Raw genomic sequence first — 144,179 nt, forward strand, 5'->3', positions numbered from 1 at the left:
TCTGGACAACAGAAAAGGTTCGTCATTCCCTGGGCACTAGTTGCAAGGTTCTGTGAACGTGCTACATGACCTTGAACTTGACACTTGGAGTGGATTTTGTAGTCAGCAAGGCATATCTAGGTACAGGTGTGTAAGTAACAGTGGCAGTGGGGCTCAGGCAGCTTAAAACAAGATCTTGATTTCACAACAGCAAATATATCTGGACTTGCTTCACATGGTGCCAAACGTTAATCCCATTTCCAAAAGTTTCAGGACTCCGTGGCCTGTTCTGTTAGCCTGGTGAGAAATAAGCATCCTGCTGATGTATTTCCCGTAACAAAGTGTACCTTTTACCTTGGGCTAAGAACACATTTTTTCCCTCACTAATGGCTTGTGGCAGAAATACCATTAAAAAAAAAAAAAAAAAAAAAAAAAAAAAAAAAAAAAAAAAAAAAAAAAAAAGCTCCATTCTTTTCTGTGTCTCAGAAAGTAACACACTGTTTTAATACGGCATGTAGTCTGCCTACAAGAGTGTTTTTCCTCAGCTTTTAGTCACGTACAGGAGCAAATGTTCTCTGTTGGCCTCTGCTTTCTCTCTCTGTATATATCCTCCAAGTGCAAGAGCTGAGTTTCTAGTTCCAGTGGCTTGTTAGGTTTGGCGGTTGTCTCAAAGGAGGCGCAAGGATTCACCGCCTAGGTGCAAGGGTTCTAAACGAAGCAAACTTTCTCCAGAAAACTCCATGCTAAGGGGAGATGGGCTGAAGCCAAAGGAGTTCCCAGAGTTAGACACTACCCCCATAACCCCACACCATCCCACAACCCTGATAACTTATCTAACAGCCAAAACTTAGTATGTCTATTTTCTGGTTTCTGGTTTTCTTCCTCTATAAATTGCAATGTACTTTTCTAATTTATAGGTGGAGAGAAACTGAGACATTTTCTCTCCCTAATTCTAGTCAGGACTATACATAAACCCATATGCTTTACAAAGTCCCTTCTTGTTGTTGGGTTTCTTCCTTCCTTTCTTTCTTCCTTTCTTCTTTCTTTCTTTCTTTCTTTCTTTCTTTCTTTCTTTCTTTCTTTCTTTCTTTCTTTCTTTCTTTCTTTTGGCTCTTTTTGGGGGCCCACCACCCAGCTCCCAAATAAATCACACACAGAGGCTTATTCTTAATTACAAATGCCTGGCCTTAGTTTGGCTTGTTTCTTGCCAGCTTTCCTCAACTTAACTCATCCTGTCTACCTTTTGCCTTTGGGCTTTTCCATTCTCTTACTTCTGTAAATCTTACTCTTACTCCGTGGTTCACTGTGTAGCTGGGTGGCTGGCCCCGGAGTCCTCCTCCTTCTGTGGCTCCTCGATCTCTTCTCCCAGATTTGTCCATCTATATGTTCTCTCTGCCTGTGAGCCCTGTCCATCCTTCCTCCTGCCTCATTATTGGCCGTTCAGTTCTTTATTAGATCATCAGGTGTTTTAGACAGCCAAAGTAAGACAGCTTCACAGAGTTAAAGAAATGTAACATAAACAAAAGTAACACACCTTAAAATAATATTCCCCAGCTGGGCGGTGGTGGCACATGCCTGTAATCCCAGCACTTGGGAGGCAGAGGCAGGCAGATCTTTGTGAGTTCGAGGCTAGCCTGGTCTACAGAGTGAGTTCCAGGAAAGGTACAAAGCTACACAGAGAAACCCTGTCTCAAAAAAACCCAAAATAATAATAATAATAATAATAATAATAATATTCCCCTATACCTTCTCATGATTTTTTTTTTTTTTTTTTTTTTTTTTTTTGTAAAGTGGCAAGCAGTGCCCTGAGATTCCAGTTGCAGGAATATTATTGGATAGCTGGTGTCATCTCAGGAATGGCTTGGGTCAGCATTTAGTCACCAAGTCCTGTGGGACCTTAGCTTCTTGGGTCTCCCATTTCTCAACTATAAACAGCAGGACTGGCCCTCTAGGACTGATAAGGCATGTGTAACCTTACAGATCTGACAACATTATCCTCATGCTTGACAATATCAGCATCCTCCTGAGAGGCATGGCTCTACCCATATGTCCATGTACTGCATAAGGGATGGCCTCTGGCCTCTGTTCAGATGACATCTTTATACATCTCTGGCATCATAGCAATAAGTCAGCTCAGCAAGTGCTGGATAAACCAGTGATACTGAGAGAGGGACAGAGGACCAGGCTCCCATCAGATCCAGCTCTGTCCTATCCAAGGGGTTGAAGGCAGGGCCCGGGCACACAGGGATCCTACAGCCTTAGAGGAAGCAGATAGTTCCTGTCCCCTCTTCTTTTCATTGATGTGACTCCTCTGTTGCCTTTTCTGTGGAGCTCAGAAAGAAAGCTGCATGCTCTAAGGAAGCAAAACTAAGCTTTGAGATCTTTCTTAAAGCCTAATCGTGATGTCATTGAAAGGCTCCTTGGGCAGAACATTACTGTGTATGCTATTTGGAGTCCTGTAGGTGAGGCCACACCATGCTGTTAGGCGGAGGTGAGTGGGAAGCATCTTGGCCAGTCTTGTGGTACTGGTAACTAGGGCTGCATCCTAACCCATCCTCTGCAAGAACTCCTGCTTTCCTGGCCTGCTTCTTGAAGGCTCTTGATACCTTGCATCTCCTAAGAGTCTCCTAGATGGCAACATGATGAGGAAGAACTCGGCTTTACGTGTTCCATGTCCTCTGGGCATGTGGCTGCTTGTTCTCATGCCATGGTCCCATGGCCAGGCTCTGACCCAGGTCACACGCACCAGAGTGACCAAAAGCATGGTAAGATGTGGGATCACTAAGGCTGAGAGTTCCGGTATCCATGTGGGTGAAGCTGGAGGGTTCTGAGCCATGGGAAGTAGAGCCAAACTAAGAGGGGAGAGGGGAGATGTCACTCAACTCCCCTTTCCCCTTTCTTTGGCCTAGAGATGGTTTGGGTCTTTCTCTTGGGCAGCCACAGAGACTTCTCTATCCTAGCCCAGTGTCTTCAATGATCTTTGGTTGAGAACCTTTCTGCTTCCCTCTGAAAAGTCCGGGAGAACTGTGTGCTGAGTTCAGGGTACAGGCAGAAGGTCCAGCCGCCAATTTCTCAAGACCACAAGGGGCCTGAGATCAGTGACAGGTCCGCTCTAACCTAAACCAGAGTGGAAACTTGGATGTTAAGAGATGCACAGCTGGGAGTTGAGACACCTCTGGACATCACTTTCTCCTGACAGTCTGCAGCAATTGCTGCCGCCTCCTTCCCCATGGTCTGTTGGTGATAGGGCCATGAAGGCAGAAAGGGCAGAGACGGCAAGCAGGGCCTTGTTTGGCCTGTGGTACGGTGTGGAAATAGCCTTCCAGGAGACTGCTTCAGCATTATAGTTCAACTTTATTCCAGAGAGAGGGGAGTTATAAAGGCTGGGGACAGTCGCGGGGGCATCACCTAATTTGCATCAAACAGCATGCTCCTATCATAAGGCTCCATATGTGGCTTTAGAGTCCTACCGCAAAGCTAACATGTCTGATTACCATATGAACAGCAGGAGGAAAACTCTTGCAGGGAACTGTGTCAAGGGTCACAAGTCAGCTACCTGGGCCTAGAGACAGTCTCTAAATAAAGTCAGGTGGAGAGCAGGAAGTCTCTGCTGAGTGGGGGTGGGGGTGGGCGCCGAGCTCAGGGAGAGCTGCCAGGCCATAGCAGAGTGTAACCTCTGACCAGCAGGGCCTCCCAACACAACAGTGTCCAGACAAATTGACACACTAACCTCTGGGTTTTCTTCCTACCTTGTGCTAAACCACCTTCCACATTTTCTATGTGACTAGGGATGTCTCCTTCCCTCCCCCACTGTTTTATGGGAGGGTTTGTTTACATGACTTTTCAAATGAAAATATCTCATTTCTTTTCAGTAGATTTTTTTGAAGTCACTGAGACTGCTACACAAGAAAGGGAAATTTACCCACTCAATTTCAACTTAAAGAGTCTAAAAATTGAATATCAAAACTAAGACGCGGGCTGGAGAGATGGCTCAGAGGTTAAGAGCACCGGCTGCTCTTCCAGAGGTCCTGAGTTCAATTCCCAGCAACCACATGGTGGTTCACAACCATCTGCAATGAGATCTGGCACCCTCTTCTGTATACATAATAAATAAATAATTAATTAAAAAAAAAAAAAAAAACCAAACTAAGATGCTAGCTGGGTGGTGGTGGCACACGCCTTTAATCCCAGCAACTGGGAAGGCAGAGACAGGCAGATCTCTGTGAGTTTGAGGCCAGCCTGGGCTACAGAGTGAGTTCCAGGAAAGGTGCAAAGCTACACAGAGAAACCCTGTCTCGAAAAACAAACAAACAAAAAAAAACTAAAACAAAAACAACAACAAAACCCCCCACAAAAACAAAACAAAACAACAAAAACTTACAATGTCATTTCAATAAATATCACAGAATAGGTCCAAAATTTGAACATAGCTGTATCTGAAAACCTGTTGTGTATAAACTTACAACCCCACTTACATTGAGGAAAGGTAAATCTTCAAACTAACAGAACTTCGGCTCCAATAAATAAGATGCTTCTGTGAGATGATTTCTGGATTATTAGCTATTCTGACAGGCTCAAAACATTGATTGAAGCCTAAGCTTGAGACTTTCCTCAACAGTTATTGACAGGTTGATAATATTTGCAAAGTAACAACAAGAATGACACTATCCCCCATCCCCCCACCAGTCTCCTAGACTTTACAGCTAGAAAGAAACCAAAGGTACCATCTTTCACACACCCTTCAGTTCACTTAGAAGGAGCTGCCTGCCTATGGCCATAATCGTGGGTCCATGGTTGACTCCTGCACCTGAGCTTGAATCTTAGGTCCACAGATCCCGAGAACTGAGATTGTAAATGTGTGTGAGGTGGAGAACATACTCAGTGTTAGGCAGGGTGCTGAGCAGTGCCCATGAAGGGACAGATGGAGGGCTGGAGCAAGCCAGTGCTCCACAGAGCTTTGCTCTGCCTCCTTCACCACGTTTTCCCTGGCCCAAGTTCAAGAACTTAATATCCTACTGTTGTGGGTTGAGTTGTGTGCTTTCTACAAGAGATGTGGGGATTCTAGCCCCTAGTCTCCCAGAACATGACCATGCATCTCTAAAGAGCTCGTTGATATAAAATGAGATGTTACAGTGGGCCCTGATCCAAATGGATTCATATCCTTGTGTCTTTCTAGAAGGAGCAGGGGGAGGAGGGAGATGTGGGAGGGAGAGGAGATGCTGCAGTGGAGAAGGATTAATGGCAGGATGTGCCAGGGAAATGCCATAGGAGGCTGTAAGGGAAAGCCAAAAAGGGTGACCTTGGGGAGGAAAATGGTCCTGCCTATATCTTGATCTTCCTGCTCCAGAATGTGGGAAGACTGATTTTTCTCGTATCTACCTTGTGGTATTTTTCTACAGCGTCCCTGGTAAACTATTGAACACAAGGAATGCCCAGTTCTCCTGAGCATGGAGAACGGCATTAACAGCTGAGTGATGTGTTTGCTCTGGGCCCTGTGTAGCAAAGCTGTTCTGACATCTCAGTACAAAGGCTCTGAAGAGGCAGCTCTGTTACAACTCTACCTCATATGACTTCTTCAACGGACAAAGCGGTCTAGAGCAATTGTGTTCTCCGATGATGAGCAGACAAGGTGAGAGTTCCAGTCAGAGGCAGGTCCCTGCCAAAGTCAGGCATCATCTGTGAACAACATATAGAAAGGTGTTCGCAGGAGCAAGGAAGGGGCATTCCCTGTGGATGGCCTCCACACAGTACACAAGGCTCCCATGCAACACCTGCTGATCATAACCCTAGTCATGATCATAACTCTGCTCCCCACACCCACTCGAGACCTTTCCCTACCCGACTTAGCTCTGCTTGCAGCTTATTGGTGGAACTGTGTCAGAAGACCATCTGAGGTGCCAAGAAAGCTTGGAGATAGAGTCAGCTGTGTGCCCAGGAAGCTGAGAAATTGGAGCATAGTCCACCTTCAATTATGACTTGGTCACTGAATGCCTATCTCTTGGCCCCAGGACAAGGGAGACAACCCAGAGGTTTTTGTTTTTGTTTTTGTTTTCTTCCCAGTTTTTGCATTTAGCTAAAAAATTTAGGCCATTTGCACAATATTCAGCAAATTCAGGTCCTGATCAGGTCCATGGTAGTTCTGGATAAGGGCATATTAAACTGAGCACAAGCTGCTGTTTACTCTCAGCTCCCAGCCCAATCATATAAGTGGTTAAGCAGGAAAAGATTTTTTTGTAACATAAATTCCTGGTCCAAATACAGGGGCATGAGCCACAGTGGAAACACAATCTCGAGTGGAGTGTGGACTCTTTCGTGGACCCTAGGTCGATAGCAGGACACTTCAGCTGGTGACCTTTTGGCTTTGCTTTCTTTTTCAGGGTCCAACTTGACTTCTGGGTAGCACTCCAGGGAAACACTCTGAGAGCTTTACAGTCTTTGTAACCCATATTCTGCTGGGGCGGAATAGCAGAGTTAACTTAGGGTGGATGCCAGAATCCAAAACCGTGCTGAGCCTTAAGTAGGCTCCTGGGGTGATGACAAGCTGGGTTGATGTCTCTTAGCCTTCTTGGGTACTTCCTCCTTTGTCCCTGTTTCCTACCTCAGGTTCCTTTTCTCATTAAATTCATCTCCAGCTGAGACAGTTAGGCTTGGGCGGGGTACATCCACATTCTTTTTTTAAATTTATAAATTTTATTTTAAAAAAATTGCAAATAAGTGAAAACATCATGCACCCAAATTAACCAGACCCCAAATCTATACCAACAATTCTTAACTTGGTTTTTTACCCTGGAGTACTGTTTCCTTACTATGAATCCCAGAAGTCCACATCAGTAAAGGTGTTATTCAAGTCTTGCTCCTCTGGCTTCCCTCTCTAAGGGTTTCAGTTTTTAGACAGGGCAGTGCCAGCAGTCTGTAGAGATGGTGGTTCCCCATCTTTGTTGAGTAACACATTACCCTGACAACAGTCTGCACACTATGTCTCACCAAACCTTTGCAGAGCCTGGGCCCTGGAGGCCTCTACCTGCCTTCCCAGTGAGCCAGCTCTAGGGTTACCAGGTATTTTTCCACTGTCAGAGCTGGCCTGTCTTTTCATACTCAGTTGCCCAGAGCTGTCAGTGTCCTGCATTTCAGATTTTCTTGTGTGGCTTGCCACTTCCAAATACTAATTTTCTTGGGTCCTTACTGTTGGTTTTTTTGTGGCGCTGTTACCCTGTGAGGAAGTGTCATGAAACATGACAGAATCCACTAACAAGAGTTTTATAAAGATAAAAGAGAGAGACAGACATGCACAGGCCTTTGGAAAGACATGTGAGTAAAGATGGTGTTGGAATCGTGGTGCTGGCTTATAAAGGCTGGGCCGAGCCTGCGCACACAGGCCCATGTGGAATCCACACATGCTCGTAGATCACCTGGTTGCACTGCACGCTTTACGCAACCACGCAAAGCCATGGGGTGGGGTGGGGGTGGGTGGTGGAATGGGGTGGGGTGGGTGGTGGAATGGGGTGGGGTGGGTGGTGGAATGGGGTGGGGTGGGTGGGTCCTGTGAGACGTTTTGACCCGGAAATGACTAGGTGGAAGTGACTAGGTCCTGCCGGGCATGGGCAACCATGCCCAACTGTGGGGGCGTGTTGTGAATCCCTATCACTTATGGCTGGCACATGGTCTTGCCTACAGACCCCAACTTGATCTTAGCTGTAATTGCAGAGGATGATTTGTCACTCACAGAGCAGCTGGAGGAAGGGGACCTGCTTTTAGAATCAGTCACCTTGGAGTGTCTGTCACTGCTCTCTCCTTGGTCAGCATTTTCTAAACCCAAGAGCAGAGGGCAGGGACGCTTGGGTGTGAGTCTGGATGGGCAGCAGGCAACCAACCCCTGCTGGTTACAGCTTTATCACATGGCCCTAACAAACTGCAAGGAAGCTGTGTGGTATTGTGTTCCCCCAAAATATTGTGTGTTCCCCAAAATAAACTTATCTGGGGTCAGAGAACAGACAGCTACTAGAACAGAGCCAGAAATGGTGGCTAGAAAATGGGTCAGAGCAAGCCATAGCAGAAGTTGGGCAGTGATGGTGCACGCCTTTAATCCCAGCACTTGGGAGGCAGAGCTAGGCGGATCTCTGTGTGTTCAAGGATACAGCCAGCATGGAGACACACGCCTTTAATCCCAGAAATCCAGCCTTTAGTCCCAGGGAGTGACTGCAGAAAGTAGAAAGGTATATAAGGCGTGAGGACCAGGAACTAGAAGCATTTGGTTAGTTAAGCATTTGGCTGATTAAGCTTTTAGGCTTTGGAGCATCACAGTTCAGCTGAGAGCCATTGGGATGAGGATTCAGAAGCTTGCAGTCTGAGGAAAGAAGACCAGCTGAGGAACTGGCGAGGTGAGGTAGCTGTGGCTTGCTCTGCTTCTCTGATCTTCCAGCGTTCACCACAGTAACTGGCCTCGGGTTTGATTTTACTAATAAGTACCATTAAGTATTCCTATTACAAAGCTGGGAGCATTCTGGTTGTGCTGTATGCCAAGAAGACAAGGAGAATTTGGTTTCTGCCACTGTTGGGTATGTATTGAGTACGTGGGGCAACCAGGATTCAAATTTAGCCAAGTGTGAGGATGCACAGCCTGAGTATTCTTTGTCACAGAGACAAGGTGGCTGTAGACATCTGGGCATTCTGTAACACTCAGGGGTACATCTTACCACTGAAGGCAGTGATCCAGCAAGTGTGTGGAGATTTTGCATTCCGAACATGCTTTGAAATTCTAAGCAGTAGGTCTCCTGGAGGGCTTGGATCTGGAGAGAAGCTGGTGGGTCAAAGCAACGAGTTGACGAGATGAGCTGTCTCCTTATGTTGTTCCCTTGCAATGAACTGTTTACACACAGGTGACTGGTGATTGTTGGACTGTGCGGGCATGACTTGGGGGCAACAGTCACTTCTTGCTTAAGGAGGCCAGAGGTCATTGCAGCTGAATATTTGAGCAAGACACTGCTTCAAGAACCAAGAATTTCTGGGTGTGGTTGCCCACGCCTTTCATTGCAGCACTCCAGAAGCAGAGGCAGGCTGATCTCTGAGATTGAGGCCAGCCCAGTCTACAAGGAAAGTTCTAGGCCAGCAAGAGCTACATAGTGAGACCCTGTCTCAACAAACAAACAAACAAACAAACAAACAAACAAACAAGAAACAAAATGAAGCAAACACCTCAAAATATGCTCCTGCATTTTGAAAAGCTTTTTCTTTGATTATTCTCCAGGGTCACTGTAAGGACTATGTCCTTAATTACATTATCAGCCTGCGACCGTGTCCCAGCCTAAAAAGAACGCGGGCCCTCTGTGCGTTCCTTTTCTCTTTCCGCTCTCTTCCCTCCGCATGGTCTCTTGGTTTTTCTGGTCCTTTCTCTCTCCTCCCGTCTGTTCTCTCTCTCTGTCTCTCTCTCTGTCTCTCTGTCTCTCTCTCTCTCCTTCTCTTCCTCTCTCTCCCAATAAAGCTCTAGAAAGGTAACTATGGCTCATGATTCTTCTGTGACTCTCCTCCAGCACTCTCCTCCATCAGCATGGCTGCCGTGAGTGGTGGCCAGCCACGAGCGCCTTCGCCATAACCAACAGTCACTGGACTGCAAGCTCCTTCAGCCTCAGCACCGATCCCTCCCTTGGTCAGGGCTCTGCTCTAGCCTGTCTCTCACACAGGCATCAGGAAAGCTAAAGTGCTTCCAGAGGCTCTTCTCCAATCAAGATGTCTTGCTCTGGATCTAGCTCATTTCCTCCGGAGTCAGGCACACCCTGGATTGTCCAAGTGGGGGCCTCTTCATGAAAACACCAAAGCCAAGGAATAGGTATCAACAGCATGCTGCTCCAAAAGAGATTTGTTCTTCATACACAGAGACCCTGTGGTAAAAGGTACTTACACCTGTATGAATTGCTTCTGTAGTGAATCCAAACTCACCCCATGAGCAAGTCACTCACTCCCTTCTCAGCTCTTTGAAGAATCTCTCTGGCTAGGAGTTCCATGTCTTCTCATTTACTTTGTGTTTAAGTAAGATACGGTAGGATAAGGGGCTAGTCACACACTGTGGGATGGTGCTATAGTGCTTGGTACAGGACTCCTCCTACCCTCAGGCCCTGGACAGGCATGTGCTCAGCTGCTCAAACTCTAAGACATGCTGATATAACCTAGACAGACAACACTGGTCACACCTCAGAGGCTCACATCACCTGGAAACAGGATTTTTTTTTCACACTTCATATTCAATGAGGGTGGGGAGGTGTATCGGTAATGCCTGCGCTACCACCACCTGTTCACCATGTCCGAGCGAGGGCCTGTGGATAAAAAAACAGAGACAAGAGACAGCGGGTCATTCACCACAGCAGAATGCAGAATGCTGTTTATTGAAGGAGGGAGGAGGCCTTGAATACAGGCTTATAGCACAATGGAAGAACACTGGAGGGCAGAAGTTTGCTACAGAGGTTCTACCTTCTTGCATCTAAGCTGTTATTGCCCAATATTCAGGATACACAAACAAGGAACTTCCCTTAAGCATTCAGGAGGGTGGAAACCCACAGGGGATTAGCATAAGGAGGACATCAAGGTCAAGGTCAGCAAACAAGGCAACAGCTACCCAAAACAGGGGCCAGGGCCCTACAGGGAGGAGTTATAGAGTTGTTCCAATTAGATTCTGACAAAATCCAATAAAATCTTGAGATAGTTGACATTTTTTTTTTTTTTTTTAAATTCAGTTTTGTTTCAACAAAACTTCGAACCAAGTTCCTCTGGGGAGAATGAGTGTTTGGAGGAAGGTTTGACACTCAGAAAAGCACTCCAGTTCCCTGACTCAGCCTAGTGGGGGTTTGTCTGGGTTCTGTCCTTGAAGAACAGATGCAAACTGATTGACCAAATCAGAACCAGGCTCCATTCCAAACACATATGACTTCTCACTCACCTGGCACGGGAGGCAGAGGACCGAGTGGTTACTCCACCCTCTAACCCACATTTCCCCTACTGTAAAATAGAGGGTAATCTTTCGGAGCCAACTAGGTTTATTTTTCAAAATTTCTTCAATTAATTATTTCAAAGGGACAGTTGTCAGCCTGGTTTGGGCCTACCTTGGTTGGTTGCCTCAATGGACAAGACCTACTGTTGTGCCCAGATCACGACCCCCCAGAAAGACCACCAAAGACGAGCATGCCAGAATGCAAAAGCCAGGTTTAATTTGGGATATCCAAAAGCAATACAAGCTTTGCCCACTACCATTTCTCATTGGCTGCCCTCAGGTGGGGACATTTCTATGGTCAGTTACCTAGGGAGCCAGGGAGAGGACATTCCATAGTCTGGCAGTCATTACCTCGTGACTACCTTGTGACACTATACTTTTACACTTCCTGGTTTCTGCAATCTGGACTGACTGGTTTCAGTAACTCATGGCCTGTACCTAAAAGGAGAAATCTTAGGCCTTAGTTTTAGGGTGAAAGCATTTTGGTCTTATTTCTAAGATGGCTCATTTTGGTCTCATACCACAACCTGAAATGGAGCTCACTGCCTGGATGGATGCCCCTTTGTGGCTAAATATAAGCTGCATTGTATCACGTTCAAACAAAAATAAAAGCCAAGGGACTCTCCAAGTGTCCTGAAGCAGTATTACTTAGGAAACCGAAAGGAAGCAAAATCACACTTAGACCTCTGGAAGGTGTTAATAGTGTGTGTTAATAGCACACACTCTAAAGTGCTTCTTAGGATGCCCCACTCACTCCTTATCCACACAGCCTTCTTCCAAGGGTTATCCCAACTGCAGCCAATAATAGCGCTTTACCAAACAAGGAAAAATGTGTCACGTCTGAGCTTATTTAATTCCTATGCATAGAGGCATCACTCTCAGACCTGTTGGCGTTGGCTCCATCACCTTCTGGAATCTCCCTCTTCTCCATCTGCTGGCACCCTGTTATCTCCATGCCCCCCCTTCATCTCTGTGAAGCCTTCGGAAGCCCAGCAGATGGAGTGTCTGTGTTCAATAGCATCTCTTGTAATCCCTCTTCCTCCTTCCCTCACAGAGGGTTACTCTCTCCTCCACCATCCACTGGGATCAGCCCTGTGGTTTTGGACAAGACACATTGTCTTGAGTGTTTGAGGGAGAGGAAGGGTTCCCATGCTACAGAGAACAAGAATAATGGTACATGAGAGAAGCTTCCAGACACAACTTCATCCTTTCAGACCCCTAACTAAGGGACTGTTTTGGAAGAGCCCATAGAGAGTACTTCATTTTTGCTGAGTGTTTACAAGATGTGTGTGGGTTTCTTGGACACTTTTTGTACCTTATCTGAGTGGTGGGAGACAGAAAGTGAGAGAAGAGCTCCACTCAAGAGCCCAGGCACTCAGTGCTGCAGCCTACAGAGCCACACAGCGGGCTGTGCTTGCTTCAACATTTCAGCAATGAGAACATTCCCGAAAAGGATGTTACTGTCTGGAAGCAATGTTCATAACGTTACCGACCAGTAAACATTGATTAGTGCGTGTGGGGGCTAGAATAAGGTCTCAGTCCATTTATTCTCACAGCCATGTTATCCTCCGTTAGTCCTTGTGAAGTACTGGTTCCTGTCATTGTAGATCTCACCTATTCAGAGGTGACACTGTTAGGATTCTGCCACTCCTCCAGCTGTATGACTGCACATGCACAGTTCAGTAGCCAAGCAAGTGGCTTTGCATCTTACGCCATCCATGAACCACGTGGTCACACAATATGCGCATGCATGGTGCAGCTCCATAAGTCCACATGCACATGTGCAGAGAAATCCTTAAAAAGCTGGCCACAGACTCCTTCTCTCTCTTCTGATCTTTCCTTCTCCCCCCTCTCTCCCTTCTCCTCACGTGTCTTTCCCACAGGCCTGGCCACACTCTCTTTCTGGAAAGGTAACAAGCACCACATTTGAAACCAACAGACATCTTTTTGAATCAGTGATATCTTTTGCACCCCCAGAACATGTTAGTGTTTGTGATGGTAGATAACTGAATCAAAGCCTCAGGCCACCCGGCAGGACTGATGAGCTCAGTAGCTCTGGTGAGACCCAAGTGCATTGCCCAGTGAATGTCTGTCAGTGCATCATGATCTGTAGCTGGGATCCTCATAGTTATCACCACCTAGGACCCTGGGTCACCCAAAGATCCAGCAAGAAAGGGGCCCTTCCTGGTTCTAGGAGATGGAGTCAGCCCATATTTTGTACCTAAGCTAATGACTGCTTCAACTAACTGCTCAGCGCTTCTCTCTGTTGGACATTTTGAGCATCACCCCCTGTGAAGACCTATGGAGGCGTAATGCAGCTGCCAAAGGGGGCAGGCGGGGAAGGAGAGGCCATAGGAGGAAGGGCTGCTGCCCTGAGGTGTGGAGCTGCTCAGGCCCCCACATGCTAATACTCTTTTGTCAGCTTCAAGAATGAGGTAGAGCCAGGCGGTGGCTGCGCATGCCTTTAATCCCAGCACTCGGGACACAGAGCCAGGCAGATCTCTGTGAGTTTGAGGCCAGCCTGGGCTACAGAGTGAGTTCCAGGAAAGGCACAAAGCTACACAGAGAAACCCTATCCAAAAAAAAAAAAAAAAAAAAAAAAAAGAGGTACAGTGCAGCTCTGGGAGGTCTCAGCCAGGTCTCAGAATGGATACCAGGACGTCAGCAGAGCAGAGCAGGATGAGTTCAAGTGGCTGTAGGTCTAGGCCCTTATCTATGTTGGTTGGCTGGTCAATCAGGAGCCCTGATCTCTGCTTGGATTTGCCCTTAAAAGTAAGAACACCTATCAGGACCATAGGACAGGCTCTTGTTTCCAGTATTACCCCAAACACATGTATACCTCTCCTTGGAGGATGTGGGAACAAGCAGGGTATATGGCTATGGAACCTCTGGTAGGCAATTAAAAGAAGTGGATCTAGTGGGTGGCTGGGCTAGAGCCCGTCAGTACTGCGAATGTCAATGTCCCTTTGCTTAAAAGTGTTATAGTAATTTGAATGCAGGAGAGGACATTATGTGCCATGAATGCTCATGGTCTTCTGGTCCTCAAGTAGGGAGTTCAGTCCTGGGGTAAGGCAGGTGGGAAGGAAAGATTCAGTGATGTCAGGTCAGCAGTGTCTTCCTGCATGCACATGGAGCAAATATTGAACTTTACTGGAAGCTGTGTAGTGTATAAGGAGGCATAGTTGACTTTGAGATAGTTGCTGATAAAGACCCTGGAGGCCAAGAAGCATGGGTTCTTTTCTCCTCATAGCCATTCTCTACATAATCCTTCCCTTTGCTGTTTGAAAGTGAATTTTCTCCAAAATGCCCAAGTCAAATACCCACCAGCACAGAACTGTCCAAGTTCTGCCTTCAGTGAAGAGAGAGAGGGCTGGCTGTGCAACCAGGTATCTACACAAGGTGAGTCAAGAGTCAAAGACTTGTGGTTGTCTTAAGCCACTCCTGAGGGGTGTGGGGGTGGGCAGGTGTCACTCCTGGGAACCAGGAACCCTTCTTTGACACCATGGAAGGTTTACTGTGACCCAGAGGGTGTTTTGTGGTCTGACTCTTGTTTTGTGGTATGACTCTTGTGTTCTTGAGTTCCGACTCCAGAGTAGGCTGACCTCAGGTGAGGACAGGAAATGGTAAGGGCAGAGGAGACCTCAGAACTGGTAAGATTTGGGTATCTTCAACTTCCAGCTTAGAGTATCATTGCAGTTTTGGCACCGTATTATCAATTTCAAGCTAGGTTTGTGTTGGAGTCTTCTGTTTGTGAAATGCAACTTTGCAGTAATTTGAATTATCATGTTGCCCAGGTGGATGCCACTTCAAGAGTTGAATGCCAGATCCGCATATGGGTGAGATATGTTGACCCAATTTTCTGGGCTCTAGGCCCTGTTTCTGAATTTCCTCCATCTCCTGTATTCAGTGACCTTACTGGGAGTCCAATGGAGACATGTATAATTAAGTGGGAGATACTTCAATTCTTCTTCCAAGTGTTTGGCATTATCTGTTTAAAATGATAGCTATTATCAAAAATTATCATAACTCATTTACTTTTTAGCAGGTGCTTAATGAAAACCTCCCTAAACTGTTAGGAGATTTAACTAGGTGAAGTCCATGCTGACTCAAATTAGTTCTAGCATTTTACAAGCCAGAATGATGTGAGCAGAACAGCATTTCAAATGCTCTAATTAAAAAGGAGAAAAACTCTTTTCCCTACCTGCAATAACCTTATGTATTCAGGATAATTCTCCACAAACTAGAAAAAAGATTCTTATTAAGAGTAACAAGAAGAGACCTGGAAAAGCTTCCTGGCTTTCACAAAGATTAAGATTTTTCTAAATTGACATTTAACAAAATACAGACTAGAAACCAGTTTTAGGTAGAGCTTTTTCATACCAAGATATGAACAGCATGTGATGGCTTGTGGGTGTGCTGCTAACAGTACTATAGGAAATACATTAAGTTGCTGAATTACCTCTTAAGAACATTTTGTCAGCACCAAATGAATGAGATTCTCTAGAGGTTACAAGAGCAGGACCTGGCTCGAAACACTCTGCCTTGCTGGGAAAACAGTGTTCCTCTGCCAAAGCTTAACCAGGAAGGAAGGCAGCAGAGTGTCTCAGGCCCTCCCAACAGCCTCAGTGATTCCAAGAGTTGCCTATTTGATCCTCTCCAGTTGTGGTGGTTTGAATGAGAAAGGCCCCCATAGACGCCTATATCTGAGTACCTGGTACCCAGTTGATGGAACTGTTTGGGAAGGACCAGGAGGGTGTGGCCTTATGGGAAGAGGTGTGTCACTAGGGGTGGAACTAGAGTTTTCAAAAGGCTTGTGCCATCCAGAGATTCTCTCTGCCTCTTACTTGTGGATCAAGATGTGAGCTCTCAGTCACTGCTCTAGCTTCATGCCTGTCTGCTGCCTGCTGCCATGCTCCCTGTCATGATGGTCACAGATTTGAATCCTCAGAAACTAAACCAATAAATGTTTTCTTCCATGAGGTGCCTTGGTCACGGAGTCTTACCCCAGCAATAGAAAAGTGATGAAGACCTGCATGTGAGGCTATGACTATCCCCACATCTTGAGTGGGAACCGAAGCTCAGGTAGCTGTCTGGACAGATGGGCTGTTTACAGCAGGCCTAGTCTGCACACAGGGTGGAGGCTCACATGCTACACGCCTTCTGAGGGAGCAGTGCACTTATTGGTTTTGATGGGTAGAAGGTTTTCCAATTCCTAAGGCACCCTAACTCTAAAAAAGTTTTCACATTCAACCTGTGGTAATTTCACAACCACTAGTTATGACCACACCTTTGATAACAAAGATGTGTGGCTACAAGCAAGCACACTAAACCACACCCTTTACAGACTCAGAGTAATACACTTGGGGGGCTGTCAAGTCAGGAGTCTGAACCACATGGAGACTTGGGATTGAGATGTCATCCACACCTGCTGCCCACAAGAAGCCTAAGTGAGCATGCCCCCTTCTCAAAGGATTTCTACTAACAAGCTGCTCTACCTTAGGGCTAGCTTATTTTTCCAGTCACAAGAAGGAATGAAGAAAGGTACTTCCTGATCAGTTTGCCCCCAAATTTCTTTAGTCCTGGAGAAATGGTTCAGCTGCTAAAGGCTACAGTTAACCACCAAAATGTCAAAAATTACTTTTTCTCCATCGAAAAACCTAGAGTCCTCCTTCCCTCCTGGAACGACATAAACAGTACTACCTCCAAGAGTTGCTTTATCTTATGGTATGTTGAGTAATGTGTCAATTGTACCTACCGATGAGATTCAGCATGATATTTTAACACAGGCATAGCTATGGATCCAATCCGACACTTCTACCCACTCCTGTCCCCTTCCTGTCTTGGCCACATTCCTCATTGCTGGGACAAATTGCCTGCCAGAAACAACCTGGGGGGAATTTTGGCTCATGTATCCTGCTTCTGTCCCAGTCTGTCTCATGCAACATCACCGCAGCCCCCAAGGAACTCTATTTCTGGAGGGGGCTGTATAGGAACGGACATGATCTGACTTGACAAGAATGAAGCCATGTTTTGTGGGGAAAGGATAAGAAGCTAAGTGGCTGGTCCTGTCTCAGAGGAGACATGGGCGCTAAATGGAATTGCTGTGAACAAGTGGAAAGATGTTAGCACTGGGACCTGAATTCTGTCAGAAACCAGCAGACGACATCTCACAGAGGCCATTCTTCCCTAGCTGCTACGCTGGCATGTGGCCTCTGGACTAGGAGGCCTTCTTTGCTCACTGGGGATGTTCGTTCGGCATCACTGATAACATGGCTGCACCGTGGGGCACACGATCAAGTGACTGTCATGTGCTAGGGGCCTCAAGTTAACTACTCTCCAACTAGACATCACATCAGGAGTTGTTGGGTAGGTGGGCCTAGGAAATTACAATACAGTTCAGGTCAACCTCAGCTTACCAGAGACCAGATCAATAGATTAGCCTGAGGCCTACATGGGGACTCTGGGGCTTGGAGGGACCAAGGAAGAACACAGTGACTGCCATACAGGGAAGAGGTAAGAGAGGGAAGAGCCAGAGAAGAGGCAAAGAGGAGCGAAGTGCAGTGCATCCAGTCAAAACGGGAGCAGTTTTAGGTTGTTGTGTGGCCGAGGGGTAAAATATCTGGAGCTGGCGACATGAGCCTAGAAAGGGGAGGCCTGCAGACGAAAGCTGCTAACCACAGCCCGATTCTTTCCCATCTGCACTCTTTTCTCAGCCTTTCCCAGAGCTTAGGTCTGAACTCTGTCTCCCAGAGCATCGTGGCTGAACTCTGAGCCTCAAGAAGCTGAGAGAGGAGGTCTGAGAGTCAGACAGGGAACAGGACCCCAGTCCGACAATCACAGGACTGGAATCTAATGCAGCCATGCACAATCCTGTGAGTCTTTTCAGGACCCCCAAGCAGACCATCTAGTCTAACTGTGACCAGACCTGACCTGTAGACACTGTGGGGTACAAAACAGTGTTGTCTAAAATGGGATATTTCTGTTTTTTTATTAGGTAGCGGAAGAGAAATTGTAACACTACATTATTTAAATGCTCCATGGACGTGTTTGGAGAAGGAGAAATGCATTTGTCAGGGTTTCAGAATACATGGCCCTGGAAGGAGAAGACATACTCAGGGTTAGGTAGAGGACAGCCCAGAATGGATCAAGTGGTACTTGTGTGTGTGGGCTCAGCACAGTTCATCTATGGAAGCAGCAACGCTGGGTACCAGCACAATTGGGGAGGCGTTTCCACTGCTGTTACGGCTCCAAATAACACCCACATCAATCAGCTGAGTATGGACAAGCTTAGTATGCTTTTGAAGCATAATCATCATTAGAAATCTCCTACAATTTCCCTGTACTCTTAAAGGCTTTCTTCTCTTTGTCATTTGAAAGGTTTGTAGAGATTAAGAGGGCTGCAGGCAGTTTGCAACACTGTAGGACAGAAACTGATCTCATTACTATTGACTTTAATCATAGCAGGATAAACAGATTAGCCATGGTTATGCTAACATTATACCGACAAGCTTTGCCTCTACATATTTTTCTGTTTGGAAGAGAATTATATGCAGAAGATATGAGCTATAATTACTGCACCCATCTCACTACACCCTTCCCCGCTTCAAACTAATGTGTAACCCTGCATAGGTGCCTGAAGGAACAGCTGGCAGCCACCAGGAAAGAAGTCATCCAAGTTATCTCATTTTAAACTGGAGATATTCCCTAGACGTTACCAAGGACAAATGCTGCAGAGGCTAAAACTGAGAAATCAAGTGTGTTAAGTCTGAAGCAAAATGGGACATTATGTGTAGAAGAGATTGAGGTTTGAAGGAACTCATGGCTAAAGACTAGGTCCAGGCGTACAGACTTTAGCTCATCATTCTTTCCTGTCATTCACAACTTATCCCCACCTTTCTAAGGCTGTTTTAAAAGGTAGCATAAAGTGTGGGGAATAATAGGATTCATATGACATCACATGAAGGTATATTCTGTACCTTGGTCACGGGTACCCTCCTGTAACCCTTCCCTGTAGATGGATTTTTCTTTGGGCCACCAGATCACAAATAATGACACGGAGACTTATTATTAAGGCTGGATCACCTGGGCTACTTGTCTTTATTAGTCTCTGGTCCTTTTGCTTTTCTCTTGAAAACACATAAACTTTTAAAGGTAACATACATATTTGCATTAACATAAGTGTAATGTGTGGTATACACAAGTTAGAGATGATTTTTTTTGTTCTATGTTTTTGTGGGTAAAAGGCATCTATCAACTTTATAAGTTTGTTTGGACTGTATAACCAAACCTCTATCCATGACATATGAAAGGATGTCATGTAATAAGTCATGAGGACTCTATAGCCAACAAGATTTATCATGTCTCATCCAGTCTCAGAGCTGTTCCTATAGAAGAGGGATTAGCATATACATCACCTATCTTGTAGTCTTTCTTGTTTTTTTTCATGTCTGTAGCCAAGATTTTCAGGTCTCCCCCCAATCAAATCTGATCTTTATTAATTTTGTAGAGAACCATAACCTTTTGTTTTCTGTGGAAACAAAGGCATAACCTCCTCCCAAGGCAATGTATTTTTGACTTTTATTTTGAAGTTAAGATATTCTTAAAATATATAGATTGGTTTAATTTAGCAGTTTTTATAATCCAATGTCTCTCAGTAGCTATTGTTTTTTGTACATTAGCATTTACAAAATTCAAAGTCAATAGAACACCATACAGGATCCAGACACCTTGTGTATTTCCCATCTTTATGTGGCTTACTCTTTTTATATTACTTTATTGTTTTTTTAAAAGACTTCATTATCTTTAAACCATTTATATGACTGTGTATACCCATTTTCTTTTCTTTCTTTAGCATCCAAGCATATTTTAAAACATACTGTACCTTTGAAAAGGTTGTGTCTGGATCTGGCTTTACTAAGCACCTGTAGTGTTCCCTAACCACATGAGACAAATCTTAAACTGCCATGTCAGCTGCTCCATTGCTCAGCCTAGTGCTTGGTGTGCTGGCTCCAGCCCACAGGCAAAGGCTGGTAGCTGTGCATCTGTACACTGAGCATCACCTGCCTGAGACACTACAGAACTAGGAAGCCACATCCAGCTCCTTGTCCAGAACTTTTCTTAGCTTTCTCCGGCCCTTTGTCTGGATATTTGAGCCCCATGTTGGGCGCCCTATGTAGATGGATTTTTCTTTGGGCCACCAGATCACAAATAATGAGACGGAGACTTATTGTTAATTACAAAAGCTCCGCCTTAGCTTAGGCTTGTTTCTAACTAGTTCTTATAACTTAAGATAACCCATATCTTTTAATCTACGTTATTTTATGTGGCTCAGTTACCTTTACTCTGTATTACTCATCCTGCTTCCTCTATGCCTGGCTGGTGACTCTACCTTTCTTCTTTCACAGAGATCTCTCTCTCTCTCTGTCTGGAAATCCTGCCTATCTTTTCTGCCTAGCTATTGGCTATTCAGCTTTTTATTACATCAATCACAGCAATACATCTTCACACAGTGTACAAATATCCCACAACCCTTCCCTGCCCTCCTTCCCCTTTCTGCTATCCCATTCCTCTTTCCAAGTGGTGTCTTCACACTTTTAGAGTTGGGAGAATAGAAGAAGCACCACAAAGGAAAACAGATCTCATTTGGTTTGATACAGGAAGATGAGAACCCAAAGCTTCTGCAAAATCAAGTGAAGGGACCATGGCTTAGAATGCCCTGTCCATCAACAGTGCATTGATTTGTTGAATAAGATAATATAGATCAGGGTGTCCAACCTTTTGACTTCTCTGGGCCACAATGGATGACTTGTCTTGGAGCATATATTAAATACACAAAATACAAACAAAGGCCAATGCAAAGGTCTGTGTATAATTTTCAGGGTCTCTATCACCACCACAGATAAAAGACCCCAAATAATAATTAATTATGAAGCACCCTGTACAGAAAGCAGGTCCCAAGTTTGTTATCACTAATAAAGAATACATACATATATATATATATATATATATATATATATATATATATATATATATATAAAATTGATAAAACTTCATTTATTTATTAATTTACTATAAAAGAGGGCAACATAAAACCTTGACATTTGAGAAATGAAGGCGTCAATATCTGGTTTAATAGACAAAGTTGCAGTTCTCAGTGAGTTCCCCAGGTTTAATTCTCATCAGATATTTTGTTCTAATTTTACTCTAAGAATGTTCCATTCTTGAAAACAGTTGCTCACATACACGTGCTGCCAAAATGGGACATGAATAAGGCTTGATTGTGAAGTAAGGGGTATTTGTTTCCAATTGTTTTAGTGGAATCTACACTAAAGAGACATAATTTCTCCTTGTTGAGCATGGTGGTGCACAACTTTAATCCCAACACTGGTGAGGCTGAGCAGATGGATTTCCATGAGTTCAAGCCAGCATGGTCTACAGAGTAAATTATAGGCCACTTTGTCTCAAAATTTTTTTCTTTAATTTGAATGTTAGACTGTAGTGCTATGCGGTTTGAAAATCACTTGAAATCTGTTCGAAAATTGACAGGTAATATATTTAAGTCAACTGAAAACGGAGTCCTAAATATACTAAAATATTGATTATTTCTTGGAGTATATGAAATGTTTTAAAAATCTAATATCAAAAGGCTGAGGTTACATTTTCCACCCACAATACTACATTTAGTCAATGTATCAAAATCTGTAAAACTGCTGGCCTTAATTAGAACTTGCCATAATTTCAGTTTCATTTGAAAGCTGTCATGATTTGAAATGTATCGATAAGTTGGTTTTCATCTTAATTCATTTAGACAAACAGTTAACTCCAATAAAAACCCTAAATCTGTAAACCTATTTTCTTTGTCAAGTTCTGGCACAAACTTTGTTTTGATATCATAGAAGACTTGATATGTTACAAGTAATAAATCTTTTTAACATTTGGCTTCAACTTACTTCCAAAAAGCAAGTGATATTGGCAGTCAACACCAACAACTTTTAGGCATTTCTGGAATCAGCCACGACTTAGTCTTTGGTTCTTAGAATTTTTTTTTTTTTTTTTTTAAGCTGAGGATCGAACCCAGGGCCTTGTGCTTGCTAGGCAAGCGCTCTACCACTGAGCTAAATCCCCAGCCCAGTCTTTGGTTCTTATGAAAGTCAGTCTTGATGATGATTTGTATGCTGTTGTCCATTTTTAATGATTTTGTGTATACATTTTCTTGATGTATTATGTCATGAAACCTCATTAAATGTGAATTTTGGGTGGAAATTGTGCCATCTTTGATTAGTTTTCTAAGTTCCTCTCTAGCTGTCAATACCAGGACACCAACAATAACTATACAGGATATGCTGACCATGGACAAAAGTTGTTGCTTTAACTTTTTGCGTGCATGAATGTTTTCCCTGTATATAAATAAAACATGTGCATGCTTGGTGATCCCCCGGAACTGGAGTTATGGATGGTTGTGAGCTACCATGTGGGTAATAGGAACCGGACCTGGGTCTTCTGGAAGACTGCTTTGAACTGCTGAGCCCTCTCTCTTCAGCACCTGTTTCAACATGTTTTACTGCTTCATGTAAACCTTTTGATTTAGCTGTGTCCTTTAACACAACCAAAGAAGCCATTTCTTTAATGGCATTATACTAAGTATCAATACCTCTAGTAAAAATGGCAAGTTGAGAGGTACTGGCAGCATTAATATGGTCATCCATCGCCAAGCTGATGTAAAATCAGCACCCCTGCTCTCCAGACTTCTCTCAAGAGACTTCCCCATTTCTTCAGTCTCTCTGGCTATAGTCTAGTGAGACAGACTCACTTTGGCACACACCCCCCTCACTGCACATCATATCTACCAAGATTTCCCTACATCAACAAATTCAATATCAGAAAATGGTTTTGCCCCCCCTTTTTTTTCTGTTAAAGATGTAACCCTATAACTAGCTTTTACAATTGAATCTGTTTGAGTTGTAACTTAATTTTTTGGGGAGGGGGTTAAGGAGCTGGAAACATGGCTCAGTGCTTAAGAGCAATTGCTGCTCTTCCCCCCAAAGGGCCTGAGTTCATTCTCTGAATCCACAGTGGCTCACAGCCATCTGTAACTCCAGTTCCAGGGGATCTGATGCTCTCTTCTGGCCTCCATGGGCACCATGCACAGACATGGCCTGAGAAGAAGCCAGCAAGAGGATGTTGGGAACCTTGTCCTGTCCTGCCCATCTGCCCGTTAAACAGCTTCTTTTTAACCACCAAGGAATCTTTCTCATCTTCTTAACTTTTCTTCTTTTCCTTAAAGTACTGCAATGGGATCTTAGAGTGAAAAGGCAAGATTGGACTCAATTCTTGCTTTTTTTTTTCTTCTTCTTGAGACAGGGTTTGTCTGTGTAGTGTTGGCTATCCTGGAGCTCGCTCTGTAGGCCAGGCTGGCCTTGAACAGAGACCTGAAGGCCTCTGATTGCTGGGATTAAAGGCGTGCGCCACAACTGCCTGACATGACATTCTTGCTCTCACTATGCAGACAAATGCTCTACATTGAGCTATACACCCCTTGATCTTACTATATAGCCCAGGCTGGCCTTGAACTGAGTGTGTATGGTAATGGAGTTTGACCCCAGGATCTTGTTCCAACTAGGCAAGTGTTGTACCACTGAATAAGCCTCTAGTCCCCTGAATTCCATCCTCCTGTGTCAGCCTCTTGAGTGCTGGGATTACAGGCATGCACCATCATGCCTGGCTCATCTCGATTATTTTTAAAATAAATATTTCTAGTAAAGCATGAAAAAAAAAATAGCACTCCAATGCTATTTGCTGTGAATCTGAACATATCCCCTCAAAGGGTGCCCTCTAGATTATTTGCCTTAACAAGAAAAGCAGTCATCTGGCCACTTTGTTTAGCAAACTCCATTCATCTGTAATCTTCCCTCTATGGTTTAGATGCCGTGGAAGGCGTGCTGGGGTTAACAAAACGGTACCAGGTAAGGAGCTGCCTGTAATTTTATTATGAAAATTAATTGACAAGGAAAGAGAAGGCGGGGTTTGGGCAAGTGGAGGGCTGTTTATGAAGTGTGGTGGATGATGCACGGCATGGCTGAGGGCCAGACATACCTTTATTACCTAGATAAGAGTATTTATCTATCTTCTAACATTGAACACCTGTCGTTTGCACCAGTCGATGAAAACGTCACTGATAATGGCTGCATCCCACTCATGAAGGCATCAGGAGACATGTGACACTGTCTATGTTTGGGAGACAGCACACGGGAAGCTGCACACCCCCATAGAACTGAAACCGCCAATGTGTCCAGGTATCAAGAACACGTACATTTAGTTTGTCTGACACCGTGACACATGCTGTCATTTATGGTGTCCATACTTAAGCTTCCAAGTTTAAAAAAAAAAAGTCTGTTGGTGGTGGTGCACACCTTTAATCACAGCACCCGGTGGGGCAGTGGTAGATCTCTGTGAGTTCGAGGCCAACCTGGTCTACAGAGCTAGTTCCAGGACAGCCAAGGCTACACAGAAAAACCCTGTCATGAAAAACAAACAAACAACAACAACAACAACAAACAAAAACAAAAGGAAGAAGGAAGGAAACATTCTTACTGTTTTAAGTAAGTTTGTTTACAATTTTGTGTTGGGCTGCCTTCATAGATGTCCTGGGCAACCAATCTCTTAGCTATATGCTGGACACCTCTGATAAATGTTTCACCTTTAAAAGACTCAAATTGAGGTGGGACGGTGGTGGCACACGCCTTTAATCCCAGGACTCGGGAGGCAGAGGCAGGTGGATCTCTGTGAGTTCGAGGCCAGCCTGGTCTACAGAGCGAGATCCAGGACAGGCACCAAAGCTACACAGAGAAACCCTGTCTTGGGGTTGGGGGGAAGAGGGGAGGAAGATTCAAATTGAGCAGGATGGTGGCACAGACTTACAATGCCAGGGAGGGGTCAACAGTGGGGCCAGGGAGGACTCATTACTACTCCAAAATGAGTAGACATGAAGTTCATTTTATTCATATTATATTTTTACGGATAGAGCTAATGACTGGTGAATCTGTGTGTTCCTCAGCACCTGTGTGGTCAAGTGACTAATGCTTTTAGAACTCAATGTTTAGAAACTGGTGACTGTTCCCTTAATACAAAGAAAGGTAAAATGAAAAACAGATTCTTTATACTATTTCTAATGTAGACAAGAGGGAAGAGAATAAGTTCAGTAATAACCAAACTTTTAAACCTTTTGGTAGCCATGTAGAGCTTGTGATAAATATGGTATTTAAAAAGTATTTAAGGGCTGGAGAGATGGCTTAGAGGTTAAGAGCGCTGACTGCTCTTCTAAAAGTCCTGAGTTCAATTCCCAGCACCCACATGGTGGCTCACAACCACCTGTAATGAGATCTGGCGCTCGCTCTCTTCTGTGTACATAATACATAAAAAAAAGTATTTAAAATGTCATACAGCATTTTAAGAAGTATTGTTTCGTGTGTGCATGCATGTGCATGTGTGTTTGTGAGTGTGGGTGCACAATGCCACAGTGGATGTCAGAGAATAATGTTCAGGAGTAGGCTCTTGAGAGCAGGTTCTTTTCTTGCTCCTTGTTGAGGCAGGGTCTCTGTTTCTGCTGCTGAGCTGCAGACTTCGGGCGAGCTGGCTGGGGAACCTCCAGGAAATTCTCCCCTCTCCGCCTCCCATCCTGCTATAGGCATGCTGGGATTACAGATGTGTGCCATGGCAAGAGCTTTGGGTTCCAGGGACCAAACTCCCGGCGTCACTATAGCTAGTGTTCTTAAATGCTGAGCCACCTCCCTAGGCATTACGGTTTTCAGACACAAGGTGACTTTTTTTTAATAACAAATATGATAACTTTAAACTATATTGTTTATTTAATAAAATGTCTGTTTTTAATTATTACAGGTATTAGAAAAAATCTATTTATATAGTAATTCAATATATATGTAACAATAAGCAAATGAAACACTTCAATTTTACCCCAATTTCTCACTTAATATCTTACCAACTATACACAGACACAAAAATAAATAATAAGGTAGAAATGTCTTCAATGTCTCCGGGTTTGATTCACAAAGAAAATAAATCTTTATGTACAAGAATGAAGTCTCAGTTCACATCACATTTGTGTTTAACATCTTCTTGTTAAATAGTAGATTGCTCTTCTTAAAGAGGCACTGCTTTATTCACTGGTTGTTTTTTCAGGAAGAATATGTGTGATCCAGTAATTAAAGAAAGCTGAGATTACTCTGGCATGGTCTGTAAGGCAGAAACAAAAAATAAAATCATAAATAATGATTGTTTTATAGGCTTTAGCTCTTTGGGCCCAGAGAAAACCCTGAAACATCTAATAAAAAGCCATCTTGATATAAAAATCAGTTGACAATGGCACATTGCAAATGGAAATAGAAAATAGCAGTTTGTGTCCGAAAAGCAACAGAATCCCAAGTGGTGTGTACTGGAGTCGCACAGCCTCTGGCTTTCATGGTGGCAAAGCTGTGCCAGGACAGCCAAAACTCAGCGAAGGAGACAGAGTGCACTGCCAACATCACCCGCCAGCCACCCCGTTCCTGCCTAAGGACTCAAGGCTTTCCTCACACATCTGCCTGATAGACACCTGGGCTGCACATAAGTCACAGGTCCCAGAATAGACACATCTGGAGTTAGTTTAGGATGGTTCTACTTCTACAGTCCACAGTTACAGAGAATACGAGCTAACCTGAGCCTGGAGGTGGAGGGTGGGGGCAGAGGGGACTCCTCCCCTGGTCAGGACTAACCTTCATGTGGTCCATCTGATGCTTTACTTCCAAATCATGTAGTTTCTAGTATCTGGGAGATCTGGTGCTGAGGGAGGGAGGGGATCCAACTTCCTCTTTATTTCCCATAAGCCCTCTGAGCTCCTCCTAATACGTATTTATTTATTCATTCATTCATTCATTCATTCATTTTGCCTAGGGATAAGGTTTTTTGACCTCTCTAAGTTTCTTTTTCTCTGTTGGGATAATTTAAGGAAACTCCACACAGTGAATACAGAGAGCTGAGTGCAAACATCCCTACCTTGTCCCTAAGTGTCTGAGTGTGTCAGAGGCCAGCTCAGCAAACGGCAGCCTGGCTCCTAAAGGCGTCTATGATAACAACAGAACAAGGAGGTATGAGGCCAAGTTTTCATTAGCATCTGTGTGGTCCTAACATCCTGAAGGCAGTGAGCCTGTGAAAGGTATATGAGTTCTTTTCCAGTAAAGCCTCTGCCATTTCAAAAGAGAATCCCCAAGCTGCGGGGCGAGAGAAAGGAGACATGATGGGCAGGATACATGTGCCTGCTTTCAAGTTCAGACCCCAGAGAGAGCAGACACAGCTATCAGACTTCATAGGCTCGTTTATAAAAAATAAAATCTAATTCCAAAGAGTGACACAGGCCAAATCTCCTTAGGCAAACCTAGTATTTAAGAATAATGTCTAGTTGTTTGTGAAACTTTATTTCACAAAATAGCTTGACATTGAAACAATTTTAAGTGCATAGCCTACCCCGTGCTTTGAGGGAACCTGCAGTACAGAAACAGGTTCATGTATAAGGCTCAGTTCTATCAAGTGCTTGTGGCAATGTGCCTGAAATCCAATCCGTCCAATGATCTTAAGAACCAGGGACTCTCACATGCAGTCTCCCCTGAGCACACTCTAGATGTGGTCAGGATATACACGTGAAAGCCTTAAGTCCAGAGCAGGACAAGTAAAATTAATTTCATCTCATAAAAAGTTCCCATTGGTTTAACCTAATAAACCTAGCTTTATATAGTTCGTTTTTAAAAACACTTTTGGAGTAGGTGTGTGGTGTGTGTGATTATGTGGTAAGTGACGTGGTGTGTATATGGTTTTATGTGGTGTGTGGTGTGGGATGGTGTGGTGTATGTGTGGTTATGTGATGTGGTATGTGTAGTTATGTGGTATGGTGTGTGTGGTTATGTGGTGGTGATATGTGTGGTCATGTGGTGTGTGGTGTGGTATGTGTGGTTATGTGATGTGTGGCATGTTGTGTGTGGTTATGTGGTGTGTAGTGTGGTGTGTGGTTATGTGATGTGGTATTTGTGGTATGTGGCATGATGTATGTGGCTATGTGTGTGTGGTGTGGTGTGTGGTTATGTGATGTGGTATTTGTGGTGTGTGGCATGATGTATGTGGCTATGTGTGTGTGGTGTGGTGTGTAGTGCGGTGTGTGTGGTCTTGTGTCTACCTGTACGTGTGCATGCAGAAGCTGCAGGGAGACTTCAGGAGTCTTCCCCGATGGTTCCCACCTTACTCTTTAGGATAACACCTCTTGTTGAAATGGAAGCTCATCATTTGGACAGGCCCGCTGGCTGATGATTTGGGATCTGCATATCTCTGTGCTGACTCCTGGAGATATAGGCACATGTGTTCATTCCTATCCTTCTAGGTGGGGGCTGGGGATTCACATCTGGGCCCCCATGAATATTTAGCAAGTGCTCATACCCGATGAGCCATCTCCTTAACTTTGATTTTTTTTTTAAATAGAACCTTTTGTAGTTTCACATAAAACCTTCTTATGGATATTTAAACATGGGTATTTAAATTTGCCAAATAATACAATAGGCATGATAAGGGCAACTGGCCGCTGGCCTGTTAGGTGGTGGTCCTTGCTTTCAGGGGAGCATCTGAAGGCTCTCTTCTTCCCCAGCACACACCTGGACTTCCCATGAGCCTCTTCGGGCCCACCACCTTCTTCAGTTTCTTTTCCGTCTCCTCTCTGGCCTGTCACAGGTCATCTTTGCTCAAGTCCCTCAGGACTCCTCAATCATCGTCTCCAAGAAGCCTCTGTCCTCTCCTCTCCCCTCAGCTGCATCCAGGTGATCACAGACCCTCATACTCCTCTATCCACCCCTTCTGGACAACAGGGCCACACATCAGGCCTGTACCCACATACTACAGTCACCACAGCAATCCAACACTCGTCCTAACCGTCCCAATGATAAGATTTTAATAGAGCATCAAGATCTTCAGAAGACAGAAACTTCACCCTCTGCCAAACTGACAGAGAAGAAAAATTCCACTCCCAATTAAATTCAGAGCCCCTAAACCTGATACCTCAAATGCCAAAAATGAGATGGCATCTATGGTTTTTGTTGTTGTTGTTGTTGTTTTTTATTTTTTTGAGACAGGGTTTCTCTGTAGCTTTGGAGGCTGTACTGGAACTCACTTTGTACACCAGGCTGGCCTCGAACTCACATAGATCCACCTGCCCCTGCCTCTCAAGTGCTGGGATTACAGGTGTGTGCCACCACCACCCGGCACAGCATCTATGTTTTTGCAGACACAATGAGGCATCTTTTTATGCCAACCAGAAGCACATGAAGCCCCTTTCTCTGAATGTTCTATTCTATGAGTATCTTTTTATGCTCAGATCTGGAGGAAATCCTTGAGTAGACACTGCAGTACTTACCAGGAGGCATCATACAATGCTCTGGGAACATCTTCAGAGCGCTCTGCAGCCTCTCAGTGTCCTGCAGAAGCAGCAGAGTTTTCATGTGGTCCAGAATGAGCACATCTGAGGGAGGCATGCTCCGAGACTCAAGGAGCTTCAGCAGCTCTTCTGTCGTTTCTACACACACAGCTGGATCGATGTCTTTGGAAGTATCTGAAAGGAGTCATGCAGGATCTTAGATTCAAGATAAACTTTCACTTCCTTAAGAGTCCTCAAACACACGTTCCGCTTGCAATGAGATGCATGAAATAGAACAAGCTCCCAGGGGAGAACTGGAATAGGAAAGAGATGATAATGTGCCACTATTGGAATGACGCTGTAAAGCGAGCTTGTGTGCGTCTGGTCTTTTAAACACCTTCCAAGCATAACACAGGGCTCTGAGTCAGAGACAACAGCAGGAAAAAACAGACAAGGAAACCAAGCTCAAAGTCATGCTATGGGTCTTTACAACGGCTGGCAACAGAGCAAGAGTTCCGGCTGTTCAGCATGAACAGAAAACCCACCCAAGAGGCCAGCTTTGTTCTCCAAAGGGCCAGCCCATTGATCTAGGTGTCTGTCTTAGAAAGATAATGGGTCTTTTTTCTTTGGCTCTTCTAAAGGTCTTTAAACTTTCCATTTATTTACTTATTATTTTTAGTTAGCACACAAAGTTATGGATTCACTCATTTTCCCCATGCATACCTGGTTCTCACTTACCTCACCACTGCCTTTGCCCGCAGCCATCACCACTCTTCCTGGTCCCTAACTAGCCCTCCTCCTGCTTCCATGTCCCATGTTCTCCGCACCTGCTGCTGTCCTCCCTCCCCACTTCCTTCATCTCATGGTCCCCCTTCTACTCCCATGTCCTAGACACACACACACACACACACACACACACACACACACACACACGTGCAAATTCATATTTTCATTTGGGAAAAACAATGGCCACGTCTGTACATCTGAGTCTGGCTTGTTTCGCTGAGCATCATGAAGGTCTTAGTTCCAGTTTCCTGTGACGGTCACAGTTTCAGCCTTTTTTGCAGCTGGACACAATTCCACTGTAGTAGGCACCATCTTTTCTTGGCCACTATCAGGGTTTTCTTTGCCACCAGCTTTCTGTGGTTGACGGTGTGCTTATATGTGATGGTGTGTGTATTAGTCCTTGTGGTAGTCTGAATGGTAATGGCCAACACAGGCTCAGAGAGCTGAATGCCTGTCACCAGGGAGTGGCTCTATTAGGAGGTGTGGCATCGCTGGAGGAAGTGTGTCACTGGGGGTGGGCTCTGAGGTTTCAGAAGCTCAAGCCAGACCCACTGTCATATTTTTCCTGCTGCCTGAGAATCCAGACGTAGAACTCTCAGCTTCTTCTCCAGCACCATGCCTGCCTGCATACTGCCATGTCTCACCATGAAGATAATGGACTAAACCCCTGAACCTATATGCCAGCCCAATGAAATGTTTTCCTTTATAAGAGTTACTGTGGTCATGGTGTCTCTCCACAGTAACAGAACACTGACTAAGATGGTCCCGCTGGAGTATGTATGTCCTTTATCACTTTGAAAAGCCCAGTTATCATCTCTAGAAACAGCCCTGTTTACCCTCTTCCTGAGTTATAGTCATCTGAGCGTTAGACCTTCTGCTGTGTTGGGCCATTTCACCAAGAATTGCAGGAATATTTTTACATTAGTGTTTAAACAGTCACTTCTCACAGGACTATATACTTCTCAGTTGTGCTCTTCAGAACATTTGCTATCTGGCTGAAGTTTGCATCTAATACCCCCACTACCTTTTCCTCGACCCCCAGTGACGCTATCCAAATGGGAGAGTGAACTTCCAGTGCAGCTTGTTCTGAATGGGATCCTGGCGGATCCTGACTGGCACTTACTTGCTCTTTCGGGTCCTTAGGTCAACTGCTAATAAAATAGTATGAAAATGAACAATTGTCAACCATGAGAAGCAACCTTTATTTTTTTCAGATCCTATCTATATATAGTTACTAAAAAATGCCTACTGGAAACTCAAGCCAGCAAGTTGTATATGAGAAGTAGAAGTAAGTGTGCCTCCAGGAAAGAGTCATGGCTCTTTTATTTTTCTAGTGGCTAATAAAATAAGCAGTCATTCAGGGCTGCCAGCTGGGATGTTCTTCATTTAGAAACACAGCCTCAAACACCAACATATTCCAACTAACTCTAGAGAGGTAATGCTCATAAGCTCAATCCACACATGGAGCCCCAACTTCACGGTGGGAGCCCCAACTTCACAGCACTGGCTGTAGTTTCCCACAAGGTAAACAGGAGAAATACCATGTAGGAGCCATGGGCTAACATAGTTTCATGTTAGAAAGAATTGAAATATTCTGGGGTTTGACTTGAAACTGAACTATTTACTTGGAATATTGTGATGGTTAATCCAAATTGTTAACTAGAATCAGCTATGAGATGGCCCTTTGGGCAAGTCCACGGTGGATTTACTGATTAGGGCTAATTAAAATGAGAAGATCCACCCACTGTGGGTGGGCACTGTTTCAGATTGGGATCCTGGACTGTATAAAAGGTAGAGAGGGCAGTGGTGGCGCACGCCTTTAATGCCAGCACTTGGGAGGTAGAGGCAGGCAGATCTCTGTGGGTTCGAGGCTAGCCTGGGCTACAGAGTGAGTTCCAGGAAAGGTGCAAAGCTACACAGAGAAACCCTGTCTCAGGAAAAACAAAAACAAAAACAAAAACAAAAAACAAACAACAACAAAGAGGAGAAAGAGATGAGGACAAACATTCACTGCTCCTTCTTCCTGATTGTGGGCGCCACAGGACCAGCTGCCTACAGCCTCTGCTCTGACTTCCCCACCGTGACGAGTTCTCTTCACTATATGTAAAATAACATGTCCAAGCCAATAAGCCCCTCTTCCTCCTTAAGTGACTTCTGATGGGCCTCTTATCAGAGAGATGAGAAAAATAACTGCACGTGTTTTATACAGTACCAGTTTAAGGATTTTACTACACTGAGTTGCTTTCCCTCACACTAAGTCGATGCCATTATTCAAAGGAGAACATGGATAGGACACCTACCATCATAAAAATAAATTTCTTGTGTTGACCTGAGGAAACTCAGGAGGCTGTCTGCCTTACTGTTGGCAAGTTCGATGTCCTCCTGGGTGGGGCCGGAGACTGAGCCCCCCTGGTCACCTTCGGCCTCTCCTCTCTCAACGTCGTCCCCGTCAGCCTCACTGCCGCTCTCAGGCTGATACAGGAAAGTGATCCCCAAGGCCTTCGTCACTAAGCCAGCTGCTCTCTTCCTCCTCAGCTGCAGCTTCTTTTTCAGCTTCTTTCTTTTGTTTTTGCTCATCTTGGGGGCATCCGGATGCTCCGGGTGCAGTTTCTCTTGTGAGAGACCTGACTGTGTCTCTAGCTCTGCTTCCTTTATAGCAACATCACTGAGGTTTTTAACGTTTTTCTTGGATTTGCGTTTTCTTTTTCTTTTCCTTTTTGGTTGATCGTGGCGATCTGGCTCTGTTAAAAAATTTAAATACAGTACTTTTTAGTCTAATAAAACCATATGGGTTGGGGATTTAGCTCAGTGGTAGATTCGGTCCTCAGCTTAAAAAAAAAACAAAAACCAAAACCAAAAACAAAAAACCCAAAGAAACCAAACAAAACCATAACAACCATATTTAATTTAAGTGCATTTTCCACCAGGATTTTTACAGAAATTTGAACAACTTACTTCAGTGATTATCAACTTTACCTTAAGTGATCACACCACTTTAACCTTAGTAGTATAAACTACAATTCACATGAATATTCAATTGCCCCTGCCCTACAAAAAAAATATACACACTCACAGCAATTAGAATTGGGATATCCAGTGTGTTTTTAGGGACAGAATTGTTGTTTTATTAGTGAAAAACTTAATCTCCCATGGTACTGAAATAAAAGTGTATGAACTAGTCTGTCTTTCTTTCTTTCTTTCTTTCTTTCTTTCTTTCTTTCTCTCTCTCTCTCTCTCTCTTTCTTTCTTTCTTTCTCTTTCTACCTATCTATCTATCTATCTATCTATCTATCTATCTATCTATCTATCTATCTATCTATTTTGTTTTTTGAGACAGGGTTCAGCGTTCTCTGTGTAACAGCCCTAGCTGTCCTGGAACTAGCTCTGTAGACCAGGCTGATTTTGAACTCACAGAGATCCACTTGGCCTTGCCTCCTGAGTGCTGGGATTAAAGGTGTGTATCACCACCACCCGGCTTAGTCTTCTTATTTATTTACTTTCCTTCCTTCCTTCCTTCCTTCCTTCCTTCCTTCCTTCCTTCCTTCCTTTCTTTCTTTCTTTCTTTCTTTCTTTTTTTGAGACAGGGTTTCTCTGTGTAGCTTTGCACCTTTCCTGGAACTCACTCTGTAGACCAGGCTGGCCTCAAACTCACAGAGATCCGCCTGCCTCTGCCTCCCGAGTGCTGGGATTAAAGGCGTGCGCCACCACTGTCCGGCTTTATTTTTCTTGAGATAGGGGCTTCCTGTATAGCTGAGACCAGGTTGGCTTTAAATTTGAGATCGTCTTGCGTCAGTCTCCAGCTGTCTGCCTTCGGAATGTGAGCGTTGTAGTGCTGAATGGAGACAGACATTTACAGTTGACTGCAGGAGCTAGTATGAGTTAGCTACCACTGAGAAACACAGAGCTATCTCCCGAGCAGCACAGCCCTACCCAGTGACAGGGGAAGAAATGCTGCACACGGGGTTAGGTGGGAGAACACCTGGTGTATGTGCTGTTCCTAACGAGAGGAAGGTCTGACAGCGCAGAGCTGACTCCTGGAGAACGTGCATGGAGACTCCTGGAGAACATATGTGGAGACTCCTGGAGAACGTGTATGGAGACTCCTGGAGAACATGCATGGAGACTCCTGGAGAACATATGTGGAGACTCCTGGAGAACATGCATGGAGACTCCTGGAAAATGTGTATGGAGACTCCTGGAAAATGTGTATGGAGACTCCTAGAAAATGTGTATGGAGACTCCTGGAGAACGTGCATGGAGACTCCTTATATTTGTGGAGACTCCTGGAGAACATATGTGGAGACTCCTGGAGAACATATGTGGAGACTCTTGAGACCGTGAAAAAATTGACACAAAATTCTGCATTCCATCACACACTACCTTACACGTTTGAAGGTCACTGAGCACACAGGCGTGGGCACCACATTCTTCTCATCACATGTAACTCATGCACTATGGGCCCTGCCTGACCACATCCACAAATGCAAAGCCTGCCTATACCTTGTTTGAGATTTCTGAGCTGTACACTCTTAAGAAACCAAGATAAACCAACGTGCTGCTCACTGACCCCACAGGACACGACCTGGAGGGTCCCTTTCTCTGTTTGCATACTGGAATCCTTACGTGCAGCTAACTCCCATGGAGATACCTAAGCAGTTCCAGCACGCCTCATCCACCTTGAAAATGCACAAGACATATCTTTCAGTGAGCATGAATCCTTCTCTCTCACCTGACATGGATCATCCCTCAGCTTTGTGTCCTTGTCGGATTAGATGCTGTGTTGTGGGAACGGTGAACAATCTCACTGCTATTTTTGAATGAAAGTTCTCAGTTTTCTCCTGACACACTTAGCAACGGTATCTATGAAACCTACTGCTATCTCAAACTTGACATGAGGCCAAAACTACTCCTCATAAAATCAGGGTATTAGATTATGGTCTAGCCCATAAATTGCTTTCCTTAATCACGGGTGGATTTCTGAATACAGTACTTTTCCATTTCATTTGCAAGTAGGCACTTACATCATCGGCCTGCTAAGCGTGGCTACAGATCAATGTTGATTTCAAGTATCTTTGAATTCCTGACCATGAAATGGTCTATTAAATATTCATAGCACTGAAGTGACTGCTGTTTGTGGAACTGTTTTTCTTGGGTTTATTTCATAATAGGGAAAAAATTCTTACTGGTATCTTTTTTTTTTTTTTTTTTTGGTTTTTTGAGACAGGGTTTCTCTGTATAGCTTTGCACCTTTCCTGGATCTCGCTCTGTAGACCAGGCTGGCCTCAAACTCACAGAGATCTGCCTGCCTCTGCCTCCTGAGTGCTGGGGAGTGCTGGGATTAAAGGCGCCACCACTGCCCGGCCCTAAGCTTTTCTTTAGTTCCTTTTCACAAGTTGAAACTTAGCTGGGTGGGATCTTGTCCTGAGGTCACCATGCCTTCTGTTCCATGTCTTACTCTGTTCATCTCCTTGAACACAGGACTTAGCTCCATTCCACTTCCTGGTGTTCCTTTTCTCCTCAGCTTGCTCCTTTTCATTATAAATCTTTTTTTTTTCTTTTTTTCAAGACAGGGTTTCTCTGTAGCTTTGGAGCCTGTCCTGGAACTCGCTTTGTAGACCAGGCTGGCCTCGAACTCACAGGGATCCACCTGCCTCTGCCTCCCGAGTGCTGGGATTACAGGTGTGCGCCACCACCACCTGGCTTCATTATAAATCTTTATAAACATGAACACTTCTTTATAAGCAATAGCCACAAGACAGAGTCTATCCTAGACTGTTTTGATATTTCCTCTGCCAACAGATATAATCTAAGACTCTACACTTTAGCTATAGGCAGACTTTTGGACAAGGGCAAAAAGCAGCCACATTCTTGATCAAAATATCACAAGACCAGGCCACATACTAACATTCTTCTCCTCTGAAACTCTTGGGTCAGCTCCCACAGTTTAAAGCTTCCACATGCCTACTAGTATGGTCCATTAAGCAATGCTTAAAGCATTAAACTGCTTTTCTAATTCACAGTCCCAAGGTCCATATTTCTTCAAACAAAAACATGATCGGGTCTCTCACAACAATCCCCTAGTCCCTGGTACCAATGTCTGTCTTAGGGTTTCTATTGCTGTGAAGAGATACCATGACCACGGAAACTCTTATAAGGAAAACATTTAATCGGGGTGGCTTATTTACAGTTCAGAGGCTTAGTACATTATTGTCATGCGGGAAACAAGGCAGCATGCAGGCAGACATGAAGCTGGAGAAGGAACTGAGAGATCTACATCTTGATCCACATGCAACAGGAAATGAACTGTCACACTTGGCATAGCTGGGGCATAGGAAACCTCAAAGCTCATCTCCAGTGACACACTTCCTCCAAAAAGGCCACACCTACTCCAACAAGGCCACACCTCCTAAAAGTGCCACTCTATTTGGAGGACATTTTCTTTCAAACAACCACCACAACCCTACAGAAAGTTCTAGGGTCAGGATCAAAGGAGGGAAGGCTGAGTTGAAGCTCCCCAGTTGGCAGAATCAAGGTCAGGGTCCTTACAGAGTATGTTTTTTCAGACCTTAATGGTGACTTTAGGAGTGACACATTGTACCTTGGCTTCTGCACTGTCTTGGGGTCCCACAGGATTGCTGCATAGATTTCAATAATGTGGCTCTGTCGTTTGCATTCGCTGTGGATACGCATTCCCTAGGTTGTAGAATTTCCCAGGTTTGTAGAACACCACACAGTGTATAAACTATACTACACAAACACTCATACAGGAAAACTGTAGCCTCTATCTTATTTAAAACACATGCCTACGGTAGTGTGGCTCACATACACATTTGGCAACTGAGAAAATAAGATGTGTGTGCATAATTTTCATATATTAGCTAAAGGAGAAACACTTCCTTGGGATTTGGGAATCTTAGAAAGTCTTTAAGGGTAAAAAAATACTTTAAGAAAGAGACTACAGGCATGGTGGCAAAGCTGTGTGACAACAGTCAGTGTCACAAGAATCACAGCTCACTCACCTTGAAGGTACTGACCTTCAGTCTACTTGGACAAGCCTATTTCTTAGAAGCATGCTTTTCATGCCTTTTTCCACGATGACCTTGAAGACACTCCTTAAATACGAGTCATATTTTCACCATGGTGGAAAAGCCCTTTGACAAAGATTCTTTGCTTGGCCAGTCTGCAGTCTCCTGACCCCCCTCCAGAGCCCGCCTGCGAATGTTTACCTAAAATCCAACGCAAGCAAGACCTCTGCTAGGCTGGACTGGCCATAACTCCCTCCTCATACCTGCATATCTTTACCTTCTACAACTCCAAGGTGATGTCTGCTCACTTGCCTTACCCTCAGCAAGAATCCTGTTAGGTTGGTTTGGCCAGGATCCCTCTCATTCCTGATATTTTATTAGTGACACACACCCACACACTCATTCTCACCCCCACTTCCCTAACTCCAAACTCTCACTTAGGCTAAGTCTACCCTCCCCCACACCTGGGAGGCTCCTATGGAGTGTCCCTGTACCCGTTAAGATAGTCCTAAACACAAGTCTGGCATAAACAAGCATCATTCATGATTTTTTTCTTTAATACTATGACATAACTCACAATCACAACCCATGGCTTCCTCAAAGTCTCACCAGAGGGAAATGACCACAAGTATGTTCTCAGATAAACCCAAGATAAGAATTACTACACAAATAAGATGTTGGAGGGTTATGACACAGTTCAATTTCAGCTTAGTTTCTGATGTCATTTTCTCTCTCATGCTTTAAATTTCTCAAAGAAAGATTATATATATGCGTATATATATCTACACACACACACACACACACACACACACACACACACACCAGATGCAAATACTTATGTATCAAATATTTTCATGTAAGAGAAAACTTTCATGTAAGATTAATCATGGAAAATCATAATTTTTAAAAAGGCCTATATATAAAAGGCCTTTTATAATCCTGTAGATCCTAAATGTTTCATTATAACCTTTGACAGGGTCATTTGCTCAGGGATTCTAAGGAAAAACTAAGTCACAGATTCCTGGGAAGTCAGGTTTCCACAGAAGAAGTCAAGCAATGCAAAGTGAGCTTTCTGTATCAGGACTACAGCTCAGGAGCCTGCTTCTAAAGGACAGGTCATAGGTACCACAGTGGGTCTGTGTGTGGACAGTCATGGCTGATGCCTGTATGACAGGCAGAGATCTGTCTCGATCTCTGGGAGTTCAGGCTCTGGGAGTTCAAAGCTACCCTGGACTACATGAGATTGACTCAGTCTAGGAAAGAAACAGATCCAGGCAGTGGTGGCACACACCGTTAATCTCAGTATCTGGAAGTCACAGGCCTTTAATCCCAGCATTAGGAAGGTTGAGACAGGAAGTGATATGGCTGGGCGGAGAAAGGCATATAAGGCGTGAGGAGACAGGAATGGAAAGCTTTTTCGACTGGAGCCTTTAGGGTGAGGATTCAGAGGATTTCAGTCAGAGGATTCATGGAGTTGATGAGGTGACACATGGCAGTGGCTTGTTCCTTTGTCTCTCTGATCTTTCAGCACTTACCCCAATATCTGGCTCTGGGTTTTTTATTCAAAGACTGTTTAGATTTCGTGTTTCAGGTATCTGATTTAAAAGCAGGTGAGAAGCCAAGCATACTGCTTACTTCTGTGTCCCTATAACAGTACCACCAACACCACTCACAGTTTAGAGGAGAGATGTGAGCTCTTGCAGAGCATCATGGTTGTGGGAGCATGTGGTAGAAGCCGTTCTTCACTTCTTGGCAGACAGTATGCAAAGAAAGTCTGTCAACACAGGAAGGTGTCAGAGTAAGATATTGTCCCAAGGATGCTATCTCTGACCCCTACAGCAAGTCTCCACCTCCCATAACACCACCATATCAAGGATCAATCAATGGATTAGCTCAGAGCCCTTCAGACCCGTCTCTGGAAACCCCTTCACAGACACACCCAGACATTTGCTTGATTAACGCCCTAGGTATTTCTTAATCCAACTAGGATGATAATACAAATTAGCAATCACACAAAATAAGTATCAGGTAATTCACAAACTGAAATGTGAATTTCCAATGGTACTGGGACAAGGAACACAACCAGTGCATACAGAACCCTGGACAGGAAGCCTGGGCTGACAGTCACCAGGACTCTGACCACAAAGGAGATGAAATTATAACCCCCTTCACTTAACTACAGGCCTTTAAGGCAGAGTTAATAGCATACTTCTTTTTTTAAAGTAATGATAGATTGGAATTCCTGCTCATTGCATATCAGAAGTGTCAGATACAGCCACAATGAAGAGTTTCCTGTTTTGTCCTGGAGGGACCGGTGGTCTTCTCCTCAGCAGATGGCCTCTGAGTACAGTCTTCATTTTTAAACCTAGACCTGGGAACTCTACTCTGGTTCTCTCATATTTCTTCACGGCAGAATTTCACATTAAATGCATATGAACAGAAGAGGTGCTGGTGCTTCTAACATCGGATGCCATGTTCCTGATTCTTTTTTTTTTTTTTTTTTTTTTTTGGCTTTTTGAGGCAGGGTTTCACTGTGTAGCTTTAGAGCCTGTCCAGGAACTCACTCTGTAGCCCAGGCTGGCCTCGAACTCACAGAGATCCTCCTGCCTCTGCCTCCCGAGTGCTGGGATTAAAGGCATGCGCTACCATTGCCTGGCCTGATTCTTTATCTGGAAATGATCTGCTATCAGAAGAACTCGGTTGGTCCAACCAAAACTGGATGATAGTCCTATCTTCTTTGCTACCATGCCAGCAGGGTTCTCTGGTGTGCCTCCTTCCCTAGCTCTTCCAGACTACTGAGGTCTTTCTCCAGGCCTGGGAATCTTTTTGTTGAACTGTTAATGAAAGATGAGCCAGTCTTCTGTTATAGGAAGAGCTACAGAGACTACTCAGAGGACCAAAGTCCTGAACTGAGTCTGTACTAAGCCTCAGGTGACTGCCTGGAGAGAAACACTTCTCACAGAGCAGTGCCAAATGCATTTTACAGGGAGCTTTTAATGGCAAAGGACAGAAAAACTGCTTACTGGTTGGCAATTGCAGGGAGAGTAAAGCAAGCAAGAAGTTTAACAGAAGCCAGAAACATATAGTTAGCTGAGGCATTTCTTTTTCTTTTATTATTACTATTTTTAGTTATTTATTTTATTGAAAATAGATTTTTTTCTTATACACTACATCCTCATTATAGTCTTCCCTTCCTCTACTTCTTCTAGTTCCTACCCAGTTCCACATCAACTCCCTTTCTGCCTCTCATTAGAAAAGAACAGGTTTCTAAGAGATAACAACGAAACATGACAAAATAAAATATAGTAAGATGGAAAGAAAACTTTCATATTGAAGTTGGACATGGCAACCCAACAGAAGGAAAAGAGTCCCAAGAGCAGGCAAAAGAGTCAGAGACCCACTCATTCTCGTAGTCTGAAGTTCCATAAAAATATTAAGCTAATAGCTATAAAATATACACAGGGGACCTGGTGTAGACTCCTGCAGGCCCTGTGCTTGCTGCTTCAGTCTCTGAGAGCTCATATGCTCCTTGCTTGGTTGATTCCTCTTCTGCAGGGTTTCCTGAACTCTGAGGGGAGGGATTTGATGGAGACATACCACTTAGATTCTTTCTGCATAATGTCTGGCTGTGGGTCTCTGGATTCCTGTCTGCTGCTGGAGGAAGCTGCGCTGATGATGACTAGATAAGGCACTGATCTGAGTATAGCAGAATATCATTAGTAGTAATTTTAATTAATTAATTTTTTGACCAGTCATGTTTGGTTTTACCCTAGGCCTCTGGGCTATCTAGTCTCTGGTTCTCGGTCACTCAAGCATGTCAGGTATGGATTCCTTCTCATGGAGCGGGCCTTAGGTCAAACCAGACACTGGTTTCCTACTTCCACATATTCTGTGCCACCATTGCCCTAGCATATTTTGTAGGCAGGGCAGATTGTAGGTCAAAGGTTTGGGGCTGGATTAGTGCATATATTTCTTCTACTACTATACACATTAGTGTTCCTTCCTGCACCAAAGAGACTAGAACTTAGGAGTGAAGGATCCATGTGGGCACCAGCTTGACTTCTCCATGGTCAATGAGCTGTGTGGATGTTGTCCTCAGTAATGGGGCCCCACTGACAGTTTTCAGAGAGCAACCTTTTGTCTTAGTATCAGCCAGGGTTGCTTGAGGATTTCCATGGGGCTCCCTTTGCCAACAACTCAACTCAATGAAGTGTCTCTACTGGAAGCCTTGCCCAGTATAAGAGATGGCTGGTTAAGACTCTGTATCCCCATAACCTATTACTAGGAGTCCTTATTAGGATCACCTTTATAAATTCCAGGAAGTTTCCACACCATTCTCCAATGTCCTCCGATTCCAGCATCTCTCCCGGGACTCTCTCACTCCATCCTACCTGATCCTCCTGCTCTGGAGACCACCTGACCCAGTCTACTTATAAAATCTATTCTATTTCTTCTTCCCAGGGAGATCCTTGTGTTCCCCCAAGACTCCTTCTCTTTACCTAACCTCTTTTGGTCTATGGATTCTAGCTGGGTTATTATTTACTTCTTTTTTTTTTGGTTATCATTTATTTAACAGCTAATATCCACTTATAAGTGAATACATACCATATTTGTCTTTCTGGGTCTAGGTTACCTCACTCCAGATGATATTTTTCTAGTTGCATCCACTTGCTTGCAAATTTCATGATGTCATTTTTTTTTTTTTACACAGCTGAATAATACTCCATTGTGTAGATGTACTACATTTTCTTTATTCATTCTTCAGTTGAGGGACATCTAGGTTTTTTTTTTTTCCCAGTTTCTAGCTATTATGAATAAAGCTGAATGAACATAGTTGAGCAAGTGTCCTTGGGGCAGGATTGAGTATCCTTTGGGTACATACCAAAAGGTAGTATATCTACCTTTGGGTCTTGAGGTAGATCACTTCTCAATTTTCTGAGGAATTGCCATATTGATTTCCATAGTGGCTGTACAAGTTTGCACTCCTATTTGTAATGGAGGAGTGTTCATCTTGTTCCACATCCTTGCCAGTGTGAGCTGGCTCTTGTGTTATTGGTCTTAGCCATTCTGGAAGGTGTAGATGAATTTCAAAGTAGTTTTGATATGCATTTCTCCAATGGCTAAGGGTGTTGACTATTTAAGTGTTTCTCAGCCATTTGAGTTTCCTCTGTTTAGCTCTGTACCCCATTTTTAAAATTGGACTTTTTTTTTATATCTAGTTTCTTGAGGTCTTTATATATTTTGGATACTAGTCTTCTATTGCATGTGGAGTTGGTAAAAATCTTTTCCTATTCTGAAGGCTGCCACTTTGTCTGACTGACAGTCTCTTTTGCCTTACAGAAGCTTTTCAGTTTCATGAAGTCCCACTTACTTGTTGATCTTAGTGCCTGTGTTATCGGTGTTCTGTTTAGAAAGTCATGTCCTGTGTCAATGCATTCAAGATAGACAAACCCTTATCCAAACTAACTAAAAGATGGAGAGAGAATATCCAAATTAATAAAACCAGAAATAAAAAGGGGACACAGCAACAGGCACCACGGAAATACAGAGAATCATAAGGACATACTTTAAAAATCTATACACCACCAAATGTGAAAATCTAGAAGAAATGAATAATTTTTTTCACTATGTATCACTCACCCAAGTTAAATCATGATCAGATAAACAATCTAAATAGACTTATAACCCCTAAGGAAATAGAAGCAGTTATTAAAAGCCTCCCAACCTAAAATAAGAGCCCAGGGTCAGATAGTTTTGGTGCAGGATTCTACCAGACTTTCAAAGAAGAATTAACACCAATACTCCTCAAATTATTCCACAAAATAGAAACAGAAGGAACATTGACTAATTCATTTTATGAGGGCACAGTTACCTTGATACCCAAACCACATAAAGACTCAACAAAGAAAGTGAATCACCAACCAATCTCCCTATGAATATAGATGCAAAAATACTCAATAAAACACTTGCAAACAGAATCTAAGAACACATCAAAAAGATACTCCACCATGATCAAGACGGCTTCATCCCAGAGATGCAGGGATTGGTTCAATGTATAAAAATCAAGAAATGTAATCCATCATATAAACCAACCAAAAGCAAAACAAAACAACAAACAAAATACATGATCATCTCATTAGATGCAGAAAAGGTCTCTGACAAAATCCAACACCCCTTCATGATAAAAATCTTTGAGAGATTAGGGATATAAGGGACATACCTAACCATAATAAAGGCAATCCACAGCAAGCCTATAGCCAACATCAAATTAAATGGAGAGACACTCAAAGCAATACCACTAAAATCAGAAACAAGACAAGGTTGCCCACTTTCTTCATACCCATTCAATACAGTACTTGAAGTCCTAACTAGAGCAATTTGACAACTGAAAGAGATCAAGGGGACACAAACTGGAAAGGAAGAAGTCAAAGTATCATTATTTGCAGATTATATGGTAGTATATACATAATGACCCTAAAAATTCCAAGGACCTCCTACAGCTGATAAATACTTTCAGCAAAGCAGCTGCATACAAGATTAACAACAACGACAAAACAACCTCCCCCCCAAACCCAATAGCCCTCCTGTAGACAAATGACAAATGGACTGAGAAAGAAATCAGGGAAACAACACCTTTCACAATAGACTAAAACAATATAAAATATCTTGGGGTAACTCTAGCCAAGCAAGATAAAAACTTCAAGTCTTTGACAAAAGAAATTGGAGAAGCTATCAGAAAAAGGAGAGCTCTCCCATACTTATGGATCAGTAGGATTAACAGAGTAAAAATGGCAATCTTACCAAAAGCAATCTATAGATTCAGTGTAATCCCCATTAAAATTCCCACACAATTCTTTATAGACCTTGAAAGGGCAATTCTCAATTTCTTATGGAAAAACAAACAGAAAACACAAAATAGCTAAAACAATCCTGAACAATAACAGAACTGCTGGCGGTATCACCATCCCTGGTTTCAAGTTGTACCACAGAGCTACAGATATCAAAACTGCATGGTATTGGCATACAAACGGACACATTGATCAATGGAATCCAACCAAAGAGCCAGACATAAATCCAAATACATATGATCACCTGATTTTTGATAAAGACGACAGAAATACAAACTGGAAAGAAGTCAGCATCTTCAACAAATGGTACTGGTCAGACTGGATGTCTGCATGTAGAAGAATACAAATAGACCCATCTTTATCACCCTGAACAAAACTCAATTACAAATGAATCCAAGACCTACACATAAAACTAGATACACTGATAGAAGAGAAAGTAGGTTTGCCTTGATAGGCGGGGCATTTGAACCCTGAGTTTCTGGATGGGGTTAGGTTCTTTCCCACTGGATTTTCATAATGGGGGTAGAAAAGGTGTGTGTGAGAGTCAGTTTCAGGTTCAACCAAAGATGGCTCCAACTGAGACAAGATAGAGGAAACTGCTCATATCTCCTAGTCACTGTGGGGAGGCAGGGGACTGACTCTCACAGTGGCCAGCTGGCATACAAGGCTGTCCTTACTTGATGTATGCAGAGATGCAGAGCACCCAGTCTCACTCCCCACCCCAGTCTCTATGGAGCCCATGCTTACCTCTTCCTCATCCTCCAAAGGATCTCAACTATTCCCTGTACTCTGAGCACCTAATACTTTTGGAGCTTGAACTAAAACTAGCGTGCTTCTGTTTGACATGTACAGGAACTCAATCACCTAACTGTCAGGTCCTGACAGAATCTCACCATCCAGATGGAAGTAAACATGAAAAGAACAACAGGCATGCACTGAGCTCCTGGAGTGGGCGCACACCAGCAGAGCATGTGCCCAGATGGTTCCTGTGCTGAGACTCATTGTCCCTGGGTCTGCACACCAATGTCCACCCTCTGAGCACAACCACACATCTGGATTTCTGTGGTAAGCCATCATTTCTGAGCTTTTTTTTTTTTTTTTAAATAGTCATTTGGTTTATTTGCTTGTTTATATTTTACAGGTAAAAACCTACAAAATTAATTGTGTGTCTAACTAGAATATGAAATTTGATCATTAGATTAGAAAGTATTTATTACCATAAAAGAAGGATTATTTTATAGGATTTGCAAACTTTTATCTGATGCTTTCTCTCAGTTTAAATGTAAAAGTAAATTTTAGAATTTTTCTGGAAGTTCTAATTAAAACTGTTAAATTCTCAAGTGACCCTGCCCTCACCCCAGTAGCAAGTTGCACACATCTCTTTTAAAATAACATCTCAGAAATGCTCAGCTCTGAGGATGGGAAGTTTGACCAGGAAGCTCATGGTACCAAATGGTGATTCCACTATAATTCATAGGCGAACGTCAGATGACTCTATTTCTAGACTAATAAATTGCATTTCTTTATCTACAATGACAAAGTGATAAAAACATTCATTTAGCATTGAGCACGATCAAGCGGATGACACAGGAAAGAAACAACATTAATCAAATACATGGAGACTGTTTAAAAACAGAGAGTAGAGAGGATAAAATAAACAGAAATAAAAGACCTCACTCTATAAATTACATGACTGAATTCAATTTTCATCTTTAAATGCTTGCCTCAGTGACTAATGTTGCTGAGTTCCTACTGAACAAATAGTGACTTGGCGGTCTCAAACATAGCCCAGAGTGACCCGCCACGCTGCCAGATGAGTACACAGGTTTGCACAGTGACAGACCTGTGTACCCTATCTGTTTACAGTTTGAATGTCAGATGTCCTCCCTACAGGCTCATGTTTAAACATTTTCCCCATAGTCGGTGGCACTGTTTTGGGAAGTCATGGGACTTAAGTGTAAGGGACATGAGCAGTGGACGAAGGTCATTGAGGGCAGGACTTTAAGAGCTATAGCTTGTTGTTTGATTTTGCCTTTTTGGGGGCCCCACCACCCAGCTCCCAAATAAATTACACATAGAGGCTTATCCTTAATTATAAATGCCTAGACTTGGCTTGGCTTGTTTTTTGTCAGCTTTTCTTCACTTTAAATTAACCCATCTGTCTTTTGCCTCTGGGCTTTTACCTTTCTCTATTTTTGTATACTTTTCTTTCTTACTCTGTTGCTGGTTATGTAGCTGGGTGGCTGATCCCTGATGTCCTTCTCTTTTTCTCACTCCTAGATGTCTCCTCTTCCAGATTTCTCCTTCTATTAATTCTTTCTGCGGGCCAGTCCTGCCTATCCTTTCTCCTGCCTCGCTATTGGCCATTCAGTTCTTTATTAGAACATCAGGTATTTTAGACAGGCACAGTAACACAGCTTCACAGAGTTAAACAAATGCAACATAAGGAAAAGTAACACACCTTAAAATAATATTCCCCAACAACAGCCCATCTGGCTTCTGGCCAGAGCTTTCTGAACCCTGGTTGGTGCCATGTGAGAAGCTGTCACTGCAAGCTTGCCTCAGACCCCTCCTGTTCCCACACTTTTCCACATGATGGACTGTGCCCTCTGGACTGTAAGCCAAAACAAATCCATCTTCCTTTAAGTTGCGTCTTTCAGGTATTTGGTCATGGTGCCAAGAAAAGCAGCTAATGCACCATCCCTGACCAGGAACTGAAGGGGCATTTGTGAGTTACTCTCCTTGGAGCTCACAGCATTGCTGCGAGACACACTCCACTCGACCCTGGCCAAGGGTCTGGCACTAGTTCTAGACGAGATGTAGGAGGAAAATCATGTCAGAATCCTGAAGAAGGGTGTCTGAATGCGCCTTTATCATTTCTAAATACAGACCACATTTGAAGACTGTGTGTGTGTGTGTGTGTGTGTGTGTGTGAGAGAGAGAGAGAGAGAGAGAGAGAGAGAGAGAGAGAGAGAGAGAGGGAGAGAGGGAGAGAGGGAGAGAGGGAGAGAGGGAGAGAGGGAGAGAGGGAGAGAGGGAGAGAGGGAGAGAGGGAGAGAGGGAGAGAGGGAGAGAGGGAGAGAGGGAGAGAGGGAGAGAGGGAGAGAGGGAGAGAGGTGTAGAAAGTGTAGAATATTAGAAACAAAGGGGGCACTAGATGTAGCCAGTAAAAAGTATTTGTGGAGGATAAAACCATCATTACTGGATTTACTACATCTCGACTTTGAACATTCCAAATGTAGAGTAAATAGGCATTCACAGTGTTAGCCAGGGCTGGGGTGATGCTCAGTGGAGGGTGCTTTTCTAGCCTTGTAAAGTCCTGGGTTTGTTCTCTAACTCCTCAAAACAAACCCCCACCATGTTTACACAAGCCTCCCTTGCTTTGCCCATTTTAAGACAGTGTGTATATACTACACAGCTCTGTGGTATTGAACTTGAAGTCCCCCTGACTTTGTCTTCTGGGTGCTGCTGGGTCAGTTCTTGTGTATTAGTGCAAAATCCAAAATTACTGTAATACTCTATTTCTTACATATAGCCTTCTTATGTATAGTATCATTTAAATAACTATATACATGAATTTATACCATATAAATTCATAAATCCCCAACCCCATAAGTTCATAATATGAATTTCTATAGTAAAACTTTAAAGCAAAACTTAGAAAAAAAGAAACAGGCTTATAACTAAAACATATTCCAAATGATGTGACTGTATCCCAAGGTTTCTGTGTTGGAAACAACCCTTAGCACAATATAAAGAGGCAGGACTTTTGGGAAGAGGTCAGGCCATGAGCGGACTCTGCCTTTATTGATAGAGTAGGCTCCTATTTATTAAAAGGATGTGTCTAGCCTCTTCTCCCTCCTGGCCATCTTGCCCTGCATTCTACCATGGATAGAACAACACAAATGCCTTCATCACCTGTGGCCTCTTGATCTTAAGAGTTCCCAGGTGGGCTTAGCTACGCAGCAAGCCACAGAGTAAGAGTAAGATTCACAGAAGTAACAGAACGGGAAAAGCTCAGAGGCAAAAGGTAGATGGGATAATGTAAGTTAAGGAAAGCTGGCAAGCAACAAGCCAAGGTAAGGTCGGGCATTTATAATTAAGAATAAGCCTCTTTGTGTAATTTATTGGGAGCTGGGTGGTGGGCCTCCAAAAGGGCAAAACAAACAACAGATGGCTCAGAGGTTAAGAACATTGGATGTTCTTCCAGAGGTGCTCAAATCAATTCCTAGCAACCACACAGTGGCTCATAACCACATATAATGAGATCTGATGTCCTCTTCCTGCATACAGGCATGCATGGAACACTGCATACATAATAAATAAATACATCTTTTCTTTTTTTTCTTTTTTCTTTTTCTTTTTCTTTTTTTTTTTAACAAAAAGAGTTCCCAGGCTCCAGAAACATGAGGCAAACACATAGCTGTTCATTATAAATTATACAGCATTCCTCTGGTGTTCAGAAAACAAAACCTATTTGATAAAAGTATTATGGAAATAGAAAAAAATCATTGTTTTATTTGATTGCTAAAATGGAGGGATGGCTCCATGGTAACCATCTCAAGGACTCTATGAAACAGGCAGGGGCTTTCTGGACTTCTCTTTTTCCATCAAGAGAACACTCACAGGAGTTCTCCATCTGAAGCAGCACAAGTTAAGACCTAATGTAGAGACACTTGCTAGCAGGCTCTCAGAGCTCCTGGGCGGACTGGCTGTCAGGGACAGGGTGGGCAGAGCTGGTTTAGTACACTCCACACAGAGGAGGAGCTCTTGTGCAAGGGAGATCTCAGGAGATCAGGAAGTTGTCTACCCTGTGCATTGAATCCACAGGAGCAATCGGCACACACCAATGCTAAAGTCAAGCCATTTCCCGTTCTTTGTTATTCTTTGCAATCCACTCTTATTGCCAAGATGAGAGTGTATGTTTTTCCACCGTGGCAATAGCTGTTCTCACCAATTGTACGATAAACAAAACCCCAGAAGGCACATCAGTCACCAGCCACCATTGTTCACACCATTCACCAGAGGTCACATAGGGCTGGACAATTCACACTTTCCAGTGTGGACAGAGGTGGACAAGATAATCTGTACTATTGAGCAGGCTCTTCCTGTTGTCTGTATAATAAGTGCTCAGGGGCAGTGAACATGGAAGGTCACCTGAGTGCCTTGGCTGCACAGGAGCCCGCTGGAGCCTTTTCCATAAAAGCACACAGTACAAAGCCATACCTTACTCTATGGCCAAGTCTCAGGTGTGGGGGTCGTGCTGTAAATGTGTCACTTGGGGTCAGGTACCCCACAATGTAAATGTGTCACTTGGGGTCAGGTACCCCACAATCAGTTCTCCTCTGCATTTTGACCACTTGTGGCTTTCTGCAGTGGTCTCCATGGGCATTCTTGACTCCTTATTGCAGCCGCCTAAGCTTTGCCAATGGAGTCAAGATGGAGTGAAGGAAAGTAAAGCATCCAAGACTCCATGTTCCAGAAGCCATCAAGGTTACAGCAGAGAGCAAGAAGAGTCAGGAGGTGATAACAACTAAGCTTCACATAAGCCATTGACGCTGCCTCTCCCAGCCCTTCTCTTCTGCTCTCTAAGAGACGTGGGCTTGTGGGCTGCGTTAAGCAGCCTTTTGGCTTGCCTTCTTTGGGGATTTTATCTACGTGTCCACTCAATGCTCCAAAGGGCCACAATCTGACCCTCTGCACATAAGACAAATAAAAGCTGTAAGAAAATGTGCACAAGGGAACCAGAGAGGCTTGGCTATTTATAATTTCGGAAGCATCAAGTTTGAAATGATGCTATCCCCAAGACATACCTCTCAAGACCTTATAATTAAAAAAAAATAATCAAAATTTGCTGCAATTCTCATAGCTGCTGTTTGGCACCCACATTCTGGATAAACTGCTGGGTGGGGTAGAACCAGGTACTAAAAACAGCCATAGTCTTTTGATCATTTCAACTCTCACAGCTTAAAATGGCCTTGGTTATGGGATATAATTCAATCAATTCAGCTATTATTTCTGGACGACACTGAAAGAAAACATGGGATATAAGAAGGGAGCGGGAGTTAAAATGACAGTCTAGACACTGACCTTTTTATGATTTTAAATGCTGATGCCTGACAATAATTAGATACTGTTCTGGTTAGCTTTGTTGTTGACACCACTGGGAAGGAGGAACCTCAGCTGAAGAACTACCTCCCTCTGTCAGATGGCTTGTGGGCATAGCTATGGGGCACTTTCTCAATTGCTCACTGATGCAGAAAGGCCTAGTCCACTGTGGGTGGTATCATCCCTAGGCATGTGAGCCTGGGCTGTATAAAAAAGCAGCTGAGGAATCTAGGAGCAAGTGAACTGTACTCCTCCAGCCTTTCTGCCTCAGTTCCTGGCTCTAGATTGCTGTCCTCAGTGCCTTCTCTGGCTTCCCTTGATGAGGGACTGTAACCTGTGAGCTCTGTGCTCTGATGGAGATGCACCAGGTGTTGGGTATGCTATGTGCATCTCAAGTTCAAGAATAAAGTAGGACAAACCAGGTTATCTCTTTTATCTCCAAAGACATTATCAGGGGAGTCTAGAATAATGCTCTGACAGGAATGCAACTTTAAAGAACATTGTCTTAGTTAGGGTTTCCATTGCTGCAATGAAACACCATGACCAAAAAGCAAGTTGGGGAGAAGTGGGTTTATTTGGCTTACACTTCCATATCACTGTTCATCATCAAAGGAACAGGGCAGGAACCTGGAAGGAGGAGCTGATGCAGAGGGATGCTACTTACTGGCTTGCTTTCCCTGGCTTGTTTAGCCTGCTTTCTTATAGAACCCAGGACCATCAGGCCAGAGATAGCACCATTCATTATGGGTTGGGCCATGCCCCATTAACCACTAATTAAGAAAATGCTGGGGTTGGGGATTTAGCTTAGTGGTAGAGCGCTTGCCTTGCAAGCACAAGGCCCTGGGTTCGATCCTCAGCTCCAAAAAAAGAAAATGCCTTACAGCCTGATCTTACGGAGGCATTTTCTCAACTGAGGGTCCCTCCTTTCAGACGACTCTAGCTTGTGTCCAGTTGACATAAAACTAGTCAGGACAGTATATTCTTGAGTTCAAGAATGAAGTAAAACAAAACAGATTATCTCTTTTGTCTCGAAAGACATTATCAGGGGAGTCTAGAATGATGTTCAACTCCACATCTGCCAGCACAAGGTCTTGGACCACATGGGACTTAAGCAGAGGTAAAACTATCCCCAGAAAGGGGCATTGGCAAAATACGGAATAGACAAACAAAACAAACAGCAGAAGTGAAACAAGAAAGGCCCAGGCCAGAGCAATTCCTACATGGCTTACATCTCTTGAGCATGACGCTGTGCACCTGCCAAGTTTAACCCTGCCTATTGCCGATGCACTGGAGGTAATAATGCCCATACCCCAGAACAGTGGAGGTGACATTGACACCTCAGGACACACTACAACTGCTCAGGTACCTTTTCTCAACTCTGGAGAACAACTTCAAGATTCTTCCACTATACTTATTTTTCTAGGAGGATGTGACTGGCTCTTCTACCACCTTTAGCTGCTAATCAGTTGTTAGGCTTAGAGGATACTTGAGTTCTTCTGGTATTAACTACTAAACTGCCAAACTGCATTTCCTCCCTCTTTCTGGGAGTAAACAAAACCAACTAATTAATTAGAAATTAATTAATCAGAAATAACAGCTAATCCTCAAGGCCCTTCAATACTCTGCGCTTGTTCCTGATCCTCATCTTCTTCGTGTGGAGTTCTGACACTCACTACTGCAGGGAAACCCAACTGGTCCAGACTCACGCCTGTGTCCCACCTTCTCACAAAGTACTGTCTTCCTGCCAGGTGCTTAGAAATTATTTCTCTAGAGAGAAACCTTTAATATTTGTTTCCTAAGTTTAACATTTTGGTGCTATTTAGTCTGAAGAGTTCCTCATTAGTTTAGACACATGGTTTAATGGTTCTTCTGTACACAGTATTTTATGTTTATATATGGCATGTATCCTACATCAAGATCCATTTATTTTCTCCTTTGGTGTTAAATATTACATTGTCAAGCAAAACTCATGCCTTACACATGATCATTATTTTAAAAAATAGTTTAAAGATTCTTTTATTTTTGTAAATAGTCTTGTACTGGGTCATATGTACCATGAACTCTTGGCAAAGGATGATAGTTTGTAGGCTTGGAGACATGCCACGCTCGACCCTTCAGGGTCGTTTTCACCCCAGACAAGGTATCACTCACAATTACTTGCTTTCTGTCTACAGTCAAACCATTCCTCTTGTTCACCTGCCAATTTCTTACCTATACAGCCTGAGCTTAACATTCGAGTCCTTCATAACACCTGCCTGAACTCCCCAAAGTCGACCACACTTTCTGTTTGTGTTGCCACAACACATGGTCTATATTACCGATAAGATGTGTTGTTTTTCCTTCTTACTAACTATGAGCTCTCTACTGGAAAGGGTCCTCTCATAGGTGTTTTTGCATTTCCAACATCTGCATGGGAGGCTCTCAAACAATCTGGACTTTTAGATGAGGCAGAAATAAAGAGCACACAGAAGAATTCCTTGTATTCTGAAAGCCAAATATAGGCTGGACTTGTTTATCCCCATAAACATGAGCCAAAGACTTCTGGAGCCCAAAGTAGTGACCTTGGTCCATACAGACCTGCAGGACACCAGCGCTGCTCCTTGTATCTGTCACCAGAGAGGGTCTCTCTTGCTCAGGCCGTCCAATGCCCGCAATCAGAGAGGTTAGGGTGAATTGAAAATTGGAACCCTTGAGCTGTCAGTTAGTTATTCCATATCACACAGCCAGTGGCTTCTACAATCCAGGAGAGCACAGTGCGCCTCGAGATTCCGTGGTGGAATAGTTCGGTGGATACCGGCATGACAACCATAGAACCAAGGAGGCCATTTGTGTGGAAAGCTTCGAAACAGATATCTTGTAAAAAACATTCTTTTATGGTTCAGACCCCATGATTTCTGCCTTGGAGACCAACTTAGAGCTCCCTCTTGTCAGGAGGAGTTAAGTCCCAGGAGCCCTGGTCAAAGGAGGGCAAGAGAGCCCCCTGGTGGAAGTGGACTGTAAGGCCCTTTGCGGCCGGCTGGGTAAGCTCAAGGCCAGCTGCTAGCTGATTCAGTCAGTGTTTACTGCACAGCAGTGTTCCTTGCTAAGCAGTGACTACCCCAAAAGTAAGAGCTGGCAGGGCACATGGAGACCACGGAGGTTCCCCCCTCTTTCACAGCACTTCAGAATATTCAGCAACCCTCATACCATGGCCCTGCTTCTGCTGTGTCTATGGCTGATCACAACCATATACACTTACATGGTATCTTTCCTCCCATATTTCACGGATGATTTAGAGGAATAATGCACAGTGCTGGCAGGATGGCCCAGTGGGTAAAGGTGCTTGTCCTCAGGCCTGACCACCTGAATTGGAGCCCTAGAACCCATATAGAAGGAGAGAACCATCTCTCCAAAGTTGCCTTTCATTTCCTCACCTACACCATGGCAGGTAGTGAGAGGAAAGCTGGGAATGGTGCATGTCTCTTAAAACCTTAAAGCGAAATGCGTTCTCTAACAAGGCCATGCCTCCTCATCCTTCCCAAACAGTTCCACCAACTGGGGACCAAGTATTAAAACATGAACCTATGGGGGCCATTCTCATTCAGACCACATGACTTCATTGGGGTGTCTCCATCGGTAGCCCCACTCACAGCCATCTCACCTCATTTGAGGGAGAAGCCAGGTGTTAACAGAGTTACATGTTCTGCCTTGTGTCCACACACAGTAAGAATGAACTGTTATAACCTGGGAACGTGACTCCTGGCCAAGCCAGAGCTTTGCTGGGCCTGCCTGTACCTGGGCAAACTGACCTTTCTATCGACCCTGGCTCAGGCTCTCCTCAGCAAAGACGAGAAGTGAGAAAAAGGCCAAAGCACAACCAGTGAGATTTTAAACCTGTCTGTCTTGAAACGAAGGCTTGATTCTGTCTAAACATATTTAAAGACGGGTGTCTAACCCTCAGAACACACACAGGGAATGCACACCATCCACACTTCCAGGCAGGCTGTGAACAACCTACTTCACCTGGTGACTGCTTCTGGAACAACAACCACAGGAACCTGCGTCTGAATGCAAAGAGCACGCCATGCAGTCATATGCCCTTGGGATTCTGAACCGAGGGAAATACTGATACCTGCCCAACAGGTTGTTTGTATAAATAATTATTCAGTTCAGTTCACTGAATGCTGACGTAAGACATGGCTCCTGTAGGCATGGGCTGGGACACCTCAGGGAATGCAAAGCTGGCCATGTTCACGTGTACACGTCCCTGTCCCAAACACTTGGAGCTCATTAGGGGAGGAACCTGGGTTATGACAGACAAGAATGAAGAGAGCCAAGAATAAGATGTAGGAACTGAAGAACTAATGGTTATACAGATGTTTTCTAAATACTCCAAAGAACATGAATAGATAGTCTAAGAGAAGGCACTGGATTAAGAGAAGTAAGGTTATTTATTTTTTAAAGAAATGATTTATTATTTTATATGGAAACATTCAAATGTTTCATGTGAAATATGTAAAAATGAGGTACCATAAAAGGATAGCTTATACATTTAATATAAAAATTGTTCATACTTTGTTTCTTCAGGCACAGCTGCTCAGTGTATGTCAGTCTACCAGAGAGCACACTTTTTCACTTTTTCTCATTAGTTTATAAACCATGTAATGTGCAAAACATTCCCTGCCTTATTCCTTTTTCAACTTTAGGGTCTTGTGTCAAGAATATACTTTAAGTTTCTTCATACTCAAATATGTAAGTTATAGTTACAAGCTTAGGAAACAAAGGTTCCCTAATGGATAATTTCCTGACATGAAGATGTAAGAGGTATGTGACCCAAACAACTGGCTAAAACTTAGGTTGAAAACTCTTGGGCCAACTGTAAGAATGGGAACTGGGGCAACTGTCTGACAGTCTCTGCTGAGTTCACTGAAGACAGCTCAGTAGGCACCCTGGCCATCTGGCCTGATGACTTCCGTTCCATCTTTGCAACCACATGGTGGAAGGAGAGAACCAACTCCTGCAGGCTGTCTTCCAACTTCTACACACACGCCATGGCAAACACTCACCTACACAGATGTATGGGTACGTGCATACACATGTACACACACATATACACACAAAAATACAAAAATCATGTAACAATAAAATAAAAGACTCTGCTAGTGGTTTTAAAACCTGTGTCCTGGCTGGTTTGATGTCAACTTGACACAAGCTGGAGTCATCTGAAAGGAGGGAGCCTCAACATGGCTCACAGGATCAACTAAGCAGGGCTCACAAAGACTGAAGTGGTAACCATGGAGCCAGCATGGGTCTGCACCAGGCCTTCTGCATACATGCTGTGGTTGTTTAGCTTGGGGATTTTGTTGGACTCCTAACAGTGAAAGCTGGGGTGTCTCTGACTCTTGCCTGCTTGTGGGACCCTTTTCTTCCTATTGGGTTGTCTTGTCCAGCCCTGATATGAGAGTTTGTGCCTAGACTTACTGCATCTTGTTATGCCATGTTTGGTTGATATCCCTGGGAGTCCTGCTCTTTTCTGAATGGAAACGGAGGAAGAGTGGATCTGGGGAAGAGGGAGACTGGGAGGCTGCAGTTGGGATACACTGAATGAGAGAGGAATAGACAGACAGACAGACAGATAGATAGATAGATAGATAGATAGATAGATAGATAGGTTGCTGTAGATGATTGATTGGTAAATAAAACACTAATTGGCCAGTAGCCAGGCAGGAGGTATAGGCGGGACTAGCAGACAGGAGAATTGAGAGAACATGAAGGCATGGAGGAGACGCCAGCCTGCAGTCCAGGGAGCATCATGTAAACACAGCAGGCAAAGCCATGGAACACGTGCGACATATAGACTAACAGAAATGGGCTGAGTAGAAGAGTAAGAGCTAGACAGTGGTAGGCCTGAGCTAATGGCCAAGCAGTTTAAATAATACAAGCGTCTGTATGTTTATTTTGTAAGTGGGCTACGGGACTGCTGGGCTTGGCGGGACCCGGAGAGAAAAACTCTACCTACAATAGGTAGATAGATAGATATGCCTCCATAAGATTGGCTATAAGGCATTTTCTTAATTAGCAATTGACGGGGTGGGGGGGACCCAGCCATCCCTGGGCTGGTGGTCCTAGGTTCTATAAAAAAGCAGGCTGAGTAAGTCATGTTGAGCAAGACAGTAATCAGCACCCCTCCATGACCTCTGCGTCAGCTGCAGCCTCCAGGTTCCTGCCCTGTTTGAGTTCCTGTCCTGAATTCCCTCAGTGATGAACTGTTACCTGGAAGTGTGAGCTGAATGAACCCTTTCCTCCCCAAGTTGCTTCAGTTATGGTGTTTCATCACAGCAATAGAAACCCTAACTAAGGCAACATGGAACTTTTAATTCCCAAGAATCTTTATCTTTAGGAGCTGACCCAACAGGTTTAGTGCAATGGGATATACGTGAATATGTAATAGTGTTCATGTACAAAGATGCTAGTGTGGCACTATATAAACTTCTGTTCAAAGAGAAAAGGGAGACTGGTTATAAAAGAAGTTGCTCATTAAGTAGGCTTTATTCTTCTTGTAAAATGATAGTTATATACACCGAAAAGTAAAAAAAAAACCCTCCGTAATAATTAAGAGTACAGTTTGTATGAAACCTGTGTGTATTTATAAACAGTGATATGTACAGGCAGAGCTCTTAATAGATATTTACTACACCTGCCTAATGCTGTGCTCTGAGATGATGTTTTCCATCTTATATATCTTCTATAATGTTTGACTTTCTTTTGACTGGCACTGCTTATAGCCAAGACATTTTTTTTTTTTAATTTAGGAAAAAATACCAAATATTAGAGCAGATGGAAAAGGCGCTTCTTCCAAAGACTGGCCTGCTACTTAGCTTACACAACTGAGGTTTCCACTTCTCTACTCTGCAAATGCAGACTTTCTACGGAGATGCTGATGCTCTGGGACTTGGTCTGGTCCCACCACCAGGCAGGGCCTGTGTCCTCCTTAGGCCACACAGAAGCCACAGCCACGATAGTGGGTCAGGAGGCTTGCCCAGAGCCACTGGAGCTTGCCACCCTCTCAAGGAACTGTCACTTTACTTTGTTTCAAGCGACACTTCCTTGCTAATGAGATGTGGACACCTGAGAGCAGAGAAGGAAAAGGAAGACGGAAGTGAAGAGTTGTGGTGCTCAGGACAGGTGTGTTAGCAGCCAGCTGAACACACACCAGACATCAACCGATGGTATTTCCTGTAATGCACTTGCAAGTCAGCAGGCTCCCTGGATGCCTGGGGGTTCACTGTAGAGCTGGGGCTGAAATTTGAGAGCATAGTTACAATGCTGTTTCTAAGGAGACGGGGCAAGACATCAAGGCTTGTTGCTGTCTGTTGCAAAGCTGCATCCTTGGTTCAGCTACTTAAGCATTTAGCAAATGTAGGGCATGAGAGTCAGAAACTGAGCCATCAGTATTCAATAGTGAAAGGTGGATTTCTCAAACACGCTAATGTGACACAAGGTTGACATTTTCTTACTGGGAGGAGTAGTTAGACAACATAGATCTACACAGTTTAAATCAGCGCCAGAGAACACAAGAAATCTACAAAAGAGACAGGAAGAGATATTTCAACTTTGAAACAAAATACATTTTTACCAGTATTGGTCTGTCTTCAAGAAAACTGTGATTTGGCCTGCAGTGACAGTATAAATGGAGAGCTGTATTCTGTCTTGTGAGGCAGCTCGATAAGCTTTGGATGTGATCATGCTTACCTGGCTCCTCGGATACTCGAGTGTGGGCATGTACTCAAGTACATGCCCATTCGGGTTGATGAGCAGACATCAAGATAGAAGTCATGGTGTCATGCTGAGTGCTATACCAAGTGTGAGCAGCTCAAGGCTGACATGCGGTGGGAACAAATGCCACATGACTGACCCTCTAAAATGGGAGGGGAAGGAGCAGGTGTCGTGCCCCCCCCCCCCCCCCCCCCCCCCCCCCCCGCGCGACAGAGTTTCACTGTGTAGCTTTGTGCCTTTCTTGGAACTCACTTGGTAGCCCAGGCTGGCCTCAAACTCACAGAGATCCGCCTTGCTCTGCCTCCCAAGTGCTGGGATTAAAGGCATGCACCACCATCACCTGGCAGGAGCAGATTTTCAAACAAACACCATAAGGATCTTGGAGGAAGGAGGCCAAGATAGGGTCAGGCTAGGAGACCAACTCACCACAACAGATACAATTTCCCCACATGAAATACAAGCACAGTCACCTCATTCTTTAAATATGTTAGTTGTTCTGGCTCTGGATGATTTATAAGGTTTTCAACAGACCCGACCCTAACTGCTGAGAGTCTCATGTCTTCTGGCTGTCACTGTTGTGAGATTCTCAGATATCAGGTGAGCTTATCCAGAGACAAGATGCTCTTGGGACAGGAAGAGGTAGCTCTGGTCAGCGCCCTCCTATGGACATCTCTGCCTCAAGAGCATCTCACCTGCCTGAGCACACGAATAAGCTGCAGGCACCTCTCTGCTGCTCAACTGAGAAATCCTGGTATACCACCCAACCCTTCCCATCATCTCATGCTGGTAAAGCATTACCAAATCTGATGGCTCACACTGCAGAAGCACCTTCAAAACACTCCTGCATTTTATCTGCCACTTGTTAAGTTCCTCATTCTCTCCCTGAGGAATGACCACCACAAATCTGGGTCTGCCATCACTGGATTCTCGGGGAAGCATGTAGTGTTATGTGGTGCTTGAAAATTTCGTCCAAAATAACTCACTCCCTGCTTATCTGTCCCCACCCACTAGCTGGGTGTCTTCTTGGTACCTTTGTGTTGAGGTCCCAGCGGCCCCACATCTATCTGCTGATATTTCAGGACCAGCTCTGTGTCCACACGCTCTGCCCTGCCTCTCCTATGCTGGCCCCCAGTATTATTCTAGACAACTCAACCACTGTGGCAGCTGGCATAGGAATAGCCCCAACCACGACAAGTGTCAGGATGACAAGGGTCCTACCTACTGCCTTCATCACACTGGGACCTGAGTGCAGATCCCCAACACAGACTTCAAGAGGCATTTATTCCTGGACAGTACGTGTGACATGAGAGCAGAGGGGGGTTATGGCAGGGAGGAAGGGAACAGGCAAGTCAGGGCATAAGGACAGCAGTGGGGGACAAAGGAGAACAGTCTTTGTATGAAAATGTCATAACAAAGCCCGTTACTTTACATGTTGACTTAAGACGAATAATAAAACTGTAACATGAGAAAAAGAAAGGAAAAGAAAGGCATTTCATGAAGCCATTAGTCATAGGGAACCCTGCTTACTCTGTACTTCCAAAAAGGATATGCTATAGCTCAGAAAACTCAACCTTTTCAACACTCTAAGAAGAGTGAGATGGATGGAGAGCTAACTATCAGAAAATGAAGGTACCGGAAAGTGACTCCTCCAGACTCCTCGAAGCCCTGAGTCCCAGGAAAGGGCGGTAAGTCTGGTGGCCACATCCATGCTGGAATCCTTACTTCTTGTGTCGTTGTGCCCACAGGACACTGAGTGAAGTCTTCAGCTGGGCCACAGCAAACAGTACCTACCACATCACCTCATCTTCAGCTCTGTCAATCCTACACTGCACTAAGTTGCAGCTAGGACCTTTATCCTTCATCCCTAATGCACAGCCCCTCCTTATGAATATGAGGAGCTCATACGTATTAACCGAAGCCAAGTGTGTGGGGTGCAGGATTTACTCAATCTCACCCCACTCTGGTGCAATACAGGCCAGGACTCCTTGTGGTGATATTGTGTTCCCCAAAATATTGTACACCCTAATAAACTTATCTGGGGCCAGAGAACAGAATAGCCACTAGATACAGAGGCCAGAAAATGGTGGCACACACACCTTTAATCCTAGCATTCCAGAGGCAGAGATCGATCTGGATCTCTGTGAGTTCAAAGCCACATTGGAAACAGCCAGGCATGGTAACAAGAGCCTTTAATCCCAGGAAGTGATGGCAAGAAGCAGAAAGGTATATAAGGTGTGAGGACCAGGAACTAGAGCCTGGTTAAGCTTTTAGTCTTTTGAGCAATAGTTCAGCTGAGATCTATTTGGATGAGGACTCAGAAGCTTCTACTCTGAGGAAACAGGATCAGCTGAGGAATTGGCAAGGTGAGGTGGCTGTGGCTTGTTCTGCTTCTCTGATATTCCAGCATTCACCCCAATACCTGGCACTGGGTTTGTTTTTATTAATAAGACCTATTAAGATTCGTGGTACAGCTCCTAACATCCGTGCACTATGGAGGACAGGCACAGTCAACATGAGTAAACAGTGGGGATTCTTATGTTTTCTCCAACCCCATCATTTCAAATACCTGTAAATGCTCATTTTATAGAATTTCTGATGAAAAACATACTTAAATAAGTTGAAAGCAAAGAATTGAAACACTTGGATATAAGTTCTAAGCATTCAAAGTTGAGATATCAACTTCCCAGCTGAGTTAGATCCATGAATTGTACAAGAGCACCCTGAGAAACTGGGGTGATGTTCTTGATTCGTGTTGACTCATGAACAGACTATTAGGGCCTCGAGCAGGGACTTGAGTGTGAAGCAGGCAGCGGCAGACTAGTCTCTGGAAGATCCTCTGCAGGCAGGACCAGGTGTCCGGACAGAGGTAGCATTTGGGTTAGGGAAGTGGAGGCCCCATCAGAGAACCGGCAGAGGGCTGGGCATGGTAGTACACCCCTATAATCCCAGCTACTAGGGAGTCTGAGGAGAGAGGTTGTGAGTTTGACACTAGCTTGGGTGAAAAGCAAGACTCTCCCACAAACAAACAAACAAACAAACAAACAACCAAACAACAAAAGAAGAAGTTGTTTGGGACTCAGGGTCCCGGCCTGCTCTAACACCCATGTCCCTGGCCCCCTCGCTCCAGGGCAGGTGTGACCTTCACCCATACTTCCCATCTACAACAAAGGTGACTCTATGTACCTTACAGGAGACAGGACACAGAGAAGAAAATGAATAGCAGAAATACTTTGACTAACAACTAAAAATCTCACTTGTCATAGCTAATCAAGCTACAGTAATACTATCAACTTCATCTAACTGCCACTGTAGTTTCAATGGAATGGACCCTAACGCCTGGATGTCAGGACTCAATTCAACCTTGTTTTCGCCAGGCTACACCAGTTTCCGGCATCCTGCCTGCAGGAGGTGGCAACAGCTGGAGGCCAGAGGAAGAAGGTAACCACTTAAAGGCCCAGGGACACCAACCACACAGAAAAACCTTTGTGACAAGACTTACTTGCCAATTTGGCATCAACGTGTTTCACCCAAGCATAGTCTCAACCCTCATCCTAGAAGGATGGACTGCATGGTCACAGCAAAGGGAGGCGTGCTTGATTAACACAGTTCCTGGCATTAGGCTGCCCTTGAGAATATCATCAATGGAGCCAACTGAATACATGAGAGTAAACAACTATGTGCAACAGCAACTACATTCAGCAGTACATGAATGAACGTTGATTACATAACAACAGCACGTGAGGGCCAAATGTGTATAAAAATACATGAGAAAAAACTGTACACACATCACAAAAATGACAGCCAATACAGAGCCGCGTAAGAGTGAAATGCATCAGGGAGTTAGTGAGAGCTAACGCTATACGATGATATGTGAATGAGAACTGAATGTGTATAGTGACATGGTGACAGCCAGCTACACAGCAGCACACTGAGAGCCAACTCCATGTGATGGTGTCTGAGTGCCTGTCACCGGGGTATAAAAGCACAGGAGTCAATGGTCAACAACAGCCCCTGGATCAACCACATAGAATAAAATTGCATGGAGGCATGTGAGTGAATGCACTGTACACAGGGGTGTATAAATGAGAGACAACTGCACTAACAGCACATGAATGAGCCCAACACACGTTCTGATAATTAATATTTCCAACATTTCCATTAGGAAATGACCACATTATTTCTAAGTTATTCTAACTCTGTTTTTATAGTTTCTGATTTTTTAATTAGGAAACCAGAGAGATAAATGTGTTAGGAAAACACAATTTCTTGATAATCAAATTAACTAAGATTAGAGCACAGACTTTCTTTATACTTGATAGGACTCATCCCAGTGGGGTGTGGGGAGTCTTTATTCAAAGATCATAAGTTCCTCTTTTAAAAGTTTTCAAACTGAATATTCAAAGGGAACATTAACCATTTCGATGTTAAGATTAAAAACATAACATTTGGAAACACCAGTACTTCTACATCAATAATGAACTGCATAGTACTGAAATACTCTGTTTCAATAAGACATTCAACAATAAACACAATTATAATAGGCTATTCTTTTCCCAAAAGAGATACAGAACATGCCAATTCCTTCACTTTATAATTTTTAGAAAATTTGAAAAGCTTAGAAAAGCATGGCAAAAATTCTACTAAACCAAGTATTAGCATTGTGATGTATTTAATTCCAGATTGCCCATGCATTACCGAATATGCTCATAAACTTGCCAAGCTTTAACTCTCTGTCCCAAGTTCTCTTCTGTTATTACAAGTTTGTAACCTTTTTTATTTTTGGTGAGTTCAGACTTTTTAAAAAAATTTTTAGTTTTTGGTTTTTTGAAACAGGTTTTGTTTTGTTTGTTTTTGTTTTGTTTTTTTGAGACTGGGTTTCTCTGTAGCTTTGGAGGCTGTCCTGGAACTCGCTTTATAGATCAGGCTGGCCTCAAACTCACAGAGATCCACCTGGCTCTGCCTCCCAAATGCTGGGATTAAAGGCGTGAGCCACCACCGCCCCGCCAGACTTCTATTTTTTATTATTTTAAAAATTTTTTATTTAAATTTTTTTTATTCATTTTACTTATCAACCACTGATCCCCTTCTTATCCCTCCTCCCACTCCCCCCACCCCCACCTAACACTCCCACCCACTCACCCCTCATCCCCTCCGCCAAAAGGGTAAGTTCTCTCATAGGGGAACAGGAAAACCTGGTACATTTAGTTGAGGCAGGACCCAGTCCCTCCCCTCTGCCTCAAGGGTGAGCAAGGTGTCTGAGCATAGGTAATGGGATCCAGAAAGCTGGTTCATGCACCAGGGATAGATCCTGATCACACTGCCAGGGGCCCCTGAAACAGACCCAGCTACACAACTGTCTCCTGAATGCAGAGGGTCTAGTCCAGTCCCATGCAGGTTCCGCAGCTGTCGGTCTAAGGTTTATGAGCTTGGTTCAGTTGTTTTAACCCACTATATCGTTGGCTACACAATGCTATGCCATCAAATTATAAGTTGGAAAGCTAATTCACAAGACTGAAAAACGGCGTAATACTAGGAAATGAGGATGGAGACAATCGTCAGTTGTCCCCGCCCGGACCTTTTACCTTCAGTGTCAGCACCACTAGAAGCATTTTCAGAGTTCGCACAGCTGGTGGGTTCTGGCAAACTGGGAATATACCCTGGAGGAGGCAAACTCACGGTGTAGAGCCGACGTTCAGGCTGGGTCTTCGTGTCGCCGTCTGCAGAGAAAGGGGCGTGGTGTGAACCAGTGAATACTATGTGGTACAAGTGGACAGTTATTCGGCCTGATCGCATTAGTGTTGTTTCTCCAATAAAATTCAGTGAAGACAAGAAATCAAGTAACTCGATAAAAACCAAATCACTGTCATAAACACTACATTTAAAAAGCCAAGTCTTTTGTCAGTAAAGCAAGTTAGCTATATGACCAGTTGTGACAAGTGAGCCATCTACAATTACTTAAATTCACATTCAGTTAGTGAAAATGTAAACTTGTGAGTTTTTGTAAGATGATATGAAATATAACTCAGGAATATGAAAAGTATAAACAGTACAAACAACATATTCATTATCATAACATGAACCTTCTAACATTTTTGTACCTCGTTCCCCCTGAATTTCGTCTCCACATTTTCTCTGTAACATGTGCAGAGAATGTGGATACATTCTAAAACACACACCCACAAATCTACAGACACACACATGCATGCAAAGACATAACCATGTATAAACACAAACGTGGACACCCTCTCAGATCAACGTGTGTACACAGACATTCTACATCACAAGTACCTGCAGATACACAGACATGCAGAATTCAGGACAGTGATTAAAAGATCCATTATACATATAATATCCTTCTGACATCATACAATACACAATTCACATGGATTATATGTATTACATGAGCATTTAAAATTGAGTATAATATCATAAAATAATACAGCACAGCATATAGCATTTTAGCCAGCATACTCTTTTAATAGTACAAAATATTCTACACTATGGACAAATTATAAGTGATCTTTTGATCACTGTCCTGAAATTCTGTGTGTGGGAGGTGGCCTTGAACAGTCACTGTCATGAACAGCAGTTATGGCCACCTGCATCGGTCACTTGCTTTACGTCTGTAATCAAGTACCTGCCGAGTATCTGAAGCAAAGAAGTGTTTATTTTGGCTCACAGTTAAAGGGGTTAGTCTGTGACGGCTGGAAAGGAGAAGTAGCTCATGGCCATGGAAGCAGGAAAACAAGGCCACCTTACACATCTCCACGGAGCAAGAACAAAAGCAGGACACAGAGAGAAACAAGGCTGCAGACTTCAAGGCCTGTCCCCCAGAGATTACTTCTCCAGCTAGCCCAACCCCTCAAAGCTTCTACAGGGTCCCCAACAGTACCATCAGGTGATGAACCTGCATCAGACACCTGAATGACAATTCCACCCTGCTCTGCATCCCTTTGTGGGCTTGGCCATTTCGTTTCTTCTGACAAATTCTTGGAAATGGAATTGCTGATTTGAAAAGTCTGAACCTTTCGCTGTGTTTTCATATTTACAAACCAGATAAGGGATCTTCTCTCCCACACTCTTCAATATTTCCTTTCAATCCTCTTAAGCTTTGTCTTTTCATTTATAATATGTTAAAGTGACTCTCATATACATGTCAAACACAAATGGACATTCCCACTAGTTTTTCACAGAATAACTAACATTTTATTTTAAACTAACAAAGATCAAGACAGAACAAAATAACATAGTGAAGATGTGCTTTTAAGACATTTAAATACAAAAAAACATGAAACCTTTTCAAATTCCTCTGCCATCAATATATTCTACTCTCTGGAGGCTAAGTATTCAGAATGTTGCCAGGATTCTGGTTCTTCTGTTAATTTGATTCACACAGTTGATTAATTACTACGCCATTCCCTGCTAGAATCAAGGGCAGATGGAGATATGCTTTTATGTATACTAATCCTATCGTGGAACATCAACATTTGATCATTTTTCACAGGGTATTTTTGGAAGCTTTTAACCACTAAATCTTTCTTAATAAGAAAGTTAAACAGAACTTAGAAATGTCATTGTTCACTTAAATCATTGGACTGGATATAGGAAGTATTATGGAAGTGAAGCATGAGATGAGTCACACAATGAAATATAACGACACATCGAAGACCAGATTTGGAAGTGGAATGTGCCAGGAGACAGTCCTCCTCTGGTTGGAAACCACATGCTAACTCTACAGATGGTTTTAAGCCACAAGTGATAACACCGCCATAGCCAGGGATGTCCAGGAAAGGTGGGAAGCTATGACCCAGGCCTCCGTTTGCTCAGCTCACCTATAACAGTGTTTGGTTTCAAATTTCTACACATTTTCTCACTCTAACGGTAGGTGTCAGCCCTTCTGCTGGGGCGGAAGGAAGCAAGCAAGATGGGTTACACCTTACGGCATGGCCAGTGCACACTTCCTTCTGCACCCCATCATCTTCATGAGGTGCAGCGCATGCTGCTTCTATGAGTGCAGCTCCCTGAATTGTTGGTCTCCCCAAAGAGGGGTGAAGACACAGGAAGGCAAGTGGCCACCTACTCTCTGCTAATGAAAGCCCTCAGCTCCCGCATCTCTAATAACACACAAGGGAGGCTGGCGAGGTTGGAAAGCCCTAAGCAGAAGGAGTGCACTGAGCAGCTCTATTTACTTGTGGGACACTGCCAGGACGTGTCCTCACTTGGAGCCACGCCCACTTTTCCTTTTCTTCCCAGCTGTGGAGTAGTAGAACTGTTCCCCTGTCTATGCCCACAGACCATGGCTCCTTTGAATCCCCTCTTGTCTTGGCACCCAGAAAACCACAGTACTGGTGACTAGGGAGCCCTCACCTCTTCTGAGTGACTCCTCAGCAGCTAATGTCTAATCAGAAACTCCCCAAAGCCACCTGGACCCAGACCAAGCGTGAGGCCAGGCATCCTGTTGTCCTTGGTGTTGCCTACAAACACTGCTGCTGCTCTCCTCTCTCTCTCGTGGCCCTTACTTCTGCCTCAACATGAAAATAAACCAAGGAGTTCTGCAGCCATTTACCAACCACAGGAACAGCGACCAAAATGCCTTTGGTCACATTGCTGTATCGTCCAATCTGCCCCTAGCCATGGTCACCTCCATTCAGTTAGTGCTCTAGTGGCCCTCCTCTTTTCTCCATGAGATTTGCTGTTGCAGCTACAGTGGCTTATACACCTTGTGAAACATATGGAGATTATTATATCTCTTTATTATAGTCAACACTGGATCACATCACTAAAATTCTTAAACCAATTTCTATATTCACTGCTATTCTCCATCATCTCTGCCTCCCGATGTAGGCTGAATATTGTTTTTGCTGAAGCATACAGGATGTTCTTTTGATGGGCATGTGATTGGAAAAATGCCTAAGTGATGCTGGTCTGAAAATATCTTCACACGTTCCCTTCTACAAGATGTCATTCTACATTTACATGGTAGGGGACACCATGGCACAGTTCAGGGGGATACATGTGAGCCTGGTAAGTCCCCTCCTGCTCTGACCTCTTGGGTCCTTTCCTGGAAAGCAACAAATGTTGCCATATGCTGTGGGTTTCTGCAAGGCTAGTGGTGAGCATGCAAACTCCTGTCTTAGCCTCTGCAGTGGATCTGATGGGAAACTTTGTCTCTTGCTTTCCACCTGATTAACACATCCTGGCTGTTGTTCTAGTAGACCACCTAGGGGCTTGCATGCCTTTTGAAGAGAATGCAACCTCCCAGGGAACAGTGTGCCACAAATCATTTAATCAACCTTCCACCCCCATTCCTGCTCCAGGGCTGGTGAGAAGGCTTATTAGCAGGTAAAAGTGTTTTTGCCGAACCTGAGCCTGAGTTCAATCCCAGAACACATGCAGTGGGCAGAACTGGCTTCTGTACGTTGTCCTCTGACCTCTACAAGTACACTGTGGTACACACTTTGCATGTTGTCCTCTGACCTCTAAAAGTACACTATGGTGCCTGAACGTACACCCTCTGCCCATGAAAACATGAAAAAATGTAAAAAAAGGTTTGAAATAGCCCCCTCAATGTGAAGATTTAGACTTCTAATCTCTCTTTATTCTAGCAATGCCACAGCTGGTAACGTAGAGCGTGCCAATCTTAGTACACAGGAGTTAGTTCACAGGAGGCCTGGCTAGGCGGACAACTTCTGGGCCCAGGTGGGTGTATCTGGAGTTGACCATATTTTCTGTCTGCCTTCAGTCATGACAGCCAAGCTTGGAAGCCTGACAAAGTACATGGATTTACGACTCCATGACAACGGGGCAGATGAAAGGGGGATTACGAGTCACTTTTAATTTGTGTTTCTCTCCTCAGTAGAAGCCAAGCACTCTCTTTCTTTGGTGTTGAGGGAGTTGCCTATTTGTTTTGTGAAGTGCCAATAACCCTGTTTTGTCCACTTTTCTCTGAGGTATTGGCCCTTTATTTTTTTCACTAACACATGAGCCTTTTTATATATTAAATAATGAATGAATTCTTTGTCCATGCTATCAGCTGCCACTGTCTTCTTAGTTCACTGTTTGTTCTCTGACTTCACACGTGGCAAGTTGGCATGTATACTTCTGAGTCTTATAAAGTATAACCAACAGTTTTGTGACCCTGGGCCACATGTATAACTTTATAGGGAAAGAATTCTCCTACGTTGCCTTGAGTCCTTCCATACTTTCATGTTCAGTTTTAAATTCGGAATGCTTCTGGAATCTAGTCAGTTCATTTTTCCTTAGCTATGCAGGTGGTCTCAACAAAATAAAATCACAACTCACTGACTCATCAGGCCCACTGTGCTCTGTGGATTAGAACATGCTGCTCTGATCTCCAAGTGTCCCTATAGCCGAGTGTCCATTGCCTCAGTCATCCCAGGTGGATCGAGAGTGCTGGACACACTGCCAGCATGACAGGAGACAGACATTTTAATTTAAACTAATGAAGTTTCAACTTAAGCATCTGAATGGAGACAAAGGCTGGAGTCAGTACTTAGCCCCCCTGAACAAAAGAAAGGCTACAGTGGCATGAACTTCACTAGGTGAGGGTCTGTCTGTCTGTCTGTCTCACACTCTCGTCTCGTCTGTCTACACTGCTCTTCCTTCTTTATGCCGTACACCATGTTCTTCATAACCATAATGTCTGCACGCTGGCTGGTTCTTCAGCTGAGACCGTCCTCACAATGTCCCTTCACTGGAGTCTGCTCCTGGACCTCAGTGGGTACTATATTTCAAATGCACCTCTGTGGCCACCTCCTGCATTATGCTATCTCTTCAATTTCCTCTTTGCAGAAACTATGGAAATATTTGTAGCCAATCATACTCTGGGCACAGTTTTATTGCATTTTTTCATATTTTCTATTACTTATTCACAGGTTTGATCATGTCCCCCAGTCAAGTGTGAGCTTAATCTTGGCAGAACGTGTCTGTTTTGCTATTCTGTAATTTACAATCATCATAAATATGTTTATAAGAGAAAGTGTTGCCTGATTGGTAATTCCTAGAGTTGCTTCTGTATCACAGTGATGGATTCCAGACTCTCTGATCCATGGAGCTCTACAGCTCTACCAAAACTGCTCAGAATTTATAGATCCAAGAAATATAGCACCATTTTAGGCAGGAAAAAGAATTTGCTGGGCCCAACATGATTTTAAGCACTAACATCACAGCGAGGTTAGGATAGGACTCATCATGACTAGACATGTAGTCTGAGTCCCAATTTTTCCGTTCTTGGAGTAAGTGTCTCCCTGAAAAGGCTGTTGGGGAACTGGATCACTTGCATTCCAGTGGCTCAGCAGCAAAGAGAGCACTGTAGACATAGGCCAGGACCAGGGACAGCACCCCGGATCGCGACAGCTCCCTTCGGCTGGAGTCAGCACCAAGGACAGCACCCCGGATCGCGACAGCTCCCTTAGGCTGGAGTCAGCACCAAGGACAGCATCCCTGTGCTGGAGATTGGACCAAGAACCAATTTAACTCACTGCAAACAATACAAAGTGTTAATAGTGCCCTCAGGAGGACACTGGCAACGACAGCAGAGTACAGGAAGACATGGGGAGGGGGGTGACAACAGACTCTGTCTCCTTCCATGGCTGCTGCAAGCTCACACTTGGTATCCCTTTGTCCTCTGGGGCTTGCACTCCCCCAGACAAATTCACATGGCATTTACTGAATACACTACTGAAGTAGTACCTCCTTTTTCAGGGGGACCAGGAAAGGCCATAAGGATCAGGATAGCCAAGACTTCCACAACACAGACCCGAACTTCTGAAGATGCAGAAATGAGTGTGTACACTGACCTTCAGAGCAAGGTGACATGATCCAATTAGCAACAGAAGATAGACACATTACTCTGTTGGAGATTCTGTGAGGTGTTAGCGCTTACATGACTGTGACTGAATGCAATTCCGGGGGGGGGGGGGGGAGAGGGATTCCTAAACCCCATATGATACGTTTTCACGCATGTGTCTATAGGAGAATGAAATGCTTACATATATCCTGTGGTTACTTTTCCAACAGAATTGTCCTTAATGGTGATACTCAAAGGACTTTGGTGACTTAAAGAGCTTATTATAACATTCTTCTTAGTGAATATACTACGTTTAATTTCTGCACTTCCTATTCACGTTAATGGCAGGCAGGATTATCAGGGATTATTCAAGAAAGATTTAAAACCAGTTTTGGGTTTTCCCTCATGTATATATTTTTAAATTATTATTTTTTTTTTCAGAGCTGAGGACCGAACCCAGGGCCTTGCACTTGCTAGGCAAGCGCTCTACCACTGAGCTAAATCCCCAACCCCTATATTTTTAAGTTCTTAAAGCAGTTTCAGCTAGCATCCCTACTTGCACACATATAGATCACTGTACACCGCCCTCAAGACACTTCCAGTCTCCCCCATACTTCCTCCCTTGCCATTGCCCTTCCTCCCGGGAAGCCCTCTTTTACCTTCATATCACACATTACACACATGTGTGCAATTAAATATACCTTTGCATGGGATAAAACATGCAATATCATGCCTCTCTCCCCCAGCACCACCTTCTTTTGAATTTCCCTAGTGGCTGAGGACCAGGCTATTGTACCTTAAAAACAACAGTGACAATGAGAATTCAAAATGTTACAGCAAGCGCGGCTATTAGTCAAGGAAAAGAGCAAACATGTGCCACAGTTCCATCAATTAAACAGCCACTATTAAAACTCAATAGAATATTTAAAATTTGAATGTGCTCACATGGTTGGAATGCATTTTTCTCCTATCAAGCGATATCCACTCACATACTAAATAGCCTGACTTTATTGCATGGAGAGCATTTCATCCTATGAATACACCACAGAGAACCAATTTCAAATGTTGAATACTCAGATTTTTAACTTGAAGCTCAAAAGAGAATAGCCTGATAGTTTTCTTCCCTCTCCCACATCTTAGAGAATGAAGGAAAGTTGGCTCAGGCTCCCAATTACAAGACCCATGACAGTCAAAAGGCGCCTACAAGATGCAAACACCTCCAGGCAACACTTTCTCATCATCTGCCCTGTCCCTGGCTAAAGAAAATGTTCCTCCCTTGTGCTATGTCAGTGCAGATGCTGATTGTCACTTATCACACACTGAAGAGTTGTGTGATTTTAATAGGCAGTTGTGGAGTAGGTGTCGGATCATGTCCTGCTCAGCCTTTGCCTTTATGGTTTCCTAGCCCTCTCCTCCTGCATCTTGTTAAATTGTCCTAAACATTAAAAAAAAATTGTGTCCCTACCAAGATTCACACTCTCAACCACTCCAACAAATATACCACTTAAGAGGGAAACCAGTTTCCAGTTCAGAGGTTCCTATGACTCGAGGCCAGAATGAGGTATGCAGATAGTGGTACCTGGGGTCTGATAGAACATGGAACATGACTGATAGTTTGGGCATGAGCAATGCATTCAAAAGACCATGATGGCCAACCTAGACTACAGTACCAGCTACCCACCATCGTTAAGGGAGAAAGGAACATTTTCCATGATACAAACAACCTTAAAAAATGACATCCCACAGACCAAACCTAAAGAAAACACAGGAAGCAGTATTTTGGGCTGAAGAGATAAATGACTATAGCAAGAAGGTGTAGAAAGAAAAAAATGAAACTATAATGACTAACACACAAACAACAACATTGTTTTAGTTTAGCTGTGTCCATGAGCATGTGTAACTACAGCCATGTAATGTTTGACCAAGACGTCCAAACCATGTACTGGAGAAGACAGCATTTTCAGCTAATGGTGCTGGGAAAACTGGATGTCCACATGTGGAAGACCAAAATTAGACTGGAATCTATCATCTTGAACAAACACTAACTCCCAATAGATCAAAGACCTAATATGAGACCTGAAACAATGAAGTTGGTAGAAGAAAACAGCACAATACAGGATATGGGCACAGCAGAGGGTTTTCTGATAGGACCCCATGTGCCTAGGAACTAAGCCAACAATTGACAAGTGGGACTTGATAAAACTAAAAAGCTTCTGTACGGCTAAAGAAACAATTGAATGAAGGAGCTCACAAAATACTAATCTTTCCCAGCTACATATGTGACAGAGGATGAATATCCAGAATGTACAAAGGACTCAAGAAACAAAGAATCAAAGAGACACCCCCCCCAATGGGCTTTGGATCTAAACAGAGAATTCTCAATAGAAGAAATAAAAATGGCTTAGAAATACCTCAAAAAAAAAAAAAAAAAGTTCATCATCCCGAACAATAAGGGAAATGCAAATCAAAACAAGTTTGAGATTTCATCTTACTCCAGTCAGACTGGCCAAGATCAACAAAACAAGACAATGTATGCTGGTGAGGATACAGGGAAAAGGGAACCTTCGTTCACTGTCGGTGGGAGCAAATGAAATGTGACCTTCGATGAACTTGTATATTGCCTGTAAGATTCTGCTGGGTATATATATATATATGTATATTATATATACACAGCTGTAAAGAACAAACAGATGCAGAGGAACCAACATGAGAGAATAAAGAAAGGAACTATCAGAATGTGTGTGAATTCATTCCGTTCCTAAAAACAGCCCTCAGATAAAAGTCCTAGGTTTCACTAGGCTGCGGCTTTCTCTCTGAGCCCTGTTCTGCAGTCTTGGAGCCAGTCTCCGGGGCTGTTATAGGTAACAGTATACGGACTCAGACAGTATGTGTAGAGAATGGGGCAGTCCCCCCAAACTGCTGTCAAGACTTGAAGTGTGTTCTCCACAGAAGCCCCAGGCTAAGGGGACATATACCGAGTATTAAGTGTAGATTAACACTGATAGCTTAATCTGCCCTTACCTGTCAGCCTACGATCATGCGTGTGCTGTACCGCCTCAGGGGTCACATTCTTGGGTGGTGTCTCCAAAGCAAGAGTCTGAGGCGTCCCCTTATCTCCGCCACTTGAAACAGTAGGAAAAAGTCTCTTCAGCACTTTTTCAGTAAACACTACAAAGGCAACAGATTAACATAGAAATGATTTACTATTTTTACTTAAATTACATACGGCTTTCATTCAAAACAAAGGCATCCTTACTACCCAAAAGCCAAGTGACAGGCTCCGGCACTGGTCACTAGCCCTCAGAGAATCCCTAGGCACATACTCTCAGGCCACTATGCTGACACTACTTGGCAGGTGACCTCCCAGACCCCATGCTTCAGATGGACTTCCATGGCTTTGCCCCTCAAATGACCCCACTGCTCAGGGGATGATCCATTTTTGTGTTTGCTGGTCTTCTCGAGGCACAGACTTGCAGATAGGGGAGGATCCTAGGCCTGTCAGAGATGAAGCGCACTCAGGGGTTTACCTGTTACTGTACCTGCAGGGAGGCACCTGTGTTACGTGACCCTGCTTTTCCCTGATGGGGGTCAGCCTTACACTGCATTTCTCCTGTACTGAGTACAGTCAATGAGCCACCACCAGTGGGACTGACATTCGTTCCAGAAACCAGCCAGGCTGTCCACACGCAGGTCAGATATCTCCTATAGACTGAGGTGTGACAGACCAGCTATGAGGAGACCAGCAGGGCATGGAAGGGCAATGCACTCTCCTACATCTCTCCCCTCTGAACTGGCTGGCAAGTATCACTGGACAGCTCTGACAGTGTTAGCGCGAATGTGGACATTCTTCACTTGATTTTAGCTTGCATCTTAGAACTTCAGATGGGCAGGGGAAGGTGTAGACTCCAAACAACCGAGGGCAGCAATCTGCAGTGTGAAATATGAGATACCGAGAGTGGCTGGGGGATGGAGATTTCCTCGGTTGCACACAAAAACACTTCTACATTCCATCACACTCTTAGGGAGTTTATGCTGAGGAATCCCTTGAGTGTGTATTTCAGTGGGAGCAAACACAACGTTGGTTTTGTTCTGTTTTGTTTTAAAAGGTACTTGCTATTCTTTTCCTCTTCCAGAAGTTTCTGTTTCGGGTTTAACATTGAGAACTTTGGTCAATTTGGAAGTGATTTGTGTGCAGGGTGAGAACAAAGGACCACATTTCATTCTTCTACATGTAAACATCCTGTCTTCCCCACACTGTTGAAGATGCTGTTTTTTCCCTGGATGTGCATTTTTGGCATCTTTATCAAACATCAGGTGGCTGCACTTAGATCTGGGTCCTTAACTCTATTCCCTTGGTCGGCATGTCTGTTTCTGTGTGGATACCACGGTGCTCTGCCACTGAGACTCAGTGGCATTAAACTTGGGAACGGTGACATCTCCACAGTGCTCTTAGTGTTCAAGATTGTTTTTTGCTATCTGGGTCTCTTGTATCTTCTTGTGAATTTAAGATTTTTTTTTCAATTTCTGTTTGGAATTGTGTTAGAATTTTGATAGACTGCATTGAATTTGTAGAAAACCATTTTCATAATATTAACCCTACCAACACATGTGCATGGAGGTCTCTCCACCCGCTGGTGTCTTCAGTGATTTAAAGTTTTCATTGTGGGAGTCTTCCGCTTTCTTGGTTTGTTTTACACCATGCAATCTCCCTTCCTCCCTTTCTCTTTCCCTCCCCCACCTCGTGTGTGTGTGTGTGTGTGTGTGTGTGTGTGTGTGTGTGTGTGTGTGTGTGTTTTGTTTATTTTTAGGGAACAGAACTGTTTCCCTGATTTCTTTCTCAGTCTGTTTGTCTTGGTCTATGGGAAAGCTACTAATTTTTAGACATTACTTTTGTAACCTACCACTGTTATGGAATATTAGTTTAAGATATGTTACATTTGTTTATGCTGTAGAACATTTGTTTAATGAGGCAAAGATGTGGTGCATTTTTTTAGGTTGTATTTGCTTAACTCAAAAGCTGTGTTACTTTGCCTGCCTAAAACACCTGATTGGTCTAATAATGAGCTGAACAGCCAATAGCAAGGCAAGAGAGAAAAACAGGAAGGGCTGGCAGGCAGAGAGAATAAATAGGAGGAGAAATCTAGGGAAGAGGGGAAGTGGAGAAAAAAGGAGAAGGATAGGGGTCCAGCCACCCAGGCACACAGCCACCTGTGGAGTAAGAAGGAAAGAAAAATACATAGCCTAAAGAAAGGTAAAAAGCCCAGAGATAAAGTGTAGTTAAAGAGAACTGAGATAATTTAAGTTAGAAAAGCTGCCTAGAAACAAGCCAAGCTAAGGCTGGGCATTCATAAGTAAGAATAACTCTCCATTTATTTGTGAGTTGGGTGGCAGGCCCCCAAAGAGTAAAACAACAAAACAAAACAAAAACCCCAAACCAAAAAACCCCCATATAACTACATACTACTTTGGCTGAAAGTGCCTACCGGTCCCAGCAGTTTCCTGATGTGGCACTTTGGGTCTCTTATGCATAGAATTATGTCATCTGTGCATAGGAATACTTTGACTTCCTCTTTCCCTATTTTTACCCCTTTTATTTCCTTCCCATGTCCTATTGCTCTAGCTAGGACTTCAAGCACTACATTGAACAGGAGTAGAAAGTGAACATCTTTGTCATGATCCTGATCTTAGAGGAAAAGCTCTCACAGTTTAATTGAATTACTCTACACAGGGGATAATGCTCCTCCCAGAGCCCACAGGTTGCCAAATGAATAGCACGGATCATGGTGTGGGTGACTTCTCCTCGAGTTCTTGGTCAGAGCTTGTCCCAGAGACTCCCAAAACAACACAGGCTATTGCCCTTACTCTTGGTGGCCACAAGAGCTTGATGGTAAAACCCTATTGTTGAAAACAGCACATACTTTGGTTACAGGACATGGACCAGGAAGCTTCCTGACTGCTGACTGGCTTCATGTGCTGGAAGTTATGCAGGCTGCTGGTGGGGGGTCATCAACAGTCTTACCCAGCTATGAACCCTGAGGGCCACAATAATACTAGCTAGCATGGTAAGATATGCCCAAGGGTGCAATAGAGGCATGGATATTATGGTAGTAATCAACTGCTTTCTGATTGGATTTAAGACCCATTCCACCTGAGCAAAGTCATGCCTGGTATTGGTCAAGAATCTGTTGTTAGGGAAATCATAGGCACCAGGGGTGAACCTTCTCTTAGTCTGCTAAATGGACACAGTACCAAACTGCTCTCTAAAGTCCCATCTCTACACCCATCAATTAGTACAGCTTTCAGACCTCATCAGAGAAGTTTCTTTCATGTAGTAGAGGAAGTTAATGCAAAAACTTCCAACTGGCCCACTGCAGAGAGTTAAGTGTCGGTGCAGTAACTCAGTCACAACTGGGGCATATATATATATCACACTCCCTTGCCCCCGAGGCTCAAGGACTATCAAGGAAGAGGTGGCGGAGAGATTGTAAGAATCAGAGGCTGGGGCTCTGGACATGAGTAGCACAAATTGGACTTGGGATATATATGATACGGATATGGAGTTGGGAGGGTTGAAGGTGAATCTGGGAGGTAGCAGGAAGAATAAGGAGTAATATAATCAAAACATGCATGCATGTATGAAATCCTCGAAGAATTAACAAAAATATTATAGTTAGCTAGCTAGGCAGACAGACAGCAGGCAGGCTGTTTGTGTCCTATAACTACAACTCTCAGTGGTTTCTCATATAATTTCTCAAAACCCAAACAGTGCTCAGTGAGGGAACACATGCTCACCGACACTGTGTGAGCAAGAGCTGTTACTAGTGTAGGTCCTTGTAGGGCAGCACCTCTCAGTGCGGAATGGTTCCTTTTAGTTGAAGTTCACACTTCGGATGGGGTAGAAACTGTGAGCTGTCACTTTGTCATGTAAGACCATGGATTGTGAGGTCCTGGCAATAAGAGATTTCCTACAGACTAGTTTAAAATTATAACTAGCACGCTGGACCCTGACAAAGTGTGGTTCTCATATAATCTGTTCAGGACGAGCAGAACCAAGACCTTTGGGCAGAAGGGCCATGTGTGGGACAACCCATATGCAATATACCTTTGTGGTCACTCAGGCTGCAAAGAACATTTTAGGCTATAGGGTAGAACCAGGTAGTCTGTGAAACATTTCTAACAATATACTATTGCATACTTAAAAAGAAAGTTTAAATTTTTCACACAAAAACCAAATTGTCATGGGTATTTCTTTCAAATGGTAAAGGAGCAAGTATCTTATTACAAAGATTATGGTGGTTCTTCCTCAGGAAACAAAAAGCAGAGAAAGCACACCTCGTTTATAAATGGTCAATGAACAAGTGTTTTCACGAATTATAACAAATTCTAAGATAAAATTGCTACTAAAGACTGTGTTTCATGAGTACAGGGCTGAAAAGCAATCTGGCCATGTAGCTGAAATCACCTTAAAGCCACAGCTTTCGGTAGGTGTGCACGTGTGTCTGCTCAGGCCTGAAAACATTAGAACTAAGAAGAAACACCACATGCTATCAGGACCAAGCAATGCCATGGAAGCCATTGGCTAATTTCTGGGTCAACACAAACACAAACAACGTGATAAGAATGTGCTAAAGAGCAAAGATTAGGAGGCATTTTCCACAGAATTTAATTAGTTAAATTAATTAATGACAGTTTTGTGACAAAACTATTAAACGCTCCAAATAAAAATAATTAACACAGATGTGTCAATCTCACAGAAAATTTTAAAAATAAGATAAAAGTAAGGAACAAAGCTATGACTGACAGTGGGCATTTCTTTGAAAAGTGTGATCAGTACAATGTAGGCCATACTGGAAACCACGACCTCCTCAGTACAGAAGACAGAAGAGATGAGTTGCAACCTCTAACTGTGCCCGCAGGACCCGGAAGTCAAGAATGAATTTGCTATCGCAGTCAAGATCAGAGAATTCTAAGGCCTCCTGGCTTCTCCACTCACTTATTTTCACTTTTCACCTGTGTGACTTCTGCAGCTGGCTGCACTTTTTCCAGGGGTTTAGAAAAGATAGTTCTTTTCTCAGGGATAACTTGCAGACAGGTAGAGGTGGTCTGGGTCATGTATGAGACCCTGGAAGAGCTTCTGAATGCCAGGAGTCTCCTCACCACTCTATCATTCTCCAGATCAGTCTGGCTGCCTGCCCTTCCTCACCCACTGTAACCCCCAGGAGTTACGGCAGGATGCTCTTGGCCCCTGCCTGTGTTCCTTGCTCTGTTCTGTATGTTCTGCCTACTCGAGTTCTCACATGCTTTGACCATCTCCTCAAAGGCTTGCCTGCTTCTCGACCCCTGTTTCCAATAGCCTGCCCAACAACATACTTCATAGTCCCCTTACTCTCTGGTATTTTAACAACCAAGCCTCAACTTACCTTTTCTTCTTCAAACCTTGTGCCTTCCTAGGCTAGTCTCTCCTTGGCTAAGGCATTGCTGGCTCCCAGTGGTCTAGAGACCTCAGCCCACACTGTCCCTCATGTCTTTAACAGGAACCCTGGCCAATGCAACCACCATGCCATCTGTTCAGGTCTTTCACTAACCGATCATTCTCTATGACCATTATGAAATCTTCAAGAGCTATGATTTGCTTTCCACTCTCCATTACAAAACCAGGGGACAAGAGAGAGTCCTGTGTACAGTTCAGTGTCCCCTGAGACTTCTTACCTGACTTGGTGCCACTGTCAACATTGGCATGTGCTGGTACAGGTTTGGCTGCATCTTACTAGCTTGTACAATCAGTACCTCTTCTGGCCCTCATTCCTTCCCACGTCCTACAAGCACTCACTTCTACTTTCCTTGTTGTTTATGTTCTTGATGCTTTTGGAAGACCAATGTCAGATATTTTATAGACTATTTTGGTTTGTCTGGTGTCAGACTGAAGTTTTAAAACTGGACAGTACTATTATTTATGGGGAGCTGTTTTCAAGGCACCACCTAGGGTTGTTAGCCTGTCTCCTTTCCACTGACATTAACCTCGACCATGCCTGGGTAAGACTGTTGGGATTTCTTCCTGCAAATTTACTGTGTTTCCCTTCCCAGTGGACAAGCATCTTGGGGGAGAGATTTTGGGGCTTCATGCCTCTTCTCCACTAAGTCAGTTAAATCAACTGTGGGTCCTACTTATGGCATAGTCGATGGATTCAATGTTGACTTCATGCTCTCATTCCTTCTATATTTGTTATATGGGATTCTTCTTTAAGGAAGCTATTTACATTTTCACAGTAGGGATTATTACGTTTTATTTCTCATCCATTTATGCACTAATAGACATTCATTTATTCTGAGGGTTATAGCTCTGCATTATTTTCACATATTTTCTGGCTCAGACTAATCTGTTGTAGCAGTGTGCTCCCTCAGTGTGGGCCAGTGTTCTCTGGTCTGCTCCCCTGTAGTGAACACACAAGCCACCATGTTCTACAGGCCACAGCAGTGTATCCTCCATTCTATCCCTAGACCTGTAGTGAGCACATTTTCTGCCACCAGGACAGGAGGAGATAACTGTTCATTTCTTAATACAAATCTATTCCTGTTTACTCTTTACTTAAAAACTACTGACAGCTTTGCGGGAATAAGCAGCTGCAGGCCACAGAAAGCCTTGTCTAGTCTCCAAAGCAAACCAGAAGGACAGTGAGATGGCTCAGAGGGTAATGGTGCTTGCGGCCAAGCCTGACTACCTTAGTTAGCTCCCTGGAACATAGCAGGAGATGAAGGACTCCCACAGTTGTTGTATGGTATTGTTGTGTGTGCGTGTGTGTGCATCTAAGTGTGTACACACATAATAAACAAATGAACAAATGCAAAAGAAAAGGAGTCTTTAAAAAAGAAAAAAAACACCTAGAAATCTGGACAGTAAACTGAGGCAGCACAGACATAACTAACAGCAAAAATGCTGATGTGTCAAGAGGCACACCTATGCCATGCCAATCTTCATCATGTAAGAAGACAGAGCTAATATTGCCAGTAATCACCTGGATTATCAACAAGACCATAGAAGAATGTAAGAATGCAGGAAAATGGGTTTGCATTTTCAAATAAGCATAAACACAATTTAAGTATGAAAGTCTTTAATGCTTAAAGCTTAAGTTTTTATATAGAAGGTAGGAATGGGAAAATGTCATATAATTTCAAAAGTGTAAGAGTCAAGACATCTTCTAAATATACATTAACCAAACAGGACTGAGGGGCAATCGTTCTTTGTGAACTAAAACTAACAACGTTCAAACAAAATAAAACAACATAAAGACCAAAGAGGAGACCTTGCATTGCTCCAAATTATATTAGTAAGTATTGTGTAAACACAAGTGGTTACTGTGACTTCCATGACACGCAAGGATTTTTATCACCTACAAGCTTATCGTTGACTTCCAGTCACCTCTCTGTAAGAGGGACATGTTCTGTAAGTGGCATGCATTCTGGAAATCCATCTCCACTACCATCCTGCTGTAAACGTTATGGCAAAATGAACATTTAATTCAGGAGTTCAGGCATGATGCTGATATTAAATGTTGGCAGATGATGGCTTTGTGTCCTGCTATCTGTACTGGTTAACTTGTAGGTTCAACATGACTAAAATTTAGAATCTCCTAGGAAACACATGCTTTGCCTATGAGGACGTGTCCATGGAGGTCTAAGCGAGGAAGGAAGGTCCACCTTGATGTCAGGGTACTATCCATCAGTGGGAATGGGACACCGAACAAAACATCAGTGTTCATGCCTCCCTGACAAATCCATTTGACCAGCTGCCTCCTCCTGCAGCTGTAACTCCTATCTTGGGATGGACTGGACTCTCAAAGAGTGAACCAAGATAATTCCTCCGTTTTAAGTTGCTTTTAGCATTTTCTCACAGAAATGAGGAAAGTTGGTATCAGAAGTGGGGCTGCTGCAGTGACAAGCCTGATCATGTGGTTCACGAGCCTTTGGAACAGCTCTGTGGGAAGGGTGTGGGTGGGAGCTTGGGGCTCTGGGCTAGAGAAGTCAGAAAGTGCTGTAAGTAGAGCTTAAACGGCCATTCCAGTAGTTCTAAAAAACAACGCCAAGAGAAATATTGATACTGAAGGCCCAGGTCGTGAGGTTTTACAGGAGAATAAAGGCTTTATTTGTAACAAGACTAGACCCCACTGTGTTACATTCTGATGAAGAATGTAACGTGTGTGTGTGTGTGTGTGTGTGTGTGTGTGTAATGTATGTATATGAGTTTGGTGAGGAAGAGAGCATGGATCAGTTTAAAGTTGCAAATAAGGCAGGTGAGAAGAAAGTAGCCATTAAAGAGAAACCCAAATGCTCGCACTGAGAAAACAAAACGTGTCCTGAAGGAAAGACCTTACCCATCAAAAGATCCAACTTCTAAAAATGAAGATTTATGTCAGAGCCTGAAATGAAGATGTGGTTGAAGGGATTAAGAGCAAAAACAAAACAAACAAATAAACCCAGGGTCATCCACAAAGGCATCCAGAGACCATTACAGATATGGTAGGAGGCTAGATTACATCTCAAAATAACGAGAACTTGACAGGATTTTCCACATGGTGCTGGTTTTGCAAGCATATAAAATACAGGACTGATGGGGCTGTAGAGGCATGTACCAAGATTCCAGAAAGCAGCTGAGGACAATGTGTGGTAGAGTTGAATTTCCTAGAGAAAACCCTCAGAGGTCACTAAATACAGCTGCAAAAGTGAAGTCTAAGATGTAATGGTGACTCCAGGATGTCAGAAATGCCAGGACCATAGGAAGTCCAACAAGGAAAGGTGTTGATACATTCTAGGACTTGAGAGAGGTGGCAGAACTGGAGGGGCAGGATGCCTAAGGCTATGAGGGCCCAGATAATGCCCCTGCAATTCTCAGATGCTAGACACGGACCTACGGCTTTGGTGTTGGTTCTCCTGGGTTTGCATATTGTTTGGGTCCTGTCTTCCCTTGATGTCTTCCCATTCTTCCCTTTAAGAACAGAAATGCTTCGTTTATGCCACTGTGTTGGAAATATGCAAGATTTCACCCTTGAGATCATCTTGAGTCAGGAGAGAGTCTGTACATTTTTTGTTTGTTTGTTTGTTTTGTTTTCAAGACAGGGTTTCTCTGTGTAGCTTTGTGCCTTTCTTGGAACTCACTCTGTAGCCCAGGCTGGCCTCGAACTCACAGAGATCCATCTGCCTCTGCCTCCTGAGTGCTGGGATTAAAGGTGTGCACCACCACTGCCTGGCCCTGAGAGTCTGTACTTTTGAACAATGCTGAGACTTATAGAATATGGGGACTTGGAGACCAGAGAGATGCTCAGAGGGTAAGAACACTCACAGTTCTTGCAGATGACTGAGGCTTGATTCATGGCAACCATCTGATGCCTTCTTCTTGCCTCTACAGGCATAAGACATGCATATGGTGCACATACATACGAGCAGGCAAAACACTCATATAAGGAAATAAAAATAAATAAAAGAATATGGGGACTTTTGAAGTTGGAATGAATGCATGCTACAGAATGGCCATAAGCCTAAGAGGGCTGGGAGGGCAATGGTATCACTGAAAGCTGATGTGTGGGGCTGGAGTTAAGAGCACTGGCTGCTCTTCTAGAGGACCCAGGTTCAATCCCCAGCACCCACACAGCAGCCTGCAGCTGTCTGTAACTCCTATTCCAGGGGCTCTGATGCTGGCATACGGACAGACCTGTAGGCAAAACACCATGTACATAAACTAAAAAGTACATGAAAGCTGATGTGTTTGGGCATCAAACTGACAAGGGGTGAACTTGTGATTATCGACTGTCATTGTCAACTTCGGATTCAGAGGTACCTAGGAGACTTATGTTGGGTTTGTCTGTGAAAGGCTTTTCTGAGTGGTACAACTGAGGAGGAAGGGCATACCCTGATGTGGACAGTACTTACCATCTCATGGGCAGGGATCCCAGACTGAACTAAAGGACACGAGAGTGTGAACTAACCAACAGCAGTCATTTATTGCTCCATGCTTCCTAGAGCCGGATGCATCCTCACTAACCATCCCGTGCTCTTGCTGAGGCAACCAGACCTTTTCTCACTGCCGTGCCTTTCTTGCCACAGACGCACACTGTGACCCCAAACAACCCCCTTCAGTTGATTCTGCTCCTTATTTTGTCAGAGCGATAAGAGAAGCAGCTAACACACCAGCTTCATGCATTATTTATGGAGTACGTCTGTGGATAAGCACAAATGCAGATGGTCTCAGAGAGACGTCAAAATGGTATCCCATTACTAAAGGGGAGGTTTCTGTCTTTAGCATTAAGTTTAACTAATAAATATTAATCCAATTTAATCCTAATATCTTGACATCTAAAATAACTTTGCCAACAAATGTCTAAATATTTTCGAGTGCCACAATATGAAACATAAAGTATTTTTGAAAATAATGTGATCTTAATGTGCAAATCACTTATAAAAGAACAAAGCGTATAGAGCAAAATTAAAGTATCATTGGTTATTTTCTACCAACTAATATCTCTGGAAAGTTTATTCATGGACTTGAACCCTTGCACTTGAGATCACAGGGTGGATGCTGAACCTGAAAACAAAGTTTTGTGGATACTGGACCTGCTATCTAGAAAACCTGTCTTCTGAAACAAAACATTCTGTGCTTTACCCTGATTTGTTGCCTCTCTCCCTACAATGCTTAAGGACAACAGTAAATATAATCCTATAGATTTACAAGGCGGGGACGCCAAAGCAGTGCATCAGGCTGGCGCTCACTGTCTACAAATCACTTTCCCATCACTAACAGTGTTTGGGCCTGTTTAATTAAAACAGAATAATTAGCTATTTTAGATTATGACTTTGTACAGACACTTTAGTGCTCACTACTAACAATGAACCTCCAGGTTAAAACAAAACAAAACTTATAAACGGCTTGACCATTTCCTATAAATAAGAACTTCTTTAGCAAACAATGCATGTTTTCTTGCTTACTGTTTGATTAATGTTAAAAACAGACATAAATGGATGCTATTCTTTTTTGTAGACTGAGCCTTAGTATGTAAGTCCACAGTTCATATAATCAACAACTGGACAAGGGATGGAGCTCAGCTGACACAGTGGCAGCCTAGCATGCACAAAGCCCTGAGTTTAATTCCCAGCAGCACATAAAACCAGGCACAATGATGCATACCTATAACCTTAGCACTTAGGAAATGGAGGCAAAATTATCAGAAATTCAAGTTCATCCTTGACTACAAAGTAACTTCAAGGCCAGCCTGTGATATATGAGACTCTGTCTCCAAAAAAAAAGTATTTATTATTAAATTTGTTGAAATGCTTCTTTTTGACCTGACATGTTTGTTGAGTATATGTGTATGCATATGTGTGTGTGTGTGTGTGTGTGTGTGTATGTATGTATGTATGTATGTAAGTATATATGTGCATGTGTTTACATACTATAAATATGGGCCTATAAATTAAATTAATGGTTAAGAATCTCTCTTTTTTTTTTTTTCTTTCTTTCTTTTTTTGTTTAAATTCTAATGTGCTTTAAAAAAAAAATAAAGTGCCCCCACAAAAGCAGAGCTGGATGATCTACCTAGTCTTTGGGAGGCAGGCTCCTGTCCTAGGACCCAGAAGGCTCAAAAGCTCTCACTTTTCATGTAAATGAGATAAGAATTGCTTAGTGGCCATAAGAGATCCTTCTAAGCCTTGGCTAGGCACTGGAGGCGAGGCTGCCTACTGTCTTGCTCACACCTCATCAACATCCTCTTTTTCTAGCAGTGGGAACAAGTTTTATCTTGAAACTCTAGTGTCTGTCAAAAAGCAATCACAGGGAAATGAAGAGCAGGGGAATGGGTGTTTAATACCAATTGGAAAAAAAAAATCCAGCCTGCAGGGGGAAAAAAAAAACAACACACAATTACCAAGCTGACCGAACAATCGGAATCAGGAAATGATAGATAGAGAAAAAGGCCAATGTGAAAGAAAACATCCCAGTTAAAATTAATATGTTCTAACACCAAACACAGAAATTAAGTCTCCTTCCCACAGGGGAACTGATTTATTTTGATATAATTTTCAGAAAGAACTAAAGGCTCTCTATATTTCTATTTCAACTTAAAGGCAGAAACCAAATGAAAATACGCCTTCATAGTTGAGTGTCCTTTGGAAATTAGACACTTAGGAAAAACTGTTAAGTACATGTATTTCAGATAGAGGAGCAGAAGACTTGATTGCTAGGGCCAAACCTATGGACCCTAAATACTTGCTCAATGCAGTTACTTGATTTAAAACTCTAACAGTTGGCTTAAAAACTGAACATTTCCCCCATTTTTAACAAAGGGGTTAATGGCTGCATTCAAGGAATTATTTTTTTCTGTTTAACTGTGGTGCTAGTATAGAGAGCAAGCATTTAACAGTGGTTCTCAACCTGTGGGGCACAACCCCCAGGGGTCAAATGACCCTTTTATAGGGGTTGCACATCAGATATCCTGTATATCAGCCATTTACACTAAGATTCATAACAATAGCAAAATGACAGTTATGAAGTAGCCATGAAAGTAATTTCATGGTTGGGGTCACCACAGCATCAGGAACTGTACTAGTAAAGGGTCACCGCACTAGGAAGGTTGAGAACCACTGGTCTAACAAGTTTCCCCAAGAAAGAAGAGAAAATAAGAAAGTGTCACATCACTCTGTAAAGCTTCACAGCCCAGCCTACATTTTTATTAATATTTAAAACAGAGTATGGGTGCAGAACTTCCTTTTCTATTTTATTTATCCCTTTATCTTATACATAATGGCTATATGCTTACTAGGAACACTGCAACATCTCAATACATATAAATAGATAACAGTCAAATCAAAGTAAATATCTTCATGTTATTCCTTTGTGCTCGGAGCCTTTGAGTGAACCTCTTGTTCTTTATAAAGGATCTGATAGGTTATTGTAAAATTCACAATGCAGAGTAAACCATAGCTATCCTGCTGCGTCCTAAAATAGAATTTATTCTTCCTGAGGGGGAGGGACGGCTCTGTGGCTAAGAGTATGTACTGCTCTTGCAAAGGACCCACGTTCAGAACTGCCTATAACTCTAGCTCAGGAACATGGCTTCCCCATACACTGCACTCACATGCTCAAACCCACGCTCAGGCGTACATGTATACATACATAATTGAAAACAAAAGGAACACCCTAAAAAGAATCTGTTCTTCCTCCCGATTGCATTTTCACACCAACTGTGTAACCTAGCCACCTTCCAGTTCACAGGCCTCTTCATTCCAGGCCTCAGTGACCACTATTGACTCTCCTATGCTATTAACTGTTTTCAGATGCTACAAGTGAGTGAAAACACATGCACAATATTTGGCTTATTGTACTTCGTACAATGCCTTCCATGTCCAAGCAGGATGCTTCTAGTGGATTTCACTAATCATAAGAATGTGTGTACTTCCAATGTGAAAAGCTCTTATCTAAAAACAAACCAAATATAGAAACATAAATTTTCCTTTTTATAATATTCTTTTCTGCAAAAAGAAAAAAATGAAACTGTATGACGTAAAAAGGGATTCTACAATCTTTAATGGCACCAAATCATATCCTATAAATTCAATGGATATTTTTATATTTTAAATTTTTTGTATTTTGATCTCAAAAATATGTGTCCCTTGTTATCTCTGTGTATAATATGCCTTATTTAAAATGAGAACAAATGTATAAATTTCACCTTACTGAACATATACTCTACATCTAGAAAGTAGAAGTGATGGAAAACTGTCGTAGGGTTTCCTGCTGCTGTGAAGAGACACCCTGACCGTGGCAACTCTGATAAAGACAACGTTCAATTGATGGTGGCTCCCATTTAGTTCCAGAGGTTCAGTCCATTATGATCACGAGGGGAGCATATTGGCATGCTGGCAGACATGATGCTCGAGCTGAGCGTGCTACATCTTGCAGGCAACAGGAAGTCGACTGACTGTCACACTGAGGGAAGATTGAGGGAAAGAGACCGCCAACAAGGCCACACCTCCACAGTGACACACTTCCTCTAACAAAGCCACATCTCCTAATAGTGCTACTCCCTTTGGGAGCCATTTTCTTTCAAACAACCACATCCCTCATCCATACTCCTGTAAGTAACTCCAATAAAACTCATTTGGTTCATCAAGATGGACTTCCGTGGTATCCACACTTTGGTCTGTCATGGGTCCCTATCTGGGGTGAGTAGAGGTGCGTGTTCTGTCTCCCCAGGGAAAGTTTGGCCACACAACAGCTGCTAATTTAGAGATATGAAGAGTGAGATCAGTTCAGAGAGTTATTTCAAAATGGAATGTTCATGAAAAGCTGTAACACTGATAGAGCCATATGCTCACAGAAATTACAGTGGGGCAAGAGAGACGGATAGCAAATACCAACAAACAACCTTTAAAATCTAACTTCTTGGTCTTGCATTTTCAGAGAAAGCTGCTTGGAACAAATGGGTTTATGACAGGTCCTTTCCGCTTAATACAGATTTGTGAAGACAAAACGGGGGTCATCAGGCTTTTAACTATCAGAACTGACCAGAAATAGGAAGTTTCACTGTGGTTTGACAACGTCTCCTTCTCACCTCACTCTGCTGTATGAAGAAAAAGCTCTTAAAATATTATTACTAAAACTACAACATTGAAAACAAATCAAGTTACTTTACCAACTTAAACTCTGCAAAGTTCTTCTACTTCATTAACACCAGCTTTGGTTATTTTTCTTTTCTTTTCTTTGTAATACACACACACACACACACACACACACACGCACGCACGCACGCACGCACGCACGCACGCACGCGCATACCCCTCATTTTATTGGACACTTTAATTTGTCCAGGTTTGTTGTTATTTATGGAAATCTGATACTTTGAATTCTTTCTTTTCAGTAAAAACTAGTTTAAACGTGCTGACTACATACATGCCAGTCTTATGTAGAGTACCTGAAAATGATAGTTTTCCTCCATTTTATTCCTATAAAAAGCCAATGTATTTAACCTTTGCCTATAATCTAGAAAAAAAATGAATAAACTGATTACGCTGTCACTTCACAAGTGCAGTACAGTATGTTAATTCAATAAATGATAGAATTATAGGTGGAAAAAATGACTAGGTGAGATTTAAGCAAGAGTTGGCAAGCTTTATGAAATATTAATTAAAAGAAAACAGTACTCCAGAAAAAGATTCCGATAGAACATGATTAGAATCTCTAAGTAGCAGAAATATACTAGAGAGCCAGGCATTGTAGCACATGCTTGCAACTCAGCAAGCCAAGGCTGGGACGGGAAGGTTGTGGGTTTTAAGATTCTAATCATGTTCAAGGCCAGCCTGGACAACACACAACAAAACCCTGTCTCGGAAACAAACAAAAACCCCAAATCCACTTACAAATGCTTTAGTGCCTAAAAAATTGGAAGAAAATGTTCTAGACACACTGTCTAAAGCTTTTTCTCTTAGAGGTTTTTAAGATCACTTGCCACATACAATTAACTACTTATAAACAAGTTAAGTCCCAGGTAAGGCTGCAAACGTTTTCATTCAGACTGGTAAGTAAGTTGTAGCAGGGAGAGAGCAAAGGGCACTTGCAGGAGGATGGGCTGGTGCTGTCGCAGGCCATAATGGGACCATCAACAACTGTTCAGCTCCCAGTGTGCCTTCTCCCCGAAACAGACTGAACTGAGGAAAGCCAGCCGCTGCTGTGAAGGCCAGTCAGTAAGCTGTACTTATTAGAAATGAAGACATGAGATAATGTATAATTTTATACCAGTAACTCTAGTTTACATTAGACGTATTTTCAGTCCAACATAAAGAAGCAGAGACTAGAAAAGCATCTAGATCAGTGTTTCTCAACCTGTGGGACATGACCCCTTAGGGTCCAATGACCCTTTCACAGGGGTCACCTAAGAACTTTGGAAAACACAGATCTTTACATGACGATTCATAGCAGTAGCAAAATTACAGTTATGAAGTAGTAATGAAGAGAATTTTACGGCTGGGGGTGAGTATTAAAGGGTAGCAGCCTTAGGAAGGCTGAGGATCAGTTATTTTCACATGGGGGTTCTGTTGGCTCAGCAGATGGGGAGGCTATCAAAAAAAAAAAAAAAAAAAAAAAAAGGCTGCTTGTACAGTGTCACTTCCCCAACCATCCACACTGTCCTATAAACTCAACGTCCTAGGCTGTGCCTTTAGGGCAGGACTTTATAGTATTTTTCAGGCATTATGTATGTCTCTTGTCCCTCAAACACTTAGTCATCTACCTTACTTGTTTAGTTTTTCAAGACAGGGTTTTGGTACCTGTTCTGGATCTCGCTCTGTAGACCAGGCTGACCTCGAACTCACAGAGATCCACCTGCCTCTGCCTCCTGGAGAGCTGGGATTAAAGGCGTGCGACACCGCCGCCCTGCTGTCATCCACCTCATTTTCAACAAGCCAGCAAGGAAGCCTCATGCACTTGGTATCTTTCATCACCTGCATTGCTTTGCTCTATGGGAACCTGCACCCCGAGAAATGTGCTGTGATACCCACCTGCTAGCTGTCTCTACAGACCCCCACACACACCATGTCTGATCCTCGCAAAGACTGCTGTTGTTATCCCTGTAGAAAAGATGACATCCCCAACGACTGGAGGCAATTAGCTTTGAGGCACTAGCTCAGGTGAGACTGAAGTCAGGGTTCATCTAACTCCACCTCCTATCCCTGGGTGCTGGCCTGGGTGGGGTGGGGGTTGTGGAGACAGGACCACCTGTGGCTCTTCAACTGTCTTCTCTAGGGTTCCTTCTACAGTCTCCAGCTATACCAGTATTAACCTGGCATCTGGCCTGAGTTTCTGCCCTCAGTCCCAGTATCCTACTCATTCCCGAGCTGAGTCTCTTCTATCATCAGGAAGCTGATGCATTAGCAGGCCTATTACAGAAGCAAGAAAGATAGCAACAGAGCCATCAAAAACTTATAGTCATTTCTTCAATTATCCCTCTGCCTTACAAGCTTTCTTGCCTCTATTAGAGCCCAGAGAAGCAGCAGTCTGGCACCCTTAGACTGGGTTCTCCACATTAGGGCATAGCCTTGAATTACACCAGTGCCTCTGTCCAGTGAGGGGGGATTCCCTGCAGTATCCCAATGCCTGAGGCAGCTTATTAGCACTGGGGTGCTCTACCAACACTAGCTAGCTGAATGGACGCTGGTTCAGCACTCTGTATATCTCCTGCCTCTATGTAAAGCACACAGAACAGTCTGGCATCTTTGCTCACCACCTCGGCACTTGGGAGACTGGGGCAGAAGGATTACCATGAGTTCAAGACCAGCCTGGGCCACAGAATGAGATGCCATCTCTAAAAGTAAAAAGACCCTACCCCTCTTCCCACCACTGAGATCCAATGTCCCCGAGGAACAGCTGGACCTGGCCTATGAGGGATAGCAGTGACAACGTCTCTATCTGCCAGGCATTTTCTATTTATGTCTACACACAAGGTGGGAGGGCAGATCAGCTCTGGTTCCATGCTTTTGCTTTAACAAATTCCAAGTGCTGAGCATTTTTATTCCGACTCAGGTTTCACAGCTTGTTCCCCAGCATTAGGGTTCTGCATCCAATAATGCTTAGAAAAGAAGAAAAGTTAACATTTTGTTTTCCATTACATTATAGCTATATAAAATATAGATATACATATGTATTTGTATATGTTTAAATACATATATATATACACATAAGCATATCTATCTATCTATCTATCTATCTATCTATCTACCTATCTATCTATCTATCTATCTTACATGTATGGGTGTTTTGCCTTTATGTAAGTCTGTGTACCATGTGTGTGTCTGGTGCATGTGGGAGGCCAGATTTGCAGATTTCCTTGTAGCACAAATCCTAATTGGTCTTAATAATAAAAATTCGGAGTCAGATATCAGGGTGAAAGCTGAAAGATCAGAGAAGCAGAGCAGCAGCCACTAGAAAGATTTACCTCTAGGGAATCCTCAGCATGAATGGGAGCTGAGCTCTTCCCACCTTACATTCCTCTCTCTGCCCGGCCATGTCACTTCCTGTTTCCACCTCCCTAGTGCTGGGATTAAAGGTGTGTATAACCACTGCCTGGCCTCTATGGCTAACTAGTGGCTTAGCTCCACACTCTGATCTTCAGGCAGGCTTTATTTGTTAGCTCACAAACAAAATATCGCCATATCCCCTGGAACTGGAGTAACAGAAAGTTAGGAGCCACTACGTGGATACTGGGAACCTGGAAGAGCAGCCAGTGCTCTTAACCACTGAGCCATGTCTCCAGCCTCTTCCACTTACATTTTGTACTTTCAAGATTTATTCATCTATCTTCCTCCCTCCAAACACAACATTTTTTTTTTTTTTTTTTTTTTGAGACAGGGTTTCTCTGTGTAGCTTTGGAGACTATTCTGGAACTCACTCAGTAGCCCAGATTGGCCTTGAACTCAGAGATCATCTGCCTGCCTCTGCCTCCCAAGTGCTGGGATTAAAGGCTTCCACCACCACCACCACCACCACCACCACCACCACCACCACCACCATCACCACCACCTCCTGGCTCAAACACAACATTCTTAAACTCCTTACATTTTACCTGATAATTCTGTCATATATTCTCTCCAATAGAAAAAGAGACTATTTTCAGGGGGTAGGTTAGGTTAGTGACTGATGAAAACAACTGAAAAATTCCCTTCATTTTATTTGAATTTAGTGAGGCTATAAAGGTTTTTAAAGTTGGCTAGAGGCTTTACTTTGCTCAGGAAAAAGCATTTACTGTCAGGTTTAGAAGCACCTTAGACATAGAAGGGAAAGCAAGAAGATGAAGCATGGGGTATGGCACCAACTAAGAATGCAGGAGACAGTTGAACGTATATTAACCAGTACAGTGTTTGGACTCTCTTCCGGGGAAGATTATAGCAAGGTTTTGCTACACCCTAAAGAACTCTGATGTCCATTTTGGACCACCACATCTGATTGTTTCGAAATGGTTATGTCCTTTCTAATCCCTGTGATGGTCTTACTTTTTTTTTGGGTGGGTGGGGGGGCAATTAGATGAAAGTGGGACCTCACTGAGTGGGGCTGAAGTGGGTGGTCACCAGTACAATTTTCTACACAGGAAAAAAATACACAGAAAGGAGGATTTTAACTAACTCATTCATGGTTTTCTTGCTTGCTGAGAAACTAGTTTCCTACTTTTTAAGCAGATACATGTTTTAAACACGGAGAAGCATGATAGTCTCTACTCCTATTACAAGATCTGCATTTCCAGGACCTCAGGACGCTACCCCAGAGACGAGGGCCATAGGAACAGAGGGCTGCCCTGGCTGCCCTGGGTGGAGGCAGCCCTCCAGGCGCTAGGTCTTTTGTTATTCCCCACCTCCCCCGACACACACCCTATTCCCAAGCACCAGGGCGTTACCCTAGAGACAAGTGAGGACATCGAGGTTCTGCAGGACTCTGCTCCATCAGTGGGGTCGCAGAGACAACAAACACCCCTGAAAGGCTGCGACACCCTCTCGACCCAGCCAGCAGCAGGAGGAACCCACTACAGGAGACGGGCGTCCACCACGGACCTTCACACCGCTCGGGCCCCACACACTCCACGTCCCCCTCCACATCCCGGATCCCCTCGGGGCCCACCATACCCGCCCTGCTCTAGATACTTAAGGTCCCTGAAGACCCACGATCCCCCCTCAGCCTACCACGCCCGCAGGTCACAACAGGACACCCTCCACCCCTGAGGGTCTCAGACCCAGTTTCCGCTCACGTCCCGCCCTTCCTGCCTACCGTGCTTCCGATGAGCAGACATACTGGGCCCGGGCCGGGATCCTGGGCCCCAGCGGCCGCCAGACAAGCGGCCCGGCGCTTCCGGATTCCTCTCGTGTAGGCCCGCCCACAATATTAGCAGTGCCTAATCCAGACCCGAATTCCCCGCCGCTGGGTGCCAGTCATCCATATACAGCGTTTTATTGGTTCATATGGGGCCTGGGCGTGGCCTAAGCTCTGCTTCTGGGAGCCAGGCTCCGGAGCCTGCGCAGAAAGTAAGGGGCGAAAGTAGCGGCTGCTCCAGTGTTTGCCCACTGATGGATTTGGGCCAAGACACAGCTGGCGACGGTACCGGCTCTGCACACTTGCGGAACTTGGGGTACAAGCTGGAGAAAGGTTGCTGAGGAGAGAAGGAAGATCTGGAAGCTTGAGGCAAGACAAGGTCCCTCTCACGGCCCAGACTTGCTCTCGGTTCCGCGTCCCCCATCTCTATGTCTGCTGGGGGCACTGATGCGCCCGCACACCAGCGGTGCCCACCCACCGACAGCGCCTCCCATCTGCTTCGCGTCTACCGGTCCCTCTCTTTGTGTTGTCTCCCACCCAAGGCACTTTGCTTTTAAAGCCTGGCGGTGCTACCGCGCTGGGACCCTTGTGCCCTGCTGACATTGACTCTTCGTCCTTGGAACGGCTTCTTCCGAAGTATGACTGACGAGTGTCTGCACGACCTGCAAGCTGGAAATAAACGTCCATGAAAGGTCCGACAAGAGAGGTACATGACAAAGAAGACTGTAAGGACCATATCTCAAAGAGACGAGCTCTTCCAAGAGAAATAATGCAGGGTTATAAGCAGCGGGTTTATAACGAAAGACACAAAGCAGACGTCTTTGGTTAGTGGAGGTTAACAAGCACAGACTTGAGGAGATGAACGAGGAAGACCTGATATTATGAAGAAAATGCTCAAAACAGAAAAGAGGACAAACTATGGTTCAAGTAAAGTGTCTGCCTGCCAGCCTTTGTTTGGGAGATCTGATGCCGCTAGGGCTCAGGGAGGAGAGAAGGCGTGGCCTCGCGTGTTGCAGGACTCTTTGGAATAAGCTCTCCAGTATCAGTGAGAGTGGAAGGTCAGAGATGTTACTGAAGAACTCAAGCCAGTATAGTTCCTGAAAGGCCTCGGTTGGGGTCCAGTTTGTATTAGTGTTTTATACTCTAAAACCACAAGGTGGGGTGGACAAGCGAGTGATATTGTACAGAAGCCTAAATGGCAGTCTGCAGGTTGTTAAGGGCAACATGACCCAATGTTACCACTATTTCCGCTGGTCATGGTCATTCTGTTCCAGGTAGGAGGCGAAGGCAGGCTTGGCAAATAGGCAGTACAAGCGGTGCTTTGAGGAAATCACAAAATAAATCAATAGATCAGTACCTAATAATTGGTCTTTGCTGCCTTATTGTGCTTTGCCGGTGACGATCATGGAAGAAGCAACATTGAACTTCTCACGGAGATGTGGAAAATTGATCAGTTTTGAGCCTAGAAGTGAAACGATCTGATGTAAATGTTCAAGAAGTGACTTCAACTTCTCTACTGAGAGTTTAAACTGCATTGCAAGAGACCACTGTGTGGCAGCTGCAATCAGAAAAATGTTGGTGGTTAGCATCTGAGCTGTTGTAATATTGAAGACTGTAAGAGGAGATAGATGGTCAGGGTGTGGATGCGTTTGAAGGCAAAGCAAAAGAGATGTTCCACGTCCTCCAATTGGTCTGTGATAGAAAAGGGGAAATCTAGAATGTGTTCAGGGTTTGGGTTCAGAACCTGAGAAGTATCAGGATGATACAGGGATCCTTTGAGAGGCCCTTTGTTAAGTGGTGCAGAGCAGCTTTTGATACATAAGCACAGGAGACCGTGGAGGGAATGAATGTGGCCAGAGGAGTGGCTAAGAGCTGAGCCACGTCGGCTTCTCACCTTTGGAAAGTTGAGAGATGAAAAGGCTCCAGCTCTGGCCCAAGGGAAGTGACTAGAGGGGCAAGCAATGACAACCGTCCTGCAGCCAAAGGAGGGCTTACCCGTTTGAATGTACCGCTGGATTTGTCGAGGGCAGGTCTTCACGATCTTTGGTGACAGTGAATTGCGTTGGACTACAGCACACGAAAGTGTGATGGTTCAAGAAAACAGAAGACCCTGGATGCAGACCACTATACCAGCTTCTACTTGCTACAGTCCCTCCAGAACTCCAGCAGACAGGAGCACTCCTGTATCACTGCCAGTCAGCCACAGGCGCCATCCACTCAGCAGCCAGGCTAGCCTTGGGAAATGCAATTGCTTCCTTCTCTCCTCTTCCCCTCACAGACCTATCCAGAAAGATCACATCTAATTTGTATCCCCAACTCTCATGGAGATTCCATTTGAACGCTGATCTCTTCCCCATTCCTCCTGCTGTTTCCCAACACTTACCCCACTACCATTCCACCTGTTCTGTTCATAGCAACCTAAAAGGTCTTTTTAAAAAATCTAAAATAATCACCGAGGAGCAGGAGAGATGGCACGGTGGTTAAGAACTCTTGCTGTTTTTGCACAGAACCTGGGTTCAGTTTCTGGTACTCACATGGTGGTTCACAACCACCTGGAACTGAAGTTCTGGGAGCTCTGATACCTTCTGCCCTCCAAAAGCACCAGGCATGCACGCTGGTGCACATGCACACATTTGGGCAAACATACTCATGCACATAACATAAAATAAACATTTTGAAAACTCATTCACTCTAGCCCATTACAGGACCAGAATCAAAAGAAAAAAAATGGAGAAAGCATTTGACAAAATCTAACACTAGTTCAAGATTTATAAAAATAACAAAGCAAATGACAAACAAAAACCCTCTTGGTCAACAATAAAAAAAAAGATAATTTATTTAACTTAATAAAGAACATTTACAAAAATATTCTGCAACTATCATCATCAAGGGGGAAAAACAATTAGAAGCTTTCCACAAAGGCAAGGACAGTCCTTCTAACCACTGATTTCAATATCATACTAGAAATCCTAGCTAATGTAATGAGACAAGAAAAGGAAATAAAAAAGAACATATACTTGGAAGGAAGAAATATAAATGTCTTTTTGTCTGCCAGTGACATGAAGAAAACCCTAATGTCCTGGTCAAAATGCCACATAAAATTACTTTGTATCGTAGACATTATTCCAAATCCTTGAAGTTTGTTACAAAACCTCCCACTGCACTGCACTGTCTGTCAGTCCACATTCATGATGGTCTCTCAGCTCCTAACCTAACTAGCCAAGAAAAGGCAAGTGTCTGGGTCACCAGGCCTTCTCTTCCTACCTACCAGAACTTCCCTCACTTCACCCCACCACCCTCCTCTTCTTGGGTGCTTTGGTAGAAGCCAGCCTCTGGCTTCGCCTCATCCATAGTAAACTCTGAAGGTGACTTTCCTTAATATTATCAAAGTTGCTCAGCGGGGAAACAGAGGGGAGAGGGAGGATAGAGGCAGTTCTGCAGTACATCTCAGACTGTTCCTCAAAGAATCTTCAACAGGATCCGCCCCAGCTGCCTGGAGGAGAGATCCCCCTGATGACACACCCTTCATTACCTCTCCTCCCGTTTAGTTTCCAGAGATAAGGCTTTCAAATAAGTCACCTACACCGAAAACCATGTCTTGGGACCTCCTGTGGGGCAAACCCAGAGGAAGATTTCATGCAGTGGCACCCTCATCAACACTTCCTTAACATCACAAACGATTTACTGTCCTTTTCATTTTCCAATAACACAGTACAGTTCCTTCATAGAAGCAAATGTAATCCATGAGTATACTCCCATAACTTTAGCGTGGCTCCATCCCAAGACGGGACGTGTGCCCAGTGACAATTTTTTTTTTCTGTTTTGTTCACACGTCCACAACACATACGTAAGCACTCATTATAAGTACCGTTTGTGATTCTTTGGTTGATAGATACCACTGCATGAGATGGCAAGTGAATGGATGGAAAGAAGGGGACACGTGTGGAGAGGAGGAGAGACAATGATTATTAGGATCTTAAAACTTGATATGCCATCTAGATTTTTGGGTTGAGGTTTGGAAAGCCATATTTCAAATAAGTGAAAATTATTTGAAATGTGGCTTTCCACTGTGAAACCAATTGGAATATGCTAAAAACACTAAGAAGAAGGTATGCCAGGTTTCTTTGAGTCATTTATGTATCTCTCACGAAACTTGTAATTTGCTTTAAAAGTACACTGAAGTTGTTGACTGATTATATGAAAAACATTTTATGGAGACTGCTTTTTTGTGTAAAAATCTTGGGATTTTTGAAAATATTGGGTTGTTCATGTGCCTCCCTTCCATTCTACACCTGTCCATCTTTCTGTAAATATTCATCTTGCTGATTAAGTTTTGGTCACATTTGAACATCTTCACCATGCAGACAAAAGCCCCCTTTTATATCACATTGACATGGAGCCCTGTGACTTGCCCAAGGTTAGCTAAGTGTAATGGTAGAGCCCCAGAGCCCTGTGTCAAACTATGTCTTCAGTTGCCAGGGCTTTTTTACTCTAGGCCCCAGTAACTTCTTCTTGATAGGTTGACAGATCTGAGGAGGATATTCCCATGAATCTAACTAGGTTCCATCACAACGTGGCTAATTTTGCTAAGTTTGCCAGACTGTTATTGGTTGTCTTCCGGACTTCTCTGAGATAAAAGGTTAGACAACTATCATCATCATCATCATCATCATCATCATCATCATCATCATCATTCGCTTCCACGATCACACTCCATACATCTATCTAAATGCTGCTGTAGCAAACATGTGGCTGACATCATCTCTTTTCCTCGTGTCTGGACCAGGTTTATTAATGAGGAGTGCTATTCGAGGTGCCAGGGGTGCCGCTGGAGGATCCCTGATTCCTCTGAGCACAGCACTGAGCAGTTTACCCGCGGGCAGGTAACAGGTGGAAACAGGCTGTATTTCAGAGCCCAGAGCAGCTGTGTGCGCACTCTCAGTGGCCATAAGGAGCTTTGTAACAGATCTGTCTTCTAGCGCTCCCTCTCTCTGACCTGGGAGCCCAATAGGTGTGGAGGACTTCATCGGGCAGAGTCCGGTGCACCCAATGCGTCTGCAGATGCCACATCTTGATTCAGATTGAGCTAGACCTTTCCAGGCGCGTTGGCTTGTGTGTGGGTTCGCATGCTGACCTACAAACACGCCGAGCACTTGCAGTGTGGGACCTCTCTGCTCCCCCCCGCCCGGTACCTTCACTGTCCTAGAGTGACCCAGTGCTCTGCGCGCAACAGTTGGGACCTGCTGTGCGCGGGCTCCCGGGCCATGCGCGCCCTGCGATCTCCGGGCCAGGCTTGCCATTGGCAACCGCCCAGCGGCCTGAGCGCTCCCCCTAGGCGCGCGGCGCTGGGCCCTTCCTCAGATGGAGCCACGCACCGGCCGCCCCCCAGTGCGCCGGTGCCTCCCCGGGCGCCGAGTGCGCAGGCGCCGGCCGTGAGGACCGACCGTGCGCTGGGCTCGAACGGGGTTGGAGCGCGCGGCGGCGGCGGCGGCGGCGGCGGCGGCGGCGGCGGCTGCGGACAGACAGACTGCGGATCGACGCACGGACCCAAGGATTCTCGAGCCTGGGAGCTGGCGGCAGTGCTGTGCGCGCCGCTTGGCTTGAAGGGTGGCCACCTTGCTATGTCGCTCGGCATCTTCTGAACTAGGAAAGCCCGAGGATGTCCGCTCTGAGGAAGGTGCGAGACGCGCGGGGCCGCGGGGACTGGGATGCGGGGACCTGGACGCTAAGTGGCGAGAGCCGTCGGGGCAGGGAGGGGGCGGTGCTGCGAGACCGACCCGCGTGGGCCCTGCCTAGGCGGCTGTGTTGGGGGGGTAGGCGGCTAACTAGGAACACGCTCCGGGAGTGTGAGATAACCTTAGGGGTGGCCGGTGCTCCGGGGTCCGCCGCTGGGGTCCTTGCGGGCTGCAGAGCCCGGTGGCAGGGTTGCCGGCACACGGGCTCCCCGACTGTAGCCTGTAGGAGCGAGGCGGAGGTGTGAAATTCCCCGCTCCGCGAGGCCGGGTAACGGGGTGCAGCCTGGGGCGCTGGCCAGCGAGGGGGCTGGTGGGGCAGTGGGGAGCGACCCGAGTTCCCCTTCCCCCAAGCCCAGGTGGCCACCGGGACTCCGACTGGGAATGAATGGAAGGTGCTCGGGAACCGGTGCTACAGGGCGCTGGGGTCGCGGAGGCAGGGAGGGGCCACTTGTGCCCTTTGCTACAGCCGTCGCGACGAGCAGGGCCTGGGCCTAGGGCTTGGGAGGGGGTAACCGCTGCCGGGCTCTCCAAGTGCGAGCCGGGAGCACGGGGGCTTTTTTTCGGGGTGGTTGCTAAGCGAAGCGCTACCCAGCGCAGGGTTTTGTAACTAAGCCTCCCCCGGCAGCTGCTGTTGCTGCTCTCCGGCTCTTTCCCTAACGATCGCAGAAGAAATAATGAGGATGTAATTATTACAGCCCTGCGCGCGAAGGCATGGGGGGCGGCAGGCACCGGCTCCTCGGCTTGGCGCTGGCCAGATGGGGCCGGGCGGGGCAGGGGATTCCTCTCCCACCCTCCTGGAGCGGCCGGGCGGCGGGAGGTGCTCCTCTGGGACCCGAGATAGGGGCTGGGGCTGTAGACCGAGTTAGGAGAGGTGGGCAAGGGCCGCAGGCGGCGTCTAGGCGGGTGCAGAGTGTCGCAGGTGGAGGGGGACCCGGAGCGCCGCGGCTGCTTAGTGATTCGCACCCGAAACTCACAACACCCTGTGTGGCGCTCCTCCACTTCGGGCATGTGGTGCGAGCCGCCCGCAGGTCGCTTTTTCCTTCAAATGGATGTCGATTCCGGCCCGGGTCGAAATCCGAATGCGTGACTGACTTAATCAGCATCGGCTGTGTTGTATCCATGAGAAAATAAAAGCAATGGGCAGCGAATTCGCCCTCGGTGTTGATGAACTCTGCCAGCCTAGGCTGTGGGCGTTTCAGGGCTGGAGATTAAAGCGCAGCAGTTCTTCCTCCTGGTGTCTCATACTTGGAGGCGAGAGGGAGCTATCTGGATTGGAGCCTTGGGATTGCTGTTAGTGGCCAGTGCGGGTACATCAGCCTACAACCTTGAGATCTGACCGTTACCTTGGATCCCAGTCACCTATGTGAGTGTCTTACTGTACAGTCCATGAACTAATTGCATTTGGAATGAGAAAGGAACCTGGAGTCTCAGTGTGGTCCAAAGTAGTCCACGACCGGTTCAGGGCAGTGTGTAAGTCCGAAGCTGACTTACTTAATTCAACCTCTCCATCAATATATAGACTTAAAGTTAAGGTGCAGTATAACATGATTTTTGTCTTCATATTCTCTGTGGGGAATAGCCAAGACAAAAAATACTGGTGATATGATGAAAAAAATATTTTTTTTGGCAGGTCAGGTTGTTACTCTGTTGTTTAAAAAAAATGCCATTAATCAGGATTTTCCAGTAGCCAAATTGTCTTGTGCAGGCAGTTGGGTGACTCACACAGAATTGGCTTCCATGGTAATTGTAGAGTGTGCATACCACTTCCTTTTAGATGATGTGACTTTTTCATTACTTAGAAGAGAACAAATGAGAATATTTTATGCCCCACATCTGGCAGGCACGGCTGGCAGGCCACAGGGAGTCCTCTGCTCCAACACATCTGGGTTGGGAGAAACATAAACCTAATGAAAGGAGACAGGGTGTAGTCCCCAGATACAGCGCGGCCTCTCCAGCCACTCTACAGGGACGATCTAGTCAATGTGGGCTTTGTTCTCCGAGCTTTTCTACGTTCTGTTCCTCTGCTCTCTTCTGAGACCATCTCTTCCGTTAAGTCAGTAGGCCATATGCTCTTGCTCTGACCTGCCTGTAAATACCTTGTGTTTTTAGGTCAAAGGGTAATACACCAAATGCTGACTGCTATGCCAAATAACTCAAAGGAACATAATTAAAATTATGCCCGGCCCCACACCAGCCCAGAACTTTTTTGCTTTCCCTTGAACAGCCTTCCAGGTTGAGCAGTGTGGAGCATTGTTCCCTTTGCAGTCCCCAGCCCTCTGCAGCCATAGTGAAGGTAGCCTAAGTGGGTGCTGCTGGGGGAGGCCGGAGGAGCCTCTTATGCTGATACCGGATGTGCTGTGGCTGAGGGCACATGGATTCAGGTGTTCATCAGCAGTGCTGTGACTTCTCCAGAGTGATGTAAGCATGTTCCTCTGTGGCAATCTGTTGCATCTCCTATTTTTGTCCACTTCATTTTTGACAGTGATAGAAATTCCAAACTGAATTAGAAGCGAAAATCCGCCTCTTAGAATTTAATCTGTGTACCAAGAACGTGATCAATTGCAAAACTAAAAAATTCTAGTATTTTATTAAGTGTTTCAGGATTTTTTTTAATGCCATAGTATTCTTTTATAATTATATTTGAGGGGGAAACACTCCCATCTCAGTCACCCAAGGAATAGAATGATGTACACTTCGATTATAGAATTTATGAGGAAGTTAATTAAATATTATTTATTGACCCTTGGAATGGATATGCCATGATCATGCATTGGCTACAATAAAAATAGCTGTGATTCATCATTTTGGCCAGATGGAAGTCAAATTTAGAGCATTGCAGTATGTTGGCTATAAAAGAATTAGAGCTTTACCACACAGGAAGTTAGTGGGCAAAACATTCTATGCAGTTAAAATTGCTCTTAATCAACCATAGTTTTAACTAGCTTTTGTTTTTCATCTTATAAGCACTAACATTTTATTAGCATCTACTGAAATATTTTCAGTTGTTGTTATCTGTGTATGGAAATTTTGAGCATGGCAATTCACTTGTATTCATAACTAAAGCATTCTGGGTTTTTAGGAGGCCAAGTGTCTGGGCTCTAATCCTGATGAGGTGTGGGATTGCAGGTTCCAATGCTGGTGTAAATTCTGCAGCCGCTCTTGGTCAGCTCTGCCTTCCAGGGCTTCAGAGCAGTGGCAGACAATATATCTGGTTCTTAATTAAGCTCTTTGGCAAAAGCAATGGGAATTAACCAGCTGATTTTCCTTGATCCTGCCGTTTTTCTCTGAAATGAGAAGTCCTCTCCATTAGTAACAGGTTTCTTTTTCTTTTTTAAAAAAAAATAATTTATTTATTCATTTTACATCTCAGCTGCAGTTTCCCCTCCCTCCTCTCCTCCAAGTCCCTTCCCCCATCCTTCTTCTGTTCCCATCCCCTCCTCCTCCATTTCTGTTAAGGAAAGGGCAGGTCTCCCATGAGTATCAACAAAACATGGCATATCAAGTCAGTAAGACTAAGCACCTCCCCTTGAATTAAGGCTAGGTAAGGTGACCTCCCCTTGAATTAAGGCTAGGCAAGGTGACCTCCCCTTGAATTAAGGCTAGGCAAGGTGGCACAGTATGAGGAGTAGGGTCCCAAAGGCCTGTAAAAATGTCAGAGACCACTGTTCCTGCTGTTAGGAGTCACACAAGAGGACCAGGCTACACAACTGTCATATACATGCAGAGGGCCTAGGTCAGTCCCATCCAGGCTCTCTGGTTGTCTGGTTGTCAGTTCAGAGCCCCCAGAGCTTAGTTGATTCTATGAGTTTTCCTGTGGTATCCTTGACCCCCCTGGCTCCTATACTCCTTTCTTCTCCTCTTCTGTAGGATTCCCCACACCCCACCTAATGTTTAGTTGTGAGTCTGCATTTGTTTCCATCAGTTGCTGGATGACGCCTCTCTGATGACAATTGGGCCAGGCACTAATCTGGTCACAGGAGACGGCCAGTTCAGGCTACCTATCTGCTATTGCTAGGAGTCTCAGCTGGGGTCTTCCTCCCAAGTAAAAACTTTCATTTTGGAGCAAGATTTGTTCATTATTAGGTGATGTTTTTATCTAGTATACTTCTTATATGTACCCTCCAGAACAAAAAGAAAAATCTTAACCAGTTACTTCTTAAAAGGAATAGACAATTGGAAACACCCCATCAATAAAATTATAGCAAAAAATTAGAATAACTTTGTGTATGTAATTAGCCATTGGTTTAAAATGATACCCCATCTTGTCCATAGAGAAGATGACTAACAGGCACCAAACAGCTGGAAAAGAAAAGAATGGAGGGTTGGGGATTTAGCTCAGTGGTAGAGTGCTTGTCTAGCAAGCACAAGGCCCTGGGTTCGGTCCTCAGCTCTGGAAAAAAAGAAAAGAATGGAGTTATCCCGTAGAGCCAATAGAGTAGCCAGTACTGGAAACGGATGTCCTTGTGCTTAATCGATATTCATCCTGCTGTTTCTGCATAAGGTGACAAGTGGCATTTCATCTTGTTGGCGTAAAGAATGACTGAGTGAAGACCTGCCTGCTGTTGCCTGCCTACGCAACTGAGTGGCACTTAGCAATCTGGTTGTCCCTCTGTGTTTTAGTTACCCTTCACCAAAAGGGGGGTCATATACTATTTACTTGGTGGGATGACCACGTGGGATTAAATGAATTGATGGCAATAGCATTGTGCCAAGAATGGTGTAGACTGTTCAGACTGTCTTGACTCTTTGAATCGTGGAGAAACAAAGCCAGCACCAGCTCAATTTGAGCCACCAGTGCTGGAAGTTATCAAATAACCCTGAGAGTACTGTAATACTCCTGCTTGTTTATATATTTACTTGTCAATCCTTCAAGGAACTAATCTGAGTGAACTTAACCAATAACAGCATCGAAGAAATGTTAATAAAATAGAAAGGGCCAACAAAATGACAACTATTAAAGACGTTTTTGAATGTTATATTTGACTTTGAGTTCCCTAGGAGTCATGTCAGCAAAACCTAAAATACATAAACCCTTACCTGATTGGTTACCTTGTTGGGTAGATATCACACATACATTAAAAAAAATCTTTCCCTGGTGCTAAATCATGAAGGTTATTTCTCAAGCAGATCATATACAGAAGGGTTGTGGGTGTAATAAAGTAGTATAAATGCAGAAGTCTTCTTCCCAATCATGCCTTATGATACGCTAAGATGGAAACCAGAGACAAAACCCACAATAATAACCTAGAGGAGGGCATGTGTGTTTGTTGTTAGTCATCCGTTATCTCAGTGACAAGACCGTCAGACAGACAGGGCTGGGTCTTCATGCTTTTACATCATTCACAAATATAGTCAATGTTAAAGATACATATGACCCATGATATATATCTATCCTGTGGAGAGCTCAAGCTTTTGAGTTTTGAGTATCTACGTATTTCCTAAAATCTTGGTACAAGCTGCTTTAGTGTCAGGTAAGCCATAACGTGTCGATGGTAACAGCATGTGGAGAGAGTCCTTATGCTTAACAAGTGCTTCTAAAATTAAGATGAGCCTACCACCTGAAGGCTCTTCATTAACCGAAAGTACCAAAAAGCAAGATAGGCATTTAATTCATCTACCAAATGTTATAGATTAGCCTTGCCTGATTGAAATGTGCTCAAAACATTGGCATTAGCCTACAGCTGGGCAAAATTATCTAATAAAAAAGTCTATTTTAGGGTTGGGTGTATCATAACACATCCGGTAGCTTTACTGGAAGCAAAAAATGGAAGAGTGGCATGGGTACCCTTCTGTATCATCGTGAGGTTGAAAAGTTGTGAACCCAGCCACCGCCAATAAGAGACAAGCTTTGTTCCCACCGACTCATCTCTGGCTTGTTGCCACTTCCCCTTGCTCTCCCATCTCACCCACTGAAGCTTAGGAGGTGTTTTGTCTCAGAAAGTCTTCCCTGGGCCAGCACATGTCCCGTGGCATGCCTTACACTGTGGTTGTTTCCAAATCTGCCAAGATGGTAGCTTTGATCTTAAGCACCCACTGCTCCCGACTCAGAAAGATCTGTTGCATCTGTGAAGGAGCCCAGGAGCTGCGTTCTACTGAGCACAGGGGCAGGATTTCCCCAGCTCTGACTTGGAATTCATTTTTGTTCTTTTGTTACCATTCAATCTTTTGTGGTGCTTAGAATTCCCCCCCACCCATCCCTGGACCACTCCATCTTGTAACTCTGTGTTGTTCTTTGTCCCCAATTTGGCCATAGGTACCACATTTTTTTTTAAACCACACTTAACGTTTTCTTTAAGAAACATCTTTTTATATGTGTTTTACCTGCATGTGTGTGCCATGTGTATGTCTGATACAGAAGAGGGAATCAGATCCTTGAGAACAACTGGAGTTGTAGACAGTTGTGGGCAGCCGTATGGGTTCTGAGAACTGAGCATGGGTCTTCTGGAGGAAGAGCAAGTGTTCCTAACCACTGAGCAGTCTCCCCTACTCCTAATAATGGTTTATTTCTCATCTTTCACACTTCCTTTTCCAGGCCCAGTTGCTTCCCTGTGGCATATTTCCCAGGCCTGAGGCCAGATGACGTCATCCTCATGGTCCTTGCTTTGTACTCTAGGAGGGCACAGACCATGGAAAGCACAGTGGGATGCCTGGGCCACTTGCTGTCCTTGGTACTGGAGAGATAGCCATGAAAGGGACGGAACTGCCAGTCCTCAATATCTGCCATAGTGCTGTGGACCTTGTTGCTCAATAAACATCAGAATGATAAGTAAATCAATAGCTACTGACCTAGCTATACCAATGGGGCCCTCAGGCAGATCCTCACCCATTGCTTCTCGGAGTTGTGTGCACATAAATGAGATATGAAACTGTATCACCACATCAATGGGTTTGTATACACTTGTTTGCTTTTAACGTGAAACTTTGGGCTCTTTAAAATAATTTATATTTTATGATGCTACCATTTTAACAGTTTCTGAAAAAATTTTTTTTTTTTTACTATTTTTCTGATAAAAGCTTAGTGTAGAAGCTATATTATTGGAAATGTAGAAATTTTCATAAGTGGTTGAAAGTTAGCTTCAAGGTTATTATATTGGGGCCATTTTAGTATATACACCATTTCTGCATCTAAAATAAAATGTTCTGGTTCATCACTATCATTAGAGTCAAGGTTTTATTTTTGTTGTGAAAGATGAGTTATGCAGCTTTTTTCAGGCAACCAAACAGTAGAAACACTTAGTAAATTTCTTCAATTGACTTTTTTTCTTGTTTCTATAATGGTATTTCTTAAACATCAACAACACTCAATCAAAAGAAGACTTTGCATGCAGTTGGTTCTGGGATGTTCACTTCTGGAAGCTTATCTTAAGGAAATCATCGTGAACTAGCATGATTAGCTATCACTCACTCACTAGGGCTTTGTTTCCTGGAATGATACTGGAATGGAAGAAAAATGAGAGATGGGGTAAATTTGTTACAACATGGCCACAATATAAAAATGTACAGCCATAAAAAGATAGAACTTAAATATTTAATGGAACAGTATGATCTCCCTATACTGTGAGGTAAAGGTAATAGAGGACAAGGTAGCATGTTCCAACCTCTGTGTTTCAGAGCTCCTGTCCTTGCTCCTGGAAGGAAGACTGGAGGGTGCCCTGCAGCCAAAGCAAGGATTCAGCTCCATGAATCCTGTCTCCTGGGCAGTTTGTCAGGAGCCTGCACAATCATCAGCCATATCACTGCTATCCTTAACAATTCCCTCTGCCACCACGGCCTCCTGGCTAGTCTGCACCGATGGCTACATCCACAATTAGGGACTTCACATCAACAGCCTGCCACATTCCCTGATCATCCATAGTCAAGGACTTAACACCAATGGCCTGCCATTCTCAATGATCTCTCTGTGATGCTATTTCCTTCCCTCCTACACTTGTGCCTCTTAGCAAGGTCAAAACCAAAGCTTTGAGCCTTCATCCTTGCTTCTTTCTCCTATGCCGTGTAACTTATTTGTGACATTTGCCTAGTAATGGGAAACATTTATTGAGTGCTTACTGTTTTCCAAGTATTCTAAATGTTACTTAAATAAGTTACCAGTGTTAATTAATTTTTGCCCAGTACTGTGAGGTCAGTACATCTGCAAAATGCTGAAAAGAAAGCTCAGGAAGAGAGACTGCATTATATTTTGTGGGTCATTGACATAGTCTGGCATACCACAGTGTGGTGGGCTGGCTCCACGCTGAAATCTGTAGCCTCTTGTTGGGATAGATGCCCTGAGAGGGCAGAGGTTTCATTTATTTTGGTCACTGCTGTCACCCAAACACCTAACATATTCTTAGGCATGAGGCATCCCAACATTTGCTGAATGAACGAACTGATGAATGAATAAATTCAGACCGAAATTTTACCATGCATATACAAATGCTGAACTGATAATGATTCCTAATTCTTTTGATCCATATCAAAATACATTTGGCCTCATGTACAGAAAAATCCCACCAAAACAACTTGAATCCAGAGTCTTTGTTAGCAGCTCCTGGTAGGTTTGCCGCAAAGTGTCATCCTGGATCTTCTGGTTGGTGGGTCTTCTATGGTCTTGGTGTCATCCCCACTGAAAAGCGTGACAACAGCCGCCAGCAGCAGCAGCAGCAGCAGCAGCAGCAGCAGCAGCAGCATTTGAGCCATCTGGTTTTCAAGTGCTGTAACCACCCCGAGCTGATGCCAACACGAGGCGAGGAGACCCCTGGCTCTGTTAAACTTTCACATGGGCTCCCCAGGCCTGTCTCTGTGGGTGACTTCCCCCAGAGTGCATATGCTCTACTCCATAATTTGTAGCTGGTGGCTCTGGCATGGTCAGGAGAGGTCTCCATGGGCATCTAGAGTATCTTCAGTAGGGGAGGAGAGCATGCAGAGTGTGGTATGGGAAGAATGTATGCCCAGCCTTCTCATTTTCTATCAGCCTCTGTCTGTGTCACATTTATGAGCAGATGTGGCAGGGTGGAGACCTGAACAGACCCAGAAGGGGAAGAAGAGAGTTTGGCCATGCCATTGGATACTCTTCTTTTTCACCGTTGCAGAGAAGAAACCTTGATAGTAATCTCTGCACATCTTTGTCTCATATTCCACACCTACATCAGTTACTGCCCAAACCAGGAACCACTGTTTGGGGCTTTCATTAATCTTAATCTGCTTCCATGCCCAATGGTCCCTCAGTCCCCTGTATCTGTGTTGAGGACAGATCCCTGTGGGAAACTGGGCTTCTTCAACAACAGGAAGACCAGGGCCAGTTCACAACCAGCAGACCCAGATGCACTTCTGCATTTATCTCCCACCTGTGGCAGGTGATGGTTTTGTAATTTAAAGAGATCTTACATGAATGGCTTCTGTGTATGCATTTTTTAAAGGAAGATTTCAATACCATAAGTATATATGGAAGTAGAACTTTCCTTCGAGAATCCATTAAACCACTGTAATAAACTCATGATTTCCCATTTGTTCAGTCACATGATTGGATTCACTAGCTAAAAACCTGTAGTTCTATTGCTAGTAGGGAACATGTTGGAAGGACATGGCTTGTGTTGGGGACCAGGTATAGGCAGAGAAGGTTGCTGTGGGATGTCCTGTATGCTGTGAATATATGTTGCTATGACTGATCGATAAATAAAACGCTGATTGGCCAGTAGCCAGGCAGGAAGTATAGGCGGGACAAAGAGAGAGGAGAATTCTGGGAACAGGGGGGCTGAGGCAGAGAGATGCTGCCAGCCGCCACCATGAGAAAATGTTAAGATACCAGTAAGCCATGAGCCACGTGGCAACTTATAGATGAATAGAAATGGGTTGATTTAAGATATAAGAACAGATGGGGCTGGAGAGATGGCTCAGAGGTTAAGAGCACTGCTTGCTCTTCCAAAGATCCTGAGTTCAATTCCCAGCACCCACATGGAGGCTCACGATCATCTGTAATGAGATCTGGCGCCCTCTTCTGGCCTGCAGGGATATGTACAGGCCTGCAGGGATATGTACAGACAGGACACTGTATACATAATAATAAATAAATAAATAAATAAATCTTTAAAAAAAAGATAAAAGAACAGCTAGCAAGAAGCCTGCCACAGCCATACAGTTTATGAGTAATATAAGTCTCTGTGTGTTTACTCGATTGGGTCTGAGCGGCTGCGGGACTGGTGGGTGAGAGAGATTTGTCCTGACCGTGGGCCAGGCAGGTCTGGAGAAAACTTCAGCTACAAAAGGTCCCTGACATTTCAGTCATAGGGTGAACTGACAAGCACCATTCTCTGTGTCTGTGAACTTCCTAAAGCTGGCTCTGTGTGTCACTGTTGTGTGACAAAACTTTTCCTACAGAGACACAGCACACATGTCTATTCATCCCAGATAGGGAGCCCATGACAGACCAAAGTACAGATGCCGCTGAAGTCTAATTTGGTGAACTAATGAGTTTTGTTGGAGTTATTTACAGGGATATGGGTGAGGGGTTACTTACAGGATCAGAAATGACTCAAAGAAAGCTGCTGCTTTATCAAGGCTGACCCCAGCATGGGTGACAGCTCACAAAAGCTGGGAACCTGGAGCACACTGCACAGCCTGCAGGGAGCTCAACAGATTAGAGAGTGTCCTTTCCAAGTGACCCAGTTACTCTGAACCTCTTCTACGCAGTTTAGCTGGATTCTGCTTCTTCCAGGTCTGGTCTCAGTCTTCTTTGCACCTTTTATTGCTTACAGTGGCATTGAGGGGGACTATTGAATCTGGTCAGTTTTGGGGACTTCCTGTAGCTATTTTGAATTGTTTACCTTCAGGCTTAAGTAGCTTCCTTGCTGGATGGAATGTTTCAATGTCAGAGAAAACTGTGAACATAATATGTTAACACATATTTTATAGGAGTACAGGGAATGCTGGATTGAGGGAAGAGAACCAGTTACAAAGGAGAGGAGGAGGAGGGGAGAGGGAGAGGGAGCCCTTACTTCTCTTCCTTTGTAGAGCATTGGAGTCCAAACGACAAAAAGAGGCAAGAAATGCTCTGTGTGTGTGTGTGTGTGTGTGTGTGTGTGTGTGTGTGTGTGATGTGCATCCACATGCATGTGATTATAGATACATATGTGTTTGGAGACCAGAGATTAGTGTCAGGTGTCTTCCTCAGTATCCGTCTATTCTGTTGAGAAAGGGTCTCTCTCTGAACCCAAAGCTCACTCACTGCTTAGATTAGGAGGCCAGCAAACTTTGGGGATCTGCCTATCTCTGCCCTCCCAGTGCTAGAGTTACAGATGTGTTACCGTTATCAACTTTTTACATGGTGCCAAGGATCCAAACTCGGGTCCTCTTGTGTGCATGGCAAGCATTTTCCCGATTGAGCCATCTCATGAACCCCAAGATCCTTGTCTTATGCCATCTTAACACACTGTAGTTTTAAAAGAAAATTCTTGAGTTTGCACTGGGTAAAGTCCAGATACTCGGTGATATGAATTTGCTAATAGCACTGCCAACAGACATCTCAGGTATTAATCACCTGCTGTGTGCCGTTCTCTCAGTTCTGCCTATGACTGTTTGCTCTGTTTCCTTAAATCTTTCTTCTGTAATACATTTTGGCTCCTCTTTGAAATGCATTTGTATGTTTCAAGGGAACAAGAATAGGGAGAACCCAGAGGTCAGTGTTTTATTGTACAACTTGATAATGGATTTTCTTAGCTGCTAGCTCTTTTCCCCTGTTAGCTTCTCTCATGCTGTCTTTCTGAGTTCTTTCTCCTCTCAAGTATTTTGTTCTCACCCTTATCTGGGGATGGGATAGGAGACCATTTGGGCTCTTTCCATGCATTTTCTTGTTTTTTTTTTCCTGGTTCCATAATCCATTAAATATTTATAGAAGCATAAATTAATGTGTTAACAGTCACCATTAATTCTGTGGCCTAGAAATAAGTATAATCTGTTTCTTGGTGTACTTCTTTACAATTATCTTCTTGATTTTTAAATTGAAGTTGATAGCTATGTTTTTCATATTTTTTTTACTAAGAACTTGACCTAGAATATTGTCAACAGTTTAATTTTAGCCTATGTTGAATATTCTAGTACGTAATATAGCCCAACCATTTCTTTTTGGTTCAAATTTAAGTTACTTGACCAAAATTTGATTTTTACTTTGTGATTCTTTTGGTTATTTTCTGAAACTCTAGATAATCTTCCTCTAGTAAATTGGTTAAAGGTGTATTTAGTTTATGAGGTTGCTATAACAAATTGCCAGTAAGTGGGTTTATGCAGTGACATAAACATGTCTTGCAGCTCTGGTTACTAGGAGTCTAAACCCAGGTATCTGAAAACTGTGATCTTTCCAGTCTCTTTCAGGTGGCTTCAGGTGTTCTGTGGCTTGTGACAACATCAATCTAATCTCCTAAGCCTCTCCATTCATGTACCTTCTCCTCCTGGATCTGTAGATCTCTGTGACACAGGCCACTTCTAGTCTACTTAGGGCCTACAAGCAACCTAGGATTAGCCTGTCATCACAAAGTCCTCAATGCACACACCTGTGGAGACTTTTTTCCCAAATAAGGCCACATTTATGGGTTCCAGGAACTTGATATAAACTCACAGGGGACGACTTTGGTCACTCCCATGACACGGCCACTCCTAAGAACCTTGAAACTATTACCCAACTGTGTCCTAGGCCAGCAGTTCCCTCAGGTGAATACCCATTTTGTCACAGTCTCTGCAGCCACAGGGATAACAGAGGCCAATGTGAGTACAGGCAAGGACTCTGTAAGTGTCAAAGGAAGCCCAGGCTCTGAGCAACAGAATAAAAGCTCAGGAGAGATGTCAGAATGTTTAGAATGTTTTTGTGCCAGGCCATTTAAGGCCATAATGCATGTGTCCCTTGCAGCACCACCCTTACAGTTGGGAGGAGAATAGGCTTTATCTATCAGTAAAGGATCAAAGAATTTAAACCGGCAGGTAAGGAAGGAGCTGGTCTGCATTTGAGAAAGGTCTGAGTCAGATAGGAATAGCAACAGAGAGGCAAGGAAAGAGTTTCTTTGTCTAAACTATCAAATGAGTTACCTTTAAAAATAACGACCATTCATGGTTGATTTTCAAGGTGACTAGGGCTGGAGTCCCTTGGTTCATTTGCCTGGAGACTTCCCTTCTCCCCAGTTCCACTTGTGTGTCTGCCAACTGTGTGCACCTTACAGCTTCCCCTCCCATGCCTCCAGCTGATCTGAGAACGCTGTGTTCTGTTTTGTAATGAAATGTAGACTTCCTCTATGAAAAGGCTTAATGGGATAGCGTTTTTCAAAAAGAATTCGAGCTGGCTAAATTTAGTTTCTGAACAGTGTCCAGTCTGGAAACAAATCTGTTTTGAAATCTTCATCCCAGGGCCCCACTCTTCCACCTGGGAAGGTGCCCTGGCCAGATGGTCAGTAGCTGAAGTTTCTTCCCTTTCCCATCTGCCAGCAACAAGTATTGCTTAACCTGGTCCCTCTGCACAGCTCCTGCTGCTTGTAAATGGTCCCAACCATGCTCTGCCCTCTGAGGATCTGCAGTGGTAGTTCTCTCTGTCTCCTGGCTCTCTTCTGACTCTCATCACTTTCTGGCATCTCTTGCTTGATGACATCACAAAATGTTATTAGAAGGCAATGAGGAATCAGCCTTCTTAGACCTTGGCATTGTTCTTTCACTAACTTTTAAGTTTCTGTTATGCCTGGCTTCTTTTTCTCAGGCTTTTTTTTTTCCCTTATGAAGAACTAGTCATTTACTCTTACTATATAAGAGGGACACCATCCTCATCTCTGTACATAGCGTCAGAGTGAGTACTAGGCTCTGGAGTACCCATTTTTTTCCTTCCTGCTACTTCAGGTGGGGCAGGCGCTGCGTCCTGTACCCTTCTTACAGTAATGCATCCTTCACAGTCCAGGTTTGTCACATTGACAACTTGTGTTACTGTGGGCAGACTGGTTTTGGTGACTCTGCGGTAGAATCAAGAGCTGGGCCTTGACTCGTCCCTGACTTCCTGTTGCAGCTAGTGGGATGGTGCGCAGCGAACCCTGATGCTTTACACCTGTCCCTTGTACCGCTTGGATGAGAAAGCATCTAGAGGGCTCACACAGTAGTTGTCAGAAAATGAATCAGATAAACCCTGGCCTGAACATCCCATGGTCAGGTGAGAAGTGTAGGCATGAAGTACAGCCTATGGCAAGCAGAGGGGTGGAGCGAGGAGGCTTGCCTGGGCACCGGGCCAGGAGAACCGGCCTGGCAGAGTTGCTGTAGAGAATCAGTCTTGGGCATCCTGTTCCTGTGTGGGAGGCAGCACTGAGAAGCCCTGTCCTCCTGGCTTCAAACTTGTGACCATGTGTTCTGTGCTGAGTGTATCGAGTTCTGTCAAGAAGGTTCAGGTCTTGGATTCTCCTTTGACGTTTATAAATGAGATGGAAGTGGTGGCTAGGAGTGTTGGAATAAGGTGATCTGGGAGCTTAGGCCTGTGTCCATTGAGACCCTTCATGGACAGCATGGCCAGACAGACAGCAACCACCTTTCTGTGTCCTCCTCTACAAGGTCTTAAAAGAGGGTGCTCACTCTGTGTTCCCAAGACACCATGTTACTTTTTAAATAGTGCTCATCAAATATTTCACTGAGCCATCTCCCTAACACAAGATGTGCTTCTCATGGGGGGGGGGGGGGGTTATGCTGATGACCATGAGGATTTCTTGCTGGTACAGCCAGACTCTCATGTTAGTGGGTGTGTGAGGAACAGGTGGTGAGGACATTGAGGTCCAGATGATGAGTGGCACCTTGTGGATGAGGTGGGAGAGGGTGATGGGTAAATATGAGACTGTACTCTTACTAATCCCTGTTCCCAGTTGTTAATTTTGGAAATATGGTAAAAAGCAGTCATGGTGCTGATTGTTTCTTCTGTATATTCTTTTCCTCAAAAGAGCAAGCGGTTCCAAACTAAGGGAGACTTTGAACTTAGTGGACTTGAGTCAGGGATGGCCATCTGTCTTTTACAGATAGGAATTCTGACATATTGAAAATGCAATCTTTATGGTGGGGCATGAATCTGAAAATTTATACCTGGTTTAACAATACAGCACAGATCTTACTACTTCCCTATAGAGAAAGGGTAAGGCTTATTTCTCTGAAGAATGGCTGCAATGTACCTCGGAACAATAACTTGAAAATACTTCTGAAAACCATCCTGTTTAGGGGCCGTTAGTTTTCTTCTGTGTATTTTTGGTTAATACAGCTCTGATTTATTTACAGTGAGGTCCTGGGGGAGGTGGGGGGGATCAGGGTATCCATTAAGTATAAGAACAGGAACTAAATCACAATTATACTTGGTTGAAATGTTTATTTAGGGAAAGAATTGAGAGAATTACTGTAAGGTAAGAGGGCATAGAGGGTGTTGAGCCTGGGACAGGCATGTAAGGAACAGCATTGTGGGTGACATACTGAGGAAATGGGACTCCTAGAAATATCGGATGGAGGTGCAGAAGGGGACTATCCTAGGAGCTGCTGTGAATTATTTTGTGGTTCATCAGTTCAAGCACCATGAAAAATGTGTCAGTTCACTAGGTTAGGACATTGACTACTGATGTTTGGATGTCTCACACTGCTGGTTTTTTTGAACTTTCACCAGGAGATTGTAGTTATGAAGTCTGAAGCAGACTGTGGTCGGAACAGCACACCCAGGCTTATGCTGTATGCACGTCACAAATCACGTTAGGAGCTGGTAGGCAGTGTGATATTAGATAGTAAGGGTGTCTACCTCAGGGTGTGGTGGGGTTCAGGATTAATGCACAGAGATTCTACCGATGCTTGGGAGTTTGGACCAGGGCTCAAGGAAGCGGAAGGTCATCCATCACTGAATTTTAATCATTATTGAGGGGTGAGGCTGATGCTGGGCTGAGGAGAGCCTTTGAGTGTGTGCTTCTTGTGTGTGTGTGTGTGTGTGTGTGTGTGTGTGTGTGTGTGGTGTATGTGTGTGTTCAGGTGCATGTGCATGCAGAAGCCAGACATCAATGTTGGATGTCTTCCTTAGTCATTCTCTAGTTTATTATTTGTTTGTTTATATTTATTTTTTAACATTGTGTGTAAGTGTGTATGTATGTATGTGGGCCAGGGTACATGTGTGGAACAACTTGTAGGAATCAGTTTTCTCCTACAGTATGGTTCCTGGGGGTAAAACTCAGGTCATCAGGCTTGGCAGCAAGAGCTTTTACCTGCTGAGCCATCTTGCCTGCCCTAGTTTGTTTTCTGAAACAAACTCTTTCACTGAACACAGAGCTTGTGATTTGGCTAGGCTAGCTGGCCGTTGTGTTCCATGGATTTGCCTGTCTCTGCAGTAGGACTACAGGCATAGACCCCCTTGATTGGGTGTGTATGTTGGTGCTGGGGATCTGAACTCTAGTTCTCAGGCTTATCACAAGACTGAGGCATCTCCCTAACCCAAGATGTGCTTCTCATGGGAGATTTTAGGCCAACGATCATGAGGATTTCTTGCTGGTACAGCCGGACTCTCATGTTAGTGGGTGTGTGAGGAACAGGTGGGTGGGGACATTGAGGTCTACAAGATGAGTGGCACCTTCAGTGGGTGATTGCTTGTGAATGAGGTGGGAGAGGGTGATGGATGAGCACTACTTCAGAAATGACGTGGTTGTACTAAGACAGGGAGGAGGCACGGGGTGGGGATCACTCTAGGGCTTCCTGGCCTCTGCCTGCAAGAGGAGGGTGGGCAGCCATCTACCTACTCTTTGAGAATGTTCTCTACTGTTTTTTATTTAGTACGGTGCAATCTTGTATATTTCAGATTTTTAAGATGTAATAAAAATGCATGAACTTGGGTTTGCCAAAGCGGGTCTTGATGTTAAGGTGTGAAGTTGAGATTTTGTGTTCCTTCTTCCTGATGTGATATTCATGTTCTGCTCATCAGGAGATTTTACTGACATCTCAGGACAAAATCCTGCTGAGTCAAAAAGCATACAAAGCCGAGCCCTGGCTGGGTCAGGCCTCACATTTTACAGGCAGGGAAACTGAGGTCGGATCCCAGAATGCCTTGCTCTCCCACCCAGGCTCTGCGCCCGACCACGCCTCCCCACACTGTGCTTGAATTAGGAGAACATTCTTTCAGCAGATCTCCCCGCCTCCGGTCTCTCTCGGCTTGAAACCATCCTACACACAGCTGCTGGGATAATCTTTCTAAAGCCATTTTTATCATGTCACTTCTCGGCACGATGTTTTCTGTTGCCTTTTGTCACATCCAGATTTCTCCTTTCTGGCTCTTAGGGCTTTCTGCAAAATGTCCTCTTTCCTAGGGTTCGCTAGGAGCCTTCATGGGAAGCCGCCTCGTATTGTTGCTCAGTGTGGTTCCGCGTGCCTTTTGCTATTTCCCACTGCTGGGCCTTTGTACGAGCCTTGTACCCTCCTGAAGTGTTCTTTAGCAACCCGTGTCTTGTGTTAACTTTCCTTCACTTCTCCGTGTCTTTTTTCACCTCAGAGCCCCTTTCTCCTTTGAATTCACTACTACAAATTTTCCCTTCATTCTAATCATTCCTTGACCGTGTGGTCCTCTTTAGCAATTAGTTACTGAGCTTACAGACTCTTATAGAAAATATAATCACCCAGCAAACCTGTGGTCATATGATTACCTAAATTGAAAAGCCAAAACAGACAAACAACAACACAACAAAAAGCACACATGCTCCGAAGAACACCACTGTGAGGCTACTTTGCAAAGAAAATGGTTTCCGATGGGTGCTGGTAACTGTGTGGTCACATCATGGCCATTTGTCTCACCAGAGCTTTAAGGAAGGGTGCTTTGTGGTTAAGCTACTCCCACGCCTTGCTGGCTGGTAGCATATTCCTTAGATTCCCAGGAATGGCATCTTACCGCAGCAAATCCTTCCTCTAGATCAACGGGTGTTCCATCAGCATCCTATGTTGTTCCCAGCAGCCAGTTCATGGCGCTGAGTCACTTCGAGTGGCCCACAGGAAGAGAAGGAGTTTGGAGTCACACCATTCTGCATCTGAGCTGGCTCTGATTTAAAGGCCATGTGTCTTTCATTTTCTTCCTTTGCTTTTGTGATTTTAGCAGAATTTGGGTGATAGTGAGGTTGTCTTGAGTTGCCCAGATCTGTGCATCGAAGTCACTGAGTAGAGGCTGAGTCTGTCTGTTTGTTTATTAAGTTCTTGGACCAGGTGTTCTCAAGTATTTTCCTTATTTTTGAGTTTATGGGTCTGACTGCATGGTGTAATGTGGGCTCTGTGGACTTTGGCTGTGCCTTTTAAGGTCTCTGGGCTCCGGTTATTTTATCTATGAAATAGGCATGAGGATTGTCTTGCTCTCCTCACACATGGTTGTCAAGGATCAATGTCAAGCTGAAGTTACTGAGGCCTGTGGAGGCTGGAGGAAGCCACCTGGGGGCTGTTTTTACCAGGATCCTCTCTGCACTTCAATGTATAGTGTATTTCTGAGTCTTGTTTTTAGGTGCCCAACGACAGAGTTTTGTAAACCATAAAGAACTGTATTTATAAGGCAGGCCTGGGCATCTTTTCATTCATAGAAAAGACAGTTTTATTGCTTTCCAATTGTTCTTTGTTTAAATCCAGCCACCTCTGTGAGTAACATGCTCTTTTATGCTTTTGAATCTTTGTATCTTGCTATCAAAATCTGAACTGGGGCTGGAAAGATGGCTTAGGAAGTGAAGACCTCACTTTGATTCCTAGAACTCAACATAAGGAAGAGAAGAGACTAGGCGTGGTGGTGTGTGCTTGTCATCCCAGCACTGAGGAGGCAGGTCCAGGAGGATCCCTGGGGCTTGTTGGCTAGTTCACCTAGTTTGAGTTCTAGGCCAGTGAGAAACCTTGTCTAAAAAGAACTGAGGTTGATGGCACCTGAAGATGAACAGCTGTGGTGTAGTCACATGCCTTGTATGTAAATGTGTACTCATACTGTGTGGAGTCACATACCCACCTAATACAACCATACACATACAAACCATAAATAGTGAAGAAATGATTAACAGGCATATCTGAAGTCTTACCATAGGGTGATTACACCTTTCTAAAATGTGCTTGTAACAGAGGAGTTTTGGACTTCATTTTTTTTTTCAGATTTGGGGATATTTACCCAAATATAATGAGGTACTGTGGAGTGAGACTTACATTTAAGTACAGAATTCATTTATGTTTCATATATGCATAACCCCAAGTAATAATTTTGTCACATTTTCACTGTGCCTGAATTTTGATTCTGTGTTGTCTGTGAGGTCAGGTGTAGAATTTCAGAATTTTGGATTAGGAATGCTCAATGTATACACGAGTTTCCTAGAGATTTTCAAAAACATACATGCTCACATTATCTTTTAAAATCTGGATCTCCAGATGCTGTGCCTATGTCCAACCAACCTCTTCATCTAGATTGGGAGAGAGAGTGAGCAGACCAGGGTCCCCTTTGCTTCTGCACCTGAGTCTAATGAGTGTTCCAGTTTGGTGTCTGTCTTAGGGTTTCTATTGCTGTGAAGAGACACCATGAGCAACTCTTAAAAAGGAAAACATTTAACTGGGGCTGGCTTACAGTTTCAGAGGTTCAGTCCATTATCATCATAGCAGGACATGGTAGCACAGAGGCAGACATGGTGTTAGATGTAGCATGAATCTTAAAGGTACTTATTAATAAAATCAAATCTCAGCCAGGTATTGGAATGAAAGCTGAATGATCAGAGAGGCAGAACAAGCCACAGCTTCCTCACCTTGTCAGTTCCTCAGCTGATCCTGTTTCCTCTGTCTGGAAGCTTCTGAGTCCTCATCCAGAATGGAACTCAGCTGCTCCAAAGCCTAAAAGCTTAACCAGCCAAATGCTGCTAGTTCCTGGTCCTCATGCCTTATATATCTTTCTGCTTTTTACCATCACTCCCTGGGATCAAAGGCGTGAGTCACCATGCTTGGTTGTATCCTTGAACAGATGGATCTCTGCCTCTGGAATGCTAGGATTAAAGGCATGTGCTACCACTGCCTATGCTTTATGTTTAATATTGTGGCTATTCTGTCTCTGATCCCAGATAAATTTATTAGGGTGCACGATATTTTGGGGAACACAATACCACCACAGTTAGAGAAGGGCCTGAGAGTTCTTCATCTTGATCCATAGGCAGCAGAAGGAGACTGTGTGCCACACTGGGTGTCGCTTGAGGATAGACCTCAATGCCTGTGTCTACAATGACACACTTCCTCCAACAAGGTCATACCTACTCCAACAAGGCCACACTTAGTAGTGTCACAGTGCCTATATGTCTCTTGTGATGTCTCTCTTTCCCAACTGTATCCTCAGACAAGGGTGACGTAGAATCTGTCCCACACAGCCAAGTATCCTCTTGCTCTTGACAGTGTAGCTTCTGATGACATCACTGAAAGGCCTTTTGATGTTCATGCTGCTTCTCTTCCCATGTGTATGTTAACTTGCATTTTCTTAGGATAGGTTATTTTCCAAGGCACGTCTGTCAGTATGCAGGTGGCTGAGTTAGTACTCACACTGATATTCTCACTTCCTTTTAGGATGGCCTCTCCTCTGAAGAGCCATGGTTATCTGCAAGTCAGCCTCACTTGGGGGCTCGTGTTCCCTGTGCAGATGCAGATAGAACTGGATTGGCTGATGCCTACAGTTACCGTTCTAAACATCGGTTTCTCTTCCACATTTCTTGGATTTAATTGTTCAGCGAAATTGTCCCTGGTTTGCTTTTCCTGTGATGAAGTTATTTTCAAATGCCATACCATTTAACAAGTGAGTGCACAGGCCTGCTGCTAAAGGCTGCAGATATGGCATCTCCCTGTTTCCCAGCTCTTTTGGAGGTGGATCATCAGCCTGGATCACAGAGGAGGCACCAGAGCCCCAGGGTAATGACTACCGGTTTCTGAGCTGGTTAGTGGACCAGGTGATCTGCCCCACTGGAGGGTAATGAAGCATCCTGACGTCATGAAGTGTCCTAATGTTGTAGGCCTTTTTATGATTTCCTTGCTAAAAACTCAATAGTGCGTCTTTAGTGTTTCCTGTGCAAATTGAAACAACAGTGGAGGTGGGAGATAAAACTTAGCTCTTGTTTTCCTACTGTTCAGTCTTAGAGTTTTAGGTGTGTTGAATGAAAGAGTATAAAGATAACATTTTATATATATATGTGTGTGTGTGTGTGTGTGTGTGTGTGTGTGTGTGTGTGTGTGTTCCGTGAGACAGTTTTAGCCATTTGCTTTTTTTTTTTTTTTTTTTTCTGGAGCCTGTCCTGGATCTTGCTCTGGAGCCCAGGCTGGCCTCAAACTCAGAGATCCTCCTGGCTCTGCCTCCCAAGTGCTGGGATTAAAGATGTGCGCCACCACCACCCCGCCATTTGCTCATTTTTAAAAACTGCAACAGTGCACCAGGAATTACAGTAAAAAGGGCAGATGCCTTGCTCTGCTTCTCTGCCAGCCCAAGGTGGGTAGGTACCTTTTTTTTTTTTTTTTTTTTTTTTTTTTTTTTTAAATAAAAACTTTTCGAAGAGTTCTCAGTTCATCGCGTACCAGAGTGGACTTTCCTGCCTCCGCAGTGACAGCCCCTCCTGCAATGTCACTCTCCCATCTGAGAGAGTCTTCCTGTACCAGCTTCACCAACTGGAACCCATGGCTTACAAGGTGTACTGGCTAGTTCTGTGACAACTTGACACAAGCTAGAGTCATCTGACAGGAGGGAACCTCAACCAAGAAAACGCCTCCATAACATCCGGCTGTGCGCAAGTCTGTAGGGCATTTTCTTAATTAGTGGTTGATGGGGGAGGGCCCAGCCCATGGTGGGTGGGGCTCTCTCTGGGTTTGCAGTCCTGGGATCTATAAGAAAGCAGGCAGAGCAAACCATGAGAAGCAACCCAGTAGGCAGCGCCCCTCCATGGCCTCTGCATCAGCTCCTGCCTCCAGGTTCCTGCCCTGCTTGAGTTCCTGTCTTGACTTCCCTTGATGATGAACAGGGATGGGGAAGTGTAAGCCAGATTAACCCTTTCCTCCCCAAATTGCTTTTGGTCATGGTGTTTCATCACAGCAATAGGAACCCTAACTAGGACACAAGGGGACTTTGCGCTGTTGCTGTGTTACTTGTTTTGTGGACTGGGAGAGACATCCAGAAGTATGTGCCCATACTCTGGGTTCAGCCAGGTATATGCACTACCTGGCTTTCTGGCAACTGACTGCTTCTGGGTGCTGATCTGTCGTCATGGGGCAGCAGCTCCCTGCCTCCTCACCAGTGTGTTTCTGCTGTCGGCTGCTTAGTGTGTGGTTGGACTCTTGCTTTGCTGACTCCTTAGCTCTGGCAATGAGTTGTACTTTGATTTCCCATCCTGTCAACTCTAGGCAGTGTCACCTACAGTGTCATCTACAGTGTGTAGAGAGATGCCAGCTCCTCTGAGCTCACTTAACTTCCTGTGTCTCCTTGCAGCCCATCATTCACCACGGTCGATGCGGTGCATGTTATGTTTAGCAGTCATGGTTAATTTTGGTGCTTTTGCTATTGGCTGAACATCAGAAGTAAGCACGTATGTTTACATGGTACTCCTTGTACTTGGCAGGGCTGCCCCGTGCATAATGGCTGTTCTCTCTTTCAGACAGATCCCTGGAATTCCTAAAGGTGTTTCCTTCCCCCTCCCGCCTCTTCTCCCCTATCCCTCTGTCCTCTCACTGTGTACCCCCAGGTTGTCATTGAACTCATAGTCCTTGTGCTTTGGCCTCCACACTACTGGGATTACAGGTGTCTGTCACTCGGGGCCCAGCTTCTTGGATTTCTTGCCTGTTGATGCTATCCCAGAGGCTCAGGGGATAATTTATATGTCTCATATATAAACTCCCTCAAGTTTCTGTTCTTCCTGACTGACTGGTTTTGATAAATCTCTGAGTTTCTGAGACCCGAGCTTGCTTTTTTCTTTTTCTTAACACTTCATGTCTTTTCTGGTCATATTTTTTAATTTCTTGAGTTTGCCTTTTTCTGTCTTCAGACGATCACAAACCTTCACTTTGTGGATGTAAAACCTTTCAGTGATGACATGGAATAGAGTGGAGGGCACATGGAGAGTGGAGGGCGCATTTCTGATCTTTCCAGTTGGAAGTTCCACTCTTTACATTAGAAAGTCGAGTTGAGTTACCAGATTCTGAGATCATCTTCTCTGTGTTTCAGTGTCTGCTCTGGAGAGTCTGTGACACTCCTTTGATATAATTGGTTCTTCACTCTGGGTACTTCCAGTTTCTCTCATTTGTGTCTGGAATGCTCACGACCGTTGAGGATGGCATGTGATCTTCCCTCTGTGTATTGTGCTACGTAGACATTCCCAATGTGCATTCTCCACCCCCACCCCACCCCCTATTTTCTGGCAGATTTTGTTGATATTATCTTCCAACACTTCAACTAAAATTTCAATCTTAACAATTGTATTTAAATTTCAACATGACTCCCCATGTCTTTTTAAGGTGGCCCAGTATCTTCTCAGCACAAATGATTTTGTTTGCTTGGATGTTTGTTTGCTTTTTAAATCAAAACTCCTAGGATTCTCTACATCTTCTTTACACCAGGGCGGTCTGTTGTGTTCACTTCGACTCTAGCTGTGCTTTGTCATGTGGGTTAATTTTTAGGGTATTTGGCCATTGGCAGACCATGTTGCTACAGAGTCTAACCCCCAAGCGTAAGTCTCTGTTTAGAGTAAATTGCCATTGTTTTAAAAGGGAAGGAGATTTTAATGCCATGGGAGCTGGGAGGCACCTGGCAATGGGTGTCTTGGGTGCCTGTCTATGGTGTTGATAGGCATGCTGTGAGTGCATGTTGCACTAGGCTCTGTTCCCATTTGTGCCTTAATTCCCCCAGCTCAGGCTCTCCACCCATTGGCTGTGTTCTTGAGTGACTAGGGCAGGTGTCCCGCCATCTGCACAGGCACTTTTGACCCTCTCTGTCCTGCAACGTCCCTGCCTCACAGATCACCTCCCGTCCTAACCTTGCACTTGTCATTTTCTGCAGATTAGTTGAACTTACTGGCGCTGTGTGTCCTTCCCACTCCTGTTCTTTCAGCCCTGCTGTTTGCTTTCTTCCTAAACTCCGTTACTGTCACTTAATTGCATCTCAGAAGGAGGAGAAGGTAAATTTATATGGCCACTCTGCCACCTACAATGAGAAGCCTAGTAGAGTTTTATTTTATCATGGTTTTGGGGGTTGAAATGTAATCTAATTCTCTGACATTATTCAAATGATAATGGCCAGACAGTGTGTTAGATTATGGGCTTTTCCATCTTTACCTGGAGTTGAAAATAATCTGTGGATTTTATCATTGCATAAATGAACACAGATTGCTGAGAAGTCAGTGTGCAATGGTTCTGACCTGGATGAGCAGCAGGCATTTGTACACATGCTTCCCTCTGTGAGCATTGTCTGTAGTGGAGAAGAAATATATTTGAAGCCATGGTGTAGAATTATTTCTGTGCATAAAAGACAGGCCATGGTGAAGGACTATAACAAAACACAGGTTTTTCTCTATTCCTTAAGACTAGTGCTTGCGAAAGTGCCTAAGGTGAACAGCACCTCCCCCTCCCTTCCATGTCCATCTTCTTGCTTTGCCCATAGGAACCTGGGATGGTAGCACCTGGAAGAACCCCAGAAGGCATTGTGGGAGCTTGGGGACTTCTCTAGAAAGTCAGGTGACTTTAGGTTCTTGGCTCATATAACACCAAAGGCAGATCTAAATAAGGCTGTCAGTGGAGGATCATTAATAATACTTATGAGCATAAGCACAGTGAGTTTTATCTTGTAATTTCAGTGAGTCAGAGGTCTGAGAGGCATTCCTATGACAAAACTACATTTGTCACCATTTATGTGAAAAGGATTTCTCATGCTTATATCTGGAAAAAAGCAATAAGAGCCCTGTGCCTGTAATCCCAGGGGAGGCAGAGAAATCAAGAGTTTGAGGCCAGCCTGGGCTACAGATTTGATGTAAAAACAAACAAACAAACAAACAAACAAACAAAAAACGCCCACAAAAAACAAAAATAAAACAAAAAACTAACAAACAAAAACAAAAACCAACCATCCAACTAACCAAACAAAAAACCAGTCAAGAAGCAGCACTGAGCCCTTCTCAGTCCAACAAGGAGTAACATTCATCAAGGATTCATGGGGGGAAAGGTGCTTTTCTGTCTGTTGGGTAATAATGTTTCCGTTCTGTGTTTAAGTTACTAATATAGCACTGAGTTCAATTACAGGTGTGTGTTTTAATCTGGAAGGTACCTACTGGAGTTTCCAGGTTCCTGGGCCTCTGGACATTGAACTGCACAGAGATGCATGGATAGTTACTGGAAGGGAAATAGTTTATTGAAGGAGACCTATAAACCAGCTTTTAGGCACACCAGCTTTGTATGGCCCGTGGCCTGACTCAGGCCACAGAGAGGACAGGACTGGCATTGGGGTGGGGTGGGACGTGTGTGCAATGAGTTTGAGAACGTGTATGGGTCATTTACTTCATGGTTTTCTCTCCCGAGCTCATGAAATGCAGGTTAATTTTGAGCAGACTTCCGTGGTTGAAGGAAGCCCAGGTGTGCTAGGACTGCCCGGGTCTTCCATTGCTGTTTCTACTCATCTGCTGATCTCTGGAATGTTCTTGTCCAGTCTATTCACTATTCTTTCAGTATTGTATAAAATACCTTGAGCCTGTGGTATGGGTCTTTAAATCGTGGCTTCTTAAGCCACTTGTGTGGCAAGAAGTATAAAATGACGGTCAGTGAAAGCTTAGGCATGTAAGGCTTCATTTGAGCATGGATTTCCTTAGAGGAAATGGAGTGGAGTTAAGAACTGAAGCAGAGGGGCTGGAGAGAGATGGCTCAGGGGTTAAGAGCACTGGTTGATCTTCCAGAGGACCCGGGTTCAATTCCCAGCACCCACATGGCAGTTCACAACTGTCTGCAACTCCAGTTCCGGGGGACCTGACACCCTCACACAGACATACATGCAGGCAAAACACCAGTGCACATTAAAAAAAAAAGCTGTTGGAGAGTGAAAGGGAACAGTATAAAAGTTCTAACCAAAGACACAGTGCATTCATAGCTGCTGCTCTGATGTTCCCCTGGGGCTCTCCATCAACTTGCAGGGCAGAATCATGTCACCACGGGAACAGTTCCAAGATGTGACCATCAGTGTCTTTAGAGAGTATGGGGAGAGACTAAGTGAACAAAGCAATAATTTAAATAAAACAAATTTTATTTAAAATGTCAGTAATTACAATATACTAGGGAGCAATTCACTTGCCAGGTTTTTACCAAGTTACCCACAGCCCTTCCGAGGGCAGTGACTTAGCAGTGTGATGTTTACAGAGTGGAGAAGCAGTGTGATCGTTTAGAGAGTGAGGCATTCAGGAACCTGAGAACTTTAAAGACTGAGGAAAACAGTACAGAGGACACTGGAAGCCAAAGCAGGCTGCTGCGCTTCCAAAGGGATGTGATGCTCAAGACTGGGGGGTGGGGGTAGGGTGGAGGGGTGGGGTGGGGGAGACAGTGGTTGGGTTTGCAGGAGGTTTGGACTGACTCCATCTTTTATCTCTATACTCTCCTTAGAAAGTTCATTTTCAAGGAGTCAGTGATATGGCAGCAAAGAGCAGCACTGCTGTTTCCTAGCGACGCGGTGTCAGGATGGCTCATGTTCCATGTAGACAGGGGATGAGAATGCTGTAGTCCTAGGGGGCCTCAGTGGGCACCTGGATGTCCTGTTCTCACAAGAGCAGACCTATTAAGGGAGAGAATGCAGAGAGGAAGGTGGGTAAGTCTGTCTGTGATGCAATTTGTTCATTATATAATTCCCTTTCCAGAAACCATACCTAGTCCAATTTGTAGAAAGGATTCCTTAAGAATAGGAGATATGGAGTTATAAGTTGTAATTATAGAAATACATGATGAATGGCAGGAGCTATTTGAGCCAAGGGACAGATGGAGCAAAGGGATGGGGATCTTGCTGAGAAAAGTACAGAGGGCTTGGCATGCTTCCCCATTCAAGGTCCATCAGATTCTCATAGGGGAAATGATTATGGATCACAATGCCAGGTGTACACGTAAGGCACAGGAGTTGGTGCATGCTAGCTGAGTTAGAAACACAAAGGATTCTGGGAAACCATGAAATGGAAAGCCCCAATTCCAGCTTAAGCCTTGTCTGATTCTTTCTTACTTTAAGACATGTTTAGAATTACACACAAGCCACGGTATCACTATCTGGAGGTGGCCCAGGGTCGGTGGAGTGCCAGGTGCTTTGCATCTCTGGTTATATTTCTGGATTTTAATTGGAGAACCTCATTTGGGGGCCATGGTTTGTTCCCATGGCATGTTTATGTCTCATGGGTCCTTAATATATAACCAGGTTTAGTTTTTATGTTTTAAATGTGTCGGTGAGGTGCTGAGTCACAATTTCTTCCTCTGGAAGGCGTGACTCCTCTGCCCAAGTGCAGAATCCAGGGTGTGTCCTGCTGTGTGAGTTGCTGCCACCAAGGTTGGTTCATTTTGAGAAAGAGCAGGCATGGGTGTGGGCTCAGCTTGCACAGTTAGTTGCTAAGGCGCCTTGCCTCATAAAAAGGAGGAACATGTGGTGCAACATTTTTATTTTTGTTCCAATTTAGAGGGATTACTTCCATCACCAATCTCTTTTTTGATTTAAAATTTTTTGAAATTAAAATATAATTACAGCATTTCCTTTTTCCCTTTCCTCCCTCCAAATCCTCCCACATACCCCCTGACCTGTTCTCTTTCAAATTCATAGCCTCTTTTTCTTTAATTTTTGTGTTATATATATTCATAAATAAACAAGTACTACCTTCTCAGTCCACATATAATTACCTGTTTGTGTATGATTTCAGAGCCGACGACCACTTGGTGTTGGATAACCAATTGGAGTGCTCTTCCCCAAGGAAGACTATTTATCTAGCTCTTGATGTTTCTTAGTTGCTGTATTTCTTTGTCTGGGGTCAAGGCCCCATGGGATTTTCCTCTTTTATGTTAAATACCTATTGGTGCCATCATTCAGGTTTTGTTTAGGCAGCCATATTGTTAAGACTTCATGGGTATAACTCCCTGTTATTTCTGGGAGACACACTCTCATAGCTGTTTCTCTGAATCCTACAATCTTTCTGCTCTCTCTTGGGCACCGTCCCCTGAGTCTTTGGAACATGAGTTATATTGTAGATGTATCCTTTGGGCTAGATAGCACCCAACCAATTGTTCTCTGGATTTTAATCAGTTGTGGTTTTCTGTAATGGTCATCCTCTGTTACACAGAGAAGTTTCCATCATGAGAGGAGAGAGGACTACACTTATCTGCAAGTATAAGGATAAATCTTTACGATGTATTTAGAAATTATGCTGGATTAGTAAAGTAGCATCTGTAGGGTCTCCTCAACGACCCATGGCCTCATTAGTCCAAGGTAGTTGGCTAGGTTTCCAGGACTAGGCATGATTTCCCTCTGTTGAGTTAGAGAGTCCAGTTGGAGAGCTGTTGGTTACCTCTAGGGCATTTATACCACTATTGCATCCTTAGGGTGACAGCACCATGCTTGTCAATGCCATAGTTACAGGTGTCATAGCTGGGTAGGATTAGTGGTGGCTTCCCTCCCTTAGAAGCTTGCATGGAACCTTCTGGTACCATGAAAGCTAGTACTCAGGCAGTACTTTTCAGGCCAGATCCATCTTAGATCTCCTGGATCCCATGCATCACCATATTTTGAAGGCCTCTACTTAATTTTTTTTCTTCCTATGAATGATTCCATCTATCTGGGAGAAGGAAGGAGATCAAGCTTACATACATGCCTATGATAGAGTTTTGTCATGCCCTTGCAGAAGAGCTCTCAGTTTCTTCTGACACCTCCTAGTGTGTCTTTGGACACATAGCCTAGTGGTTGTGATTGTGGAGTCCTTGTGCTGCTCTTGCTGCGGACTTTGTCACCCAGGGTTTACATGGCTCACATGGTGTTAAATGTTGAGATGTCCCATACATTGCTAGGTGGTTAGTTTGGCAGTTCTATGACGTGCCCATTGCCTATCTGTAAGTACCTTGGCACAGGGCTGAGTTGCAGTGAGGAAGTGGGATGCTGCTTCTGTATGGGACTTCAGTGTGACCCTGCAGAGGGAAGCAGACCCTGGACATGGAACAGTAGTACTCACCTAAATACTAGCTACAAAAATTAAAAACAAAACAAAACAAACAAACAAAACCAAAAAACTATCAGAATCTACCCAGGAGTCCAGATATGTATTCCACTCAAAGCCAAGTAAAAGACTAGTGATAGTTTTTTTTTCAGTGACCACAATAGATTCAATTAAACTTGGACCCTCATTAGTATAATCTGACAGTAACTAGTGGCACGCACACTTTGTTAGAAAGCTTGTTCAGCAATGCATTAGGTTTTTACCATCTCATAGGAGCTTGGAGTGTTAGGTAGCCCAGGTGAGTTGGGACCAAACCTTTCTTGACTTCTGGATTCTAGTTGGCCTTCTCAACTTCCTTCTGCCCTTCATACAGGGGTTTTATACACAAGTGCAGTTGAAATATAACTCATCGCAATAAACATGGTATCAGGAGCTGTGTAATTTCCAAAGACTCATGCTGAGTTTACAGTGGCTCAATAATCTATAAATTTTCCTTAAAAAGCTTTAAATTGCACCAATTTGTGTATGTGTATATATTATGTACACACATGCCACAGCGAGGTACATGTGTCGAGGTCAAAGGACAACTCTGGGCATTCGTTCCCTCCTTCCATTCTATGGGTCTCTGGAATGGGATTCAGGTCATTAGGCTTGGTTGCAAGCATCTTTACCCACTGAGCCTCCCTGGCAGCCCAGTTTATGCCTTTTAATTCTCTGCTTAGGAAAGCTTTGGTTTTCCTTTGTGTTTGTGTGTGCTGAGAACATCCTTAGGCCTGTCATGCTGTGAATGGAAAATTTTACAACAGAAATTCTCCACTAAGTGATTCCTGCGGTGTGGGTGCCACATGCTGGCAGAGGCAATTTCTGTTCATTTGTTATATTAGGAACAAAACAGGTACTTGCCAAGGATGTGGCATTTGACTTAACTGACTTAAATGACATTAATACACAGCAGTTTTTAAGGTATGTGAATGCATACCTTATATAGTGCATTCTATGTAGCATCCCCCCAGAGAAAGCCAGAAATAACAGTGACTTAAGGGAGAGATTGTTTCTATAATATAAGCGAGTACCTAAGCTAGGGCCAAGGGCTGTGTGATACTCTTCACCCCTGGGGAGTTGCACTGCATCTTGTTGCTAGCCTATCTTTAACTTTGATCATCCATCTCATTGACCAAGAAGGATGAGTGGCTTCTATCATCTCCGCTGTTTCCTAGTCGTCAGGAGGAAGGATGCTGGAGAAGAATGCTCTTCCTAAGGATGTGATGTATCCTTTCCAAGGACAGTGGAATGAAAATAGAAATCAGTAACAGAAGAGAAAAATGGTATGACCATAAATATAGGGAAATTGAAGAACCAGCGCACGTGTGTGTGTGTGTGTGTGTGTGTGTGTGTGTGTGTGTGTGTGTGTAGCTGGCGATAGACTGTGACCTTTACTCATGCTGGGCAAGTGCTGTACCATTGATCTCCATTCTCACCTCAACAATCTACTCATAAATAACCAATGGATCAAAATAGAAATTGCTGAGGGAACACAGTGCCCAGAGCAGACAATAAGGTGCAGGGATGCAGCACAAGGCACCCTGGAAGAACACACCTAGCTGCACATGCTTGTATTAAACTACAGAACTAGGACGGGGTGTGAAAGCTCAGCTTCAAGTTAGAAGAAGGAAGGGAAGTAAGATTAGAGGTAAAGACTGCTGGGGATGGCTCCACAGGTAAAGGCGCTTGTCCCCAAGCTTGACGATCTGAATTGAACCCTGGGATCTGAGGGGTGGAAGGAGACAAGGGACTTTGAAGATGGTCCTCTGACCTCCACATGCGTGCTGCTGTGGTACATGTACACCCACCTACCCACCCACACTCCTACACAATGCATACACAAAATAAATAGAAAATGTAATGATAAATTAAAAAAAAGTAAGCAGAAAATGATAGACAACAATGAACAAAACCAAAGGTGGTTTTTAAACATTTTTGTTATTTATTTATTTATTTTGCTCTTTGGAAGAAAGGAAAGTTTATTTAAATCACTTTAGTAGAATATGGCAGCATTATCTATTGGTGGTAGAAACAAATAGGGTTGTAAGAAAATAGCATGAATAGTGGTCTACCACCAAACTGGAAAACCGAAAAGAGGTAGACAACTGCCTACAGGTACATTAAGATCGAATGTGAAAAGGGTTTTTAAGTCTGAAGAGCCTAGTAGTCATTAAGGAAATTAAATCAGGAGTCAAAAACTTTTGACTGAAGAAGGGCCCAAGATCCAATGGCAGCTCTGGGTAAACCCCACATGTGTAAAGGGATTTAATTTGGCTTCCCCAAACTCCTAACACTGAGGAGGAGCCAGTGCCTGTGTGTATTGACAGATACCTACCATGACAGTAGAAGATTTATTTTTGGTAAAGGTTCTGTTCTGTTTTTATGTCCTATAGACACACACATACATAACTTTAAGTCTAGATTCATATATGAGATAAACCATGAGATATTTTTATCCTTACTAGCATATACCCATTATATCACTTCTGAGTGTGTACCCAAAAGACTCCAACACACCACAGAGACTCTGGAATATCATGGTTATGGCTGTGCCATTCATAATAACCAAGATATGCAACCAGCCTTGATGCCCAGCAACAGATGAATGGATAAAGAAAGTAGAGCATACACACAATGGGATTTTATTCAGCTGCAAAGAATGAAATCATGACTCAGAAAAGGGAAACACTTGAGGATAAAAGGTACTAAGAAGACAGTGTAACACACAAGAGAAGACATTTACGAACCACATATGATAAAGATGGAGTGTTAAGAACATAGCAATAGCCCCTACCACTCAATAACAGAAGGGCAGATAACCCAATTGAAATGAGCAAAGGACATTTCTTCCAGCTAGCACTTTGCTCATGGTCACAGGCTCAGCACTATCGGGTAAATGAAAACAAAACCATCACGGATGCCATTCTGCACCTGTTCCAGCAGCCTGCTAGGGGATGAAACCTCAAGCCATAAGCATATAATGGAGTAAATGTGTGTCAAGGAATATTATTCAGCCAGAAAAAGGATGATATTCTGGCACACGTTGTAGCATGGATAAACCTGGAAGGTATTACGCAAATGCAGTAAGCCAGACACAAAAGGACAAATACTGAATGTTTTCAGCTCTGAGCAGAACCTAGAATAGATAATTTTTTTTTCTTTAAAAAAGAGTATAATAGAAACTGGGAATGGAGGGATGGCAAGTTCCTGTTGCTTGGGAATTTATAAATCCTATTTATAAAGCAAAGTTACAGGTAGGTACTGTGATTATACACCATCACGGGTCAAGCTGAGGATATTAAGGTAACAGAGTTGCACTTGGTATTTTTGTTTGGTTTGAGAGTCTCATGATGTCGAGGCTGGCCCTTAATTCCTAATCTCCTGCCTCCGCTTCCTAAATGCTGGGATTACATGCATACTTTACTGTACGTGTCTCTGCTCTTTATATTTGCCACCACCACAAAAAGAAGGAAGAGCATGTTGGGGGGCAACTTTCAGTGTCTCAGGGTTCCCGAAGTCTACTGATAAAGTCTGCCCTGTGAGTATTCCTTGGGACTCAGGTGGGTGATGTGGATTCTGAGAATAACCTGTTATTCTCCTGTTAAAAACTTTAGATGTCAAGTAACGACAGTGATTCTTTGGTTATTTGTTAGTAAGAGAATATAAATGTCTCATTAATTCCCTGAGTGCCTGCCCACCCTCCTCCCTCCGTCTCTTTCTTCCTTTTCCTCCTGCTCCTCCTCCTCTTCTTCCTCATTCTCTTCTTCTTCTTCTCCCTCTGCCCTTTAGGGTTTTTTTTTTTTTTTTTTGGTAGCATAAAAAGTAGTGGATTCCATTATGGCATTTTTCATGTATTTGTTTTTATTGGTCCCCTTGTCCCACACCACTTCTCAGTACCCCGTCCCCAATACCCACGGATTCTGCCTTTTCTCCCAGTAGTTTCCTATGTTCTTTTCTGATGTATGAATACTGCACTAGCCTCTATTTCCCCTTCTCCCTTTTCATTCGTACACACATATGTATGCATGAAGAATAAAACACAGGGTCCACAAATGAGAGAAAATGAGCTATTCATCCTCCTGAGTCTGGTTTATTTTAATTTAATGATCTCAAGATACTAATGTCATAATTTTGTTCTTCCTAAAATACCATTATGCACAGGTACCACGTTTCCATCATCTATTCATCTGTTGATAGACATCTAGCCCAGTTCTGTTTTCTAGTTTCCGTGAATAGTGTGGCAGTAGACATGGATGTGCAAGTGTCTCTGTGGTGTTCGGCCTTTGAGTCCTTTGGGTGTGAACCCAAGAGTGGTAGAGCTGGCTTCTATTGAAGTTCTTCTTTCAGCCTACTGAGGAGCCTCCATACCGACTTCTATAATGGTGTTAGGCAACCTATTCGGGTGCTTTTCCCTGGGGAAGACTGATTCTCCCTATTTCGGAAGCTCTTTATCTAGGGGCAAGGCTTGGTGAGACTTCTCCATCCACATTTGCATCCCAGCTGGTGTTGTCATGGTTTAAAAGTGTTTCTGAGTTTTAGCTGCACAGAGCCCACTTCAGGAACTCCCCCAGTATTTCTAATAATTAAAAAAAAAAAAAATGAAGAAGAGGAGATAGCTCGGTTGGTAAAGTTTTTGACACGTAGGCATGAGGACTCGAGTTCAGATCCCTGCCACCTTCATAGAAAACTGGATGTAGCTTTACACATATGCAATGCCTGGTACTGGGATGGTGCAGACACAGGAGGTTGGCTGGAGCTTACCAGCCAACTGGTCTACCTCGATGAGTGGGCTCCCGGTTCATTGAGACCCTTTCTCAAAACTAAGATGAAGAGTGATGAGAGACACTCTATGATGACCTCTGGCCTTCCTGTGCATGCATACTTTCCCCACTGCATCTTTCAGGGCTCTGCCTGTCTGTTCTCATGTGTGGCGACCTTCCTGCCAGACTGTGAGGACCACAAAGGAGACTTGAGCCTGTCGAATCTGACAGGAGATTCACATGCTTGTGTGATGTCCCTTAGCTTTGGCTTTCTTGACCACCATGAAACCTGTCTGTGTTTCATCAGTTTTAATAACTTCTGATGGCAAAGGGCAACAACATGGAACAGGACAGAGGTGTGACTTGTCCTGTCCCCCCAGATGCAGAACCTTTAGATGAGCAACAGTAACCAGTGTGTATTTCAAGGGATTCTTGCTCTGTAATTATCTCTATCCCTAGACCTGTGGGCGACTCCTTCTAAGACCCCAGCAGATGCTTGAAACTCTAAGTAGTACTGGACCCATGTGTACTGTTGTTTTTCTACATAAATGCTTGTGGTAGTTTAATAAACTAGGTTAATATCCTCAATACATAGGTGATTAGCAACAATTAGTAAAGTAGAAGAGTATTCTGTTGTGTGAGATGGTCTCTTCCTCAAAATACCTCCTTTGTCCTTTGTATCACCTTCTGTGATGGGGAGATTGCAGAGTCAACATGATGGAGATGAGTTGTTTCTTGTGTATTGTGACATAATGTAAGGGTACCACATGGCCATGTGAGGTGACTGTAGCAGTCTGTGTGATACCATAGTCTGGTGTTCAGTGACTCAGGGCATGTGGTGAGTTGTATTCTGGGCAGATCAGAGCAGGTAAGCATGAGATTCTGTCCCACTACACAGAACTGTTACTTCTGCCAATTTCCATTTAACATGTTCTGATTCAGGAAACTGAAACCATAGAAAGGGAAACCACAGTGAAAGGGTCACCAAGCTCTTCATTCACATGTCCCTGTCTGTGCTGGTGCCCTCTCAATGCACTGGCCCTGGCGTCCTGCTCCTGGTGTCAGGAGCATAGGGAACAGTGGCGATGCTGCTGGTGACCACGAGCTAGAGAGTTTTGGTTTTGGTTTGTATGAGGTTGGTGAGGTTGGGGTCATAGGGTAACTTAGACCATAAAGCCAGGAAATGACAGATGGGAAAACTAATGTCCAGGCGTGTTTGACTTCAAAACTCTCTTTATTTGGCCATGCTTTCCACCCCCCCTCTGAAGTTCAAAACATCTCCAAAGCACCCAGAGTGAACAAATGTTTTATGTGTCCCTGGAATTTGCTTATGACCAAGGGGAGGAGGCATGTAATAGAGCAAAGTGGGCAAGATTACCACTGGCTGGCAGGTTCTACACGATGGCAGATTTCCCAGAGGCTCATAACGAGGCTGCAGGCAATCACCTCTGGCCTTTGTGATGTAGCTGGGTGTTGCCAACCTCTTTCCCTTCCTTTCTCTGATAGGGAAACCATAAATTAGTTTTTCTCTGGTATGTGAGGCAGCACAGATTTTCATTTCTCAAGCAAGTTCACATTTAAATCCTGTGGATTCAAGTGTGGTCTGAACACAGATAGTGTCCAGTGTGAATATTATTACAGTGATGGTGCGTGTGTGGATGGAAACTCAGTCCTCTCTAAGGGGTCTATAAAGGAGTCACGCACAGACAGGGACAAAAGCAAGTGAATCTGGTCTCCTATCTTCAAGAACGTAAACCCTTCATCAGTACAATTGACATATCCTCATTTATGCATACGGGCCTTTTGTCTTCTGTTCTCAGCATAAGCTTCTTAAATTCATATTATAATCATTCATCTCTTAGTTATGGAGATACATTCTGAGACTTCATGTGTGTAATCCTGGGGTTACACACACTTGGATATACAGGACACTGCACACCTGGCTGCAGACACTTAGAGCATGTGAGTCTTCTGAAGGCTGCAGCTTCAGAGACAATGGTATTTGTACCTAAACCTTAAACACACACACACAAAAGTGCAATGATAACACAACATAGAAGGAAAACATGGCACACTTTCTTGGGGTTCTCACCTTTTCAGAATGCAGGTTGCTTTTGGTGAATTAACTTGGAGTGCCTGTCTTTGTAGATGGGTGTTGCTCTTGGTGAATGAGTGATGGTCTGATGTGAGATGAGACTGTGTTATTGTGGAGTTCATAAGCACTTGGCACATAGCTATATTCTATTCATAAACTACTTCTGTCTTTAATAACAAATTAGCCTCAGCTTTCTGTAATTGTAAATGTCTTAAATTATTTGTGATAAAACAGCCTTAAATATAAACACATTGTTCACAGTTACACAATATATTTTTCTTTATCTCCTTATTTTATACGTTTTTTCTTTTTCTGTATTTTTGTTTTTAATCTCTTTAACTTTTTCTTAATAACTAAGACATACATGCTTCCACAAGTCTGGGTTATAGAAGTCAGGGTCACCAGTGTCCCTGGATCCCACCTCCATGTCCTGTGCCATAGGAGGCCTTCAACAGGACATACAGGAAACAAACGTTCACCTCCTGTTGACAGCCATGTGTTGGGAGTCGTTCCTGTGGGGCATGCTTAGGTTCCTCTTGAAGATGGACCAACTGTTCTTTCCAGAAATACACCAATGCCTGCTTGGCTTCATTTTTTTCTGAATGGATTGGTTGGCAGCAGATAGTGCAGCAGAAGTGTCCTTTCTGTACTGAAATCTCTCAGGGTTGGGTTTGGGTTTCTCGTTTACCAGGAACTTTCTGAGAACTGTAACAGCTCTGTGACACTTAGGGAGTTTTCTTTTTCTTTTTGTGTGCTGCCCTCTTCTCTCTTTCTCATTCCTGTTCTAGTCTCATTGCTACCTCATGGGACCACATCACATATATGACACATTGCTGACAGACACAGCCTGTGTGGTCTACAATCGTATGTTACACTTCTATTCACATTATTGTATAAAGGTACAATATTTATTATGTACCATCAAAATATATCACACTTCTAGACACATACTAAGAATTTTGGAAAATGCCTTAGTTATTTATCCCACTAAATGATAACTTATTTTCTGAATTATTTTAGGGACATTCTCAATTTGTTTCTGCTTTTGGTTAGTAGATCAAACCCAGGGCCTCATGCACACTAGGTAAACGTTCCACCTCTAAGGTACACCCTTCCCATTTAATGAATGCTCTGTGATGGTCGACACCATATCAAAATCACACCCTACACTCTGTCTCCTCTAGTCTGAGAAAGCCCCGCTCCTACATCAAGGTGGCCTCAGTCTAGGGATCCTCAAATAGTCTTTGCCTATTGCCTTAGTTAGGAGACTCTTGCTGTGCTGAAGCACCATGACCCAAAGCAACTTGGGGAGGAAAGGGCTCATTTCGATCACAGTTCCATATAACAGTTCATTATCAAAGCCAATGAGGGCAGGAACTCAAGCAGGGCAGGAACCTGGAGGCAGGAGCTGATGCAGGCCACGGAGGGGTGCTGCTTACTGGCTTGCTCATCATGGCTTCCTTGGCCTGCTTTCTTTTTTTCTGTTTTCTTTTCTTTTCCTTTCCTTTCCTTTTTTTTTTTTTTTCTGAGACAGGGTTTTTCTGTGTAGCTTTGGCACCTCTCCAGGAACTCACTCTATAGCCCAGGCTGGCCTTGAACTCACAAAGATCTGCCTGCCTCTGCCTCCTGGGTGCTGGGATTAAAGGAGTGAGCCACCACCACCTGGCTCCCTTGGCCTGCTGGGAACCACGAGCCCAGGGATGGCACCACCAGTCATGTGCTGGGCCTTCCCCATCAATCACTAAGAAAATGCCCTACAGGATTGTGCACAGCCTGATCTTATGGAGACATTTTCTTAATTGAAGTTCCCTCCTCTCCGATGACTCCAGCTTGTGTCAAGCTGACATCAATCTAACCAGTACACCTGTCTTGTTTTCTGCAGTTGACATTGGTGACTTGTCCTGGGTAGGAGTGAAGTATGAGTGAATCACACAGAGATGGTGTCTGTGTGCCTTTGTGAGCTGGCTTGGCTGTGAATGATGATGTTGGTATGTGACTTTGGGACCCAAAACTTAAGTGTCCTATGTGAAGTCTTGTGTGTCTAGCCATTGAGAATCAAAACCAGTTTTCAGAAGCAAAGGAAGCTCATGACAAAGCCGTATAGGGAAGGTGATATTGTGCTAAGCAAAAAGAGACAGCCATGGAAATGACCACGTGGCTGTGGCAGCCACGAAAAGGACCACATGGTGAGTTCTCTGAAGCAGGCATGTAGACTCATGAAACTGGAGTGGTGTAGTGGCTGCCAGGGGATGGGATGAAGCTTCATCAGTAAGTAGTCTGCTGTTCAACAGTGTGCCTGGGGAGGCTCTGAGCAAATCCAGGAGAGGGGTCCCAGGCTGTGTTCTTACACAAGTGGCATTTGTACCTAAACCATACTTGGGTGAAGCTGCCTTTCGCTGACACTGATTTTGCCCCCTTTTTTTTAACGTGCTATAGATTGTTAACAGTTGTTTTTTAAGTTGCTGCATAGTTGTTTGTAGTGATCCTGGCTAGATGGGCAAAGGGGAGGATTTTCATTGTGCAGTGGTGCCTTCTTACTATGGGCTGTTGTGTGGAGGTTCTGGGGAGGGCTGTGCAGGGGTCCTGCACTGTTGAGGTCTGCAGCAGTGTGGCAAGTGTGTCGTTTGGCGCCCTCTGCTGCCTGAAAGCATCTTTCTACTTGCCACCAGCGCAGGGGTGGTGCGGTGGGTGGGGGGTGGGGGGGTGGGAGTGAGGGGGGGTGAGGTGATGCAGACTCCCACCTGCTCTTGACAACTGGTTCCTATCCATCATCACAAAAGCATACTGTTCTTATTTTTTAAGGTATCTCTGACTTTCGTTGGTTTAAAGGACAGAAGTTTGTTTTCAAATGACTTTTGGCTTTGGCTACCAGTGTGGGCACATTTAATTGGCAGGAGCGGGGAGGACAGGGGAACCCATGGCTGATATGTAAAATTAAAACACAAATATAATAAATTAAAAAAATTAAAAATAGAGAAAATGAAGACAAAAGTGATCATTTTTTAAAATTAAAATTTTACTTTAAATTAAAAAGATTACTTTTTCTTCATTTTATTTCTTCTTCTTCTTCTTTTTTTTTGGGGGGGGGTAGTACTGGGAGCTGACCCAGGGCATCATTCATTCTAGACAAACACTTTGAGACTGAGTTATAGCTCCAATTCTAATTTTTTTTTTTTTTTTTTGTTGTTGTTCTTAATACCCAGTCAATGGCACTAGATAGGTTTGTCAAGAACAGAATGCCATGTAAAGGAAATCTGTTTATTTTTCTTTTTACCTGTTCAACATTAGATATTTGTTTCTTGTAGGTTTGGGGCACTAGATGTCTGACATTAAGGTGTGGCGGGGCTAGTGGCTCTTTTCCTTATGTCCTCAGTTAACTTTAATTATCTCTCTAAAGGCCATGTTTCAAGTATGGTGATTTGGCTGGTAGGGATTCAACACAGGGCTTCCTGGAGGACCTAGGTGAGTCCACACACTGGTGAATATCCATATGGTTTCCACAGATGAAATGGCTTCTATGCTCACTTGTGGAGGACCACGTGTGTTCACCATCACCATGGATTTCTGTGCGTTAGTGGAGTTGTCCACAAAGCAAGGTTACATGTGCTGGAGTTAAAAACAGGTTGTGGCTTTATTTTGGTTCCTTAAAATTTGTTGTCTAGCGGAATTAGCCAAGTTGTTTTGAGCCTCATGCCAGGGACTGAAAAGCTCCAGGAGAGTTGCCTGAAGTAGTTCATGTCTATACGAACATGTCTGTGGGTCTGAACTGAGCCTCTTCCCCTGGACATGAACCCTGAATTTGGGTGTGAGGCTATGTAGTAAAGTATGTTCTCTTGCAGCCTACCTCCTAAGCATGTGTGTCAGAGTGGGTCATTTCCCTTCTTTCCCTAGAAGAAATCAGGAGGTATTTTCTCTTGTCCACTATCATGCACTGTGGTATCTTATTTGTACATTGGTCTGTTTTAAAATTTGAAAATATAAGATCCCACTGAAGCCTGAAGTTAGCAGCAGGAATATCTAGACTAGGGTGACTCCTTGCCACATGTGATATTTCTCTCTCTCTGTGGTGGCTCTTCATGTGCCCTGCTGCTAGGTACCAAAGAGGCTCTGAAGGGCTCATGATGGGAGGAAAGGTTGTAACAACCACTGGTTTCCAAGGAGACCAGGGACAGTCATGTCATTGGCTCTTGATGCTTCTCAGTTCATAGGAAATGACTCAAGGGTACAATCTACCGAAAGGCCAAATATGCGGTTCTCCACAGAGAAAGAAGCACTATTATTGGAAGATGTGTTTGTTTCTTTCAGCCTTGACAGAAAGGGACCTGAGAATTCCCAGGTCATCAGTCTCTCAAAACCATCAGATTCCAAGTAAGCTCATGTTGAAAGCTGCCTAGTCAATTTTCAGATCATCCTTATGTCCTAAGTATGTGGTGTCTTCAGCAATAGGGGCCCACCCTCTACCTCTGAGTGCTAACCAAGCACTACATTGATAGTTTATATTGTTTTGGGAGTTACTTGAACTACCCTGATCAATGAAAAGAGGTTTCTTCTTCCTAGTTCTTGTAGGAAACTTTGTCAGCTCAAGTGGTCTAACTTCCTTTAAAACACACACACACTCAGAGAGAGAGAGAGAGGGAGGGAGAGGGAGGGAGAGGGAGGGAGGGAGAGAAAGAGAGAGAGAGAGAGAGAGAGAGAGAGAGAGAGAGAGAGAGAGGAGAGAGACTTTGTGTGGTGGTATTGTGTTCCCCAAAATATTGTGCACACTAATAAACTTATCTAGGGTTAGAGAACAGGACAGCCACAATATTAAACATAGAGGATAGGTAGTGGTAGCACACGCCTTTAATCCTAGCATTCCAGAGACAGAAATCCCTCTGGATCTCTGTGAGTTCAAGGCCACATTGGAAACAGCCAGGCTTGGTGACTCATGCCTTTAATCCCAGGAAGTGATGGCAGGAGGCGGAAAGGTATTTAAGGCTGAAGACCAGAAATTAGCAGCATTTGGCTGGTTAAGCTTTTAGGTTTTGAGCAGCACAGTTCAGCTGAGATTAATTCTGGATAAGGACTCAGAAGCTTGCAGTCTGAGGAAACAGGATCAGCTGAGGAACTGGCAAGGTGAGGAAGCTGTGGCTTGTTCTGCTTCTCTGATCTTCCAGCATTCACCCCAATACCTGGCCTCAGGTTTGATTTTATTAATAAGACCATTTAAGATTCATGCTACATCTTTGTGTATGTATGCCCATATACTTACATGATAATGTATAATTATTTTAGGTAAATATAAAATAATAGGAACTCTTAAGGTTTATCAGACAACCTTGGTGTCTTTTGTCCCTTGGCCCTCCCTGTCTGTGTTGACCCCCTTCCTCCTCCTCAGTTAGAACCTCCTCCCTGCTTTTCTGCTTTCCTGCTTCCTATCACCTGTGTCCTGGTATTTTCCTCTGAAGTTCAACCCCACCCCCCAATGCAAGCTGCCAGGTGAGGGAGGAAATTAAAATAGTCCTACCCAGTTGTAATGCCAGTGAGCCACAGCAATGACCAGCATGGCAAGGTCATCTGTATAAGTGGTACTAACATGCCAGTGGTAACCAATCACTGTCTAGTTGAACTTAAGGCCCACTCAACAGGAAGTAAATCAGGCCTGGTACTGAAAATCTAGCCAGCTTCCTGGGGCTGGTGAGGTCATGAATTGTAGAAGAGAATCTATTCCCAGCACTTCGCTAGACCAGCATAATTACTTACTACATTCTAAATCTTATTTTTATGTTACCAACTCCCCATCCATCAAAGAGCCTCTCTTCACAGAGACCAACATTCTCATTCTCATGAGAGGATGGAGGGTAGCTGGGAGAGGTAGAGGGAAGGGAAGGAGAGGGGAAAGCTACATAATTCTATTTCAATTAAAAACTTTTTTTTAAAAAATGACTAGATCAAGTGACAAATTCTGCAGATTCACATTTGTGTGTCTGTAGTAGTAGGACTGTGATGATTTGCAGAGGTCCTTTGAGTCTCTCGTTCTTTCCACACAGTTTGTCTCTAAGTCCTGTGGTGGAAACAAGTCGTGCTGCCTCTTTGAGACACTGTTGTTTGTTTACAGCTGATTCTCACCCTTGTCTGACCTTACTCTGGGTGTCTGATTTGATAGACTTTGAACTAGATTGTCAATGGTTGAAGGTATGACTTGATACTTCATTGGGCCTGTTTCTGGCTTTCATTTGTCCTATTTCTGTGCATTCATTCAGTGAATATTCACTATTTTTCAAAAGGGTCTAAATAGGTAGACTGGCTGTCACACTCATTTTCGTGAACAGAAAATGGTGTGCATTGTTTTTTAAAAGCCTAGTGTGCAGGTTGTGACCACTGGGAGGGATGGCAAGGACTCTTGGACAGAGACCTGGCCTAGGGCCATTGTGTGTGTGTGTGTGTGTGTGTGTGTGTGTGTGTGTGTGTGTGTAGTCACAGAGCTGAAGAACTGCTAACCCAGGATCCAGGCTAATTATGGAATGTGAAGAAGGTTCTTGTGACTTCTTTAGGAGGTCTCTGGAGAAATACGAACTTGAGGTTCATTATAACCAGCAGCTGGAACCCTAGGAGAGAATTGAACAGACCCATTATCGTCTTTTCAGTGTGGGATTCGAGGGAGCAAATGCCTGGAATGAATCCCTCACCAGGGGAAGAATCGCCCTAGCGCCAGGCAGAGCCTAGTGCAGCCTCCCCTCAGAGCCCAGAGCATCTGGCTCTGTCCCCTGCTGTGGGGAACTCTGGGGACTCAAGGCACTACAGCAAGCAGGCACTGAGCTTGTGTGAGTGAGTATATTTGGAATTGAGAAAGTTCCAAGAATACCCAGGGCAACAGTGATTTTGGACCTCTGTCACAGAGGAGTATGGGGAAGGTCTCTTTCCTGAATGCAGAAATCATCCCGCTCTACAGGAAGACAGTAGGACAACCGAGGTCTGGAATAGTAAGGTGACTCTCATCCTTTGCCACATGGAATATGGCAAAGAAGTGGGAGCTGTCTCATTCTGGTCCTAAAAGGCTGGATTCCTGGTTTCACAAGGGCTGAGGAAAGCTGAAGACGCTTCCCTTCCAAATGGTGGTGCTGCATAGTGAGTGAGAGGTGCTGTGGAAGTGGGAGGAGAGCTAGTCCTGCGTTCAGGTGGTGCCTGAGGCAGGCTGATCACTAGTAGTTTGATGCTGGTACCACCCTGGCCCCCAGATAGACTTCTCCAAAATGAGAGGAGTTATAAAGGGGATGTGACACTACCTGCCTTAGATGGAGGCAGAGGAAGGACTCAGTCTGTTCTACAGCTGAAGCCCAGACCCCTGCTGTGGGTCCGATTTAGTGCTCTGTTAAAAGGTGCTTGGAGCTGTACCTGCAATCACCTCGTGAACACAGCATCCCATGGGCTTTCCACACCAGATGCCCAGTTCAGAGAGAGCCCCCACTCCCTGTGCCTTCTGCCTTTCCACTGCAAGCAGAGAGCCACCGAATGTGATTGTGGTGCCTGTGCCGTGAGTTTGTTTGTGACTCAAGGTTGACCTCCGTCTGGCATGGCTTGCCCTACCGAATGAATGAATGAATGAATGAAAAAATAAATTGAGATCTTCTCTCATGGCTGGTGACTCACTGAGCTGAATAGGTAGGCTAGTTGGTGAACTCTAGGGATCTGTGGGTCTCCACCTCCCTGGCGCTGAGGTGACAAGTCCCTGCACCGTGTCTCGATTTTCTAAAATGTGGACTCCGGGGACTGAACCAGATCTTCATGTTGCAGGGCCAGACCTGTACCCCAAATCGTGTTTGAGACTGAAGGTGTGTGCCGCTTGTCACAGAAGGCCATGTGCTGTGTAGTGCCGTGGAGGCTAATGGTGTTCTCTGCGGGCTCCGAGCCACATGGGAATTTGTTCCATTTTGACCCAAAGGCATCTCCACCTTGGTACTGGTCTCCTATTGGCGGGGAAGATTTCCTTGCTGATTTGGCTGTGTGGGGACATAGACTATGTGATGAATTCAAGGGCTCGTGTGCTCTGTAACCCGACCGGGAGGCGGGACAATTGTGGCTGGGCTCAGACACATCACGGCCATGGCGGTTTTCATTTCTCTTTCCTGGAGTCCCACATGACAGTCATAATGAGAAATAACATGTTCTGCAAAGTGTAGGGGTTCTCTCACCGGATGGAGCATCTTGCTTTTCTGTGAGTTGTCTGGTCCTGGCTCCCCAGCCAACATAGAGGCTCCCGAAAAACACCGTCTTCAGTGATCCTTCATTTTGTGAAGCTTTGTACAAAAAAAAAAAAAAAAAAAATTAAAAGTGTTGTCAAAGAAAGTACCAACAACCGGATGCAGCGGTGTTGTTCAGCAGATGTGGGCCTGTGGGCATCCCCTCTACTCCGCTGCTCTTCCTGTGCGTGGGTTGGGATTCAGCAGAAACTGCAAAATCAATTTATATTGGCAATTGTTGAAGTCTCCACAAACTCTAAACTTTACTTCATGTTTATTCCACCTTTGCTGGCCACAATTACCTGCAAACACTACAGGGAATTTCTGAAAATGCTCAAAACCCAAAGATCAAGTTCTTAATTCCAGCTGTAAAATGATTTTTTTTTTATAACTCTGAGGACCTGGCTGACATCCAAATTAACATATATTCTATAGATGTCCCTCTGAGTGGATGGAAATGCCCTTCGAAACCGTCACAGACTCACTAACTGGCTTGGACCCTCTCTAGTTATCCAAAGCAGCGTTTATAGTTAATACAGCAGCATCATTTAAGTCAGGCCTACAAGCTTTTCTCAGATTCCAATTTATGGAGTACAGGGATAACATTGGTTCAAGATAAAAGCCTGCCAGTGCTGGTTAATTGTGTGGTTGAGACACTCGACAGTGAGATGCTTCTCCTTGCTGCCCAGTGTGACACAGTGTTGGTCCCTCTGGGATTTGTCCCAGTATTGACTGAAAACAGAATCACCCTCAGAAACTCCCTCTATTAAGAGCCATTTGGTTTAACCATTATGGGAGTGGGGCTGGGGTGTAGCTCAGTGAATTTACTTATTAAATATAGGGCTCTGGGTTCCATCCCCAAAATGCAAAAAAAAAAAAAAAAAAAACCAACAAAAAACAAAACAAAACAAAAACAAAAACAAACAAAAAAACTGAAGAAAGCAATTAATATTTAGCATAAAAGTGAAAAGAGCACATAAAAACACAGACTAAAGCATGCACAAATTCCCTTCTATAGAGACCACTGCTGTCAACGGCCTGGTTGGGGCCTCCAGTCCTGACACCGTCAGAGACGTAACTTTAGGCACTTGTCAATTTTAAGATTGCTGATTGCCAAAATGTAAAAAGTTAAAATAAGCAATTTAAGTCATATATTTTATTCAGGGCAATATGTTTAGAAATTCATTAGTGTCACTATAAAAAGATTAAGGAAGTTTATTCTCATTTTTTTTGTACTAACTTGTTTTTTGTGTATTCTTATTTTTACTTTTGTTTAAACTTTTTATTTTATTTTGAGAATTTCATACATAAATATGGTATTAATATTAATTTGGGGCCCCTCCCCTTTTAACTCTTCCCATGTCTTCTTTAGTCTCTCCCTAATTGATGCCCCCTTCTTTTTTTTTTTTTTCCTTTTGGTTTTTTGAGACATGGTTTCTCTGTGTAGCTTTTGGAGCTTGTCCTGGAACTCACTTTGTAGACCAGACTGGCCTCGAACTCACAGAGATTCACTTGCCTCTGCCTCTCCAGTGCTGGGATCAAAGATGTGTGCAACCACCCACCTGGCCTGATGACCTCTTTTTAATTATTATTTGCACACACACACACCCTATT

The 144,179-nt window shown here is 44.0% G+C and overlaps 2 protein-coding genes across 5 annotated transcripts in view; one reads left to right on the forward strand and one right to left on the reverse strand.

Annotated features, from left to right (window-relative positions):
• Positions 1-25,855: 25,855 nt before the first annotated feature.
• Positions 25,856-92,603, reverse strand: Erich1 (glutamate rich 1). 2 transcript variants are annotated; one of them, XM_036209212.1, is made up of 7 exons: positions 92,520-92,603; positions 72,752-72,898; positions 63,504-63,638; positions 32,486-32,926; positions 29,400-29,594; positions 27,005-27,072; positions 26,145-26,206 (listed from the first exon to the last, which is right to left on the reverse strand). In XM_036209212.1, exons 1-6 carry the CDS (start codon positions 92,539-92,541, stop codon positions 27,041-27,043), a joined length of 972 nt encoding a protein of 323 aa, XP_036065105.1. In that variant the 5' UTR covers positions 92,542-92,603; the 3' UTR covers positions 26,145-26,206; positions 27,005-27,040. The 2 variants fall into 2 exon arrangements, with proteins under 2 accessions (XP_036065104.1, XP_036065105.1); XM_036209211.1 differs by lacking the exon at positions 27,005-27,072 and having other exon boundaries at positions 25,856-26,206.
• Positions 92,604-97,975: 5,372 nt separating this feature from the next.
• Dlgap2 (DLG associated protein 2) overlaps positions 97,976-144,179 on the forward strand; it is a 724,943-nt gene continuing 678,739 nt past the window's right edge. For all 3 annotated transcript variants that reach the window (XM_036166326.1, XM_036166325.1, XM_036166329.1), the window contains exon 1: positions 97,976-98,238. Coding sequence is in view for 2 of the 3 variants with exons in the window: in XM_036166325.1 (XP_036022218.1) it covers positions 98,221-98,238 (18 nt within the window). In the remaining variant the exon portion in view is untranslated. The remainder of the gene's footprint in view (positions 98,239-144,179) is intronic.

Source organism: Onychomys torridus, chromosome 17 (genome assembly GCF_903995425.1).
Source record: "Onychomys torridus chromosome 17, mOncTor1.1, whole genome shotgun sequence".
Taxonomy (NCBI): Eukaryota; Metazoa; Chordata; class Mammalia; order Rodentia; family Cricetidae; genus Onychomys; species Onychomys torridus.

Bases quoted from the DNA above. Each gene is read 5' to 3' on its own strand.
- Erich1 (XM_036209211.1), bottom strand. From the start codon at position 92,541: ATGTCTGCTCATCGGAAGCACG. The intron at 63,639-72,751 runs GTAAGGGCAGAT...CTTTCTCTGCAG, and splicing joins GCATGATCGTAGGCTGACAG to ACGGCGACACGAAGACCCAG. The intron at 32,927-63,503 runs GTAAAAGGTCCG...ATTTTTTAACAG, and splicing joins TAGTGGTGCTGACACTGAAG to AGCCAGATCGCCACGATCAA.